Source organism: Strix uralensis, chromosome 3 (genome assembly GCF_047716275.1).
Source record: "Strix uralensis isolate ZFMK-TIS-50842 chromosome 3, bStrUra1, whole genome shotgun sequence".
In the NCBI taxonomy this organism is placed as follows: domain Eukaryota; kingdom Metazoa; phylum Chordata; class Aves; order Strigiformes; family Strigidae; genus Strix; species Strix uralensis.
In genome coordinates, this window is record NC_133974.1 from 16,557,015 (window position 1) to 16,701,193 (window position 144,179).

General features: G+C 40.9%; 3 protein-coding genes across 4 annotated transcripts; 2 read left to right on the forward strand and 1 right to left on the reverse strand.

Moving 5' to 3' along the window:
- Window positions 1-24,070: 24,070 nt before the first annotated feature.
- Window positions 24,071-39,007, forward strand: PDIA6 (protein disulfide isomerase family A member 6). The gene is made up of 13 exons (XM_074861562.1): window positions 24,071-24,143; window positions 26,950-27,091; window positions 28,256-28,313; window positions 29,030-29,156; window positions 29,853-29,959; window positions 31,239-31,372; window positions 31,784-31,898; window positions 32,848-32,988; window positions 34,150-34,234; window positions 34,327-34,399; window positions 35,475-35,633; window positions 37,735-37,831; window positions 38,533-39,007. Exons 1-13 carry the CDS (start codon window positions 24,110-24,112, stop codon window positions 38,599-38,601), a joined length of 1,341 nt encoding a protein of 446 aa, XP_074717663.1. The 5' UTR covers window positions 24,071-24,109; the 3' UTR covers window positions 38,602-39,007.
- A 1,006-nt stretch (window positions 39,008-40,013) lies between these two features.
- On the reverse strand, window positions 40,014-60,888 carry ATP6V1C2 (ATPase H+ transporting V1 subunit C2). Of its 2 annotated transcripts, none has more exons than XM_074861563.1 (13): window positions 60,788-60,888; window positions 59,724-59,882; window positions 58,091-58,158; window positions 52,840-52,925; window positions 47,984-48,078; window positions 47,200-47,291; window positions 44,868-44,966; window positions 43,714-43,782; window positions 42,683-42,775; window positions 42,163-42,256; window positions 41,756-41,853; window positions 41,229-41,358; window positions 40,014-40,406 (listed from the first exon to the last, which is right to left on the reverse strand). In XM_074861563.1, exons 2-13 carry the CDS (start codon window positions 59,850-59,852, stop codon window positions 40,311-40,313), a joined length of 1,149 nt encoding a protein of 382 aa, XP_074717664.1. In that variant the 5' UTR covers window positions 59,853-59,882; window positions 60,788-60,888; the 3' UTR covers window positions 40,014-40,310. The 2 variants fall into 2 exon arrangements, with proteins under 2 accessions (XP_074717664.1, XP_074717665.1); XM_074861564.1 differs by lacking the exon at window positions 60,788-60,888 and adding an exon at window positions 60,037-60,055.
- A 5,125-nt stretch (window positions 60,889-66,013) lies between these two features.
- On the forward strand, window positions 66,014-119,288 carry NOL10 (nucleolar protein 10). The gene is made up of 21 exons (XM_074861565.1): window positions 66,014-66,151; window positions 66,607-66,652; window positions 67,408-67,506; window positions 68,309-68,386; window positions 70,231-70,268; window positions 74,080-74,216; window positions 74,932-74,997; window positions 76,429-76,489; window positions 77,009-77,094; window positions 77,444-77,522; window positions 78,744-78,893; window positions 81,171-81,237; window positions 87,445-87,497; window positions 104,898-105,024; window positions 106,662-106,741; window positions 106,898-106,996; window positions 107,634-107,720; window positions 109,460-109,633; window positions 110,013-110,260; window positions 115,483-115,585; window positions 118,843-119,288. The coding sequence occupies exons 1-21, from the start codon at window positions 66,086-66,088 to the stop codon at window positions 118,960-118,962; spliced, it is 2,064 nt and encodes a 687-aa protein (XP_074717666.1). The 5' UTR covers window positions 66,014-66,085; the 3' UTR covers window positions 118,963-119,288.
- Window positions 119,289-144,179: the final 24,891 nt, after the last annotated feature.

Genomic DNA, 144,179 nt, shown 5'->3' on the forward strand with positions numbered 1-144,179 from the left:
CTCAAATCCATTCCCCTGTCTCCTACCATTAAGGAAATCAATTACAGAGGATCACAGTATGACAAACCATGCAAGAGTAAAAATGGTAGGATTTAACTGATGTAATTGTAGATGTTGGAAAATCAATTGCCTCTGTGTCAACTGCTCAGCCATGGTCACTTCACAGTCAAGAGGCAGTTGCAGAGGGCAATTCATATGACCCATGTATGCAGCTATCTTAGCCTGAGAGAAACTGCCTCCTGGAAAAGCCTGGTTGTGTCCATTAACTATAAAGAGTGTCTCAGTTAACTAGCTTTGATTTAGCCACCTTTTAGACAGATAGTTAAGCAGTGATGAATGCCACCTTACATCTATCATTCATGACATAAAGATACTATTACGTATTGACATAAATTGCAGTATGTAAGAAATCACAGGTTTGGGTTTCAAGTCTGCACAATTATTTTCCAGGCTCCCTCTTCAATCAGGAGCTCAGCACTTGACAGAAATGAACTTCATTCGATTCTCCTTTACTTTTCAGCACCACTGAAATGCACCAATATTTGTATCTGGCTTTCACAATATTTGGGGTTTATAGCAGACAGATTTAAAAAAACCCTGTCCTGCACCATTTTGTATTGCAGATCTGAGCACATCACAATTCAACACTTCTTGCAATTAATTAAGGGTTATCATTTTTCTTTGCTCCAGAGGTTCATTTTAGGACAGATCCAAAAATGGCTAAAACAGCACTTGAAGATGCTCTTTTCTGAAACAGATTGTTAATTAACCTTTCCCTTTCCTGTGCTTGTTAAAACCTGCATTGGTCTTTTTGCTAATTCATCTCTTAACCTGTCATTTAAGTCTGTGCCCTTGGCCTTCAGATCCAAACCTTCATTTTCTTTGGTGTGCAGATGGGTCAAAGAACTGGTCTTTTAGTCCTTTACATCCTCTCCCAGACTTGGCTACAAGGAAGATTTTGAAAGCTTCTGTGGACTGTCAACATTTTCCCTGGTTACTGCCCCTCTCCTTTATTATCAGTGAACTTCAAAGGTTTATTATTAGTGCAACACCTTAATTTATATTAGATTTTGTGACTGCCTAATTAGCATTAGCAATTTAGTACAAAGCTATCCAAAAGTTAACATTCATCTTGCCAGGACAGTTAAAGGACTAAAAATGAAATAATTTGTCTTCAATTACCTGTTACAGAAAGATTAGCTGTGGATGCTGCATTCACAAATTAAGATATTCCTACTGCTTTCTTCTAACGAGTTAGCAGTGCAAAAGGCTGTCCTAGTCTTCCCAGTCTGTTTTAATGTTTTCCTGGAACACACCGCAAACAACACAATGCGGCACCCACCAGAACCTTTCCTGCAGCTTTCATCCTCCATGTCCCTCTGCCAAGCACTCAGATTTACTCCCCTTCCTGCCTGCTGTCTTCATCTGGCATAGTTTAAGCCACAACCAGTCTCGTAACTGCTGATCTTGTCACAGCCCGATCCCATTAGCTTGTGATTGACTTTACCATGCTGCCCACAGCCTTGAGAAGCAGCTTATTGTCTCTGAAGTCCAATATATAACAGGATATTTGATTGTGTTTTCCACTCAGCCTGAGAAGGCTACCAAAATTTTTCAGCTCTAATAACTTTGGGATAACACCCTATTCGGTTCTAGTCTGACCTCATTTGCAAATAGCAGCATTCATATATTAGGTCTGGAAAAAACATTAATAAAAGATGTCAATGGTAAGAAGACTGGACAGCTGGGTTATAAAAACAAATCTAGGCATTAAAAAGTAGGACCTTTACCTTTTGACGTGAGCAGGAGTCTCTTCACGGCTGTCAGTGAGTCTCTCTGCAGTAGGGACAAGATTCCAGCTCCACTTATACTCACACAGGTGTGCTGTGTTTCACCTTGACCTCAGTGGCACTACTTACAGTTTAACACTATGGCCAGTGGGTCTCTGCTCATCAAGGGAGGAATTTCTCTGAACTAATGCAGGTAGTCTTCCATCTGAATCAGTCGCCTGTGCTGCCATCGTCAATGGAGAGGCATGTAGAAGTCTTAGGCTGTGATTCATCTGATTTATTTAGATGTCTACATTAAGATGCCATGAATCACATCTTAGAACTGCCTGTTTCTCACCACAGAGCTGAGAGTGACAGTGATTTAAATTTATATTGTAGGCATCTATACTCAATCAATCAAACCCCTGTAGAGGTAACATCTATACTAATGGTGTAAGCAGTATCCGGCCAGATAAATGCTCTCTCAGCCTCCAAGAAAGGGTGGCAATGTGTGACCTGCCCACTGGAAAAAGTCCCTAGTCTGGGATCATTCCTCAGTTCTTCTCACGAGCACTTTAGGGGAGTGCTAGTTGAGTAAGACCACAACCACATTAAGGACTTTTCTAGCAAGTTAACAGTGTGAACAATCAAGTTCCCAGCCCTTGGTCCACATCTTGACACTCTTTACTTAATGTATGTACCCAGAGTGCCATAGCTACTCTTTAACAGAATCCTGATATTGTGTTTCTCCCTCACCTTTAAGTGCTAAAACAGTTATAATCAGGAAATTTTGGTAAATGTATTATTTCTCTATTTTCTCAGGACATCTAGGAATTTCCAAAATCAACACCTTCTCACGGACTGTATTGTTTTGTTGAACTGCTCTACTGTTAGACAAATCACAGTTTACCATCACATACGATCACCTGGTAACTTAAAGGGCTGCACACACGTCTCCATCTGTCATTAAATGTTCATTTATGCCTGGAGGGAATGACGTGCCCACACACACACATAGGCAAAATGCATTATTCTGTAATGATATTTCCATACAAGACCAAATCATTTACAGATCTCCCATCCACAGCAGATACTACCTGTTCTCCAGGGCTGGAACCAGAGCTTCCTTGTCCACGCTAACTTGCTGCCTGGTTACCCTGCCCATTTACCAATGAATCCTTCCAGCCTTCCAGCCTTCCTACAAGGAAGTACAGCTTCAATAGAAGGGGTTCAGCACCCTCTCTTTCATCTAAAACCACATAGCTCAATGCTTAGTTTCCCTACATGAGATGTAGGTTTGAAGCTCCTCAGGCAAAGAAGATAACAGAATCTCCCCATATCCTATTTTATTGCTTTGGTTGGACTGAGCTCTGTGGGACATTTGTCAAATCTACAGAATTACTGGGTCTTGGCAGGCCAGGGGGATGAGATAAATAACTGCACAGCCCTGTACAAACCCAGGTTATTCTGGCACGCACAGAAGGAGAAGTCCCAGCACTTGGTGGGACTATCGTAGAGAACTGAGTTGCCTATGGAGCTCAAGCATCTCTGGTAGCAACCACATAGGAGTTTTGAAGATTTAGGTCTTTGGTTCCCAAGATATAGTTGAAGTTGTTTTCATGTTCAAGGGTCTAAGTCATTTTCCCAACACAGGAAGTGTCATTTCCTCATGGTGGTGTGCAAAGCCCACAGGGACACTCTGAACCTTAAAGGTATATTCATAACTGTGGGGTCTCCGCCTGCCAGCAAGTTACTTGGCTATGTCTTGAGAGTGGAGGTGATCTTGGGCCACTGCTTAGAAAGCCCCACGCTAGAATAATCTTTACAATGATTTTTCAATTTATATAGTTTGATGTTTGCAAGCAAGATAATTTGAACATACCAGATATCTTGGTGCAAATATTTAAGGTTGGAAAAAAAAAATCAGTGCTCTTAATTCAAAACCATTCAATTTTCAAACCTTCCTACCTACACTGACACCTCTGGTTCTTGGCTCAGTTGTGAAGTATCAGTCATCAGTATGTGTCCTGGTACCCTCAGAGCTCTGTACAGATAAAGTCATTGTGATGTTTTTTATTGGTGGGCTCTTCTTGTCTGAGGGTTTTTCTTCTCTTTTATGTATGCTTCATACTTTACTTGTTGGTTAGTGCAAGTAGCATGCTATATGCTACAAAGAAGCTTTCCTATTTTCCTTTAAACAAATTTCTACTTATGACATATATTTGCCATGTGCAGTGCAGACATACTTCCCCCTCAAACGATGCTAAATCCTGAGTTTAGAGACAGTCAGTAAAGTTAATTCACTGCTGTAAGTCCTAGGCTCCAGGGCCTCAAGAAAAAGTCACTGTTGCATACAAAAACATTCATTAAAACCAGTCATGTAACCATGCACCATAACCTGGGTTGCAGTTGAAAAAAGTAAGAGATATCTCCCATGCTTTCAAAAATATGTAGACTCTTTTGACAAGAGTCCAGATGCATTCTTATCCTAATGGAGATGCTCAGTCAGTGCAGTGAAATATGGGAATGGTGCCAGAGACATCAAAATTCACCATCACCTTTGCACATACTTTCTGCAGCTTCGCTGTGCATTTAAGAACAGAACCAGCTGACCTGAAAGACATATTCTCCAGATCACACTCAGGAGTGAAGCAGGGCTGGACAAACTGTACTTCTGTTTTGGTTTACTGCCTTGCTTTGTCTGGAAATGATGAACTTGTATTAAATATTTTAAAAGATGTTCCATTCTTACTCAGAGTAGGTGAATCCCACCCATGTTTCAATGGGCAGTTACTCAACTTTTACCCTGCTATGGTTGGGACTGTATTATAGTTATGCCACCTTTCCAGACAACACAGTAAATGTGTTATGAAGCAGCAGACAGCTGTCAAAGCCATCAGGTCTGGAACATGGAGATACCAGGATGCTCAATCCGTCTATCCAGGTCTTTTCTTGCTGTCCAAGGGAGTATCCCTGCTCTCTCCCATCTTGGTCCCCCTGATCACAGAGGCAGGACTGGCTGGTGTGATGTGGTTAGAGCAACACGCCTGGTTTATTGTTCTGCTCCAGCTGTGGTGATCAGGCGCAGGGCTGCCCACCAGGCACTCCCAGACAGCTCCACTCACAAGACTGGTGTCCCCTGTTATTCCTTTCCCCATTTCTTGACACTCTTTTTCACCACCTTTGCACCTCCCTTTCTTCACTCCAGTCTTTTCTCAAAACATCCCTAAATGCTTTCTTCTCATTGTCCCAGTTTTGCTGCATCTGCACCCAAATTTGGCATTTCGATACTATCACTTAGGTTGCCTTGGATGTACATAGCGTTGTTGACATGCTGTTTCAGGCACTGCTGGACTTGCAAGATTCTGCTCCCCAAGAATTTCCCAATACTCCCCAAAATGCCCCTCCATTTATCTGTGAAGCTTGGCCATTTCTCAAATAGCTCCCCCGTAACAACCTGTGAAATCCAGCCTTCCCTCACAGTGGAAGCTGTAACTTTTGGCATTCCCTCACATTGCCAACTGCCACATACAGCTATTTCTCATGTCACATCCTGTAGTTTTTCACATCCCACTCAGGCAGCCTCACTTCAGGACAGTGTCCAGTTGGTGACCTGCAGTCCTAACAAAGTGCAATACTCATAGAAAGGTAAGCTCATCTTGGGCCAGGAGCAGCTGATAATTATTCAGTGCATTATTTGGTGTTTATTGCTGTTACTATGAAAGCCCAAAGCTATCTGTTCTAGGAAATAGTAATATTCCTCTCCAAATTATGTGAAGTACTTTGTTAAATTAATAGATGTGCTTTGGCCCTGAAAGAATGAATGGTGTCATGGCTGAGGATAAAGGAGGTGGTAGCAATGTCACAGCAAATGTTTCACTGAAATTAGTAATTAAAGCAGAGCTAAAATCCCTTTAGTTCATATTTTTATGATTAAATTTTGTCTCCATAACTCCTGCAGTAACTCTTCAGGGGACTATTAAATTCTCTATATCATATTTTTAGAAAAATTTTCCCCAACTATTGCTAGGGAACAATTTAAATCTCTCCATAGTGGATTTTAGTGTCAGCTTTAAGGATTTCTTCTAATCTTCTGCAGCCCAGCCTACATGCATTTTTAGACCACTTCTTCAAATAGAGATCAACTTAAAACTCACCCACAAGAATGTGACCTCTGTATACTTACCTGACATGAATCCTAGACAAATTTTTCTCTGCAGGGAAAAGCTCAGACTGGGGAATCATTCCCTTTCTGACAGAACAGAGCAGCAAGCTCATAGCCTTTGTTATTCTGAGACCTCTCTATCCACAAGTTCTCCTGCTTGGCCTCAGGGGATTTTGGAGCAAAGAGTCAGGATTTATCCTCTGCCTCGGTAGAAACAACTTGTTCTTACGCTTCTGTGGCTTATTCCAGGTGCAGCCTCAGCCTGTACCAGCCTTCAAGACTGACCTGTCTTAGGAGGTATGAACAAGGAACAGAAAATAAGAGTAGGGTAGGAGGATGGAGGTGGTGGTTGCAGCCAAGCTGCCGCTGACTCCCATGCCCAGCTTCCTTCGCCCATCTGTCCCAGCTGGAGAGCTCTGTTCCCCAGCTCCTCACAGCATGAACAGGATGAAGTGGCTTTGAATGACAGCTCTTTATTTCCTTGTCTTTAGAGTTTGCATTAATGAGATATGCAGATTAGCAAACCAAAGTTAATTATTTTTTGACACAAACTAGAGGAGATGAATCACTGATGATTAAAGTGAATTTAAGGGCTCTCTTTGCACGGCTTATGTAAAACAAAGGGGAAAGTGACAGTCTCACACAGCTCTGGTGGTGCCTAAAACACCCCCGAGGAAGCAGAGGTAGATGTTTCCACAAGCATGTTTCACAGCCACAAAAATCATTTGAGTTTTCTGCAACAGAAGGTTTCCGAAACAACTGAGGAGTTTGTCATATGTGGGCAAAGTATCTGGAGGAACTAATACTAGCCATAATGGGCAGGAATCCACTTGCTCAGGTTTTATCTACCTGAAGGTTAGATATTGCATTCACCCAGGTTCTTAGTACAGTCCCTGGATAGAAATATGCAACTCACCTGACCTATCTAGATATCTGTTTTGGTATGAAATTAGTAGTTATCTCTCAAAGGCAGCCTAAGATTGCTTCATCATCTATGTAATGCTTTGACATGGAAGCCAAGCAGACGACTCCCGTGCTAGGTGCTTCTTTTTCTGCATTTGTCCCCTGGGCTTTTCTAATCAGAAAGAAACTCACTTTAACAAATATATCACTTCAAAAATATGGATTAAGTGTTTTTAGTAGAAAAGTTACTGAGTTTTGTGGAAGGAAAAGAATCACATGGAAATTTTGCTTTGCATCTCTTCTCCTGGCTCTAGAAGTCAGGTAGGAACTATGTCTACTGTGAAAAAACAAGCTATGCTGAAACCTATAAGGCTATGTTTGTACTAATCAACTAAGCTAGAGGTGTAGGCCTGGACATTTGATTTTCTAGAGTGGCTACATCATTAGACTAATCCATGGTACAATTTTGTCCCAGACCAACTGGCACTTTTGTACACAATCCTCGGGTACAGTTCTGGAGTTAATGCAAGCCAGGGATCAATCCAGATGCACACAACATTTTTCAGAAGCTAAAGAGCTCCACAGCGTGGTAATGGCCACACCAGGCCAATTGGACTCAAGGCCAAAAAAGGAATCCAGGTTTTGCTTAGTTTACCAGTAGCGGTACAACTGCCCAAAACAATGAAGCCAAGAGAGTCATATTCTCTCCTAACAGCTCTGCTGTAATTACATTGAAATTGATCAATTTGGTGGTAAAAAGAGGAAAATTTGCCTTATATGTTTAAGATTAAAAATATAACATAAAATTAACCATAAATTATTCCCCTTTGTGAAATCTAGACTCTGTATTTTGCGTTCACTGTTGGTGTTACTGTTTTCATGTGCAGCAGTGTAAGGAAAGCACCTGGCTTTTTTGAGGGGTTTACCAGAAATATTCTGGGCAGGTTACTGTGAGAGCAAAGAGCCAGCATGTAACATCAGACCTACACAGGCTCAGAGGTTCAAACACAGGTTCTAACAATAGTGATACTTGCCCAAATTACACCTTGCCTCCTAGTAATGCATACTTGCATATTGACCTTTCACTAATCACAGTGCCATGTGTGGCCAGCTGGTATGATCATACTGTTTATTTCTCAGGAGGCACCTCCAGAGGCTAAGGATGTACATTTGAAACTTAGATGATAAAAGGCAGACATTTAAATCCATCCAATCTGTCTACTGTATTGCTGGCCTGTCAGTGTGATTTCCGAAGTTTTAGCTATGCAAGAGCTGTGAAAAACAGGCCTTTCCTTGGCATCTGAGTCACCTCGACCCAAGCACAGTAGATCTGATGACACGTAAAAGCAGTCAGCTTTTTCTCTTCTGCCTTGTTGAAGGGCAGCATATTGGTGGCTGCTCACCTGAGAGCCCAATGTGGTAGCTGCAAAGCGCTGTGAAGCCCAAAGGTGAATACATGCCAATAAACACAAAATCAGCATTTTGTGAGCAACTGTGGCACTCAGGTCTCAAGTAGTGAAACATCCTGTAAGTTTCCTTCAAGACTGTGCTTCAATCACTATTGGAGAAAAATCAGCTAAGTACATAAATATTGTCTTTACATCTCACACAAGTAACTCTCATAAGCGATGAAGAATCCTGTGTTCCTAAAACTTCACATTTCACAATGGGAATACAGACCAATTTTGGTAATTACATGTACATGAACCTTCCTAAATGGGTACTATTCCCTTTGAATAAAGCAAAGATGTTCTGAAGCAGTCACTGACAAATATACTCCTCGGTTTCATGAGTCCTCCTTTTGAATGTCTTAGCATCCATACAGGATCCTACTCATTAAACAAATGTCCTTCAACATTCAAGAAACCACTTATTCCAACTTTTAGCAATGTTACAAGGACATGTTCTTGCATTCCCCTTCATTAACAGATTGTCAGTCTCCTAAATTAACATTCAAGATCTTATTTCCCTGTCTTAGACTGTGCTGACAGGAGAATTCGTGGTTTTTAATTTGAAACATTGCCCTGTTCTCTGCAATTAAGCTTATTTCTCTAAGTTGGGTGACAAGGAAAATGTCTTACTCTGCTACATCCATTTCCCTTATACCTTGTGATTCTACACTAACATTTGCCTGATTTAAAGTGAGTGTTTCTATATGACATTGATGATGTATAGATTTGTAACATAAACTTTAGGATGGGTCCCAGCAGAGAAAGAAGGGAAATGTCCAGATGTGGATGCACCAGAATGCATGGAAGAAGTGGAGGTGTAAGAATAACATGTGTTGATGGCACCTAGATTAGCATGTCATCAAGATCATAGCGTATCTGCCAACAGCTTCTGCATGCTTCACACTCAGGTTGGGGAAAAAAAGAAGAGCCTGAAAGGAAAGAACAGCCTACATCAAGACTAAAACAAAGACCCAAGACATTACAAGATGATGGTGAGAAGATGAGGAACAGGAAATTTTGTTCAAACCTAAGAAAGGAGTGGTTAAAAATAGTAGTCTCTGCTCTTGGAAATATTCAAAATCCAACTTGACAAGGTCTTAAACAACCTGCTTTGGTTAACCTGGCTTTGAGCAGGGGTATTGGACTAGACAATCTCCAGAGGTCCCTTCCAACTTCAACCATTCTGGGATTCCAACAAGGCTGGATCCTTAAAATATGCTCATAAGGAGACAAAGGACCATGCGTAAATTCTAATGAGTGAGATGCAGTGGGATGGTGAGACAAAAGATCAAAGTCACCATCAGCTTCTATGGGTTCAAAAAAGCTTATCCAAAACTATTAAATGGTCATCAACCTAAGGAGAACCCAGGAGACATGATGAGTACTCAGTAATCAGAGTTCTTTGTACATTTTTTCACCACAAGAAATATGGACCAGACCACCTTTCCACCTGATCCACCAGATCACCTTCTAGATGCCTGAATGCTGGGCAGGCTACTTGGACACATGTTCTTGGTGCTTGTAGGCATGAGGATGGGAGAAACTGGCTTTTTTGTAAATAAAATAACCTTTCTCTCCATATAACATCTGGTTTTGAGCTTTATAATATTATTTCTACAACAGTGAAGCATTATTTCCTACAAAGATGCAATGCAGTATGAGGCAATGTGATCTTTTTCTTCTACAAAAGCACTGTAAAATTCAGTACACAAAATGTAATGTATCATTTCCTCTGCTGGGATAAATTAATACTGATCTAATTCTTGACCTTTGTTCATTTTTAAACTGCAGTTGTCTGCTTGTCTAAAAGATATGGACTAGTTCAGACAGCAATTAATCTGGGTAAACCCAAGAACCTTTACTTTAACCCAGGTCAGCCTAGACTAGAAGAATGTACCCTTCTTGCCCTAAAGTTGATGGCTACATCAATTTATGAGTACTCAGTTAAAGATATGACACAATATGTCTGATTTTGCATGAGTTTCAATTTTAACGTTAGCAAACAATGCAACTGGTCATGTTAATGCAGTAGTTCCAACTAGCTTACTTATGTTATCTTCGATCAAAATCTTAAGGATTGTAAGACTCACTCCTGTTCACCCCTTTTTACTCTTCTCCTCCTCCCTTGATCTCCATTCTCCAGCATACAACACCTGTATGAACAAACTGTCTTGAAAGTACCAACAGTACAAAGATAAAATATGTTGTATATCAAAGGTAAGCAGCACCATCTGCCAGCTTTTTAAGAGCACTGCAAGGAGCAGCAGGCTCAGACTGAACTTGGGCAATCCTGTGGTAGCAGTGGGTGAGAAAAGGAAAGATCATATTTCCCACACACTCCCCAATTCCCTACAATGTCCTATAGTAAAGATATCTGTTCATGTGCCATCGATTCAGTTCATGATTCAAACTAATCAAGAATTTTTGAAATGCACAAAACTACAACATTTTCAGAACATTTTGATTCTCTGCAATAAAAAGTATTCAAAGTAATATGTTAGTTTAACTTAAAGACTTACAGGGGAAAGTTTTCTAAGGTCCAAGATGGATATCTGGTAAGAGACCCTGCCTCCACCTGACCACAGGCATTCAGAGAAAATCAATATTATCTTGTCCCAAATGATCCTCTAATTTCTCTCCCAGAGAATTTCTACAATAGAGCACGGGGGTCTCTAGTCCATCCATTTCTATTCCTTCACTCCCTCCATTTTCCCCAACACATCCCCTTCTAGATGTGTGAGTATCTGAATGAACATGCCTACCTGCACAGGCACAGATGGCAAGAGACTTTCCAAATATTCTTAAGCAAAGCATTTTCTGATAGTACACAAGCAGGTTAGTTAGGAAAACAGCCCCCAGGACTCCTCTGAGGACTTCATCCAAGTCATTCTCCCCAATTAAAAAAAAAAAAAAAAAGGTAAAAATGAGATAGTCCTCCAGACCTTTAGCTTCCAAAGAATAAACATGTGCCACAGCTCTGATCTCCTAGCAACACCCTTTCCTCAGCCTGCTTCTTAGTACAGTAGTGATAATTAGTCTTCTCATGGATGACATGTTTTAATTAGTGACAATAGCAGACTGAGTGAGAGGAAGATAAGTTAGTCTTGTAAGATAAGTTAGACTTGTAAATTCTGGCACAGAAAACCTGTGGTATTGCAAGAACTAGAATCCAGCAGGATCCAAACATTAACAGAAAACACATGCCTTTTCAGATGCTTAATACAGATTTCACATACTTCTAAATGACATCAGTTGAGTCCAGACAGAGTACCAGCTGGTGTCTGGAGATAAGGTGCTTTGATTTCTTGCTTGTCACTCATTTGTCACTCAAATGAAAAACTGCAGAACTCACAAGGCAACTGAACCAATGTTTGAAAAACAAAGGGCATCACTCCAGAGAGAGCCTGGATTCCACCTGTTAAACCAACAAGTGTAGGCAGCACTGAGTTAGGACTCCAGCTGGTTCTAGTCATATAGCTTTTGGCTCATCACACAACTGGCCTGGCTAGGCTGGCCAGCTGCAGGACAAAAGGGACCCCTGTAGCTTTCATGGTGGCTCTGTGTTCTGCTGCAGCATAGCTCATGCTCAGCCTCTCTTTCCATGGGTCTTCTGCAAATTGCAATGTTATTAACACCCGATTGACTATATTTAAATGTTTTTGTACTGGAAGGACTCAAGTGAAACTGGCTGCTGTTTCATTTTAGCATCCTTCCTGAAAAATTCTGTATCTGTCACATCTTGTCTTTGTCATGCCATCAAACATACACGGAGCTGCCATACAGACCTGTGCCTGCACTGTTGCTCTCGCTATCCATACACTCACAAAGATGTGCCTGTGGCAAACAAGGCTCAGAGCAAAATTGAGTGCATAGGAGAAAGTCACAAGATCCTTTACAAGATAAAAGCCTTTTTTTTTTTTTTTCTGTTTTCCAATGTAACACTTACATATTCTTATCTTCTTAGTATTACCCTGATAATGAGTAACCTGTACCGTTTGGTTTTGGGTGAGGGTTTTTTTTGCAAGTTTGCTAAGTTTTGCAGATTCTCCGGAACTCACCAAACATGCACACCCACAAAGTTTTCTTGTCAGAGATCCACCAGCTTAAGTGAATTAGAGGCACTGATTTCATCCCCATATCTAAGTGGTCTTTGGTCAACAGCTCAGCCTAGTGTTGGGTGCTGAGAGACAGAGACAGCCCAGGGCTGCAGCTGGGGTGGAGCTGGAAAAGGGCTGCCAAAGAAAGCTCAGGGCTGCAAGAAAGATCTCTCCCATGGGGACTGTTTAGCTGGACAAAAAGCTTGGGTACCTTGTCTAAGGTCCAGCCAAGGGTTACAGTTCAGTTCAGAGCCAAGAGATAAACTCAAAGCTACAGCTATTAAGGGCTGGAAAGTCTCTTTCCAAGTAAACTAACGATTAATGCCAGAAGTCACTTTGGAAGAGTGCCATCAGCCCTGCTTCTGCAGCTCTGGACTTTCTCTCAACCCAACACTGAAGTAAAGCATTGGCTTTACTAGAGCTCTTACCAGGAATAATTAGTCCCTGGATTCAGCAAGGTGTCTGGTCTACAGTTTAGGTTATTGCTAGGGTCAGCATTAGGTCTGAGAGCAAGAACAAGACCACAGTTGGAGCAGGGCTGGAAGAAGACAGAGAGAGCTGCAAAAAGTATCCTCACTTGGACATGGTGTAACTGGGAGAAGGTTTGGGGTGCCCAGTCCGAGGAACACTCTAGAATTAGGTTTAGGGTCAAGTTGAGAGAAAGTCAGCACAAAACTACAGCTGTAGGGGGACACAAAAGTATATTCCAAAGCAAACTAAGGGCTAATGCGCTAAATCTTCTCTAAGGAATATTTAGCTGTGTTGATTTGGGCTGGGGTAGAATTAATTTTCTTCAGAGTAGCTAGTATGGGGCTATGTTTTGGATTTGTGCTGGAAACAGTGTTGATAACTGCGAGATGCTTTAGTTACAGTGCTTACACAGAGTCAAGGCCTTTTCTGCCTCTCACATCACCCCACCAGCGAGTGGGCTGGGGGTGCACAAGAAGTTGGGAGGGGGCACAGCCAGGACAGCTGACCCCAACTGACCAAAGGGATATCCCAGACCATACAACATCATGCTCAGCATATATAAAGCTGGGAGAAGCAGAAGGAAGAGTGGGACATTCGGAGTTATGGTGTTTTGTCTTCCCAAGTCACTGTCACACATGATGGAGCCCTGCTTTCCTGGAGATGGCTGAATACCCGCCTGCCAATGGGAAGTGGTGAATGAATTTCTTGTTTTGCTTTGCTTGCGTGCACAGTTTTTGCTTTACCTACTAAACCATCTTTACCTCAACCCATGAGTTTTCTCACTTTTCTTATTCTCTCCCCCATCCTGCTGTGGGGGAGTGAGCAAACAGCTGTGTGGGGCTTAGCTGCCAGATGGGGTTAAGCCACAACATTAGCCCAGGGGAAGCTCTTAGCTTGGGGATAGTGTGGTTTATCCCTATCAGAACTTTCTAAACTTCACTAAAATCTTCTGATTCAATAGTGGTTAAAGAGGTAGCATACAACAGCACCAGTAAAATCACAAGGAGGTAACATGTCACAATGGAGGCAACATGAAGCGTGTTAAATAGGTGACAATTTGTTGCAACACAGAAGAAGGTGCCATCTATAGGATTTTTTTTAATAATGCTTAGGTGCTTTACAGAACTCTTGTGCGTTTGTGCCCCTACTCAGTAGCCCCGAGTGAGGATTTTACTGACTGTCTCCAAGCTCACAGACACGGACACATAGCAACTCAGGCTGAGCACAAAGAAGAGCTTGTAGGAAAATATTACAAACTTCTTACAAAGTAATGGCCACTGATGCTCTCTGTTGAATGGCAACTAGTCTTCTTAGCATTACCTCAGTAATTAATAACCTATCCTGTTGTTTTCTAGCATAGTGTTGCCATAAGTGTCTGTTGGGTTATATGCACACAAAATTACTGACACTCGTCTTCAGATGTTCTGCCAAGATTCCCATCAGCTAAAAGCATCAGAGGTGCCATTGAAATGAAGAGATTCTGCTCTGTTTTGTGAAGGGCACGTAAACAGACTGAGAAATGGCACAGTGACATCTAGTGGGTATTCATTGCATTAGCTGATACCTAGCAATAATTCTGGATTCATTACGGCGGTAACCTGCACCAGTGCTGAAACAGAGGAGTATAAAAACAGCTAAAGGGCAGGGGAAACTGGGCGGTCTACCCTTCTGCCTCCTTCTCCACTGCAGAGAAAACTCCTGGCATCAGGGGTCACCCCTGAGGCTTGGCCGTTCTCAGTAGCTCTTCCAACAAACACCTTTCATGAACTCGTCCTTACATTTCTTCCCACCTCTCCTTCTTCTTCCACACACTCTAGTAAAAAACTTCCTTGATCACCTGGATATTTGTACTATACAGATATTTGTCATCTATTTTCACCTACCTACTCAGCATGTACTCATTATTTAGGGACTGTTTAGTTTGAGGAGGAGAAGGCTGAGGGGAGACCTCATCACTCTCTACAGCTACCTGAAAGGACATTGTAGAGAGGTTGGTGCTGGTCTCTTCTCACAGGTAATTAGCGATAGAACAAGAATGAATGGCTTTAAACTGCAACAGGGGAGGTTTACACTGGACATTAGGAAAAAATTTTTCACAGAAAGAGTGGTCAGACAGTGGAATCGGCTGCCCAGGGAGGTGGTGGAGTCACCATCCCTGGATGTGTTTAAGGGTCGTTTGGATGAGATGCTGGGGGATATGGTGTAGGGGAGAACTTTGTAGAGTAGGGCTGATGGTTGGACTCGATGATCCCAAGGGTCTTTTCCAACCTGAATGATTCTGTGATTCTGTGTGATTCTGTGAAATAGGTCATTCCAGTTCATCTTTCTAAACCTCTGTCACCTTGATGCCCTTCTCTAAAACAATTTTAAGTTATTGGATTCTTTTTTTAGCAAAGCAGTTTCAATTTTTTTGTCATGGTGCAAATAGATGCAGGCTCATATATTATTTAACTAATGAGGAAATTTCTGTTGCCCATTAGCAACTCAGGTTAGAAATTACAGAAGAGCAAACAAGCTTGCTGGTAGCTGTCCTATATAAGCTTCATTCAACTCCATCCCCAAAATAATCAACTTCTTAATAAAAGATAAGCATTTGACAACATAAAATTGCAATATGAAAGCAGGCCAAAGAGTCATCCAGCACCGTACCTTGGAAGAAGCTAGTAACAGCAAAAAACAGTTACATTTTCCCAGCAGTCTCAGCCCTCATTATTTTGTGGTTCAGGGACTTTCCATGACAGGGTTCATGGCTAACCAGCCATGAGTGGCTTTTCTTTCCATGACTCTGTCCCGTCATTTTTTTAATCCATTAAAATTTCTAACATTCAAAAAATCCTGCAGCAAGGAGTTCAATAGTTTAACTACTCACAGGAAAAAGTATCTGCATTTCTGGTTTTGAACAAAATGCCTTTTGTTTTCATTTGTTGCTTCCTAACGACTAATTCTAGTTCACGTATTACACAATAAGCAGCTGTTCCCTATCCACTGTCTCCATGCCACTCACAAATCAACTCCTTCACTTTTACTGTAAGTTAAAATAAATCTCCACAAGGTTACAGAGAACAGATTCTTACCACCACATTAACCTGTAATGTATCAATGTGCTGCTAGTGAGGCAGTAAATTACAATTTTTAATAACTTCACCTAAGTCATGTCTCCTTCTCCTGGAGTCATGTGGAAGCAGAAACTAGCTCAGCTTTTCCAGTCCATACAGTGCCTTTACCTTTGCTTTATGTTTGCTGCTCACCAGAACTAACTGAACAAAAATCTACTGAAACCAGGCGAAACTTGCCATGGTTTGTAGGGGGGTCAGGATTACACCTCCAGGTATTTCTAGACTTCAGTGGCTCAGAGTGCCAGAGGTTCAAATCAGTCTCCCAGGCAGACTGGCCTGCAGTTCCCCAGACTCAATCTCACTGATCTCTCTCATTGTTCCCATAAATCTTTGATCTACCTCTTTATACTTAACAACTTCTTTCAGAATAATACTGTCTGTGGATCTCATTGATGCATTTTCTTCCTTGGGTTCCTGATCCTGGTTCTAACAGGATACGTTTCTATTTTATTGTGACCTTGCCTGTACTGTCTACAGCCTGACAGGCAATATTCAGGCTATGCTTTCAAAATGATGTCTCACATAGTTTAGTCCTGATACCATTTTTTTGAGCTTGAGTTTCCCTTCACTGTCTTTTATCATTTTTTATAGTGTCCTATATGCTTTCCTACCAGTGCAGTAGATGAGCCACATGGAAACATCTGTGCCTTTAGGACAAGGCAGAGCAGTCAATCACAGTAGACACGCAGTCTGATGGCCAGTCAAAAATACAGCCTGCCATCGCATGGAAATACTCTGGCGGAGTGCACTGCCATCCTGGACTGACCGAAGTGAAAGGAGAGCAGCAGGATGGGGCTGCAGCACCCTGCCCCATCAGCCAGCACCCCCAGGAACACAGGGACCACTGGAGCTGGCTGGTTGTGCAGGTTCCCCCTTCCAGCCAGACTGGGCTTCCATCCATTCAACACAAACAACCTAGCAGAGATTTGCATCTATAAAACCTCTGAAATACTCCACTGCCACATTTGGTATTTTCCCCTTCTTTTTACAGTTTCCCTGGATGTACATACACTGCTGTATTTTTCAACTCCCTCAATATCTACTTCTCTTAGTCTTGTTCCACATGATTCTTTAATCTTCTTGATTAACCTTTAAAATAAACACTTCTGAAAGCTCCACTATAACACAGGCAAAGTCAGGCCTTATGAGACATGTGTGCTGTGGTTTAAGGCAAACTCTCCTGTTCAGGGGTAGAAGAGAACCACTATAGCCCGGAAGAGCTAAAGCAACTGCATTTCTATATTCAATGACTTATTAAGCAAGACACCAAGAGGGGGAGCTGAGGCAGACTCATGAGATGCACAAGATGTCTGAGAACACAGATTTCTGCAGAGATACCTGTTTGTAACAAGATATATGTAGCTTCAGCCCTTCAGGGACAACTAGAAATCATCTGATTTTTTTTTAAACTTATTTACATTCCCTGTAATAGAATCTGACAGGAATTTTAATTCAGGTCTGTGGTGCTGGCCCTTAGATTTTCAATGGGCTGATGCTTTGATTTTATTGAGCGAAGATGTTAAATGGCCACAGAGATGCTGTGCATATACATGCAGTGCTTGTCTAGCAGAGTTACAGTGATTAGATGTGTAGAATTATGCACAGCTACTAAGCAAAACCCCTTGAGTGGTAAAAGCTTACCTCATCAGAAAGCCTTGCACAGAAATAGTTTGTCATGCAAAATAAAGCTTTAACTATACTAGTAATGCTGTGTCCACTGCATAAGGCAGATGGCAGGGATGGGTCTTCTGAGGGTTAATTAGGACCACTGGAGGTGATCTTCAGAGCCAAAGTTAAGTCTGGTTGCTCAGGGTCATATTTAGCTGAGTTTTAGCACCTCTGGGGATGAAGGTTCTAAATTCTCTGTGCTCCAATGTTCCAAGTCACTCTCAAAGTGAAAAATGTTTTCCCAACATCTAACCAGAATTTCCCTTGTTGAAATTTTCCTTGGTTGCAACAATTCCCCTGGTTCTTTCTCAGGATAGGCATAGTCAGAATTCAAGCTGCAGGACTGAGGTTCTCCTCACCAAGGAGAACAAGCTGTGCTCAGGGAAATTCACAATGAGCTCCAAGGCCCTTCTATATAACAGGTCAATCTATATGTGATACACTCAAATCAAACCTATTTTTCTTAAGAAATGATAGCTATGCTTACTTTATCACCACAAGTTTTTTTCTTGGCCATAATGGTCAAATAAATCAAGCCAGCCATTAAACTGAAAAATGACAAGAAGCTTACCTTCCATAATATTAGGTATCTATTATACTTGTCTTTTCTTGACAATCCCAAGGTGACTTGCAAAACAACAGTCAGTCTGGCCTTCTATACAACTATATACGACTTAGACAACCCTGAGATTCAAGAGGAGACTGAACTTGCATATTTAGCACAAAAGTGAGGCCCAACTGCAGTAATGTTAATCACCTGGATCCTAAAGGATCCTGTGGTCTGGGGTATGGTCTCCTCACCAGGCATCATGTTGCTTCCTGAAAAAGTTATTGGTTTAGTTGAAATGGTTTTGTGTAATTTTTTCTTTTAATCCAGAATGTTCCGGTGTATCTGTCAGGAAGAGGCTAAATATTTTATTTAGCTGCGGAAAATACTGTTTCTTTGCTGCCAAACCTTGTTAGATACTTCAAGCTAGAAGGTTTGAGATTAGCTGTGCTTGCAAGTAGCTTGGTCAAGCTCAAGAAAACAAGAGAAATGGACCCACGAGGACCTTCAATCTTTATCAGCAAAACAAGAATTAATTTTTCCATTCTGTTACTACTCCCTGTTTGGAACTTGGGCACAGGAGGTATTGTCATCATATACTCATCTGGACAAATTTTGGAAATACTCTCATGTATTAACTAAGTGATTTTGAAAAGCTTTTGTGCCTCTGATATTCCAAACTGGATGCTCATGTTCTATAATCCTCTTCCTCCCATAAGGAATTTGCAATACAGAATCACAGAATCATCAAGGTTGGAAAAGACCTTGAAGATCATCTAGTCCAACCATTAACCTAACAATGACAGTTCCCAACTACACCATATCCCTAAGTGCTATGTCGACCCTACTCTTAAACACCTCCAGGGATGGGGACTCCACCACCTCCCTGGGCAGCCCATTCCAACGCCTAACAACCCGTTCTGTAAAGAAATACTTCCTAATATCCAGTCTAAACCTTTCCTGGCGCAACTTGAGGCCATTACGTCTTGGCCTATTGCTTGTTACTTGGTTAAAGAGACTCGTCCCCAGTTCTCTGCAACCTCCTTTCAGGTAGTTGTAGAGGGCGATGAGCTCTCCCCTCAGCCTCCTCTTCTCCAGACTAAACAACACCAGTTCCCTCAGCCGCTCCTCGTACGACATGTGCTCCAGACCCTGCACCAGCTTCGTTGCCCTTCTCTGGACACGCTCGAGTAATTCAATGTCCTTTTTGTAGTGAGTGGCCCAAAACTGAACACAGTAATCAAGGTGCGGCCTCACCAGTGCCCAGTACAGGGGTAAGATCTCTTCCCTGTCCCTGCTGGCTGTACTATTTCTGATACAAGCCAGGATACCATTGGCCTTCTTGGTCACCTGGGCACACTGCTGGCTCCTGTTCAGCCGGCTGTCAATCAACACCCCCAGGTCCCTCTCTGACTGGCAGCTCTCCAGCCACTCCTCCCCAAGGCTGTAGCACTGCTGGGGGTTGTTGTGGCCAAAGCGCAGAACCTGGCATTTGGCCTTATTGAAACTCATGCAGCTGGCTTTAGCCCATCGCTCCAGCCTGTCCAGATCCCTCTGTAGAGCCTCACTATTCTCGAGCCGATCAACACTCCCACCCAACTTGGTGTTGTCTGCAAACTTACTGAGGGTGCACTTGATCCCCTCATCTAGATCATCAATAATGTTACCTGAGAAGGGTTGTGCCCTCTCTGATCTCCTGGTATCTGGTCTGAGAGATTCTCTCCTGCATCATCTGCTCTCTTGCTGCTCACAAGTTTCCAGTCAGCACAGAGGCAACCTCAACAAACTAGATCCTTATTACCCATTTTCCTTTTGATGATGAAATATGAGGCTTCAGTCTATGGTATCTTAAGCTCCTAAAAGTCAGGACTTTTGGGGTCCTGCCAGACTCCTGCCTCTGAACCTGCACCTGCCCTTGTGCAAATGGCTCAGGGAATTGAGATAGATGAAACTGAACACTGTTGAAAATAAAGCAATTAGCTTTCAGCTGGGTGTCCCCACATTCCTGCTGTCACTGCTTCCAGAGGCACCGGAATGAAATGGTGCCAGACTAGTAACTTTGTCTCCGTCAGCACTGGCCACTCCTCCCAAACTTCTACACTGGCAACGCTAACACTGGTCTGGCAGCTATTAAGGTTGTAAGCACTAAGAAAATAGACCCTTGCTGTTGTTTCAAAGGTGTGCCTGTGTTCTGGAACACCTGAGTAACAGAGGCTTCACAGCTCAAGGGAGGGACCTCTAAGGTATACTGCAGCCAACAAGTATTTATAAAAGGCCACTTCTGAAAATCCTTCTGAAGCATACTGCAATCATGCTGCCTCTTGTGTGGTCCAGCTGAATGGCAGGTGACTTTCTACAGCAGTGTATGTCATTTGCTACCCAGCTCATTTGTTACCAAGACATAACTTAAGAAATGAGACATCTGGCACTGGAAAACAGAATGCCTTCTGCTGTTATGCATAAAGAGTAAACTTCGTATTGGTGCACCACATGATGTGGCTACATGAGCAGGTCAGACTAGGTGCATCTAAAACTACTGTTTTTTCAATGACATTTTGAGAGTCCAGAAGTGATTATAAAATGACTGTGTAACAAGCTAATCCCAAATAATTTATGATACAGAAAAGGGGAATGTTGGGGACCTGAATGACCATGACAGTAAAGACTTGGGAGAGAAAGGCTCCCCTGAATAGGGGAATGCTCCATTTAAGTAATAGAAGAGGAAAGGTAGCTGATTACAGCTGTGGTGGGGATAAGGCTAAAACAATTATATCTAGTTTAGGATAACACTGAGTTCACTCCTTGTGACAGCCTCATCCTGATCAAGGTAAATGGGCTCTGAAGCTGACGATGTCTGTTGCATCTCTGAATAGCAGATGCTGGAGCCTGGAATATTTGTAGCGCTACACCTGCCAGTTAGTGAAGGCCCCTCAATTTCTGCTGCCTCCAAGTCTTCCCCTCCTTCTTCAAACATGGTCAGTTCTGGTCATGTGTATGAAATGAGCCCAGCAAAAGGCCTTTTTACAGCTTCCAAACCTTCACCTCAGTCTCATCCTAAACAGATAATAAGACTCATTAAGCAGAGAATAGCTTGTCTTAAACTCCATTCATTGTTCCTTCTGAGGCCGTGCAGCAGCTGGGTCCCCTCTGCTAGCAACAAAGCCAGTTGTTCCAGGCAGCAATCCTTATCCCCACCACTTTTTACTAGCTCTAAGGCTTCCCCTGTTTTTTCTGTCTCCAGAAAAAGCTTCTGTCCATTGCCTTCTGGTAATTACAAGCCACTAAGATTAAATGCATGTTAATAACACAAATGACAAATGCTCCTTCAGGTGAAGCTTGCTTTACTGTGAACTGCATTCCAGGAACACTCAACCATGTCTCAGTTTTGGTGTCAGAAAGTACCCAGAACTTGTAAAGCCAGAATCCCTGTCCGTCATACTCCTCCTACTCATCTGCCAGGGCAGGAACCAGGCACTATCCCTGCAATACAAGAATATTCCTCGCATTTATAACATTAATCCTCTTGCTGCCTGTTCTGTACAAGTGTTCTTCAAACACTGTATTTCCTTTCTCTGGTAACTGATTTCAGATTTTGTATCAGACGGCTCCCCTGCACACATCCATGAGGTCCCACAGACTCGTACATGGAACGATGTCTGCTGTATCAGTGTGCTGACTGTGGAAATCTGAAAAGTCCCTTCTAATCCTGTCCCTGCAATTACCTATGCATTTTTAAATACAGACTCAATAACCTGTCTCCTTGACCTCTACAGACAAAGTATCTTTCCATTATTTCCCGTTTTATGTAGCCATGAGTCACATGAGATTTTTTGCCAGTAAAATCACAGAAGTTCATGCCGCAATGGACAAACAGCATCTAAATCTCTTTCAGAGGCTCCATTCAAGTACTGTCTTCACTGAGGTAGTAAAGCCCCATGCGAACTCATTCAAACCCTGAATGCGTTTTGTCTGAAGGCAGCTCATTTATCAAATACCCTGTATCGTTGCCCTGTTTTCATCATTATTTATCACTCCACTAATATTTGTCTTGGTGTGGGTTTTATCAGCACTATCTTATGTGTATTTCCAGAACACACATAAAAATGTTGAATTGCTCCTGGTGTAGAATTGCTTCCTGTAGAAAGTCACTAGGAAGTCAGTAAACATCTGTGTTAAAAGCTTCTTATTGGGCAATAAGTACTTTAACACATGCTTCTTGGTGCTATAGAAACGTTAAACACTGCCATTCAACTTAGTGTTGCATGACACTGATGAAAAATAAAACACACTACCTCTATGCAGTTCCTTCTATTAGCCACTCCTCCCCTTTATCAATGTACATGCCATAAAACTATCCTTTAATTATTTCTGGTTTTGAGGATTTTACCTGGAGCTAATGTCATACTAACCACTCAGTAGTGCCCCAAGGTGTCATATTTACTGTATGCATCATACTGGTGGAACATAAAAGCAACTTAAGAGAAATACTCCTTCCCTTAGGAAGAATGGTCTGCAAAGCACCTCCTGTTTGCTTTAGGAGTCAGTAAAATAAGAGGTGAGGTATGTTTTATATTAAGATCTAGGAATTGCCACAAAACTTGAACCTGCCTGCTCAGCAGGCTGCATTTTAATGGATGGAAATGCCAAGGTGTCAGCATTTTGTAGCCATTCTGATCAAAACTTTTATTTCATGCATTCCTGGTCCTCCATTTCTGAAACAAATTGAGGGTGAAAATGGCTGCTTATTCTCACTACCATGTTAACCATTTCATACTCTTAAAAAGCAGGACAATTATACTGACAAGTGCTACTTGTGAGCAAGAAGCAAAGAGTGTGTGAATGGGGGTAAAATTTAGACCACTTCAAATCCAACTGCTGAAAAATTCTATTTCAATGGTACATTAAGTCCAGCTACTACTAAAAAATAGTAGTACACTATTAGTACTAATAGTACACTAAAAAATTCACAGCTCAATCATGGAATCTTATCTCTGCAAAAGCCTTTGCCTGGATATATGCCCACCAACAACACAGCCCCAAGCTCTTAGTACCCTCCTGCAATGTGTGACCATTACAAGAGGGGGACAAAACCACCAGCTTTTTGAGTCAGTTGCTCCCGGAGCTTTTGAACTGGGATGCCAATTTTTTCATACAAAATTGCCTATGTAATACATGTTGTGCTGCTGGACCCAAATTTTCCAAGTCTCTGTTGGATGCAAGCAGGTTATCCAGGTTTTAACAGCACTTGTATCAGCATGCACCAGTTCTCCCCTCCCCCTACTTTTATTTCCCCGGCCTACAGCAGATGCAGCCGGGCTAATTTCTACTTTTACATACAACCTTGTGATTTGCAAACAGGTTTTTTTTCAGATCTAGATGCCTGCGTCGCTTTTTCACAGTGACACCCTTTAGACCGTTAAGTCCTTGAGACTTCTGTTTCGCATTTCCAGGCCGTACAAAAGCAGCCCGGGCACCAATCCAACAAAACACTGGCCTCCCTCCTTCCCATTCAAGGCCTGGGTGGGTTTCAGCCCAGGCCCAGACACCCGTCCCCAGCACTGGGAGGCGGGGAGTGGCTGAGGGCATTCTGGCTGTGAGAAGCTGCTGGAGGCAAGCGGAGCGCCCTTTCCCCAGGGCAACCTGCTGAGGGCGCTCACCAGGCACCGCACCTCTGCCGCCCTCCTGCCCTGGGCAGCTCCCGGGCAGGCCCGGCCCGGCCCGGCCCCCCCCGCCACTCAGCGCCTCTTCCGCCCGCCCGCGCCCCGCCGCGGCCTGACGCGGCCGCCCTCCATTGGCTGCCCCAGTGCGCGAGCGCCGGCACGGCCAATGGGCGACGGCCACGACGGGGAACGCGCGGCGCGTGGGTGGGGGGCGGGGCGGACGGGCTCTAGTAGCGGCAAGCGGAGGGAGCGGGGGGCAGCCATGGGGGCGCGTGCCGTGGGCCGTCTCTGGTGGGGTAGGAGCCGCAGAGGGGCGCGGGGGCAGCCTGCGGGGGCGGCAGCGGCGGGCCGCGGCTTCCCTCCTCCTGGGCCCCGCCGGGGGTGTGGGCCGGTGGCGGCGGGTGGGAGCTGGGGACGGGCTCGGAGCCGCCGTGCGCCCGTCTGCCGCTCGGGGAGGGGCGAGGGCTGTCGGCCGTGCGGGCCGCGCTCCGGGGTGGCCGGCGGTGGGGCGGGTCACTCGTGGAGCGGGGGCAGCGCCCGCAGTCGCGGTCCGGCCGTTGCCGGTCCGAGCCGCTGTGCCGGCGAGGGGCCGCGGGGCGCACCGCCCACGGTGCTCGGTGAGGTACCGGAGCGCAGGTAGGCGGCCTAAAGATCCCGGCAACAACAGCAGGAAACAGTGCTTGTCTGTCGCCCTAATAAAAAAAACCCGCATTGATTTCCAGTAAGCGGTGATGTTTTACTTGCCTGGCGGCCCTGTCCTGGAATCTAGTGCTGTAAGGGCAGTAAGAAAGTAATGGCTGAAGACAAAAGGAGTAGTCCGTGGGGAACTGTACTTCCTCTTCCCCTCCCCCTGCTGCTGAGTCTTCTGTGCTGAATAAATCGGTAAACCTGTTAAGTAGTCCCGCTCGGACCTTTTTATAGAAATACTGAAGGTGCACTGACACTGCACGGGGCTGAAAGGGGAAGGCTCATGTGCAGGGGTGTGTGAACTTCAGCACACCGAGCTCTGCTGCAGGAGGGGTGGGTATTTCGAGGAGAACGTTCACAGAATCATCATCATCGTGTAGCAAAAGCTTTTTTTCGCAGATCCTGAGAGTTACAACTTAGCTTTTCGATGGGGACTAGTACTACCAGCATGGAGCTGCCTTAGTTGGTTTTACAATACTCCTGTCTATGTAATTTGGTTGCATTAGAAAACAACTTTTGAAATCAGATTATCTGAGATTTTTTTTTTTGCCTTAATATCAAGGACGGATTTGCATTTTCCTGGCTTAGATGTTTGTAGGAAAATGGCCTTTTTGTTTGCTGAAGATGAATTAAACCTTGAATATTTCACTATAGAAAGGAAAATTATGCCACCAGTCCATGAGTTTAAAAAAAAGGCAGTAATATGTGACTAGGTGAATTTCACCATGTGCTTTCTGTCATAAGTTCTCTTTAGCAGGTGATTTTGCATAAACTAGAACTTACTTATTTGAAGTGACAGAAAGGGCTGAGTGAACACTGTTCAGCTTGTGAATGTAATCTTCCAGAGATCTATTCAAGTGATGCCAAAATAGGCTGATTTCAATTTAATGGCCTCACTCCATCTAGAGGAGAATTTCTCTCTTGAGAGTGACTGTAGCACTCAAATAGCTTTTTCCATCCTTATTTTCTTGCTCTACCCCAGTAGCAGCTGCTACTGTAGGTCACCGTAACATGCTGTGACAGCCACAGATTGCCTTGGAAGTCAGTTATCCAGTGCTGATGAAGTGCTGCTTGTGTGTGGGCTTTCTGAAGGGAGAGAGCCAATCTAATGTGTAAATCTGTTGGTAGAAACCAACTAGGATCACCCCAAAAGAAAAGGGTTGGGTCCTAAGGCTAGAAGAAGCTGTTAAGTGGGGGAGTGGTGCAATGGATGGGGTGCTGGGTTGCAGTGTGGCAGTTCAGTCCTGATCTCTGGTTGAGTAACCTGGAAGATGTTATTTCTGTCAGATTTTCTCACCTGCAGAATAGGTGTAACGAAACTGGCTTTTCTTGAGCAGAACTGATAATGCGTAGGTGATGCTGTGCAGTGTGTACCATGTGCTGTAGAGTTTCTGCATCACTGAACTGTATCTTTCTCATGTTCAGCATTGAGAGAGAATATGTGGTTTCCTATGCAAGTTATTAACCACTTGCAGCAAAGGTAACTATTTTTTGCCCAGTTCTAACTTCAGTGTCTGAGCTCTTACTCCCTCCAGTCTTTGGTGGATTAAGAAAAGTCTTTCGCTGTGTGGGTTTTGCTACAGAGATGCTTGTCATCTTTCATCAAGTCATCTCTTAATCTCCCTGACTAGGTAGAAGGAAGGATTACGAGGTTTTATGTGCAGAGTCTCAAGCAATAAGATCCATAAGTAACCAGAAGTATGAAGTCTTTCTCAAGAGAAAGCAATTTCCTTATACCTTTTAATGATTTTTTTTTTTTAGCATTCTAAGGGTGCTTGAGTTGTTAACCAGAGAGATTTAGCTCTTGTTTTCCAGTCTGTTGCTAGAGAGATAAATCAATGGTAGTCTAAGATCCTCATGAGCAAAAATGAAGGAGCTTCTTACACTACCAGTCCATCAAGTGGTGGTCCTAAAATCAGTGTAACTGTACTAAGACTAGTTGGGACAGTCCTGCATTATGTGTGATCCTGTGAAAGATGTGTTTGAGTGCCTGCTGTGCAAGAGGTGTGGGCAGTTACCTTAGGAGTTTGTATGAGAAAGACCTGAAGAAAACCATAGCTGATCATGGAGATCCCTGTGGAAGTTCTGGTCTGGTACCAGTAATAGTTAGGGTAGTAGCTTTGACAGAATGCTCTCCGGATAGCCGCAGGAGGAGTAGCGTAGCTCCAGCTCGCTTTAGGCACAGAGAATATATTATATGATCTTGTGGAATCATGATTTAAGTGAGGAGGGAAAGCATATATCTCACCTTAACTTCCTTTTTTTTCCTGGTCAAACTGGAATCCCTTCCCTCCCCCCCCCCCCTTCTTTTTTCCCCCTGCTAATTTGCAGGGAACGGAGAGATGATTTAGCCATGGCAACAAGAGAATCATAAACGTTCTGCAGGAATGCTGATTGCTTTGCTTTTTTTTGTAGGCACAGTGAGCTGCACGTTATTCCTGGCAGTTAACGGTTTATATTCGGCCAGTGATGACGTGATAGAGCTAACACCAACTAACTTCAACAAGGAAGTCATTCAGAGTGAGAGCCTGTGGCTCGTGGAGTTCTACGCCCCATGGTAAGAATTACAGCTGTGTACTTGCTTGCTCTTATCATGGAGGAGCAGCCTAGGAATCTGCTGCTGATCAGTCCAGGGTTTCATTTGGTTGTTGGCAGTACAGTTATCAGCTCGACGGCCTCCTGACTAGCAAAATTGCTGTAGTTGGGATTCCTATTTTAAATATCCTCACAAGGGGAAAAGGCAGGATTTGGTTTCAAATTGGCAATTAGGGTTTAATAGCAGAACCTTATATGCCACTTTACTATTCAATTTTTTTCTGCAAAAATTAGTATTAGAAGTGGCTGATCAAAGTGCAGTAGGTGAGTCCCCTCACTTCTGTCTTTCTGAAACTGAATCTGATGTGAAAACACATATTGGAGTTTGCACTTAGAATTTCCAGTTTCCATTGAAAAATACTGCCTTTATGTGTCTTAATTTAGCACCTCTATCTCCCATCCTGCTCATGTCCAGAGCATGGAGTCTCTTCCATGTAAATTCTGGTGATGTATATTCCATCTTTGCACAAGTCCTCTGTGCTACTGCTATCCCAAGCTCTATATTCTGGAGAAAGGGGCCTTTCATTGCAATGGCCTGACTGTTTGGACAGAGGTTTAGGGGAAGCTTGCTGTGTCTCTTCTAGTGTTGCTGCAGCTTTACAGGCAACAGGAAGCTTTACTGAACAATGACAATAAAGTGTAGAACAGGTAGACTGGCAGCTCCTCTTTCCCCACAGACTTGTGATGTTGTGATTATACACTAGTTGCAGGTCAGCTGTTGATCTTCTCCCTCAAGCACCTACAGGAAATTTGCCACAAATTCTTGCTCCTTAAGAAGTTACCTCTAGAATAATTTTTCAGGCCTCATTACAGGTCCATTTTGGCTTGCAACAAGCAGACTAGTGTGCGAATCTTTGCATCTGTGTTAGGAAAGCCAGGTAGCTTTTGAGATGTGTGTGTGTGTATGCACTTACATAATACATGTGGAGGTTTTTCTTCAGAAGTCTGAGTGATGATGTGATGTGGCATAGCCTCTTCCCCTCTTTAGGAGTAGATCTTAAGTCCCCTACAGTTTGCTGTGAGTTACTGTTCTGTAATTGCAAACCCAGCAAGACCACTCTGTACTTTATGAAATAGTTGTCAGTTCTGAATGACAATTACTGGTGGGATTTTTTTTTTCTAAAAGGTGTGGTCATTGTCAAAGACTAACGCCTGAGTGGAAGAAAGCAGCAACAGCATTAAAAGTAAGTAACCTTTCCAATGTGCTTGTGGCAGTGGATTGAGGAGAGTTTGGCTGTTTGTCATATATCTTGGAAACATGGAGGTGGGGTTTGGTCCCCAAAACCATATCACTTTTTAATCATACTTGTCAGAGGCACTTCAGTCAGGATTTTTGTGGGTTTTTTCTTTTTTTAAAAGAAGTCATTGTATTATAGAGGAAGCAAGTCAATTCTGTCCCTCTGAATTCCCATTACTGTTTTCCAGGGCTGCTTTCAACAGCACCAGAAGACATTAGAATCCAGCAATCCCCCAAAATAGCATGTTTCTCTTTTATTCCTCACTGTCCTGTCACCTGCCTCTGAAGTACAGGAACAGCATGAACTGAATATTTGAAAACAGTTTTGTAAGCTGTTGGTGATGAGTATTTCTTCAATTACAGAAAATTTGGTCATGATTTGCTGAACTCTTGCCTATGTAAAATATATTCCCCTTCTTTTTAAAACAAATAAAAACAACAACAAAAAAAACCTCCAAACAATTTTAAATCTAGTGTGTGAGGATGAAGAAAGAAACGAGCATGTATGATGTTCTGTAGTTTAGTGCTTTTAGGGGCATAACACCTCTCTTCTGGTGACTGTTTTCTTGCTCTCCTAATAACTCTCTCCAGCATACACAGTATATAAAAATGTGTTAAATCCCTGTAGAAGGCTTGTCTTAATTTTTGTTTTTATTTCCACAGGGTGTAGTGAAAGTAGGTGCAGTAGATGCAGACAAACATCAGTCCTTGGGTGGACAGTATGGAGTCAGAGGGTTTCCAACTATCAAGATATTTGGGGCCAATAAAAACAAAGCAGAAGATTACCAGGGTAAATGTGGTGCTCTTTCGCGTGTTGCATGTTTAAAAACTTCCCTGAATACAGTAATTATGGTAGCTGTTAATGCTGTCTTGTGTAGTATTTCCTTCCTGTCTAGTGCTTGTAGTAACTCAGAGACAGATGGGTGGGACTTGTTTGACCAAACTGTGCATGTCTTAGCATGGGCTAACAGTCCCACCTGCAGTTTGTAGCTGATGGGGGTTGATAGGCAGATCCAAAGAATTATTTGTAGAATCATACAATGGTTTGAGTTGGAAAGGATCTTAATGATCATCCAGTCCAACCCCCCTGCCGTGGCCAGGGACACCTTCCACTAGACCAGGTTGCTCAAAGCTCCATCCAGCCTGGCCTTGAACTTTTCCAGCGATGGGGCATCCACAACTTCTCTGGGCAACCTGTTCCAGTGCCTCACCACCCTCACGTTATTCCTTTCTTCCTGTTTACTGGGAGCTTGCCACAGTCAGCCCCCATCAGATAAGGTGGGTAGTTGAAAAGGGGAGTGAAGTCAATCCTGCTGTTTGTGTTTAAGTCAGTGATGTCCCACCACTAGGACCATATCAATCATAGCCCAGTCTTGCTTTTCCTGAAAAATCCTAAGGGTAAGAGAATATTAAGTTTGTAATTAAGTCAGGGCCTACCTTAAACTGGATTTTTAATGCTTTAATCACTCATTTTCCTGCATTACAGGTGGCAGGACAAGCGATGCTATTGTTGATGCTGCTCTAAGTGCTCTTCGGTCCCTGGTGAAAGAGCGTCTTAGTGGCAGAAGTGGAGGATATAGCTCTGGGAAACAGGTATTTGAGGGAATATATGTTTGTTTTCAACTGGAGACTATCCTGTACAGGAGATCAGAGCTTGTGGTCCTGACTCAGTTCACAGAATAGTTGAAGTTGGAAGGGACCTCTGGAGGTTGTCTAGTCCAGTTCAGCTGCCCAGTGCAGGGTCAGCTAGAGCAGATTGCTCAGAGCTTTGTCCCATCAATCTGTGAGTATCCTCAAGGCCTGAGGCTCCCCACAGACTGCACTCGTTGGGTAACCTGTCCCAGTGTTTAATCACCATCACAGTAGAAGAGTTTTTCTCTCATGTTGAAATTAAATTCTTGTGTTTCAACTTATACCCTTTTTGTTCTTTCACTGGGCACTGCAGAGAAAGAAGTCTGCCTTTGTTTTCTTTATTCCCCTCCACTCAGATATTTATATACATTCACAGGATTCATGGTGAGCCTTCTCTTTTTCCAGCTGAACGATCCCAGCTTTCTCAACCTCTCATCATGTGTCAGATGCTCAAAGCCCTTAACTAGCTTTGACCTTTGGCTGGACTTGCTCCAGTGGGTGCACAGCTCTTATACTGGGGAGCCCAGTACTAGACCCAGCACTCTGGGTGTCTCACACAGTGCTGAGCAGAGGGAAGGATCACCTCCCCAAGTCCTGCTGGCAACTCTGCCTAGTGCAGTTCAGGAGGCTGCTGGCCACCTTTGCCACAGGGGTGCAGTGCTGGCTCATGTTCCTCTTGTCTACCAGGACCCCCAGTTCCCTGAGTTTTTTTTAATTTGGTAGTGTTCTGAAGTTGGCTTGCTGGATTTCTCCCTGAAGGTAAATTGAAAAGTTTGTCTCCTACTACTGTTTCTAAATTATGGATCAAGTACACTCCAACATCCTCGAGTTGGCTGGATAGAAGACCTGGATGGACTGTACTCCATAGTGTGTATTGCACTCACACATTTGTTTTGCCTGGAAACCAGGGCACAGTGGGGTGAGGGGGCTGGAGAGCACTGTGTTCTTGGACAGATCAGAGCATGAAGTGTGGAAGCGTTCCCACATATTCTTGTTTGACCTGATTTTTCTCTTTTTTTTTTTTTGAAGAGAAGGTTCGCTTGCTGGTTTTTTTGAAAGTGCTGTGGGAGTAGGCTGTGTGTATTATCAGCTCTAAAATGGGAGAGTTGTATGACCTAACACTGCCTGGTTTATATCTCATTCAAATAAAGACCGTTTGGTACGACATGACACACAGGAGAAGGCTTGTGTGGGAAACCAATTTTGGTTACTTATGTGAGGGTCTGTTTGTTTCTTACAGAGCCGGGAGAGTGGAGGTGGAGATAAGAAGGATGTGATTGAGCTGACTGATGACAGCTTTGATAAGAACGTCATAAATAGTGACAATGTGTGGATGGTGGAGTTTTATGCCCCGTGGTGTGGGCACTGCAAAAAGTAAATGAGGTTTTTCTTTGGCAATTCGCTTCCCATTAGTGCTCGTTTTTGTGTGATACCCTTAATCCCCTAAAAGAGACCTTGCATCTCTGGCATATCAGAAGTGGGGTTTTCTGTAAGGTGCTTTAACAAAAGTGTGTGGGCTTCTCCTGCTCAGGACACCTTGGTGCTGTCCTGGCTGTGCTCCTCGGCAGTAAAATTCCCAGTTATTGGGGAAGTAAGATCCAGAAGTTACATTAACCTTCTCATTCCTTCAGATGCAGGACTTCAGTCTCACTTGGAACAACCCTCCTAGCTGTCATTTTCTGCAGAGACTTTTATTTTTTCCCCCGAGTACGTTACATAATGTTGGAATGTGGTAACCTTTGCTAGCTCTGAGAGCTTAAAGCACTTGTACTCATTGTTTTTCAGCCTGGAGCCAGAATGGGCAGCTGCTGCCACCGAGGTGAAGGAGCAAACAAAGGGAAAAGTAAAGCTGGCTGCAGTAGATGCAACAGTCAATCAGATGCTGGCAGGCCGATATGGGGTGAGTGTGCTCTGCAGTGGTTACAACTTCCTTTCCATATCTAGTAAGTCAGATTTCCCCTTAATGCTTACTGAATTGTTCCTTGGTCTGGTACCACTCAAATGTTTTGTGCTGAAAATAACGTTAAGTGACACATACCATTTTTTGACAAATAATTAATTCCTGAATGTCAGTAACAATATAAATAAATGGGGTGAGAGAAAAGGAATAAATCTGGATGTTGGTGACGATAAAGGCTGTTTATTTCCATAAGATCTTGTATAGCATTGTCATCTGAAGTGAGAGGTCTCTCCTGTCAGACTGGTTGTATGCTGGCTGGGCATCTTCAGAACCCACCCTTGTATCTGTACAGCCTGAAGCCAGTTATCAGGAATCACTCCCACAATATTAGTTGCCCAGATCAGCTATGCTGTGCCCCCAAAGTAAACTGATATTATTTAATTTTTAATACGGTACAGGGAGCTTACAGTGTGCTGCTTGTTTTCCCTGTAAGTGCACATGGCTGACAGTCAGCAGGAACACTGAACAAGTTTTACTGGAAGTGTAGCAGAGGGAGCTTAAGGTCCACTTGTTGCCCTGTAGGCACAGTGTTATCCCCCCACAGACAAATCAGGAAACTAATGTCTAATAAATATGAAGAGTTCAGATAGTCATCATGGTACTGAAACCTGCAGTGCTTGGTGCAGCTGAACTGAGATGAAGCCATTGCTGATTCATCAGGCCTAAACTTGAAACAGTGTTTTGGTGTATGTTAACTTTTTGAATTATGGCACACTAGAAAGCTACAAAATTGTTCAAGTTCAGTCACAGAATCACATCATAACATGCTGTGGGATTTGATTCACGTAGATGTTAAATCTCTTCCTTTAACCTAGAACACATCAGAGTAGCACATAACTTCCACCATAAATACTCAGATTTGAGCTGATGGCTTAAATTTGTCTTGCAGATTCGTGGATTTCCTACCATTAAAATCTTCCAGAAAGGAGAAGATCCTGTTGATTATGATGGTGGGAGAACTAGATCTGATATCATTGCTCGTGCTCTGGATCTGTTTTCTGATAATGCACCACCACCTGAGCTCCTGGAGGTACTTCTACATTGCTCAAATTGCTTTTCCATTATATTCTTTGCAGCAGTTTTTACAGGACTGTATTAAGGTAAATAAAATAGCTTAAGTGTGCTGCTTGGGCACTGTTTTGCAGCAGAAAGTCAAGGAAGATAAGTCTAATTGTTCAGCTTTCTGTTATTTAATTTTTACTATGACATTGTTGTTGACTGAAAGATTATCAGAATTGATACAGTGACAGGATGATACCAGGGTGTCTGAATCCTCTCTTGAGGAACAAGTGAAAAGTTTGGGTTATGTGCCCCATCTTTTCTCTTACAACAAGAGGACAGGGTTTTGTCACTTGTCATTTTGTCGGTTGAGATGCATGATGACTAATCTTGCTTTTCCAGAAAAACTCTACCCTCTGTATGGTGACTTCCAGTTTCAGCTGATGTTGGTAGATTTGAAACTGGGGTGAATGCAAGACAATCCATGGGGGTGCAGGAGGGAAAAAACATTTCTACCATTAATACATTTTTTTGAAAAGATACTTCTAAACTGTGTTAATTTCATCTTTGTCATCCTTTTAAAATTTCTATTTTTGTGTATGCTTTACAATGTACATAATGTTAGTACAGTAGTACATGTATATAACTGGGGCTGTATGATTAGACATTTTTTACTGGTAGGGGTGCATAGTCAAAATTTGGAGACCACTGATGTAGATAAGTTGGCTGATTCCTTTTTAAGGTAGATGGCACAAAACTGGTATTGCTTTTGTTAATGTCGATTAAATGTCCTCATCTTCAAGTGCTGCAGCCTGCTGGCTCTCCTTATGCTAGCAGTACCATGAATGAAACCTACAGGCATATGCATAGGTCTGGGTGTGCTGTTCCCAGCCTTGGTCGAAGGACAGTGATTTTTGAGCAAGAAATGACATCTTGCTGTGCTTTCTGCAAGCCTTATTTGGTACTGCTTACTTTCCTGTTGCTGCAAGTCTCAGTAAGACTTCCTGAACTCTTTGTAATTAGTCTTGTGCTGGGGGACCAGTGAAGTAGGAGAGGCTTGTAAGCTTTTGTGTCAGGTTGTTTCAGTGCTTATTACCTTGTGAGGTGGAGCTAATATGCTGTTGGAGGGAAGTGCAGTCACAGCTGGGTAACCAACTCTTACACTCATCGACTTTCTGCCACTTTCTTCTAGATAATTAGTGAAGATGTTCTGAAGAGTACCTGTGATGCTCATCAGCTCTGCATAATTTCTGTCCTGCCTCATATTCTTGACACAGGTAGACATGCAAGCAAGCAGATTTCTGTATGAATTTGTCACTCAAACATGCAGTTGTGTTTTTTAACTTGTCCAATTCTGTCTAACAAACAGGAGCTTCAGGGAGGAATTCTTACCTGGATGTCATGTTAAAAATGGCTGAAAAATACAAAAAGAAAATGTGGGGGTAAGTGTCATTGTAGACTGGTTGTCTAGGAAAAGATGTGAGTATTTTTAGAGGTAACAGGATAGAATTTGTATGATAGCAATTTATCTGCAGATAAGAGTTGCTCCTTGTTCAGGATTGCATATCTTGGTATTTCACTAATGTGGGAGGGGATGCTGTGGCTTTATTCTAAAACTGCTGATTTTTTTTTTCTTTTTGTCCACCTCTCAAATCCTGCATTTACAAGTGATATCTAAGCATTGATAAGATCAGGTTAAGCATCTCTTGTCCTGAATCTAAAATATTTTAGGGCAGTATTTACCTAGTTTCTTTTAGAGTCTTTTGCTAGTCAGTGAGTCTGCCACTACGACTGTTGAAGTCTCAAAAAAAAGTGCAGTTTTATTAACAAGTTTGATGCTTTCAAAGAAGCAGGCTGGCAGGCTTTGCCTTTTCTCCTCCTCCTCTCAAGTGGAGGTTAGGGTCTCTGGGGCTTCTCTGGGAAGTGAGCATTGTTCTGGCACACTGACTGCTGTGAAGAGAGCTGAATGGCATGAAAGCCTGGGGCAAAATGCTGAGATTGGCTGATTCCAGAGGTTCCTCAGGGGACTTGCTAAGCATTAGAGGAACAGAGACCTCACCAGTGAGGAACTAATACTGAGTGAAATACTGGGCTTGCAGTCTTTGGTCAGAAATCCTCTACAGCCGGATTTGGACAGTACTTTGCCATGTTTAAATCTGTGACTTGAGCCATCTTAAGCCTTCCTTAATATAAGCTCAAGTATAGCAATTTATTTGTTCAGATTGGTAACATAGTTCTTTCCCTGGACTTCCTTTTGTGACTGTTCTGATCTGGCTTTCAGTGTCTGTGAGCATGGGGCTGGCTGGCATAGAGGTGCTGTTGAGGAGGGGCTTTCTTCAGTTACATGGTTCAAGATTGGGACCCTGCTATTCCCTGCTGACTTCAGTAACAGTTGACACTGTCAAGGGCAGTTCAGAGCCTGGCTTGAACTCTGCAGGGTTGCAGGATATGTGTGACTTCAAAATGATTGTAGTGCCTATCCTAACTATTAATTTTCTATTTTATCTTTTTCTCAAGGTGGCTGTGGACAGAAGCAGGTTCCCAGTCAGATCTTGAGAGCTCTTTAGGGATTGGAGGCTTTGGGTACCCAGCAATGGCAGCTGTTAATGCTCGGAAGATGAAATTTGCCCTTCTGAAAGGATCATTCAGTGAGCAAGGGATTAATGAGTTTCTCAGGTATGAAATCCTTAAGTGACTTAAATCTTTCTGTAACTGGGGCTGTGACTCTTTAGATGAAAATCAGGCTCTCCTGGATCAGATGAGACTTGCACAGTTAAGACAAAGAGCATTCCCTGGAGTAAGGGAATGATTTGAGTGGGGATTGACACTAATAAAGCACTCACTACCTTTTTGTGGTGGACAGAATTAAGAAGTTGGCTGTTTAGACTTAAATGGTAGTTTTAACACAGCTCTTGAATTTTTCAAGATCAAAGCTCACTTCTAGTTCTCTGGTAACCCAAGGAATTAATGGGACTTGGTAATCAATACTATTTAATTCACATGGTGCATTCTGATTGGGAAGTTCCCAGTTTGGGAATCTAAATGGGTGTTATTGAGGTTCTTGAGGTTCTGTGTGTTGATCTTTCTGGTTTGGTCTAGTCCTGTCTTCCCATTCTCCTGGCATGTGATAAACTAATTGGGGGAGCTGAAGCAATCCATCCAAAAAGTCAGTAGCTCTCTGCTCAGCTCAAGTTCCCTGAAACTGCCTTTTGTGCAGTTTGGCAAGAGTCAGTGCTGTGAAAAATTGAATGGGGAAAGGAAATGGAGAGGAGGACAGAAGGCAGCAGCAGCACTGAAATGGAGCAGCTAAACTTAAGCTTTTATTTAAGCATGGTCAAAGTGAAGTTGCAACTCTGTTTCTGGGTAGAACACCAACTGGTATAAGGTATGTAAGAGCCTTTGAGAGCTTATGCTAGCAGTGTTATTTCCATGTCCTTGCTTGGAGGATGGCAGAGGCATGGGCTGCCTGGGGCAGTGGTGGAGTCCCCGTCCCTGGAGGTGTTTAAGAGTTGGGTTGATGTAGTGCTTAGGAATATGGTGTAGTTGGGAACTGTCAGGTTAATGGTTTGACTAGATGATCTTCAAGGTCTTTTCCAACCTTGATGATTCTGTGAGGACAGTCAGAATTGCAAAAGCAAACACAACAGTCTCTCCTCACCTTGCTGTAAGAAGCACGTTAATTGAACTCTGTTTCTGCTGGATTAATGGAAACAGTGCTATATTCTCTTAACTGTGCAAGTGATGAGAATTTCTTCTTAATGCCAGAAAGGGAACATTTTCAGAGCATCAGATAAAATTTAGGATTCAGATAAGAGTAATACCAGACAGTCTATAGTAATTCATGTGAGAGAAATGCCTGCCTTTCTCTGACATGGCAAACTCTCTTAGTCTATAAAATTCATCTTGGTGAAGTCTCTCCTGGTGAGGGTGGATGGTGCTTCCAGGACACAACAGCTAATTTAACAGCTTATACTGCATTAGATAATTGGTTTGGTATTGCCTAACTACAGAGCAGTTACTTGCTAGAATAATCTCTTACTTGAGACTTCAGCTCAGCTATGCCTAGAGAAAGCAGTACAATCACATTTGGTGTAGCTGGCTGTTAAAAAAAGCTGCATACAGCAAGCTGAGTTAATCTAATAGGCAGTCTCAGCCATGTTGACAGAAGTAAGGAAATCAACACGGAGAAGACCATAAAAATTGTAGACTCCACCTAGGGAGGAATACAGTCTTACTTGCCTCTGAAAGAATGCAAAGCAATTAGCTCTTCAGGATTTTAATGTTAGGCTTTTTGAGCAAGCCTAACTAGCAAGTACAAAATGGAGAGTCAAAGCAGAAGCTGGTTACCTCTGACCCATTGTAACCTGTGGAGGCTTAGTCTCCACTAAAAAAAGATCACTAGCAATTTCAAGTAACAGTTGCAGGTGACTTCCAAAACTAGAATTATAGACTCCTCTTGGAGATGCCTTAAGTGATAAACAACATTACTGTTAAAGGGGCTGTATTTGTCCGTGACTGTTACACTGCTGAAATACAAAATAGTGTAGCTCACGTAGTTGGTCTCTTTGGATCCAATTGTAAATTTGCAATGCTGCTTTAAGGGCTCTTATCACTTTCTCCTTCTCAATTTGAAAAGCTTTTGCTTCCAGACAGTTTAGATTTGCTTCAAGAGAGGAGATCTCAAAGTTGACTTCCTTTTATCTGAAGCAGGCATTGTTCCAGGTGGATGGAGACTAGAGAAATTTCTTAAAATTAACTTCTACTTTTTTTTCCTCAGGGAACTATCTGTTGGTCGTGGCTCTACAGCACCAGTGGGTGGTGGAGCTTTCCCTAAAATTCATTCAGTTGAACCTTGGGATGGCAAAGATGGTGAGGTAAGAGGTGCTCCATCTCTAAGTGCTGATGATTTGCTAGCTTCAGAAGTGACTGGGTAGAGTAACTAAGAACTGGCAATGTGGAACTTCTTGTTCTTCAAAGATTGTGGCAAGCTGTGTTGATGATTTCCCGCTATCTAAATCCTGCCACCAGACCAAACACCGTGTTCATTGTCTGACATTGGGGACAGATACTCCTGCCTAGCTGTTCAGGGATTCAATTTTCAGATTATATCCTGAGGCTGAAATGTGTTATTACCCAAGGGAGGTGGTAGTGTATGCATTCAGGACCCAAATGTGGAGACTTCGGTTGTGTGATACCCTGACCTTACCATCAAAGTCTTAATGTCAGAAAGTTTTGTAAGGGAGAGCCTGTGTCATAAATAACATGGTGATTAAGCATGTTCTTAAGGTTCAACATTGCTGTAAAAAACAAAAGTCGCTACAATCCTTTGATCTACTTCAGATGGAATTAAAATACAGAATATGATAGTAGTTTTGTTACAGAGTTTATCTGTATTTGCCTTTATCTGGAGTATTTTTATTAGTAGAAAACAACCTTCTAGTCTAAACTCTGACCACTTGTCTTGTTTATATACTTTATATAATACTTTGAGTTTTTGTGAATAAAAGAGATGACAGGAGGGAGCTTTACCATAAGGGTGAAGTAACACCTGCTCAAAACTTTCCCTTTTTCACAGCTTCCAGTTGAAGATGATATTGATCTCAGCGATGTGGATCTGGATGACTGGGATAAAGATGAGCTGTGAGATCTTCAGGAAACTTCTTTTCTTGAGAGAGTTTGCACAGCAGTTTAACCTGGTTCACAGTCAGATGGATATTCCAGTGGCCTTTTTATGGAGAAATAGCACGTGCCACACTGTGCTATTTGATGCACTGCAGCAGTGAACTGTACACATCTCAAGAAAACATTGCAGAAATTCTATGAATTGTCATAACCAGTAAACTTGATTGTATTCTGTGTAACAAATATTTTGAGGACAACATGGGTATTTCTTTAGAACATCTTGGGTTTTGTTTTGTTGATAGTGTGCTGTTTTGAATGTTACTGGAGGCTATTAGTGTAACCAATTTTAAATGTGATATTTTTTTCATGGAGGTGAAACCTGGTCAGCTTCTGTTTCAATTAAAGAATAAACCAAAATATTTTTGACACACAGTGTTAGTCTTGTATAGAGTAACAAAGGTGCACATGATAAGCTATCCCATTTTGGATGACTTGAAAAATAGATAGAGAGGCTGGTGCAGAGGGGAGTTCCTAAATGACCTGCTTGCTGTGAATGATCTTGACAGTTTAGCCTAAAGCCTGATTAGACTGACAATCTTAGTTTAAATGCTCTTTAGTCTTCCTTTTCCTATTCCTTCTCAGGGGCTTTCTCTTTCTTTGTGCCAGACTTCCTTAAGATCACTCATACAGTGGAAGATGGTGGCTGCTGCCATGGGAGACACCAGCAGCTGTTAGTCTTTTCCCCAGGATTAGTGCTGAAGCTAATCTCTGTTTTAAGGCATGAGGATTTCCAGGTGCTAACAGAAAAATACCATGGTGCTGTCTCCAGCAAATTGGGTAATATTTCTTCACTTCCCATCTGGCATTGCTTTGATTTGAAATTGCTATTTCCTTGGAAGGGGAATCGACTGGGGATGGTTAGTGCTGCTTTTTTAATAAAAATACTATTTTGTTGCTCTCCATGTTGTGTATTGCTGTCTAGTGAAGTGACCCTTATGTTATCGGCTTGCTTATAAGTAAGGAATGCAAGAACTGAAAGATTCCCTTCCCTTCAAGGAAATAATATGGGTATTTGTCAGATAGTGTCTGTAACAGATCACCCATAGCTCATCCCTGTGAAAGGCAGCATAAAAACCACTGGTTGGCCAACAGTAACTTGACTGCTGATTTGGTACAGGAAGTGTGTTCCAACTCCTAAGTCATCCCAGCAGATCAGATCTAATGGAACTGTTCTAACTGAAATATCTTGGCATAAACTAAACTAATGAGTACTGGGGACTGTAAGTTGTACTACAGTACACAGCAATTTTGAGGATTTTTCTTTTTTTAAATTAAACTTTGAGTTTTGCTCTGCTTTCTACTTTTTCTGCATTTTTTAAGTATTTTTGTTAGAAAAACAGGACTGTATACACCTAGTAGATCCATTAGCCACCACACCTTTAAAGTTGCTTTATTTCAAGTCCAATAGGTATTCCATCTTTGTAACTTAACAAAAAAAAAAATAAATACTACTATAGTACCTCCTGCCTCTGAAATATGTTTTTGTAAAACTATGAACAAGGAATACTTATATTGAAATCACTGTAAAAATTACTGGAAGTGGTAGGAAGTTCTTTAGCAATTATCCTGCTACAGCATCTGTGTTTTAATTTGACTTTCAGCAGCTAAAGATTGTCTTACTGTAACATTAGGGTCTTGAAAGTTAATAGATGAAGCTTGAGCAATTTTTCTTTAACTGCAGTCAAGAAGACTGAGATCAATCTTGAAATAGACATAAGGATAGTATTCTTGATTACTCAGTTGTAAACCAGGGATGTCCATGCCAGGCTGCAAAAGGAAACAATATGACTTTAGTACCAGTAAAGAAAGTGTTGCACAGTTCCAAGCTACAGTGGATTGTTTTTGCACTCCTCTTCCACAGGTGGAATGAAGTTTTGTATGTGCTGTGTGTAAGATGGGGAATTCACCACTGAGAATCTGGTGTTTGCTTGGTGTTTTCAGGCTGCCTAAGGCAGTTACCAGTGAGAATTCATGCTTGGTTGCAACTTTATGAACACCTAATATTTTTGCATGCTTTAGCTCTAGAGCAAATCCTTTCCTTCTCCTGCCTTCATGCACTGGGAATCATTCTTGTTCGTTTTAAGGCTGTTTTAACGCCTACTGGTTTATCCTAAATTGTTTGTGCACTCAAGATACAGGAGGGAGAAAGCAAGTCCTGCTGCTTGCTGAAGGCCTAGGTTTGAGGTATTTAGTCAATGACAGCCTTTTACAGGGGACAGAGGTGTCAGTCCTAGCATTTAGTTCTGAGTTCATTTTTCCTGCTTGTGTTGATCTGAATGCTTAGATAAAACTTGAAGCTTTTTACCTAGAGGAAGTTCCGTAATTGAGCAGACCTGTTTCAGTCTAGTAGCTGTAAACATCTGGTGCTTCAACAGAAAATTTAAGCAATCTCTATGCATCTGCACCATAATCTGAGCCTATCTGTCACCTTAATCCCATCTGTAGCCTCCAGGGATTACAGCTGCACCCAGGGCTCATAGCACTGCAAGGTGGGAGGTGACGGGTGCTCTAGCCCCTGGATGGTGACAGTGTTCATTTAGCTAAACTGAGAACAGCTACAGCATGTGCACTTGCACTCCAAACACATACATCCATTATACTTGCTGCTGCAACTTCATCCAGGTGTTTGAAGACCACGTTTAGGACATCCCTGAGGCGTTTCACAGACTTCCTATTTGGCTGCAGCAGCATTGCTTGGAAATTCACTGGGAGGCCGTACCTGGAAACACATCAACACACAGGATCATCTGACGGGAAGGGGCACACCTTTTCACTCCTGCCCTTCTCCCTCCTCAGTGTCCTGGCACGCTAGATGGTGGTGCACTGCAAAAACAATCTCAGTGGTGGTGTGCTGCCCCCTTTTCTGAAAGCATTTTCTTTTCGAAGCCAAAAGTCAACTAAACAGTGTCTTTCTGTTTTCCACTTCCCTGTAACAGCCCCCAAAGAACTGTTTTTCACCAACTTGGCCACAAAAAATGTGGCAATCTGTATTGTCTCCTGGGAGCTCCTGGAACCAGGTATGTAAGGGATGTTCCATCCCACAAAGGAGCTGCCCCAGGAAGAGACCTTTGACTTCTACAGGAATCATTGCCAGCACTGCATGTTTACCCACTTACCTCAGGACAGATTCAACAAAAACTCTCAAGGCTTTCACGTGAATCCAAGCCACAAATGCTTCACTGAAATTCACTTTCAGCCAGCGCAATAACGGGCCCTATGAAAACAGATACAACAGCATTGTGATCCCCTTGCTGTGTGAAGCAGCTCCATAGCTAACACCATTGAAGCCATTGGGGGCTGCTGAGATAATTCTCAGGCAGCCTGCTAGTGGCTCCCTGTTTATCAGAAACTCAAGTGACCCTGAGCAAATTATGTTATCTATCCCATGCCTCAGTTTTTTGGGCTAAATGGAGCTCACAGGAGTCTGTTGGAACCATAAAGACACTTCTGAGTGAGAAGTATTTAGGCACACCGGTAGCAAAGACTGTCATTATGTGGGCCATCGACTTGATGTGCTACTTACGTATTGTTGTTTCTTATCAGAAGCTAATTTCATCAACTCTTCCTTCTCACATTTCAGTTCCTTCTCATCAAAATAAAATTCTCGAACCATGAACCTACAATTGAATGACATTTGCTCTCACAAGCCATAGTCCAAGCAACATGCACGCTCATTTCTTTTGCCTCTGGTGAAGCAGGTATGGGATGTTTCAAAGTTGCTAGCCATTTAACCAGTTAAAGTATGTGGAGGGTGAGAGTTGAAGTCACCCTCAGAAAGCAAGCTTCCTGCTGTCAGTACCATGAGAGCAGGAAGGGCAATTCCAGGATCTATAGTTTGGTGCTTGAAGTGCAGCATCACTGTATCTGATGCCACAGCTCCTTCCCACCTTGCCTTCCCAGTGGCTTTAGGGCCAGCAGCAGCCCAGACAGTGAAGTCCTAAAAACCAGTGATGGATTCAGCTGTACTGCACATGAAACAAGCCTCACCTTATCCTCATTACCTGCTTGCTAGCCTGCCCTGCCTAGCAATCAGTGCCTCTTACCTGTTTTCCCTGGCTTTAGCCTTGAAGTCATCCATCACTTTTCTAAATAGGGTCACAGTGAAGAGTCCTCCCTCTGCATCCTCAGCAATCATTCTGTGGGAGGGAAATCCACTGCTGTGATTCGACGTGGCAAATCCCTCATGCCTTCTTTACCCTCCTCTTTTACAGTTCTTTCTTCATTTGTGATACTGAACAACACCCTGCTTTTCAAGAACTGCTGTGATTGAAATATGGAACAAAGACTTTTCTAGCACTGGCCATGCTATCTCCAATGTAAAACTCCCATGAGTTAAGTTCCTGAACCCATCGTAGTACACACATTCTGCCTGCCTGATTTTTCTGTCTCCTGGTGATGTTCCCCCACTTTCCATGCACTTGTGTTTTTGAGACAGGCAGTAGCAAACAGCTTTCTCCTTTCTCTGTGCTTCTCCTTGCATTTCAGATAGTAGCACTGACACCTCTTGCGCCCTGGGTGGGATCTCATGGTCTGTGTGAGCTGAGCGGTGGAGTATTTAATTCCTAGAAAGGATTTTTTACTCCAAGTGAAAGGGTAAGTTACTATGGCATTTGCTAATGCAAATGACAATACACTGAATTATCCTATTGTACAGCAGGAATCAATTAAAGATGCAAAGATAGTGTTTGATCTTTGTAAAAAGTAGTTTCCATAAAGTTGTATGTGATTTCATGTGTCTGAATTATGTCTGCATTACTGTAACAAATTGTTTGTCTGTTTTATACAAAAAGCAAAGGCCCTGAATGAAAGTAGAAAGAGCTACATTACTAGAAAGAGGAACAACAAGCTAATTGTAAAGAAAAAAAGTGATGATTTTTTTTTTCTTTCATCTACGCTTTCTTTCAACAGAGTAATTTCTGATTTCAATTGAGAATGAGATTGGGCAAATCTATATGTTAACACAGAGCCCATGCATTAGACAAGCGATTCCTTTCAGGATCCAGCAGCTTAAGGGGCTGAAATATGTCAGGGATCTCTGAAACAAACAGGGACCTTAATTTGGAATTTCACTTACTTGGTGGAACGAGGCACTACCATATCGGAGAGGGATTCATAGGTCTTCTGCCACTGCACATAGCTTGACCTTTGAGCAACACAAAACAAAGGGCAGTAAATAAATACTATATACTAGACAGCAAATGTGTTGATAAATATAGTTAATTAAACTAATGGCTTAGGGTAGAAGGATTGGAGATTGTTGTGCTGGGTTGTGTGATTAAGATACCTTAAGCCTCTCCTATCCTTTCCTCTCCTAGTCACCAGCTAGGGAGATGTTTCCCTCAATGCTGCACCCTCAATCCTCACTTTGGGTCTTGGCACGAGGAAGGGCCCAGAACAGGAAGCTGATGGTGGGAAGAACGTGGCTTTTGGCACGTACTCCCAGACTGCCACACAGCGTCCCATGCTCCAGGACCCCTGCACAAGCTGCCCCTGATCCATGGGTAGGTGTGGTACATCTGCTGTGTGTGATCCCAGAGCTGATCTGGTGCTATGCTGCAAATGTGGCAAGCGCCAGCACTGGGAGAAGGGTGTCAAGGGGATGGTAAGAGTTTGGAAAGCGAGAAGTCTGTTTATGGGGGGAATCTGAAAGAATATGCAGATAATAAACTCAACAAACTTAGATAGCTTTTTGTAACATGGTTTTCACAGACAGAAGAGTGATGGTACTGTGTGTGTGTTGGAACAGGGTTATACAGAGAAGAAAAGTTTTGTGTAGGCTTCTGAGAAGGACATCATGTAACTTCACAACTGATGGTGATGGCACTCATCCTGTGTGCAGGCACTTATGAATACACAGCCAGCAGAGTCCTTGTGAGTTTGACAGGTCTAATTCCTTTATAAACTCGCTAAGCTCTAGTAAGAATCTGGTTTTCTTTTTTTCACCTGTACTGTTCCTACCAGAAGGCTGTTTGAGAACCCACTCTGTAACCATTAAAAACCTACATCCCAATCCTGTCCTGCTCCAAGTTTGAAGCAGCCTTTGTCTCTTTGTTTTGTGACGGCACCACCCTTGGCAGAAACTGTTCTTTCCTCTTTGCTAACAGCTCCACTCGTGCCCCAGCCACAGCGCTGATGAGCTGCCCCAACCTGACCCAGTATGGCCTGGATCCGGTACTTAGGCCTGAAACTCAATGCCACATTGAGCGTGTGCACGCACTATTGCCTTACTTTGGCACCACGACGAGCAGCGTGATAAGATACTCGGAATTCAGAACAAAGTCTTCTTTATGCACAATGTCTGCTAGGGTCCGAGTCAGCAGATTTCCCCTAGGGTGAAGAAGACAAAGAATGAAAAAATAACACTAGCAGGAACCCAGCAGCAGCACACTGGAGGTATTGTGCTGTGGGTATAGTTGCTAACAGTGTATGCTAGGGTAGAAGGCAGCCAGGAAGGAGGTGGTTGAAGGACACATCTACACTTCTAAAATGGACATTTAGTTATTTTTACTGCAACTAAAAAGAATACAAAAGCATCAGATACTAATGGCAGAATATTGGTGACTAGCACTAGGCTAGTTTATGCCCTTTATGTTAAAGTACACCATTCTGCTGCTATTGTTTCTACAGTAAGGGTGTAGATGCTGGGGAAGTGCACATCTGAAGTTACCACCCCGTTCCCGTTATTGCTACATCTTGCGGGAGGCACCTGCTTTCTCAGGCTGCCCGTTGAACTGCCTGCCTGACCATGCTTCAGACAGAGTAAGCAATGTTAGTATGGACCTAAGCCATCAAAGCAACCCTGGCATACTGGACTGCCGTGGACAAGCACACAGCGATACCTCCAGCTGAAGGACAGTGGGAGCAGCAGTCTCGTGCGCAGGTGGGACCTGCAGGAGGGGGTCTCTTCACAGTCTAAGCCCACTTGATCACATTAAGTCCCACTAGTGCTGCACACCTAGGAAGTGTGGATGGCTGGGGCTGGACAGGCATGGCTGGTAGGCACTAGGTGTGTATGGGAAAAGAGCAGCTGCCCTCCCTGTCACTGGCCAGGACTAAAGAAGGACCTAATCCAGCAGTTTTTGGTTTGAGGTTTGCTGTGCCAGTCTAAACTTTAATTAACTGCCCAGTAATGTCTTATTAGATGTTTGTTCAACTCAATCTAGCCAGAGATGCCAGCATTTAAAGGTGGATGGGATGCTGAGAGGAAGATAGGCCTGGACCACGAGGTCTCTGTTCTTCTCCCTCATCACCTTGCTAGAGGCCTGGCACTGATCATGTTCCCTAGAAAGAGCTTCTGCCTCTCTCTACATGCTTAAAGCTGATGTGGAACCGGAGAGATGCTGCAGGAGTGGGCTGGGAATACAAACAGTGCCAAGAAAAGGGAAATGGGAGCTAATGTCCCTTTGTCCCTCCCGCCCATGATTATCCACGTGCACGAAGCCTGAGACAAATGTGTCTACCAAGCTGGAAGCACAGGCCAGTGGTGCAGGCTGGCAGTAGTGAGGCATGGACACAGGAACACAGGAGAGAGAGAGGGAGATGTAACTGTAATATGGCTCTGCTGACTCTCATGCACCCTGCAATTCTCATGTTGAGCAGGTGTCTGTAGCGGATAGCAGTTTTTTTGACAAACTCATTCTGAACCACCACCTAGAAGTATTTTTTTCTCTGGTTTCTGGTTGCATTCAGTAGAGTTGGTGCCAGGCATACTCATTTTAGCTCCACATTCAGAACAAAATTCCAGTTTGGTTTGAGCCTCTGTGAGTATCTTCCTTGAGTAAAGGCTGGTTTCTAGGCAGGCTGCCAGCCTGGCTGGTTGTAGCACCAGGAAAGCAAGGACCTGTGTGCTGCACCCAGAGCAAGGGGTATGAATCGTAAAGAGTGGCACGTGCTGGGCAAGGGCTTGCACAGCATCATCTAAGTTGCTTTACATATACTACTTACTGGAATTTACTATTCTCCCCAGTGATACCCTGGAAAAAAATTCAGGTAACAGCACTGACATAGGTAAAGACCATAAGCAGCTGAAGACAGGAGAGAGAACATTTGGGAAGCCATGACAGGGCATTACCTGGACCAACAGAATGAAACAAAGAAAAGAAAAATGTAAGTGGGATGCTGGTGAGGTGTGGGAACAAGCAAGACAGAGCTGTTTCCTATGGGAGCTCTGTGAATGCTGTTCAGAACACAGAAAACAGCTCTGTCTAGCAAAGGAATCCACCAGTTGATCCAGCTCATCTAATTTCTGACTCCCTGAAATCTCATCAGAACAATACAGTGCCTTTGGTTTTGACTCTTTCCAAGACTGACTGCTCACACTGCCAATAAAATTCTGTTAGGAACTGCAGTCTCCCCAAGCTGATTTTGAGACATGCTGATCACACCAGCTCCCTCCCCAGCTTTCACTGGGTCTGCGGATGCTCATCATGCCCCAAAGCCAGAAAAATTTGTTCCCACCAGAACACACATGGTCCACTGCACCGCAATGGGTGTGAGAGTGCACTGCCCTCAGTTCAGCCATGCAGCGTTCCAGATGCGAACAGGCACATCCTATACTTACACAGTTTTTTTCTCCAGGCTTTGCAAATTTCCTTTAATGTTGTTGTATGCAGCTGATCGGGTCTTTAGGTCTGTTTCTATTTGAGTCACTTGCTAAAACAAAGTAAAAAAAGTGAGTCAATTCAGTGCTTGAGGCATTGTCCTCCCCCCTCCCACTACCTCTGCACCTTAACGCAAGGACACAGCTGTCAGCCCCTCATAAAACCACTTGATTGTGGCCAAGAGGGAGTCGGAATCAGAGCTCCCCTGTGGCAAAGGCTGCTGCAGAAAGTATGATTCAGTTAGCTGTTGCTCTGTGTGTTACAGCTGTACCTAAGGAGCGAGTTCATGGTTTCATTTGTTATCTGTATTGAACAATGTATCACGCCTTTCTGAATGGACTGACAGTGTAAATAATTCATCCAGCCTGCAATGTCTTTGATTTAATGTCAGGCCAACAATTTCACAAAAGGACTCCAAAATGGAGAATAATACGGCAGTATATAAAAACAATAACAAATTACAGTTAGGGGGGATTAAAGTGCAGAAAGCATGACAATGTACTCTAGTAAATTAGATAAAGTGCCATATACTTACAGACTTGCTAAGTTTAAATATACATACCATTATTATTACAATAGAAATTAAAATAATATCAATGCTTCAGTACAAAGTGTGGGCTTCTGAGCCTGTTCCTGCCCAAAGGAAAGGCAAAGCTCTCACTGATGAGATGAGAGGAGGGACCAAAAACTACCAAAAGACATGATTCCCCATGCTGACATCTTAAAATTTGGAGTACAATTTACCTTTGTTAAGGCTTCTGATATATTCTTCAGCGGCTGCTTTATGGGATATTTGGCCATGTCCCACTCAAACCGTGTCAGGTAGCTAATTAGGTCAACTGAAAATGCAAAGAGGTGCATGAAAGCAGATAGCTTACCAGATGGCAGGTCAAAGTTTGGGTAGTAGTCCCCAGCTACAGCCTAGGCATAACTTTGATTAACATTAATGTTGATGGGAGTAAACCAGAAACCCACCTCTGAATCCTCACAGAAATTTGATCTAGATCAAATCCACACAGATCATATGCCCAATCTAATCATCTTTCTAAACATCCCCAGAGTTAGAAGTTGAACCAGTAATATTTTCTGCATTACAGTTAACAGTACAGAACAAGCATTACTGTAAAATTAGCTGTGTCAGCAGGACACAGCAACGTGCAGCCACTCTTCTTCACAGTAGAAACAACTTCATGTAAACTCAATCTTGACTGTTGAAATATGCCTGAATTTAATCCCAGCAAGAGCTATCAGAAAAATACTTGGTGCCCAGCACCAGCAGTAATATTCAGGGTTGTTGAGAGTTTGATCAAAGGTATTAAAAGAATAGCTGATGTTACTTCTCTGTGATTCAGTCAAGCACTCACTAGAGAACAAATTCAGGTGCAACGAGGAAATCCTCGTTGACTTTGCACACAGAGCTCCCCATCTCGCACAAAGCTATATTGTATTTCTCTAAATGGATAAAACCAGCCACAGCATTCAACAACAGAAATTCACAGCAAGGCCCGGTGCATGCAGCCCCTCAAAACCAGGCACCCTCAGACCACAGGGAGCCGTGGTTTCTTCCCATAATCGAGGGAAGAAGACGCATATGACACCCAGCTCCTAGAACAGGATCATGCTGTTCCACTCTGAAGAGTAAAGCTCCTTAACATTAGAAAACTTTAAAGCTTGGTACATAATGGTACAAAATAAGGAATTCTCTAGGGGCTCATGAAATCAGACAGCTCTTTGCCTGAGTCCTGAGAGGCCTTAGGATACCAAAGACACCTCTACATAGTGTTCTTGGGCAACTTTATGGGATGGGATAAAGTCACAAATCCTGCCACAACAGAGGGGCTGCGACTGTCCCCTGCAGTTAGGGAGGCTAGAAGAAGGCAGCAAGAGGCACTGTCACCTGCAGGGCAGACTTTCTTCCAGACCAGGAGGATAAACATGGAGAATATCTGGGAAGATGCTCTGGGGAGATGGGGAGCAAAACGAGCTCAAGGTGCCAAGTAAAAGGAGGGGCACGCTGGGTGCTCTTTGCTGCCTTGTCCAGAGTTAATTCAGTCCCATAGTGAGGTTTGAGCACAAGTTCTTGTGGGCTGGACTTCCAGGGTGTGGGGAAAAATTTATGAACCGAGATGCATAAGAAGGAATGTGAAAAGTTGTGTAATTGCCATACTACCAGGCTGAGGGTACTACCCTGTCTTGTGTGATACCGAATACCCTTGGCAGGAGAGCACTATCCTTTCCGTGGGCTTCTCTCACCCCACAACAGCGTCAGTTTACCCTATTAGATTTCCAAAGCATGGAAAGTCCTATGTTAGGAGGAAACAGACTTCTTATCAAGGGATAAACTGCCTGGGAGGCAGAGAGCACTGGCATAATGGTGTTCTCCCCCACCTTCTAAAACCACAGCTATGTAAACCTCTCCCACATCCAACGGACAGGAGTCATGAGGGAAAGATCCAACCTTTCCTACTAAGGTCTGATCGGGAATCAGCAAATTCTCCTGCGCAGGGAGGGTGTGGAAAGGAGGCAAAACTGCAGAAGGCAGGGAGAGCTATCACGCAGCTCTTGCATGCGCAGTTCTCCAGCAGTGCTTGCTCATGGTCTCTGGGGGGACAGCAGGGAGGTCAAAACTACTTGAGCAACAAAGTTCATGGAGAATTTTCAGCACGGGGTATGCAACACAAGGATTTCATCCTGCTGCCTCTCTTGCAAGCTTTCTTGCTCAGGCCTTGCTAAATTCAGTGCGAATGAAACCTGAAAAGAGCATGATATTACTGGGCTGTGCAGAGGAACAGTGTATTCACAGGCTCTTTAAAGACAGACACCGACCTATTTGTAGCTGAGGAGATATGAAAGTTCCCTGAAGACCTACACGTGCCCTTTCTATCCTCATATGCATTGAATCACAGCAGAATTCAAATGTTAGAGTTAAGTACAGCACGAGTTCTCTGCCAATTTTACAAGTTCCCTCCTGAGCAGTGCTCTGGCACTGGTGCAGTTTAGTTAAGCAGCCTGATCTTGGGGATGGCACAAACTACTGTGAACACACTAGCAGAACTGAGCTTAAAATGCCAAGCAGTCCAAGCACCCTGATGCTCCTAGAATGACACCCCTCATTTATGCAACTGTCAGGTCACTTCTAAAAGACTTCACATAGCTGCCCACCCAGGAAAGATGCTTCCTACCTACCCCAATGTGCTCACAGCTGCCCAGGAACCCCACAGACTGAATCTCTCATAACTCTAATTTACTCACCCAGTTCTAAGAGGCAATGTTAAATACTCTCCCTTCAAAACACTTAATTTTCAAAATTGTTATGCTTCCCATTTTGCTTTGTTTTGAGATCATGGAGTTATTCCACCACTTAACAAATTTTAAAATTCACTTGGGTTTAACATTACTATAAATGGAAGAGAATTTGGTCCGAATCTTTGAAGTAAAACTTTACTTAAATTTCACATTTTTTATTCTGTCATAAGCAAGAAACCATTTCCTGCTGTTGTGATATACTAAACTTCCCTTTATTACACAAGCACACGTTTCCCTCTATAAAAGAGACATCTCCATGTGGCTGCTTCCAACTGTTGCCCATGGGAAAGTAGTGTGTGTGTTCACTTAACTAAAAGTGCTGTATTTTCTAGTACTTTGTGTTTTTCTTCACTCAAATCTAACCAAACAATTGTTAAACACAGCCACCACCTTCATCAGTTTGTGGACCAAACTGTTGTCAGGATTATATGCAACTGAGCTAAAATCAGAAATCTTGGTATAGTGTAACGTAAAAAAAAAAATTGAGTTGGGATGATCTAATAGTCTGAAATGGGACCAAGAAGTAATGTCTTATAATTTTGTTTCTGATTTCACGACCTCGAGGAATTCTTCAACTTTAGGGTCCTTTTGCTAACAAGAAAGGGGAGGAGGAAGAATTCGTACAGCAAAGCTGCTGTTGCTTATGAAGAATGGCACTGGAATATATTAGGGGAATCCTCATATACTAAAGCTGACTCAATTTTTTAAGATGCAGTCAATAATCTTGGAAAGGTTAATGTCTTAGTTCAATATGATTTGTTTGGATGACTAAATCCAGACAGAGGTCAGAAAGTAGTAACACATACAAGTAATTTCCACATCCTTCTATTCCAACACAGACAGAGCTGATAGGAAAGGAAAATGGTGTAAAAAGAGGAAACGAAGGAAATAAGTGAAACCTGTTGTTTCTCAAGTCATAGGGATATCGTGATCAAGCTACGAGGTTGTTACTTGAGAAATCCATCGTAACCTGATCACTGTATCTCTACAACCAGAACAAGACTTGTCTCTAGCACTAATACACACAAATGCATGCTTGTAACAACACTGCAATCATCAATCCTCAACATACTTTTGAGACATTTCATTTTATCCTTTAGCCCTGAAACACAATAAGTGGGATTATTGTACTTGTCAAACAGTTGCACTTATCAAATGTCAGTCCTATGACATGCAAGGAGGACATTTCTATCCCCATCCTTTACTCATACAGATCTGAAGTACAACATTGCAGACAGTCAAAGGGTGATGGAGTGTGCGCTCTCAGTCTATTTAAAAGCATCATTCTACAAGCCTGTAATTAGCATGTGTAACACATCTATTTTTTTGTACTTTTCCAGGACAGCTGGGGAGGAATTTGCTATGAAACACACTCAGAGTCTAATGAAACATGTGGAGATCTAGGAGTCATCAGTTTCTAAATGTTTTGTCCTTCGACGTAGCGCTGAGGGATATAGTGTAGTTGGGAACTGTTAATGTTGGGTTGATGGTTGGACCGGATGGTCTTCAAGGTCTTTTCCAACCTAGACAATTCTGTGATTCTGTGATTCCCTCTAGGGCCCTGAGTAACATACTAGGTAATAAAGGGGGAAAAATAGTTCATGGAGGTTACAAAAACACTAGAGATGATGTGGGGGAGCATACAGTAAGGTAGTGGGCTCCCACAGCCCTTTGGCATGTCAGAAGTGTCCCTGCTGTCACTGCCCGCTCTTCTTCTCTGCCACACAACCGCTGCCAGCCAGGGCAGGACCCCACTGGAGGGAATTTTCTCCCAACAGGATTAGCATGTGCATGTCCTGCTGGCACCCGGCACGACCTTGTGAGTGCAGCCCCGGCTCCATGTTTTGGAGCTGCTGCCTCACACATTCACCTGTGATGTCAGAAACCCACAGTTAACAACATGATCTACCCCAGCACCATAGGAGGGAAGGCAAATCTCTGACAGATCACATGCAGCCATACAGAATGAGATTTAGCTGCCCCTAAGAGGGCACAGAAAGGTGCTAGGTCATGTTAGGAGGGAAGAAGGATGTCTCCTGCTTTCCTCTTCACTCCTCAGATCTGGTGTTAGAAACTGGTTCAGTACTAGATGCTGAATACTGTCCTGGAAGCAAAGTTGGCACTGGATAAAGCTTCTGTTAACTCTGAGAAAAATGGAAGCAGGCTAGATGTGCTCTTAAAAAATGTTGCTGATGGTTGTCCTTTCTGATGTGTGAGTGTTTCAACTCCACATGTTCATATTCTGAAGCAAAGGCGGCATCAATGCATAAAAAAAAAACATTCACAGTACCTACCTCCATTGGCCAGAAGATTTTCCTGGACTTTATCTTTTGAGTCCTCCATAACTTCTCCTATGTACTGGGCTATTTTCTTTATTACGCTTAGGTGTAACAAGAGAAGCTTTGTTAGTGAAGAAACAAAATTAATATAAAACAGTTGCCACAACGATCTGATAAACATGGAGATGCCCAAACAAAACACTTCTGAAACAAGGCAGGTTAATTCGCAATTCAAATAATGATAAACAATCATCTCCATGATAATGCCTTATTTCTAAATACACTGATCTCCGCAAACACATAGGTAGTACCATCTCCCTAGTGCTCTAGACTTCCAGAAAATCAAGATTCAGTCTTCTGTACACTCATGATACTCATAGCAGAAACCAGAAGGCAAAAAACTCATGTCTAAATCTCCAAAGGTGATGGAGGAACAAGGAGGCTACATACAGACAACACTGCCTGAAAATCTCTTCCATGGGATGCTAAATAAACCCTTAGGGCTTGCTGAGATAAGGTTCTTACAAAGTACTTAGGGGAAAAATGTCAGTGTTCTCTTGTTTGACAGGGAAAATTTCCTTATTTTCTTCTTATTCCTCTTCTTTAGGGGACTCTTCTCTTTAGCGTGGTGGACAAGACACTGCTTTCAGGTGTGGGAGAACTAGATTCAAATCTTCCTTCTGCCTAATTCAGGGCAGTGGTTTGAACAGAGCCCCTCCTGGACAACATTGTCTCTTCACAGTTACTTATTCTTTGCTTATTTTAAAAAATGGATTCATCAGGTCCCTCCAGCAGTAGATCCCCCTGGCTGTACTCAAAGTACCTATCTCATACAGGCCAAGAGCCTTAAGAGCCTTTCTGGTTGTTCTAGTATACTTCTGTACTCAGAAATATTCACAGAATTTGACCTTCAGTTCCCTAACCATTCCAGACTGACTACACCTTGCAAAAAAAAAGCAACAGCTAAAAAGTAACTGCCTGATAGTGAAATTGGCAGAGACATGAACTGGACCTAATCCTTGGCATGGTGACAGGGAGTAGAGCATAATGGTAGGCTGCTTCTCCCTTTCTTTCCTTACAGAGAGGAGACTACTACAGGTGCAGATGAGCTGGAGACTGAAAGGGCACCTACAGTGTTTGGACAATGAGTCTTCCGACATCCTGTGGCTTTCAAGAGTTTAGGAAAGGGACTTCAGGTCAGGTACAGATACCATAAAAGCATCAAAGAAAAGGATTTTCTTTGATGTGCTGCAAAGCAGTTATATGGGCCATTTAAAAGCAGTAATTCATAGAGGTAAAGATTCCCTCTATCTCCATCCCTGTGAAGAAACAGTCTTAGGAAAGGTTTTCCAGTCTTGTGATAGGGAGGAAGAAATCTGAGATTGCTGATGCTACCAAGAATGCAGGAGTCAGAATTTCTGCTGGCTGGGGTCATTCAGCCTGGACAAGATAAGACCTTATTGCAGCCTTTCAGTATAAAAAGGGGGCTTATAAGAAAGATGGAGAGAGACTTTTTACCAGGGCCCATAGTGACAGGACAAGAGGCAACAGTTTTAAACTGAAAGAGGGTAGATTTAGATTGGACATAAGGAAGAAATTCTTTATTGTGAGGGTGGTGAGGCATTGGAACAGGTTACCCAGAGAAGCTGTGGATGTCCCCTCCCTGGAAGTGTTCAAGGCCAGGTTGGACGGGGCTTTGAGCAACCTGGGCTAGTGGAAGGTGTCCCTGCCCATGGCAGGGGGTTGGAACTAGATGATCTTTAAAGGTATCTTTCCAACCCAAACCATTCTTCTCATGACCCTGGACAGGTGCAGTTCAGAGTGCCTGTAGGAGGAATGTACACCATTTTGCCCTAGTTCACATCCCTCTCTCAGGGCTGCCGCAGATTTTCACCATCTGGCTGCAGCCGCTTAGGGACCCGGTGACAGCCGAGCATTGCTGGAGGACGGTGCGTGTTGCCGACACTCGTGCTGTGCGGAGGGTGCAGGGGTCCACACAGTGGTTCCCTGTCAGCTGTGACCTTGTCAAGCAGTTCTGCAATTTTCAGCTTCACAATGCTTAGGGAGCCCAAAGGAACAAGACAGGACTCCAGCACAGTTGATAAGAACAGTATAGCAGGATGCTAAAGACATTACAAAGAAAGCAGACAACATGTATAAAACAGTAGCTTTTCCAAGAAGCCTGAGCTGCTTTCATTACTGTTGAGTGCAACTGGCAGCTAACCTGATAGCTGGGAGACAGTTAACTCCACGGGTATAGACGGTGGGACAGGTATGTGCTCTTATGCACCCAACAGTCCTAGCTGCCCAGGCAAGGCTTGGCTCCCTTCCAGCCCACACACCCCACGGTCCCTGTGGCAGGATACAGCCAGAATGTATGTATACACACTGGGCCAAAGAAATGTTTTCCAGTCCTGGCTTAGTCTCTGTGCCTTCCATCCTGTGAAATGCAAGTGGGATTCACTCATCCAATACCTTCCCCATGCAAAGACAGAACACGTATCCTGCGCACCACTGATGTCCGAGGCAGGTAAGAGGAATCAGAGCCCCAGGGGAGCCCTATCAACTATAGTAACATCCAACAGTGAGCAGCTTTCACATCTAACCCTTATAACTCTGCCTTTAGATGAGATGAATCCCACCTTGAGCAAGTACCATGCTCAAATGATGCATTATAAAAGGAGAGAAGTAGTAATAAAAGCCTGTAAAGAGAATAACTCCATTTAGCCTATTATTATGGCTTGAAAGACTCTCACATTTTGCTTCTGAAATTGCTGCAATATCATTACTTTCAAAAAAACCCAAAAAAGAGTCTAACACTCTCTAAATGATACTGTGTACTAAAGGGTGCTACCAGCTAGGTCTCCAAAATACCGTGGGGAGCAGAAGCCCTGCCATCTGAGGCCACTGCAGAATGCTCCACCGACCGAGGACCCAGGAGAACCCCTGGATAAGAGTGACCGAGGGGACTGTCAGCTTGAGGGAGCTCCACGCTACCACACGGTGACACAGAAAAACACTCCACCTCCCTGTGTAAATAAATAATAAAAGTATGTGGAAACAATAGATCCTGCAAACTCTTGCCCCTTCTCTGCTGTCCTGGCAGGAGGCAGCGCTGACAGGTTTGCACTGCCTGGCTTCACTGGCAGTTGTGTTTATCTAGCAACAGTTCAGCAGGTAGCTGTTTCAGAGGAGCAGGAACTAAATGCTCTGGTCACTTGAACAGGCTTGTAACCCTCTGGCTGGCATTTACTTCAACGAAGTGCAAGTGCTTGGCATTTTAACCCTTGAATCACAATTTAGACTCAAAACCCATTTATTTAACACAAAATGCTGTTGTATGTCCTTGTGGGACTTGATCTAATGCATTTGTGTTGATTATATCTGTTATTACTCTACTCCGATGCATTTTTCTTATTTTTCAACACATTTTTCTTATTTTTAAATCTTGTTGATCCTTCTTGATTACCTAGCTTGATAGACAAATGAGACAAATAGGAAGAGTCCTTACCCTAGCAGGTTACAGTGGAAGGGCCTCACTGACCCCTTTGCTCGGTGCCTATAGCTTGTCATACAGTAAGAGTCATTACTGGCATTAAAGGGACAATTAGTGGAGTAAAGTGGCCTTCAGCCTGAACAAGGAGCTGTACCATGTTGCTGAGTTAAGACAAAGGTAACAGGAGGAGCCAGTGAGCCTAGGGAGCTCATACTGACATTTCACTTAAAACTATCCTCTGTGATCTTACATGAATCCTACACTCAGCTTTTCAGAAGTCCTAATTCTTCACAAAGCTAGGAATTAGTTAAGCCCTTCTGAAAATCAGTTCTGCATGATTTTTGGCAGCCCTCAAACCCAGATGACACAGTTGCTTGCCTATCTATCTGCTGCCCTGACTAGAGATACCTTCCAGTACAACAGACAGCAGGTATTGGCACTGTCTCTCCCCAAATTTGCCCCATTCTCACTTCATGAAGAATCTCTGCAGTATGAACCAGAGGCCTGAACATGTTTACAAAGAATTTGGGCAGTTTTTTTGGCAGGGTCACAATGGAGAAGGTTTTCTTGATGAAATAAATTGCTCTGTCCTGCTAAAAATCCTGACAAGTGTTATATGGTTTAGTTTTAGGTAGTCCTGTGAGGAGCAGGGAGTTGGCCTCAATGATCCTTATGGGTCCCTTCCAACTTGAGGTATTCTATGATTCTAAAAACACCAATGTTGTGTGCAACTCAGAGTGATCAATGTAATCATCCTAACACAGCCCTGATGTAGGACAAGTAAAAAAAAAAAAAAAATCCTACTGAGAAATGTATTCTAGCAGTTTTAGTTTTACCTCAACTGCCTAGCATAGATGTAAACAGTTTATATCAGTGTTCTTGTATGGGTTTGCAACTGCCAGCCAAATCTGTGAAAGTATCAAGCATATTTAGACAAGGAAATCCTTATCAGTCCTGGCTGGGGGAAAATAAGGCAAAAAGCCCCCAGAGCTAACACATGCCTCTGTGACCAAGGCCACAACTCTAAGTGAGGTATGCTTCCAAAGCAAAGCAGCAGCCCCCAAAAAACCCCAGCAGCTTATACTTTCATTGCCTCTACAACAAAGTCTACTTTGTGCCATGAAGTATCTTACAAGCTGTCGTTTTCTCACCTTGCTGTACCGTATTATTCTTTGCACACCCACGTCAGTTTGGCCCAAAAGGCAAACTGGGCAATGATCAGCAAGGAGATCATGTGAGTAGGTTTGATACAATCTGAGTCAATATTCTGGTTTTCAGGGAGTTTAAAACCCTGAGAGGGAGAGCTCCAGATTTCAATCAGGAGAACTTATTCCTCAGAACTGCTATATCTGGTTGAAAAGGGGCAGCGTGTCAACAGAAATATTGTGGGAAAACAAGATCAGGGAGGGCTTCATATTCTCTAAATGCTTTTTTATTAATTTAAGTTTCTGGATGGGGTGGCAGGATGTTCTTTAAAAAAAAAAAAAAGCAGTTTCCTTTCAAGAAACACCTTCCCTAGCACTGCCACTCAGAGGGATTGCTGTGCAGACCAAACTATCATGGACTTAATTCAGCTGAATTTTAAGGAATGATTCTTTCTTCATGAAGACTCCATGACAATCAACACAAGGGCTAAACAAAGCCTATCCACTTTAGTCCAGTTGTAGCCCAGGCTGAACCGAGTCAGACCGAGGTGAACACAAGGGCATACCGTCCCATAAAAACAATGTCTGCTTCTCATTTGTAGGTAGTAAATAAGATCTATTTTACCTTTCAGCAAAGCTATCAAGTTTTCCCAAGTCATCTGACAGACCAACAAGAGCATCCAGTGTCCCCACCTGTGCAAAAGATGAGAAGTAGGTGAAAGATGTACAATTCTGTCTAAGGCTTCTGTTGGCAGAGTCTTAGGGACATTGACTTGTGTTTAGCACTTGTGTATTCAACAGTTTGGCAGAACTTTATTTACTTGGTGGAAAATAGTAGCAGTTCCTTTACCAAAGACCTTGGGCATAAAAAGTCTTTTCCAATAAAGGAAAAAAGTATGTGTAGTCTCAAGATTACATGTCAGTGTCTTCCTTCCTGTTTTTATTCTTGTATCATCAAATTTCATAGACTAGTCTTTAACCTGATAAACTAGTGACTAGACATGCACACAATATACATATAAACAAATCGGATGTACTGAGAGAACCAAGGGAAGTAGCACTTATTCAAAAGGGGGTCTCTGCATTCTTTGCCATTACCAAAGACTAAGCCTCTCACAAAGCCATTTCCTCCAAAACCAACATCTGCTTTTTGTATGACTGTCACAGTCATAATCCCATGTTTATGGTATTGCAATATATTGCCTAACCTTTTCTTGTAAGGTTGTCAGCTCAGCTTTATGAAGGGTCAAGCTGAAGGAGAAGAAACAAATTTTACATAGAACAATTAGCAGAATATTAATGGACTGGTTGCATCTTCAGATACTGCAAATGGTTTATTTCCTTTAACTTAGCAGACTCACACCAACACCGGCTGGGTAAGGCCCATAGATGGTAAAAATCATACCAATCTCAGGTTCACATGCAAAAAGCAACATTCCCAGTCTGAAACATTCATGCAATGATTCAGTAGGTTATTACTCCAGAACAGGCCACACTCCCCTTTTACTTGCATCCTTATGTAACTGGAATAGCTCAAGTTGTAACTGTTAACAATCTTTTTGGATTAAAGTCAGATCCTGGATGCACTAAGTGTAACTTCCTTAAGTGATGGGTGATGGCAACTCCCCAAGGAACCCAGTTCTACATCTGTGGTAGCTCCATTGACTTTAATGCAGTCTATTTGGATTTTTCATAGCCACAAGTGAAATAAAAATAAGGTGCAGATCTTATAAAATAAGGATTAAATAATGCAAAGATATTTAAAAAATCATGGATTAATACTCTTCCCATTTACATGATGATATGAAGCTGGATAATATAGCTGAATATACACACACATCCATATCCCAAGGAGTAATGTACATTAGAGCACTGTTTTCTCTCTCAGCAGTCTTACTGGCATGGTTCTAGATACTTAGCTACTGCCTTTGCATCAGCAATCCAAGATGTACAGTGTTGTATGACTTCCATGAGTGGGAGCAAATAGTACATTGAATGCAACAGATTATTTAACTTATCTCACTCATCTTCGCTCCTTATACATATATCCTTCCAATGTGAAGGTCAGCTTCAAGCACAATGCCTTCTTTTCTCTTTGATCAATTTTCAGTTGGCTGAACACAACTCATCCCCCAGCTGCAACCTTCTGCTACTTTCTGCATATAATCCCAAAAGATAAATCCCACATTTATCCCAAAAGTCTTTAGCACTAGTTAATGCTGCTGTATCACCCATACACAAACCCCTTCTTCATTTACCTTTAAGTCTGGAATATGGAATTTGCTGTTGCTGGACAGGTTGGATTTGCACGTCACCGTGTTCATTCTCTCCCATGCCTGCAGATTTGTTTTATCTCCCGGAGCAGAAATTAGCCAGAACTCCGACATGATCTAATATTTTCCCTTCGCTCCTGGTCACTGTAAAAACACAAAGCAGGTAAGTGGCTCAATGAGCGCAGCACAAAATGTGCTCTTCCCTAAGAACACCGAGTTAGAACCGATCACCAGGTTTTTTTCAGAAACACCAGGAGAGTGAGTCAGTCCTGTGTCTCAGACTGAAGTGGAACATGACCTTCTCCCGAATGACACAGAAAGAGTGCGGCCGTTCCTCCTCTCTCAGGGTCGTTCCATCCAGTTTCTGAATGAAAAAACGAAGCTTCCTCCTCCCCTTCTCCCTCCCAGCCTGTTCCGTTCGCCTTGCACTGTACATCCAGTCCCCGTTGGGGAGTATGGGGACTTCACCAAACCAGCCAAACGTAATTAAGGATTTCTGTTTAATAAATACCATCTCTCAAATTTTGGGACACTTGCAGGCAAAAGGGAAAGCAAGATGTAAAAAGACCTCTGCGGAACGCATAGGCTGCAAAAGATGCCACTGGCAAGATGGAATATTGCTTTCCCCTGTGGTTTTCTTCCCGGGCTGGATTGGCAGGAGCTGGAGGAGGGCGAGGCGCGGTGCACGGAGACGGTACCAGAACAACAGCGATACAACCGCCGCGAGGATCCACGCGGGACAACCGCGCTGGCGCCGGCCGAGCCGGGCAGGGCAGGGGGCGGCAGTAGCAGCCACCCAGAACTCCCCCATTCCTCTCCGCAGCCCCCCCGGAGCCCCTCCGCCTTTGCCCCCAGGCACGTGCGACGGGGAAGATTTGACCCTCGCCCCTCCCGCACCCCGCGGCGCCCGGCGCTGCCCGCCCCGGCCCCTCCTCCGCCCCTAGCGGCGCCGAGCGGGGCGCGGGTCGGCCGCTGCCCCCTACTCGCTACGCGCCGGGATGCTGCCAGCGCGGCGGCCCTGCCCGCTCCCTGCCCGCTGCCTCCCTCACCTGCGCGAGCTGCCTGTCGCTGCCCGCCCGGCGGCGGCGGCTCCCAGCGGGGCGGCGCGGACATGCTCGGTGAGGCGGCCGGGGCGGGCCGGGGCGGGGCGGCCGCTGCAGCCCCGGCGAAGAGGCGCGGGGGGAGCGGGGCCGCGGGTCCCTCCCGGCGTAGGGGGGGGGGCGGGGGGGCTGTGCCGCCTGGTGGCATCGCCCCGTCCCTAACGCCGGAGCAGCTCTGACTTGCGGCTTTTCATCCTGTTGCCGTCTTGTAAACTAGCAAAAGTAACGCAGAGGACATTTGTTTTTATTAAACAGCCACTGCCTCTAGCAAGTGTGGAAGTTTTGGGCTCTTTAAAGAAACTTTTAGGAAACTCTTGTTTCTGGGACTTCCCTGGGTGCTGGATTTAACAAATACGGTGCGGTGCAGGAGTCTGCAAGGGAGCGATGCCTCCTCCCCTGGCCATGCGGCTTCCTTGGTAGAATATAGCTGGGGCTTTTAGTCCTTACTAAGTCTTGAGTTGGATCAGGCTGCCTTAAGCCTGGCTATAAGATATCGGCAGTGGGGAGTAATGTTCCCCAGAGGCTTCTGAACCAGACAAGCTCTGAAGGAAACAGGGGTCTAAGCACATGTCTTTGAGTGGCATCTCTGCACGCAGGAATTTAACCCCCCCCAGAGTACATGGTGCATCCAGTTCTGCTTTTCCAATTGAGTGGTCTAATCACTGTGCTGTCATACAGCACTTGGGCAATCTCTCCAATTACTGGTGTTTTATTTTCTTCAAAAGGCAGTGCATTTTTGCTCATGTTTCTATGTATCAAATGTAAATGAAGCCCAGCATGAAATTAAACAGAAGGATGCTCTTGGTTTTCCACATGATCTGTCCTAAATTGAGAGGGTTTGAGATGCTGGGGCCAGGCAGGGCTGGTCATGCACAGAAGCAGAGCAGAGCTCTTGACACTTCCAAGAACCTTAAACGAAGACCCCTAATGGGTTTAAATATTTCCAGCACTAGGTAGAAGCAGCTGATGGAAGACGCCCTGAATCATAGTCTTGGACTTGGACTGTTCCATCTAAATCATGCTTTAGGTAGGGAATGTGCAGGTCAAGGTCTTAGACTCTAATATAGACTCTTTAGATCAGCCAAGGTTTCATCTTCCTTTGCTTCTCTTTAACATTTTTAGTGATATATAAAAAAGCAATACATGTGTGGAGGAGGAGAGTCTCTTCTGAAAGCTATCCAGAAAAAGACAGAGAAGATTTGTAGCTGAAATAACCACTCTACGAGGCTTTTTTGCTTGCCCTTTTTTTTTTTTTTTTGTCTATTCTTTTTCCTTTCTGGGCTAATTAAACATTCAGTGCTCATAACTCTGAGTATTCTAGCTCTTTTCAATCATTGTGTCCCCTAGGGCACAACAAAGGACTTTCCAGAAGTTATGCCAAAAACCTAACATTGATGTGTGTGATGACATTCATAGAAATAATGGTTATTTTCTAATCTTGCAATTTTTGTTTCTTTAGATTATATGTTTTAATAATGAAAACAGGATTGGCTGATGCTCAAGTATGTACATCATATATTTCTACCCACAGACTAAAAGGTATAGTAACCCTCATCACCTAGATAAAGCAGTTCTTTCCCATCTCAAACCAAGTACAGTTTTCACTGGATCCTTGCTGCAGTCTCAAGCCATGGAAATGCTTACTATGATTAATTTTAGAAATGTTACATTCTCATAAGCTTCATGAATTTAGAATTCTGTCAGTTGATGAGAAATGTTAGTTGCTGCAGTGGCGCTAGCTGTTGGGGATGCTTCTGTATGCATGGATATTATAGTGAATAAGGTAAAATTCAAGCTGGAGGGTTGTCGGACTTCTAGATTCTACAATATATGCTGTTTCTTTCCTAAATGTTTTTACTGCAGCAATGTCACTTTTCTTATTTTTTCATATGGAACCATTTGCTTTGGTTGCTATTATTAAAGTGGAAAATATTATGCTACTTAATGTATTGTTTTACTAGAAAATTATCAAGGAAACATGATGTTAATGCCTAAGCAATGTCCTACTGAATGTTTTCTATTATCACATTTTCTGGTTTTACTCTGACTTTTTAATCTTTTTTCCCCAGTTATACTTTTTTTTTTTAGGCTGGATGAAGCAGCAGTGAAGGTGGTGGAGGGAAGGAGCATGCAGCACCACATGCCATGGGATATGGAGAGTGGGCTGCACACTCTGGTGGTAACGCAGCTATGACAGCTCATGTCTCCCCTGTCATTTCCCTGGCTGGTGCTGCGTGTGGTGCCATCTGATCTCAAAGCTAATTCCCTCATGATCATCACGTGTCTTTCTGTTCCCTTTGATCCATCAAGGCAATGAACCTTTCCGTGACTTTGTCTCTCTCTCTGTTTATGAGCACTTCTTCAGATGTCCCACTAAGGAGCAAAACTCTGTCTCCAAACAGTCATTAAAAGTACTGAAATATCCTACTTGAAGTATCTCCCAAGGCAAATTTGTCTAGCAGATAACCAAAATTAATTACCTAGACAATTGACATTGATATTAGTGGGAAAGCTTATGTTTTAAGCTTGCAAAATAGCAGCCATAGAGCTGTAGTTCTCTATAAAACAGTTTATAAATCTATTACGCACATTATCTGTTTAGTCTTCTAGTAATGTGGGGGGGGGGGGGGGGGTTTCCCTCTGCTTAGAAAGAGTCTTTTAAATCCTATCCCCTAGTCCTGTGTGATTTATTATTATGGTAGCATTTTATTTAAAATTATAGTCTAAAATATTTCAGTGAAAGAACTCCTAAATAACTTGATAATGGATAATAAAATATTTAAATAAAAATATTTTTCTGTGTACTTTTAAGATTAGTGCACAAACTACATCTTGATCATAATTCCTTAGCTGTTTATCTATTTCTTAATTATCTTAAAGAATACTGGAATATTGGTTATTCACTCTCTCTGTACTGTGAAGTGCAGCAGAACCTTTCTGATGAATTGCTTTTATACACTGAATGTGAAATGCTGTTTCAGTGTGAATGTACCTGACAGCTCGTACTTAACACAATTATATGTATGTACGTACTGAAGGGGCACTGTCTAATTGTCCTTAAAATCAGTAAAGGTAACATATTTTTTCAGAACACTGCACCACCGTGTCTGTCACCAGGTAATGCACACAGCAAATTCTGACACTAGAAAAAGAAAGAAAAAGCAAGCAAAATGATTTGCTCTTGGTTGAAAGCATCCTATATCACACCTATTTGCAGTGAGTACACCTACCTGCTCATCTAGATTTGTTTGAATGGAAAATCTAAAATATATCATTACTACATGCAACAAAGATTCGTTATATGCAGGAAGCAAGATGCTTTGTCAAAGCTTCTCCTGCATCATTCAGATCGTGACTTTTTTTAACTCTATAGTAAGTGTAACAGGCAGATTTGTCTGCTCTTAAATTATCTGGATTTAAATTTTAATAGTCCACATTCTAGTTGATCTTTCCGCTTTTGATTTTCTAAGAAGTCTTAAAAGTATCACTGACCAGGCTTGGATTTATCAACTTTGCCTGAAAACTAAACGTGACTGAAAAGAACAAAAAATTGATCTCAAGCAGTTTGAAATACAACACTGTTTCCTGCTGTGCAGCTAGAACCTCTGAGTTCTACCCCTCTTCGTTTGCACTGTAGCCAGTTAAACGCTTCTAGAGAATGGATGAGAGGGTCAGGAATCCTTGGGCAGTCTCACCTAAAGTAAGTCACATAATTCTCCAGTCTGTAAGACTCTCCAGTGTTTCACACCTCTAGGAATTCTCTGTAGGTTCCCTGCCTAATGCCTTTTGAGGTGCATTCTGGAGCATCCTGTTGGGCCTTCAGCTACTGTTCCATGATGACACTGGTCTTCTGCATATCTTACATCACACCAACCAACCCCATGCAGACGTCTGGGATTCCTCAGGGCATCCCGAATAGCACAAGACCTCTATGTGTGGACAAGTGAACTCAACTTTAAATGTCTATTAATAGCTAGTGGTTGTCTAAGTAATTAAACAGTGGAACCTAGAAATGATTGCTCTCTCTCCGAAGGCGGCACCTAGTGGCTACTGCGCTACATTGCTCCTCAGGCTTCGTGAACTGCATTTCCTAGGGATGAGATTCAGCTGCCCGAGTTTCTAGTGCCACTTGAGATGTCTTTGCACATCCTGCCTGGCCTCCAGCTCACGCTGCAGGTCTTGTGTCAGCCCCATCTAGGTGTCCTGGATTCTGTTTGGCATCTCAAATGCCACTAGACAACCTACATTTAAGCAAGTGAAGCCTTAGCTCTCTGAAATGAGAGCTTTGACATCCAGTACCTGCACAGGCACCTATATTTAGGTGTGTTGATCTCCTGTGAATCTCAGCTATAATACCCACTAATACAAACTAGAATACAGTCCTTTCTAGTCACGGTATTGGTATCATCACCGTCGAGATACATCATCCAGGGAATACTATACGTAAGACTTAATCTGCAACAGCTTCCGTTAGCATCTTTACCAGAGGTATGCATTGTTGTGGTAAGAATTTAATCGTGATTTTCATTGTTTCTTGAAGATGTATCTAGATTGGATATACATTATTTCAGTCCTTGTTGCTACTCTTGTAAGATAGAATAGGAATGGTCAGAATTTTGCATGTCTGTTGTTTCTTAAAGAGTGATGCTACAAAGCAATAAAAATGGGTCTTTTCACATTTGCTGGCAAGGTTCTGATCAACCAAATCCTGGACTCGTTGTTTTCCATAAATAACGGACATGGTTTGCTGGAGCGCGAGAAGATTAACCTCCTCCACCAAGCCTGCAAAGGCAAGTGCTGCCTTCGTGCTGTAACCTTAACGCCGCCCGGAGCAGCACCGCAGCCTGCCCCGGGCCAGGCCCCGGCCCCCCGCGGGGTGCTGGGCCGGGGGTCCCGCCGGCCGAGCGGGGGCCCGCGGGCAGTGCGCGCACACGGCCGCCCCTCGCTGCCGGCCCGGGATGTCGACGCCCGGCAGCGTCCCGCGCAGACACGAACGCCTGGGGACACCGGTGGCAGCTGAGGCGTGTCGCTATGAGCGGCGCGCTGCCACAGCTCGCTCTCCCATGGATTTGCCATGAGCGGAGGCCGCCAGAGCCGCCACCCCCCACGCTGCCCCCGCGTTGAGCGCGGCCTGGCGGGCCAGGCCCGGCCCGGCCCGGCCCCGCCGCCGGGTGCAGGGCAGCGGCCCGGAAGCGGGCCGCCTTCCGCTTCCCCTCTGCCCGGGAAGAGGCGGGCAGGGCCGCGGCCATGCAGGTTTCCAGCCTCAACGAGGTGAAGATCTACAGCCTGAGCGCCGGCAGGAGCCTCCCGGAGGTGAGGGGGCGGCGCGGGGAGGGCCGCCGCGACGGGACGAGGGGACGCGCCGCCGCCGGGCCCCGGCTCCTGCCGCAGGAGGAGCCAGACGCGTGTTGTGCGCCTCGGCCTGAGCCCCGGCCCGGGGCGGGGCGGCACCGGCGCTGCCCCTTCCCCGTGTGCGCGTGTGTGGAGCGTGGGGATCCTTAAGCACAACCAGCCCTGGGTCTTTGTTAAACTAAAACTGCAGTTTGAATGCGGGCGTCTCTGTAGCTGTGTTATTCTACAGGCCTTTAAAAACCACCGCTCTGTAAGTTTTCTTGGTGTGGAATGGTTTAGCTTACCGGTGGAAATCCTAAAATAGGAAAAAATTAACGGCCTGAATGTTTTACACTTCCAGTTGGATAAACTTCAAGCGATTCTCTGGTTCCTTTATGAATAGTGAGCTCAAGACTGATTTATATATTTTCTTACAGTGGCTCTCAGACAGAAAGAAGAGAGCTTTACAGAAGAAAGATGTGGGTGAGTTTTCCCATTACAGGGTCCTCAGTAATACTCAGCTCCACATCTACAACATGCAAGTCCGGCGGGAGACACTTTACTGACTCATACAAGGAAGCTATGCGTAGCTCATATTTTAAAAACTACTAAATTAAAGCTATAAATAGTTTTTTCAACTTCCTGTGTAGCTTTATGTGAACAGAATATTACCAATATTGGTTTAAATTTAAGGCATTTAACATAGGAGTTGTAGATTGTACAGAAACATGATGGATGAATTCCATGTATAGCTTATGATTGATAAAGTCCAACTATAAACTCCTCGGTGGTATTATGCTAATCTTAGAGTTCAGGAACATCATCATTTTAGGCCAGACTTGTTACACAAAATAAAAATGGCTATTTGCATACCATAGGAAGTGTTGTATAAGAAACTCAACCAACAAGAAAATACATAGAGTTGACAGGGGAATGGAATACATTATACAACATCTTAGTTGTGTAAAATGTATGATCACTATTTGCTGCTACATTATATAATTGTTACATAATTACCTCTGAAAAGACATTTATTTTGCATGGCAGTAGCTTGCTTCTCAAGAGTTAACAGACTGTGATAATCTGCATATAACATGTTAATTATACTTAAAAGATCTTTATATTTAAAAGATATTCCCTATATTCAATTAACTCAACATGCTTCCATAAGAAACCATTAGTTTTTTGGACTGATACAATTGTGCTACCTGTATAACTTTTTTTTTTTTTCTTCATAGATATCCGTAGAAGAATTGAACTTATTCAGGACTTTGAAATGCCCACAGTTTGCACAAAGATTAAGGTATCAAGAGATGGACAGTATATTATGGCAGTTGGTGAGTTAACAAAGTGTCTCTCTGTTGCAGAGGCCAAAAGTGCTAGAAAATCTTGATTGCAGAATGGTTTAGTAATTCAGGTAGAGCTGGGAAGAGTTCATTTTTAAATGTAGCTTTGAACAGAGGTTTGGAAGCTTACTCTTAAGATGTGATAGAGTGGCGGTTGTGGTAGTGATATTGTGAAACACCTCTTTTTAGAATACAGATCTTCTTAGAATCACAGAATCATAGAATGATTTGGGTAGGAAAGGGCCTTTGAAGATCATCTAGTCCAACCCCCCTGCCACTAGGGGTTTATAATACAATTAAAAACTAAACTGTTTATAATACAGTTAAAAATTAAGTTCTTAATTATTTTTATCATATGTATGTAAATTTGCTTTAAATTACTTCCGAACATCATTATTTGAGTATTGGTTTTAAAAGATGGAGGACAATGCTACATTTTGTAACTGTCAAAGCAGGATCCAAACATGAGTACTTTAGTAGGCATTAATGGTATAAGGAGACTTGGTCTTTGAGACTTACTGGAAGGTATTGTTAAGTTCTGTATGATGTATCTGGTAATCAGAAGAACCTACACAGAAGGAGGGTGCTTTCAGTCACCAAAGGCAAAAAGCAGGCCATAAGGTTATGTTACTAAGAGACATGTTTTTCCAGTCACAGAGACTTTGGTAAGATCAGAATATTTATAGTTGAAATGCAGTAAAGCCGGTATATGTAAGACATTATATTTTTTAAAAAATGCTTTAATATTATCTTTTTGTTTAATTTTTTATTAAAGATCAAATTTTTCTTTCAGGAACTTACAAGCCAAGGATCCGATGTTTTGATACTTATCAGTTATCCCAGAAATTTGAAAGATGCTTAGATTCTGAAGGTTAGTATAAGGTATGGCTGTTAGTACAAGACATTTTTCATACATAATTCAAGTTGGACTTGAGTAGAAATTTCCCTTCCTGTGCTGGAGGGACAGAATGTACTTTGAAGGAACAGAAGAATCTAGAGTAAAATATCACCTAGTCTTTATCCCTGTATTTTTCACTTTTCCCTCTCCTTCAAAATTTTTTACTCTCTTGGAGTGGTGTGATGAGTGTAGTATTTACCTTGAGCCAGTAAGTGATGGGCTCAGAGAATGAATATGGCTGAAGTCCATGCTCTGTCTGGGGAATGCGACGTGGGTGCAATGGCTGGGTAGTGGCCAGATTTCCCTTCTTTACCTTTCTGTGAAGCAGTAAGGCAGGAGAGTGCACTGTGGTTGCACTACTGTTACTGAAATGAGTTCTTACTGTTTTCTCACTGAAGCCCGAGCTCAGCAGGTGAGTTACAGGGTAAAGTGAATTCCCTGAGAGTGGTTTGTTTGGTTTGATTTTTTGTTTGTTTTCTTGGAAACAAGGTGCTTAGGGATAGATGGTAGCACGGCCAAGACCCTAAGCACACCTTGTTTTCTACTAATTTGGAGGGAGAACAACTATGGTGAGGAAAGCAAGGAGCCATCTAGACAGTGGGAAAGGGAGAATCTGCTGACAGTTAGGCTAGGGGAGGAGATCAGAGCTGCTATGGCAGAGTTTTAGGGCGCACAGATTTGGGCAATGGTGTTTGGATTTTTTGTTTGGTTTGGTTTGTTTTTTGTTAGAAGACTAGGGTGTCAGAAGACTGACTAGGGTACAGGGTTGATGAAAGCCATGAGGGAATGAGCATAGAGTGGTGGAAGCCCTAAATCATTATGGAAGAATGAAACTGGTCTAACTGTGATGTGTGTGAAAGTGATGTGAAAAATTAAAATTTGAGAACTACTGATTTAGGTGAGGAAAAGGAGAGTAGAGCATGGTGGTATTTCTTTACACTGTGCCTCAGGACTACAAGGAGCCACGCAGGGTTAAGAAACAGTGCTACAACATAGTAAGAGGGGAGGTGGTATGGGCAGGGGTTCGGAAGCTATGGCAAGAGTGAGACCCGCTTTAAAAGAGCAGGAGTCATAATAGTAAATGCTTGCTGGTAATTAAGAGCTTAAAGTAACTTTTTTTGAACTGGCATCTTACTAGACTGCAAAAGTAGGTTTAATTTGAAATGTAACAGAGTCACTTCAGGTAACTTTAAATGAGCTACCTCATTTAAATGGAACCAATTTAGCTGAAGCAGCTACTCCCTAATGTTCCCAACCCAGCTCATTTAAAACTAGGCAAAGTTCAATACGTTGCAGTGTTCAGCATGGATAGTAGCTTTCAAATTTGTGATTTTTTTTTTTTTTTTTTTGAGCCTTAAAACTTTTTCTGTGGAAGTGCTGACCCTTTAGAAGGATTGCATGTGCAGATTTGTGCACAGTATGTGTGAACTCATGTAATTTTTTATCATCTTTGACGGATTACCAAAGGTCCATGGACCACACACTCACTGAAAACCATTTGATTAGACCTTCCCCGAGCCAATAAATACATGGTTGAGCATCGTGTTGAGGAACGTGTCAAGTATACAAGAACGATAAAAAGATTACAAGATGCTTCATATGTTTCTAAAGTTTTAGAAAACTACTTACTATTTTGCAAATAAAGTTATATAATTAAAGATTTTATCACAATGCCTGCATTATGCATTGACACCTGTGGGGAATACTTATATGACTAAAGGTTAGCATGAGTGTAAATGTTTTCAGGATTTATGCCAATGCTTGCAAATAAGTTTGCTTTCTTAGTTGACTTAAAATTCTCTTGCTCTCTCCTCTAGTGGTTACGTTTGAGATTTTATCAGATGATTACTCAAAGGTATGTTTAATGTTTTCAATATATAAATGAAAAAATTGTTTAATATGTATATTAAAATGCATTTTCATATATAGTAAAGGCAATCAATCAACACAACTTTCGGAACAGAAAAGTTTTTTTAAAAAAGCAAACAGGATGAACATTTTTGTACCTTCAAAATGTTGTTTTCTTTGTCTCTTTGTATTATAATTTGCCTTACTGTTTTTGAAGTCTTTTGTCTGTAATAGAGGAAAACTTCAAATAACGATTTATCCTACAAACAAAATAATGTAGAAAATTGAATTGGTTATTCTTTCTAGGATAACATTTAGTCACGATCCCTTGTGACAAGGGATACACAGATGCACCATTTTTGAGAGGTGGGATAGATATAGGTAAGTTAATAGCCTGAATTGTCAGCGTGGTTGTAGCCATAATGATTATAAGCATATAAATAAGGCAAAGATTGTGGAGAGAAGTAATGTCTTTTTTTTTTTTTTTTGATGAAGCTGTACCTGGAGGAAATAATTGAGTTCTTAGGACCATCAGCCCTTTTTTCAGGCCCAATACAGTTACTGCTTCTAATTCTGTTTAACACCTGGCTGTTTTCTTCAGCTGCAGCAGTTGGTGTAATAAAAGATGTTACCTCTTCCTGCAAACTTTGCTTTGCTGAATCATTAAGGTGTTACATTCCAAATTAAATATGAAATTTAAGCATAAAATTTTGCTGATTTCAGTAGGACAATCCCCTTTTTTTAAGTGAAGTGTTTATTTTAATACTTTTTTTCTGAGAAGAGACCTTAGCATTTTCAGTACAGATTTGTTTTAATAAATATTTCTGTTTGATCAGGGACATTATTATCTAGCCTTCTAGCTTTAGTCTTTTCAAAATTTTTCCCCTGTGAGATTTCCAAGAATGTGCATGAATTCGAGTAGCAGAAGAAGGCGACTGATACAGTACAGTAACCTCCCACTTGTCTGTCTGTGGGAGAATGTTTCTAGTTGTACAAATCAGTTATTTGGGAGACTAAGGAACACGTTGTGTTTGCAAGTGTGTTTCTGACTGGTTATGAACAGTAAGGCTTCTGTGTGTTTTCAGCTGAAGCTGGTACTATATTTCAGACTGAAGCCCTACTTTCACAACTTAATACAACATTATTTTGGATTTTATTTTCCTAAAACTTACCAAATCATTAGAAAGAAAACTAATTTCAGGAAGCTGTCGTGTTTTGAACATGTTAGAAAGAGGGAACAATATTTGAGAAATTACACTTGAAAAGCTTAGAATCATAAAAATGTTGATTGGAAGGGGACCATCAGATATCATTTAATGCTCGAACAGGACTGTCAAAAACTGCAAGCATGGCAGTTCCACAAATTCACTGAAGAAATCGTTGCAAGGCTGCACTACCTCATCGTAAAGAATTTTTCCTTCCTGTCCAACCTGCCCAGGAAAATCTCAAATTTTCACTGTTGCTACTGCAGAGAGTTTGACTCTTGTCACTTTGGTAACTGCACTTCAGTTGCAAGCTGCTGTCAGGTTGTCCAGTGGGGTGCTCTTTGCCTGGCTAAACAAGATTCTTCCAACCTTTCTTTGTGCATTTTGTGTTCTGCCCCTTGTCTGTCTTGGTAGCCCTCTTGATGCTCTCAACATCCCTCTTGAACTGGGGGGCCCAACACTAGACACACTGCCTCATACTTAAGTAGCGCAGGGAAAATAGCTTCTCACCAGTCTGCTTCTGCTGTCCTCCTAAGGTCGCCTTTTGAGGCTTATTTGCATTTTCACAGTGAGAGCACACTGTTGGCTTTCACTCATATTGGTATCCATAAAACCAGTTACACTTCTTTGCTCTCCTAAGTTTTAGACTTAAAAGTTCTAGACTTGGACTAAGTATCAGATTTAAGAGTGAGTGATACCTTTTTTTTTTCTACAGCCTTTTACAAAAAGACGTGTATTTCTGCTTAGTAGTTTTGCCACACACCGGTGGCTATGCTTTTGCTACCCTGAGGTTGTAGTTTTCTGATAGTGACCAAAATTAATTTTGTATGAGGGAAAGACAAACATGATTTACACCGAGTTGTATCCACTGCTAATAAAAGAGGACACAAATACCTTCAAGTTCAATACTGTAGAAATTTATCCTAATATAGCAAACTTTTTGGCAATCATTAGCAGAATATTGGCTGCTTTTGGCATCTATAAAACTTTCTTAAATCTTTTTGGAAGTAGAGTGGGTGAGAAGAAAATTCACTTTTCTCATAGAAAGCAAACTTCATCATCTCTCTTCCTGGTAAAAGGTTTTTGATGGCTAACTGGTAGTGAACTAAGAGAGTGTGATATTGATATTTTAAAATTAAATACAGTTTAATTTTCTGTTCTTCTCATAGTTTATTTAGCTTCTGTACTGCATGAAGATGCAGACATTTCTTCTTTTGCAATGATGATAGAGAAAAGACTTGATCTGGGCATTGTTTCAAACAGATAAGTAAAGAGCTTTGCTTGTTGTAAACCTCCAGTTAAAAGCATGAAGGCATTAGGCACACAAAGGATTGATTGGGATGTATATGAAAAACATCATTGTATAACATCAACTGTGCAGCTGCATCTGTAATCTTGTATGAAATTGTAGTTACGCTTCTGAAAGATGATACTCTGCTTGGTCTTGGACCAGGACAAGCGAATCCATGAATAAAACCTGAAATGTTAGGGTTTCTGATATCAGAAAAAGTGTAAGTAAGGGGGGGACTTAATGGTAAATAGGCAGGAAGTACTAGCCCAAGTCAGTACTTTCTCCGTCTCATAAGGAAGAATGTACAGACACATAAATACAGACGACAGATTCAAAATAATTTGTACCTCGTCATTCCTAAGCCTCTCATCCTTATTTGCAATGCTAACAATGTAGTCCAGCAGTAGGAAATTTAAAATCTTCATTATCACTACTTTTAGAAGATCATGGACTATACGTATTCTAAACTAAACTACCACTTTTCTAATCTAAGCTAAATAGGGATGAGGCTCAGAGTCGAGAGTTAGCCTGTGATTATCCATACAATATAATTGTTTGCATGCATTGTTGCATGAGTTTGGGCCAGGCCAACTCTTCCTCCATCACACAGTGCCTGGGCATGTTTTGAGGTACAGCATGAGTGTAACGAATGGTGTGGATGATACTGTCTCTGTTTGGAGTGGGAAGAATTCCTTCATATGGTTATGAGCTGTGCCATGTTAACTTGCCATCAGGACTAGAGGGGCAGGTTCTGGCCTATATTATTTACTAGTATAGATTTAGCCTTCTAGTAATGCCTCCCTGTGGGCTCTTCCAGGTCTGAGATGTTTGTCTAAGTTTCATAAAAAAAGCAATATGCTTATTAAATTGGCAAACAATAAAAAAATGCACAAAGGTCGTTGGTGTCATTTATTGGAATGCTGCCATGCATCAGGATGTACAGCTCATGTGCTTGGTACCTATGAGCGTACTGGTGTTTGCGTGGCATTGTACCTGGAAGAAATTATTAACTCTGGCGTCTGAAAGAAGTACAGATGTTAATTTTGGTGCAGCACAACGATGATTATACTGCTTCTGGTTGCAGAGTCACTTTCAGGATGTCACGCATACTCTTGTGAATATTTAATGTTTATTAATAAAGCTCTTTGGCTAGTGAGAGTGATGAAGCACTAGTTGATTCTATAATTTTCATAGAAATGGTTTAAATGAGTTGTGATAAACCTGTGAGCTTGAAAAAAGTCACTGAAGTTTGTGCTGTAAGACAAGTTGAGGACACTGTAGTCTGCTTCTGTATATTTCAGTGCTTTCTATTTTATTTTCAGATTGTCTTCTTGCAGTGTGGCAGGTTTGTGGAGTTTCATTCACAACACGGCCATTACTACAGGACAAGAATCCCAAAATTTGGTAGAGATTTCTCTTATCACTATCCATCGTGTGACCTGTATTTTGTAGGAGCAAGGTATTAATTAAGCAGATTATTTTGTTTCACTTTTGTTAGCAATGTTTTCCAAGAATAAAATGAACTTTAAAATACCAGAAAAGTTAAAAATTGGAAGAAGTGGCAATTCCTTCCAAATTAATAATGTTTGTGAAGAATGGAAAATGTGGGAAGACTGATACTAATTCAGTTTCCTGTACTGTACCAGGTACATCATGTATTTGCAAATTTGTTATAAAAATTGTAATTCAGTGTCCTGTTTTAAAAAGTGATTAGCATCTAAGTAAGGAAAATTAAGTAACTTTCTATCCTGGGTGCTGTTTTGTTCCTGTTAAAGTGTGAGTGAAATCATAAAATAATTAATTGAGTTTGTGAGAAGACATAGTAAAAATAAAATCTTTAGGGTTTCAAACAAAATAAGTAGCAATTCAAGATGTAACATAAATCATAGGAAATTAAAACAACTTAAGGAATTAATACATCTTTTCCCTGTAAAAAAGAATAATTGGTAGGATATTGCAGTGTAATAAATATCTTTGGTGAACATGCACGTTTTTCTCTGTATTTTTAACACCAAGGAATAGATTTGTCTTATGTTTTAGCTTGTGAAGTCTGAAAATTGTGTATTTGGTAAAATTTGGCTGTCAGCAAAAATTTCTATGACTCCTCCTAACTTACAACAGTATTTTTCTGTATTCATAAGAAAAAGAAGTAATTTTGGATTTTTCCTTTGTAGTTCTGAAGTGTACAGGCTAAATCTGGAACAAGGAAGGTTTCTGAACTCCCTGCAAACTGATGCTTCGTAAGTAATCTGTAATGCGTGATGTCTGTCTGTCTGTCTTCCAGCAGGTGGAAGCAAACTACTAGCATGCTCACCATAAGTACTGTATCTGAATACAGCCCAAACGCACTGTAGAATTCAAAAGGAACATATGCCGAGCCTGGGCCTCATTTTATTTTATGTTCTGTAATTCTTTGTTCTAGTTTTTATGTTTTAATTGAGTTTTCTTTTGTGGATGTTTTAAAATTGCTTAATATAGACTTGTAATAAGTATTATATAACTTGATCTTAAGAGCGTTTCATTAAAACTTTGCCATTATTGCTCAATTTAGCCATCATATAGAGATCTACCCACAGGGTATGTACTTTCCCAGACATGTCTTTGTCCTTCTGCTCTTGGAGTAGCCCAAAGAGAATTTTTATATCTCCAGCATGTGTCTGATTCTTTTGAAAACCCTACCAGAGCAGGAGCTGGGCTTCTTTCATGCGGGGAGAGGCAGATGAGAAGAACAGACTTGACTAGATAAAGTGGCCACTTGGTGGGCGACAGCTGGTGCTCAGTGGGTAGTATAGCTTAATGGACGAAGCAGTATTTGGGAAAGCACAATACAGAAACTGAGCAGCAGGAAAAAAAAAAAAAACGGGAATCCTGGAGCGGGAGAGCTAAGGGTGCAGTATAAAATCTGAATTAGAGAGATGAGAGTTGAAATTGTGAGGAGGTTGTGAGGTGGGGGAGTTGGATGAGTTATAGAATTAGAGATGGAGGGCTTTGAATGGAAGAAGTTGGAAAGTGTCAGGATGAGTGGTGTAAAGAGGAGTATTTGTACTTTGGAAGAACTGTTGTAGAAATACAAGGCTCTTGGGTGCTCTGTTGAGAAATAGGGCACTTGGGTGAGGGAAAGAAAGACAGGCCATTCATCATAATATGTTGGACGTGATCAGGAAGACCTTTTGACATAATTGAGTTGTTTAAGAATATAGTGGAGCAGAGCGATACAGCAAGGCTTGGTGGTAGGTTGTGGTATGGGCAGAGAAACACAATCATTCAGGTTGGATTGAACCTCAGAGCTCAGCCTCCTGCTGAAGGCATGGTCACACTGAATTCAGATAAATTTTCCCAGGGGGTCTTGAAGACTCCAGGGATGGAAATTCCACAGCCTCTGTGGGCAAACCTGTTCCAGTGCTTAATTATCTGCATAGTGTAAAAATATTATCCTTGCACCCAGTTGGAACCTTACCTGTTTCAAGTGATCAGCACTGTCTTTGATGGCTCCAAACTCTTGGTAAGCTCCTCTTAAGTACAGGAAGCTGCTATTAAGTGGTCATCTGTCCCTCTCTCCAGCTTTTGCTTTTCCAGGCTGAGCAATAGTGTACATGATTACAGAAATTTTTTAGTTGTTCATGTGTTAAATTATTCTGAGGTCATTAAACTTGCTCCTTTTTCTGTTTTAGAGAGAGTAATGTCTGTGACATAAATCCTGTACACTTCCTGTTTGCTATGGGGACGGCTGAGGTAAATGTTTGCATTCCTTTTATAAAAAGGGCAGTAGCGTTTGTTTCTTTTTTATATTAGTTTGCATGAGGATAAGAAGAAGTCCTGACAGGAAGCTAGTTAATTAATTTGATCTCATTTGCTGTGTTAAGTACAGATCTGTTAAACAAGATGACTTTTTAGAGCATAGTGCAGATACAATTTCTGAGCTACCTTGGTTGTTGAGATCCTCGAGATTTGCAGATGGGAGAGAAAATAATGTTATCTTGTTTTACATTATAGCCATCTGCAGAAATTCGCTAGCATGTGTGCCCTATTAATCTTCAGAATTTAGAGTTAATGATTTTGATTCAGATCACATTTTTAAAAAACATAAATGAAATGTGTGCAGCTTGTGTGCCGTTATTAGAACAACTCATGTCAACCTAGAAAATTTGATTAATTATTCATAGATTAAATAGTTCATAATTTTATCTAAACATTTTCAGAATACCATACATCTGTTGCATAATCTTGAAACACATTTTCTAAACTGTTTAGGGTAAAGTGGAATGCTGGGATCCTAGAACTAGAAATCGAGTTGGGCTGTTGGACTGTGCTTTAAGCAGTGTGACAGCAGACACGGAGTGAGTAAAGGCTACCTTTTCAAAGTTTGTTTTTTCAGAAGTTTTGCTTTTAGAAATAAATCCCACTTTGCATTAAAATGACCTGCCCATGGTCTTCTCATTGCTGGTGTGAATAAAGGGTTTTCTGTAGTTATAAAGGAGTCTCTTAGTTATTGATCTGAGTAGTAGTGGCCAATTTTCTATACAACCACAAGTTGTGAATGTAAACAATGCAGCTTTTTGAAATAGTATTTCTGAGTGATATCTGTAAATTAATTTACATTCATTATCTTAGCTATTTTTAACATTTTAAAAATTATTGGTGGCCTTTATTGAAAGAATGTCTAACTGTAAGCATTGTGCTTTGCAGGATAGATGGTTTACCATCCATTTCAGCACTGAAATTTGATGGAGCTTTGAATATGGCTGTTGGAACATCTACTGGGCAGGTAAACTTAACTTCATCTACAACAGTTCTTAGGAGAGCCTGTTCTTGCAGTTGCCAGTCCAAGTCTATCATACATTGAGTGCACTTACTGTAATGTAAATATATATTAATACAGGTATTTATAAGAGCATAAATTGCATGTATAGCGTAGTAATTGTCATTCTTAAACTGCAAATTAATTTTGTCATATCGTCTTGCTCTTTGAAATACTGTAGGGACCACTTAAAATCATCACAAACTACATGCTATATAACTTCAAATCTGCAGTTTTCTTATGATGTAAGAGTCAAGTATGTGGGGAAGTTGCTGCTTTTTGAGACTGTCAGTGCTATCTCAGTGCAACATATATGCTCTTCCTTATCTTGGTGGTGGCTAAAGAAGCAGAAGTGATTGTCTTTCAACTACTGTTTTTACTATCTTGTCTTTCTATAAGGGATCATTTCAATTCATTTAGTCATCATTGCTATCGTATTTGTAAAGTGGAGCATGGGAATTTTTTGCCATCTTCATCAGTTTTTTCATGTGTTTAGAAAACTAGCTTGTTCAAGAGCAGATACGTATGTAAGAGCTGTGTTTGTGATAGTATACATGTCAGGCAAGTTTTATTGGAGATTGTATTTTTTTATTAAACAAACTGATAATATTTTGTCCCCCAAATTATTAGTATTCACGCTTTGGGTGTGAAAGATTTAAGGCCTTTCTGCAGTTCCATAGGAAACTTTGGAGATAAAAATGCAGGATTTTGGAAGACAAGGCCTGTACTCTCTACTTTCCTTAATACAGAAAATTACATTCCATGGTGTTTCACTGAGTGAAAGGGATACTCAATGAATGTGGAAGGATCTGAAATTTTAAATATTTTAAGAACAGCCCAAGAATTTGAACATGAAATAATAGTAATTAAGAAATACTAAGAGCCTTGAAAATGGTTTATTTTTTCAGTAGAAATTAAAAAGACTTCAGAAAGATGGTGAGCTCTTAAATTTGTTCTTAATTTTTCTAGACCGAAGCATTCTGAGGTTAAAATATATTGCCAGAATAAACTGGGCTCACTTAATAAGCTGTTTTCAGAATTTAAAATGATTTCTTTTACATAAATCCTGTCTGTGTATTTAAGTAAAAAAATCTCAAGTTTAGTTAAATCTTTAGTGAAGATCTGGTGTGTGTGACTTTCTCTTGATCTTACAATATTGTAAGTTTAATCTGTCTCTTATTCTTCAAGGTTTTATTATATGATCTCCGGTCTAGTAATCCATTAATAGTCAAAGATCACCACTATGGCCTGCCTATTAAGTCAATTCAGTTTCAGCGTCAGTTGGATTTAATTATCTCTGCAGATTCTCGAATCATAAAAATGTGGAACAAAGATACAGTAAGTGTTTTTATGTTGCTGCATTCAGATTTTTTAATTTTTACTTTCTTTTTGTTTTTTTTCATGCAGCTTGAATAAAGCAGCTGACATTCAGTGTAGTAAATTGGGTTTTTAATGTGTCCTAATTTACATAGCGTTTTGTCCCATCTGACTAAAACCAACATCTGGGAAGTTGCTCAACAGCCTGTCAGGTACAAAGATAAAGTCTTTGGTATTTTTTTTAGCTGTTTGTACATGTCTGCCTAAGATGCTTCTTTCAGTAGAAGGATTTACACCTAAAAAGTAGTATCTTAGCCATTGCCCTGGTTTTTGTATTTTTCACAGTGTGCTTGAACACATCCAGTTATGATTTTTTCATCAGAGAAAACATGGTTATTCCAATTCCCTGCCTAAAGAAGGGCTAACTTCAAAGGTACATCAGTTAGTTTATGACCTATTGAAATCAGGTGCTGCTTATTTTCACCAAAATTATTTGGCCATTGAAGCAGATACTATGCAAGATCCAAATAACAATTGTGTATTATGCTGTATTAATGGATTATGTTGCAGCAGGCAACGCCTTTATCCCTGCCTTTTGCACATTTAAGTGAAATTGCAATCTCTAATTTTCATAACACTTTCATTATATTATGTTGTTCTTTTTCTTATCTTCTTGTCAGTGAAGCTTGCACAAAATGTTACCCCATAGATTCATAGTAATACTACTGTAACTTGGTTTGGTTTGAGAGGCTTCTTTAGTCATCATATTCCTTCTAAAAGACATGCTCCATCTATGCTTTTCTGGCTTTATAGTGAAACATATCAAGAGCAGTTGTAGTTTAGAGGCACTTTTTTCTGACTATTTCAGGCAGTCATTTCTCTATTGTTGTGCTTCTTCATGAACTTTCAACAGCCTCTCTTATTTTTTCTGTGATCGCAAGCAGTTTTTTGTAAGCTGCTCTGCAGTTATTTTTTATTGTTTAAAAGAGAAAATAGATTATTGGATATTATTTAAAACATCTGCAGTGGCCTCTCTCCATTTTTCCTAGGTATATATATTTCCATCATTGAGAATGAAACACTAAGGTTTGTCAGGTGGCCTCTGCAGTGGGAAAAGGGAGGGTTTCTTACTGCTGGAAGGCAAAGATAGCTTTGGACTCTTTCCTAGAGTATGTTCCAGCTGGCTCCACCTCTCCCAGATGTTGGTTCCTGACTATCTCTGGCAGGGAACCAACTGCAGAGGCAGACTGCGGGGTGGAGAGCATATGGCTTTGATACCAGAATAGCCCCATGCTGAGACGTGCCTTGGGGTGGGGAGCATGAGGCTTTTGTCTGCTAAGACCAGGGTGGGGGAGGACTCTTATTAATCATCGGGGAGAGACCAGAGGTGGGTGGGGTAACAGCATGTAACTGGGAGGGAAAGGAAGGGCCCAGAAAGGTAGGTGGGATTGCTGCAGGGAAAGAAGAAAGAGGAATAGGATCAAAATTTGCTCTGTTCCTGTCCCTCATTTAGAACCGTGTAGGCATGTACTCTCATGCTTCAGATTCTGTGGCCCAGTTCTTAGAGACTCTTCCTTTACTGGCTGTCTTGCGTGTTGGCTTATAAGAGCACCTGTATTTTGTCTGGGTTTTTCAGACTCTGTTCCAATTCTTACTTTTTTGAGAATGTTGTTTCCTGCTTTTACCTCTTTCTTAAATAACATTTATAACTTCAATTCGGATCTAAGCTAGATACCGCTGGATGCTTTTACTACTTTTATATTTAGACCTCTTCAATTTTATAAGTTTATAAATTATAAATAAAGTGCTGAGCTACTTTTCCTTTCATGTAGACATGAGCAGAGTGGAAGAACCAAGCTCCAGAATCAAATTCCACTCCCAATCCATCATTTCAGCTAATGATACTTAACAAAATAAAATTATTTAAAACTACCACATTCAGAGTTGAACAAAATGAGGGTTACACTGACAATGTGCCAGGAATTTATGGACCTCACCCTGCCTTTTGTATAAAATAAAGTAAATCTGACACATATATTTTCAACACAGAAGTGTGAGCTGAGAAATTAGAGGTGCTACTGTACATTGCTGTGTCTTCAGTAACCAGTAGAGTTCACTTCCTTGAAGGAGATCAGTTCAGATATTTTAATAACATTTTATTGTTTTACAATATCTGTTCCATCTTTATTCCATCATATTTCTTAGCTTCTATAATGGCTATTCTTAATGTTTAAATTTACTAAATTTAATTATATTGTTTGGAGTTCTTTATAATATATTTTGTTCCTACAATTTCAGGGGAAGATATTTACTTCAATGGAGCCAGAATATGATATCAATGATGTCTGCCTGTATCCAGATTCAGGTACATTAGATATATTAATGTCTTACTAAGTTCAAGAGGGAAACCTTGTGTTAACCCAAGCTGTGATCTTTTTTTCTGTTTAGGTGATAGGAATTAGGTCTACTTTCCTCCTCATGACAGAGCTAGGAAAAAATGATTACTTCTCAGTGTCATTTCTTCCTCTGCATCTGTATTAAATTGGAGCCTCTTTGTAGTTAGAAGCTGCTGTGCTGTCAATTGAGTGATTGACCTCTTTTGCTCTTTCAAGTATCTGTTTAATTTCATAAGAATAGGAATTTTGGCCTTTTGTCTCAAGCTAAGATGAGTTAGAGCTTGCTTTCTAGAGCTAGGAAAAAATCTCTTTACAGCAAACTTACAAATTTTTACAAGTGTTTACAGCTATTTGATTTTTCCTTGTTTTGGATATAGCACTTACTGTGCCCTCCCCTTAGATTGAATACTTTGGTTTTAAGTGTAGATTCCTAAATGCACAGATTTGCATGCCTTTTGTGACTGTTTTCAAATTTGTGGCATCTCATAACATATTTAGAAGTCAAAACTGAGGGTCACTTTTAACCAAAGTTTCCGGATCCTACCTTATGAGTAAAGATACTTGACAAAATGGTGATTTTGTGTGCACATGTGCTTTGGTTGTACCTCAGATTGCAACTGGCCTTAATTTTCCCTGCTTGATCTGGGTTGCTTAGTTCTTTACTACTATGTGACACCTACTTCCTTTTTAGAAAGCAGTATTGAAAAGATGAGATAAAAATTAGAGCCACTAGGATGGCACAGGACAAAATTCTTGATCCAGAGAATGCCTGTGTTGCAAACTCTGCTATTATCTTAATTTTAGAGAGAGGTAGCAGCAAAGACAGAGCAACTTAACTTTGATTCATACTAGCAGCTCAAATTCAAGATTGTAGATAAGTGAGTTTGAGATTTCTAACGAGTTAAAACTTATCTTGTCTTTTCTGCCAACTTCAGTTAAGAATGTGTCCTTTTTTTTTTTTTTTAAGATGAGCACTTAAATACTGATTGCTGCTGAGATGGTGGGCATTTTTTACCTTATGCAGCAGCAAAACTGTAATGGTCTGCAGGACCTTGCTGATGAAAATACTCACTTCCATGCTGCTCAAGTTTAGCCCCCTCTGAAACAGTGTTTCACTACTTAGGAATTGCGCTAGATTTTTCTGAGGCCTCAAAAAGACATTGATGCCATTTTGTGTTCCATATATATATAAATATATTTGTCTTTCCCAGATCCTAAAATGCCAGAAATAATGTAAGCAAAGAATTGAAGCCTGCCAAAACCAGAACTTTATGGCACAGGGCTGAGGGCACATCTCGTGTGCCCTGGTTGTATGTATGAGTTCACTTGGGTGTATTTGAGAGTAACTGTGTGGTAACAGTGTAGACTGTGCAACATGGATGTAGACAAACCTGATTTTCTCTCATCCGTAGTGGCTACAGAGATCGATCATTGGAGTGAATTTTATCTTTAGCATTTCATCCAGGTTTCACCTTTGATGAGCTTATTAATTTGATCCAAAAGAGAACCCAGGAGTGAATGAACATCCATGCAGCATTGGTAGTGAAGGGCTCATGACAGGGAGTGAAACAGAAGTCAGTTATTTGACAATGTAGGATCTTAGCGTAATTTAGGTTGGAAGGGACCTCTGGGGGTCATATATTTCATGATCAAAGCAGGGCCAAACTTGAAGTTAGATCCAACAGCAAAGTCTGATGAGGTTGCTCAGGTGATAACCAGTCAAGTTTGAATATCTACAAGGATGGATGTTACTCAGCTATGGATGCTCTGTAGCCTCTGTGGTATGTAGACAGGCCTCAGGTGCTTTTGCAGAAATTATTTCCATGAGACTCTGCAGGAGGAATCTTGTGCACAAAGAACTGAATCCACGTATCTCCCTGATGTTGCTTATTGGATGTTACTTCTTCATGTGTCTGTGTTCTAGATCTAGATTAGTGATCTAGATTGTGCATTCCAGTCCTGTGTCCCATGTCTCCTCCTTGAGTCAGTTCTGCTTTTCTTATTGTTCTTTCTTCAACTGTGTCTGTAGCGGACAGGTGGAAGTCTTTTGGTAAGAACTGTTGTGGGATGAAAATTAGGTTGTATTTTATAATTATATGGAGACAGAGGGGAAAAACCAGAACATGTTGCAGTGGAAATTAAGAGATTTAAGGTAAGAGGTGGTGCACTGCATGTTTGTCATAAATACTGTTGCTCTAGAATTTAAGATGCCTAGCCACCACCTCATGCTCATTCAGAATTCAAAGAATAATAATGGTTGAACATCTGAAAATAAGGAAATATTTTCAGTAATACAAGCTTGCAATTGTGGAAAGCTGGAAATATAATATTACCTAAGTACCAGTATGGCTAGGGCACAGTGCTCTCATTGGTGCCCCCAGCATTCTCAGAGCACTGCTGGATATTCCTGAAGCCAGCATGGCACAGGAAACCCAAGAGATTGTTGCCTAGCTTGTGTTTTAACACTTCATGTGAAACTGCTGCTCAGAAAGCCCGTACCCTAACCTCAGCCTTATGAAATAGTTTTAACACTGCATTGTCATAACTATAAACAAAATTTTAAAAAGATTTGGAAAAGTGAAACTATATTGTAACATAAAACATCTGCTGACTATTTCAGAAATATTTCAGGATAAGAGAAGACCTAAGGATGTCATCTGTCTGGACTTTGACACAGTCCCTCACAACATCCTCCTCTCTAAATTGGAGAGATATGGATTTGATGGGTGGACTGTTCAGTGGATGAGAAATTGGTTGGATGGTCGCATCCAGTGGGTAGTGGTCAATGGCTCAATGTCCAGATGGAGATCGGTGACAAGTGGTGGTCCTCAAGGGTCCGTATTGGTTCCAGTACTGTTTAATATCTTCATCAGTGACATAGACAGTGGGATTGAGTGCACCCTTAGCAAGTTTGCAGATGACGCCAAGCTGAGTGGTGCAGTTGACGCACCTGAGGGATGGGATGCCATCCAGAGGGACCTGGACAAGTTGAAGAAGAGGGCCCATGTGAACCTCATGAGGTTCAACAAGGTGAAGTACAAGGTCCTGCACCTGGGTGGGGGCAACCCCTGGTGTCAACACAGGCTGAGGGATGAAGGGATTGAGAGCAGCCTTGCTGAGAAGGACTTGGGGGTACTGGTGGATGAAAAGCTGGACATAACCCAGCAATGTGCATTTGCAACCCAGAAAGCCAACCACATCCTGGGCTGCATCAAAAGAAGCGTAGCCAGTAGGTCAAGGGAGGAGATTCTACCCCTCTACTCCACTCTCATGAGACCCCGCCTGCAGTACTGCATCGAGCTCTGGAGTCCTCAGCACAGGACAGAGATGGACCTGTTGGAGTGGATCCAGAGGAGGCCACAAAAATGGTCAGGGGGATCGAACACCTCTTGTGAGGAAAGGCTGAGAGCTGGGGTTATTCAGTCTGGAGAAGAGAAGGCTCTGGGGAGACCTTATTGCAGCCTTTCTTAAAGGGGACTTACAGAAAGATGGAGACAAACTTGTTAGTAGGGCCTGTTGCAACAGGATGAGGTGTAATGGTTTTAAACTGAAAAAGAGTAGATTTAGACTAGATATGAGGAAGGAATTTTTTACAATGAGGGTGATGAAACACTGGAACAGGCTGCCCAGAGAGGTGGTAGATGCCCCCTCCCTGGAAGTGTTCAAGGCCAGGTTGGACGGGGCTTTGAGCAACCTGGTCTAGTGGAAGGTGCCCCTGCCCATGGCAGGGGGGTTGGACTAGATGGTCTTTTAAGGTCCCTTCCAACCTGAACTATTCTATGATATATGGTAAAGTGTGAATCAATATAATGTGAATTATTCGTTTTTGATAGTTTTGTGGGAGTTTTGTTGTAGTTTGAGGTTTTTTAATTAAATGATTTTACCAGCCAGCTTCAGTATTGCTACCTTTCATGGGAAGCAAACCCTTGCATATCTTTGACCAAACTACATGATGACAAGCTTTAGTGGATCTCTTAAACTAGTTACGAATCTTTTTTCTCTGATCACACGTGCACAGAATGGGGTTAGGGGAAAAAATGTTTACCACTTACTGGAATAGCCTTGACTCAGCTTCAGTTAAGTTACAGAATATAAATGAAACTTAACAGCATCTTCAGTGTGTAGAAATCTGTGCCTCATTTGTTTCAATTATTGTAAAAAATTTTAAGTTAAAAATGTGCATTTTCTAAAGCTGCTTCTCCCATTTACTACCGCTTCATACTCCTGTTTTCATTCCTTTAAATTGATGATATTGTATTGCAGACCACTTTCCAAAGATGGTCTTATTAAAACCTCTTATCTGAAAAAGTATTCTCATTTATTTCCCTTTTAGAGTGATCAAACTAGGCTGCTGTGTAGTTTGTTAGGGTGTGGTCTCTCTTCCCATAAAAATTGGTTAAAACTGACAAGCTGAAACAATGAAAATGCATGGAGTAGACTTCTCCTCTCACAGAGTTGTTCAATTTTTTTTATTCTTTTTTTTCCCTTGTAGTTTATGCCTGCCCATGTACTGTTCTGAAGTCTGTTCTTCCCTCTTTTAATTATTGGTGGAGGACTCTTAATGAGGAGGTTTTGCCTTTGCTGTCATCTTTGAAGCACCTGCAGAATTTATTTCTGCCCTTTTATCTGTAGTGATTCATATTCAGTCAGTGGAGAAGTACTTTGTCTCCTGTAATAGTAGTGAGCGTGCTGATACATTAAGGGAGTGTGTAATCTATATACTATGACTATAGTACATTTTGTGTGTGTGTATATATATATCTTTATACTACAAATTTTTGCTTTTTCCTTAAATTGCATGCAAACCTTTCCAAGTATGGTTTTTAGCCTCAGTTTGCTGACTAAGCTTTCACAAATTTCTTGCTTTGCCAGGAAAGTAAGCCCACTTTTTTCTGATATTGTAAGTCCAGCTGCATTGTATTTTTTTAATAAAAGGATTAGGTAGGAAGGATTACTCCACCCATGTTAATTGCGTTCCTCTAGTTGGGTGTAAATTATATTTCTACCCTCTGGGTGTGTAGTAATTGACCCAATTATTCATAGTCTCAGTGGCATATGTTACAGTACTTTTAGATCAGAATGTTATCTAACTTGATTGCTCTTTTCTTCTTCATATTCCTTCTCTTGTATTACCTGGTGATCAGCTACGTTGGAGAGAAAAAATTGAGATAAACTTTAAAAAGTATATGCCAAATGTTCTTGTTACTCTTTTTTGTAGAAGGAAGCTGAGAGTATTTCTCATTTTGAATTTACATGAAGGGCAGTTGGAGATTTTCTATGGATTTTAACATTTCTACAGTAGTTTTTTATATTCAGAATATTTACAAGCCTTATTCATGGTGTTTCTTAGGTATATTCATAGATATTTCAAATTTTACATTTGCCCCAGTTCACTAATATCACTAATATTACTTGATTTGAAGCCACCACATCCCGTCTCTCATTCTGTGTTGAGAAGCCACTGTTGTGTTGATTTCCCAAGGTGAAATATGAATAAAGGTATAAACCATGTTACAATTATGACTGTTTAAACTATAAGGGTGTGTTTAAAAACAAAACAAAAAACCAAAATCCCCCTTGTATTAATAATACAGTTTTATGCCCAAGGTAGTTTTTAAGTGCAATACTAATTGGATTTGTTCTGAACAGTATTACAGGATGAACTATTTAAATTGGTTATGAAAATCGGCAGTCCACAGTTGTGAGGACTTAGTGTTGCTTGAAGTGGTGCTGAACAGTTAAGACAGAGGTCAAAAGGGGACAAATATGTAGGAAACGAAGTTTTGTTAATTGTGCTGCTATCAGACCTTGCTTTCCTTAGCATTTGATGCAACAATTTATTATGGGTCCCAATTATCTGTTTGATTGCAGGCTACAAATATGTACCGTAATGTGATTGCACCCCTCCTCCCCTAACCCACGAAGGTTTCTTTCCCTACAAATACTCAGGTTGTCATTCTAATGTTATTTTATTTTTGGTGCCAGCGAATTTTCCATTTTTTTCCGTTTCATTTCCTGGAAAGATATTTTAAGTCCTATGTACATACAAATCTACTTCATGTGAATTAAATGCCTCAAGTGTGTGTATATATATATATATATATATATATATATATTTTAAAAGTAGTGTTATCCTCTTGTGACCAATATATTTAAATGTGGAAATCTCTTTTTAGGAATGCTAATGACTGCCAATGAAGCCCCTAAAATGAATATCTATTATATACCAGTAAGTAATACATATTGTTGCTGATAACTGCTCTTTTAAAACTCAGTTGTTTGGTGCCATTCAGGTATTCATGTTGGAAAATGACTTCTGCAAATTCACGTCTACTTTCTCTGACTTTTCATGATAAAGTAAATTTAAGTTAACCATAATTTATTAGTGTAACATATTGAATTGCTAGAAGAACAGCCTGTGATTTGCCATTTGCTACCAGTTCTAAAACTGGCTAATAGCAGTAGGAAATTCAAATGGAACTTTGCCAGAAAAAGTAGTTTTTTGATAGCTGATCAGAAGAGAATTCCTAAATAGGGGCTACATACCTTACTTTCAAGATAATAATTTTGCTTGGTTGTGAAATATTTCATTACTCTCTTTAATATGTGTTATATAGTGACATAGTCATGGCAGTAAATATACTCTGTTCTGACAAAGAGGTGTTATTGTGTGACTTCAAGTATGGCTCTTGGCTGTAGCTTCTGCTCAATGCCTTACTTGAATTGTAGCTTTTCACTTGAGAAGCTCTTCACTTGAAAGGCTTAACTGTAGGTTAACTGTATGTTATATCTCTACAGGTTGGTTTTAGGGAGACTTAACAGCAAGCCTTCTTATGTTAGGGGATGGTACAGAAAACTATACCTGGGTTTCACTCTTGTTTTGGTTTTGATTCTGCAGTGCATTCCGTAGGGGTTTTTCTTGCCTGGTAGGAGATAAATAGTAGGATATATATGCAAATGTTACATGCAGAATAGCTGACCACGTTCTAAAAATACGTACACTTCTTCTTAAGTAATTTTATTCACATTCTGGACAAACTATAAAATTTGTTAATTTTGAAATATATTTTTAACTGTTGTTTTGTTTTGTTTTGTTTTTTAATCAGCCAAGAAGTCTTCATTCAAATAATTTTAAATTAATTTAAATTTAATTTTCTTTAGTTTATTTCTGGGTCATCCTCCCACCCCGTATGATCTTGATTGTACATTTAAGATGGAGATTCATCAGTTTACATTTTTCTTTGTGGAATAGGCACTATATACTTATTGTATGTACATGTCTAAACACAACAGTATACCCCTCTAAACAATTCTATAGTCTGGTTATATTTACTTGTATTATTAGATTTTTGCATTTAAAGAAAGGCGAAATTCTGTACATGAGTTCTTTGTGTCATTTATGTCATGTTGTTCTTTGGATGTAAATTATCTATTTCTCTAATTCAGCTGTGACCAACTTACATTTTGCTAACTGGAGTTGTTCCATGCTTTGGATAACAAAGAGGACAACAAATATTTTTGTATTTAAGAAAAAATATTAGGTGTAGTTAGAAGCTGAACACTTTGTTTCTATTTACCTTGTCCTTTGTAAGGTTTAGAGAGTAGCTCTCCAAGCATTTTTTCATCTGTCATCTTTTTTAATTAATGGGTTGGGGAAGACAAGCTCCTGTATTTTCAAAGTCTGATGAGTTTTTAAAACTTGAATGAACTAGTTACTCGATTTAAGTAATTCAGATGGAAAAAGCATTCCTTCTGTCACTGAGGGTAAGGTTCAGCTTCTCTCTGAAAATTGTGCACTGAGATTTTTTTAAGCAGGTGTGCATGATATATGAACTTTACAGCTATAGTACATTAGAGATGCATATTCAACATTGCCACTTAGCCAAAAAATTAATTCCTTGTCTTGATTGTCACCAGCAATTAATGTTTGTTAGAACTTGTTCTAGCCAGTATTATTTTGAGTATTCTTGCACATATTGTAAATCAAAATGAAAAATACTTTTTTTTTTACTCGCTCAAAAATCTCACTCTCGTAGAATCCTCTGTGAATACTGAATTCATGTTTATGAAGTCAGATAGTAATTTATAGGTAAGAAATATAAGTATGTCTAGATTAGATCTCAGATCATATTTAATAGACCTTATCGCTAACCTAAATACTGACTAATACTATCTAGTATTTTTGCAGCATGCAGGCTATTCCAATGAAAATTAACACAAATCTTTCCTTAAACCATGTTCCTTTTGTCACTGTTCTCTGATTACTGCTACCTGAGTCTGCCTGAACTTGTTTGGATCATACCTTTTCATGGGTTTTGCATTCACAGTGACACATGAGTATACAAATGATGAGTTATGAGTTATGTTAAAGCATAAATCCAAATATGAGTTCTACTTTTGAAATACTGCTGTGTATAAGAAAATTATTAAATTTGCTTTTTGAATAAGGTAAATTTCTTCAGTTCACATCAGTGGCTTTGAGTTTGGAGGCTGCTAAAAATATCTTAAATACTGGCATGACTTTTTTTAGTCAACAATCTGTAGTTCATTTCAAAACATGGAATGCATATTTTAGACAACAGAAAAGTTAAAGGTAGTGAGAAGTTACTCTGAAATAGAGACAGAAGTCTCACACTCTAGTAACTGGCTTTTTTACCCTGTCTGCCTTTTCATGGGCAAGACTGAAGGGGCTGGCACAGATAGTGTTGTATAATTGAAGGGTTTCTTACTGCATTTCCTAAAAATCAAGTATATAGCTCACTAAATCTGTTTTGGTGGGCTGTTTTGAGTTTTTTTTAATCTCCTTTTTAAATCAAGAAAATACAAAATGGAGAAGTCATGTCAGCCTTAAACTGCTCCAGGGCATTTGTTATTAAGGAAAACTCAATATTATTAACGTGTTCATGTTACAGTTTTATTCCTTGATCTTTTGGGCTAGTTATTTGAGCTCAGAGATGCACACCTGTCCTTTGGTTTTTGTGTCAGTAAATTGTTAAGACACGGGTTTTTTCCACCCTTGGAACACTGAGTAATTTCCTTGCACTGGCAAAGATGAGTTTAGTTGCATGTGTCTTTGGAGCAAAACTTTAAAGAACTAGTGATTTGCTGTATTACCTGATCTCTTTTCACAGTCTCGTTTTCTGGCTTTTTCTAAGATCTCAGATTCATTGTTTTTCCAATTAATAGCTTAATCTTCTATTTGTTTGTTTACTTCGAGGTAGATGTGAATACTACTTAAAATGTGTCCTCTGTTTTTAAGATGTTGACAAGAACTGAGTTATAATTTTTGAATTCCACAACAGAATAAATGCCTGGGGGAAATTCTTCTACTATAAAGGACAGTTGTGTTTCAGAGCTCTTGGAAGTACTTTTGTGTAAATAGAATCCATTCGATTACCCTAGCCCCTCATTGCCCTGTAGTGCCAGTAGTTACTCTCAGCTACAAGGAATTACCATGGCTATGGTCAAGGAGGATACTTAAAATCTCATCTGTATGGTGCTATGCTCTAGCCCTCTAGTTTACAACATTAGAAAAAAATTATCTTGAGAAGAGATGCACAGAAGAAGTCAGAGTCTTGCAGAGCCAGGAGTGCATATATACGTGGATGGGTGCAGACAGACCCAGCATCCTCTGTCCTTGATTGAAGTTGGCCAGACAGTGTAGGACTCTGCCCAGCCCAATATACCCTGCCTCTCAGCAGGTTTTATTAGTGTGGGCACAGTGCTGTGCTAACACAGCTACATGACTTGTGAACTAGAGCTGGCTCGTGTCCGGCCAGCTTGGAGTACGGTCTGACTGAGCTCATGTCTGACTGAATTATCTGTGTACATGTGCCCATTCTCTCCATTGTTAATGCCAAAGCTAAATTTCCATTGCAAAACCAAAAAATGACTGTCTCTTGAATTTCAGGATTATAAAAGAGTTGACAACAGGTATCATAATATTGTCTGTAAATGAAATGGCATGCATCAGCTTTTCCTGCAGAATTTTCAACAAGATAGGTATGACATTTGAGACTAGGAATGTCTGAGAGAGCTATGTGTTTCTTAAAAAAAAATAAAATAAATCACTGCAGCTGTTTCTTTTGTGTGCAAAGCTGTTAGTAGAGGGAAAAGAAGGTGATTTCTGGTTTACTAGAAAGGACAGGCAGGTTTGCTTTTAAATGGCAAGAAGATTCCTTATGCAGGTACACAGTGCAGAGAGTGAGTAAAAGCCAAATTGAATCTGACCGTTAAAATGAAATGTTTGTTTTACATAGGTAACATCTTGAGTGGCTTAGCTTAGAGACTTTGTTTTTGTTTTATTTTGTTGGGCTTTAATGAGGGTAAGTGTCTCTGACTGGAATTGGGCTGTTTGCCAATAGTTTAATAGTTAACTTGCAGTTTATGCAAACATTTGGAACCTACTTCTTGCCAGCTGGCTTCCTGGTATATTACTTTGATGTGTGCCTCGGGAAGGTTGAAATGAAAGTTGTGTGTGCCTTGGGATACTTTTCAGACTATTGACTCAGAAATGTAAGTTGAGTCAATAGTGCAACCAGGTCCTGGCCAAAGAAGTGAAGAGAGGAAGAAGCTTCACTGACACATGGTGGTCCACTGGCCTGGGATCTAAGATGAGCTGGATTCTCTTAAGTTTAATTGAGGCTGTCAGCTTCCATGACATACAATGCTTTCTTTCCAGGTTGTACAGAAAACCCCCTATTAGCTCCTGAATGCTCTGGGTGGAAAGCAAGGGGCATAGGTGTTATTTATTCTGAGTGTTTACTACTGGTTTTATGAACATGTCTGATCCTAGCACAGACATTTCAAATCAGTCCTGTCTCCTTTATTGGACTTGAAACTTTGGGCTACATATACATACTGAAACTGAAACTTGCTCTATTCATTAGGCTGTTAAAAGAAGAGAGCAATTAAGCGTGTAATTAATTGAGTGTAATATTCTGTGTTCTTGAATTTTTTTTTTTTTTTTTTACTTTCCTGCAGTCTTGGCAGAAATCTCCCTGTTGAGGCTAGAAGCAATGTACTTTTGGTGTAGAGAAGATATTAAGCTCTTTTAGAAAAAATAAATCCTGGAGCGTCTCTGGCTTCTTTTCAGGTGGTTTTGGAAAATCATTTGATATCCTAGCACTCTCCTAGTTTAGGGTTGTTGAAGTTAAAAACTGGAGATATTTCAAGGGCAAGTATTTCTTGCCTACTCAATGATTCAGTTTCTCCAAGAATATCTTTGTAATGGGTCTAGTTTCTAATACAATACCCACTTTGGATATGTGGAACTCTTTATTGCCAGAAATATTTATGAATTTTGTCCTCTTCAAATTGGGTGGCTTTTCAACTAAACCAGCCATTGCTGGTACTTCATTCCTTCTATACATGCTATTTTTAATTATTTCTTCTTTTTTTAGGTTCTCTACTTGCCTGGTTTAATTACTCTTTATCACCATCTTTTTGTTTTGAATATGCCTCAAAAATGCTCATTCTTAAAAAAAAAAAAAAATTCCTTAGATTTAGAAAAAGTTTTAGAAAAACTGTAGAAAAAGCTAGTTTTTCCTTAGTAGTTAACCCTGAAATAACATAATCACAGATTAAGGCACCAAATTCTACTAGCTTGTATGTTTTCATTTAATATACTGGATATTTGATGAAACAAATCTGTAGAGGGAATTTATACTGAAGGAAATACAAGTGAAGGCAGGTTTTTTTAATACCTTGGTTCACCCTCTTTATTTCTTTCTTGATACTAGTTTGGAACAGTTCTGGATTGTAAATTAAAGATGAGCATGCTTTGGTTTGATTGTAGGCTTCCAGGTTAGCTTCTTCTAAACCTAGTTCTGACTGAATTGACCGAAGAGTTGTGTTCAGTTCACTCACAGACTCACTAGTTCTGTACAAGGGGTTATGATCATCAGATATCTATACTTATAGTCTGTAATTTTTCACTTTCAAAGATGTGGGAGGTTTCTCATGAGTGGCACTCTCCACACCTCTACAGGCGTAGCCTTTCAGAACAGTTTTATCACTCTAAGACTTACTTTCTCATCCTTTCATTATTTTGGGATCTACTAATTGTCTTTTTTTTTTTTTTTCTCTTGGGTCTTTATACGGTGGGGATACAATTGGAGAAAAACACCTACGCATACCTTGCACTTCGTGTCCTTAAGACCAATGTTCTGTATAGTCAGCTGTTGTTCAAATGGTTTATGGGTGCTGTTAAGAGTTACAGCAAGATCTTCTGAACTGATTTTGGCTTCTGCATGGGAAGAGCTATGAAACAAATAATGCAATTCTTTTTATATTTGTGGCTGGCATTTTGACATTAATAGAACAGGACTAGAGTGTGAGATTTTGATTTCTTTTAGGATGTTTTCATGTCTTCTGATTGGCAGTATTAGGTCATTCTGGATTAATGCTGCCTCAGCTGTCATCTTAAAGATTGTACGATGACACTATTTTTTAGAAGATGGTTGTTCATCTTCAATACAGCCCTTACCTAAGAAGTTTTAGGTAAAGTGGAAAGCAACTGAAGCATGAAACTGAATTGTGCTAAGAGATTTTTTTTTTTTCTGTCCTGAAACAATATATAGTGTAGAAAAATGTTTCATTTACTGGGAAAAAAATGTTGTAAAATAAAAATACAGTACTTATGATGTAGAATGGGACATGTTGGTCTTAACCTTAGTTTGCTCATTTTGAGAACTGTGAAATGACTGGAAAGCAGTGTTGTTACAAAGTAGCATATTACAGTTGTACTTTGGGGCAAAATAAAAGACTTTCCATTAATAAAAAGCCACTTGGATGCATCTTTGGCCTTTGAGCTAATTCTGAGTTTTGGCATATCAGTCTTTTAGAACTGTGTTTTTCATCCAGAACAGTCTAATCCTTTACACAGAAAACTGTGCAAACAATACAAAAAGAATGTCTGGTGAATGATACATTACCTATCTCACAGTATTTACAAGCATAGGAAAAAAGTTGTTTATCTTCACAAACAGAAATGTGAGCTTCCTACTTTTAACCTAAACACTTTCAAACTGAAAAATAACACGCTGAGCTTATTCCCAACAAAGGATATCCTCCATTTCCCATGCACTGGCTGAGAGACACTGTACCACTTATCACACATACATAGAAAGAAAACACCAACATGTGATAATCGGGAAACAATTTCTGATCTTCCTTTAAAACTTGTTTTAGATGTTTTTCAGTGCTGCTGATGTAGTAGTTCAACATGTATAGATTATGAAGGTGTATGAACCCTGTTTATGCTGTTGTGGATGATAGTATGATAGGCAGCACTTCATTATTTTTTTAATAGATAGCAGCATGGTGTCTTAAGACCATATTTCTTTACAGTTTACATCATACCCTTCATAAAGCAGAGGAGAAAACTCTTAAAAGCAGAAGTTTTACTGAATTCCAGGTGATTGCTCTGACAGTTGAGAGACTCACATGGTTCTTAGTGTTATGACTGTTTCTTAAGCAATTGGTAGTATGGGACCCTCTGTTCTTGAGTTCCTATTTTAAGAAAACAGGTTTTGAGTGAGGAGTGTGCTACCCTTTTTAAGTGGTAGAAAATTTAAGCCTTGAGTATCTGAAAGATAATTTTTTTTATTTCTCAAGTTGCACTTGTTCCTTTCTTCGGGCCATGTATTCTTCACCTAGTTTCTGAAAATTTAGAGATTCAGTTGCTCAGCTTCAGTCAGGGAAGAGAGAAGCAGTCAGATAATGAAAAGATGTAATTGCTGAAAGGAAGTTTTGTACAATACTGTGGTCTATCAGCATGTAATAAGAATTAGTTTCTTTTTCAGCTTTTGGATCTGAAAAGACAAAGCATGTGAGAATTTTCTCTATGTGATAATTTCAGCTAAGTATTCCATTATGTTTGAAAGCAGAGCAAGTGACTTTTGTGGCTTATCTGTATTGTCATCTTCTGTTCCACACTCAGTAATGAACCAAGTATGTCGTGAGTTATGACTATTTTATACAAAAACAGTAACAAAGTTGTGAGGATTTAAGATTTCTGTCATACAAACCTGTAAGAGAAATAAAACCATCAAATATGTAAAAGCTTTCAAATATATATTTGAAAGATGTTCCCTACTCAAAGAAAATTTTTTATAAGTTATATAAAATTTCTTCTCTCTAGCTTTATGCCCTGTAAAGAGTAGGTTGGTTTATGCTGAGGTTATCTTCATTATCTGTCTGGAGGAGTTGCACGTTCCCAAGAGGTAGTTGCCTTTCCTTCCCTTTGTGTTGTCTGGCAGTAGTTGTATAAACTCACAGAGCAGTCTTCCTCCCAGGTTTGCAAAGAGCAATTAAGCTGCCATGGTAGGGAGTTATTAGAAGCTCACACGTTCCTAGATTTCCAGTAGTATGTCAGTTATGTAAGGTAGATGTACAGCTGGATTTGCCATTACCTTTATATCTGTAGCATCCCTCAAATCTCCCTAAAATGCAGCTCATGCTCTGAACTCCAATACAGTAAGTAAGGTTTTTTTTTCATGACTGTAAAGATATTTACACTGTAACATTCCTTGGACCTGGCTTGTACTGTGAGAGCCCTGTTGTTCCCGGCCACTTAAAAACACAAGAGGCAAGTCCCCACAGAGTGTGACAGTTGGGAATTTTCCTGTCCTGTTGGACAAAGAGAGAAGGGAACTTGCCAGGATTTTGCATTTCTGGCTTATGCCAGTTCTTCTGACTTGTTAATTTAGACTGCAATCAGAGGCTATTATGTACATACTAAAATCAATCATGTGTTACTCTCACCTCTATTAGTAGTGGAAGTTTTGTCCATTGATGCCCTTAGTATTACAAGAAATGCTATTGTATTTTGAGAAACAGATTTCTGACCGCGTTGGAACAGGTAGAAGCTGTGTAGAAGTTCTCTCCTTGTGTAAGAAAAAAGCCAAGGCAGTTATGAAGTCTCCCACTTGCCATTCATTGCCTTGACTGTCTCCCCTGCAGTCACGATTGTAAATGCAGGGGGAGAGCTTTGCTAGTGATTTATTCTTTGAAGATTATAGTATTAGGGTGGGGGGTTTTTTGTTAGATCTCATGTAAAATGTAGAGGTGTTGTGTTTGTGAGGGGGGTTGTGCTGGTTTGGTGGCACTGAGTCACTGAACAGTAAATTGGCTTTGTGAAGGGTCTGATGAATACCAGAACCTATGTAAAGGAATTAAGAGCATGTGGTCAGATGTGGTAGGGAATGGGAGGTGTGCATAGCCAAAGTAAAATGTGGTTGCTGCCCTTTATTGTCAGCAAGGCATTAGATCAGCTGACCATACCTGATCTGCACCTTTTTTTCCATGGCTAAAAAAACAGATGTTCACAGGTAAATAAATCCTGTGAAGTGAGTCTCAGATCTCAGTGTTCTTTGCTTAAGTGCATCTGTTGTTAGAGCAGATATGCTATAGAAGCTGCTAGATTAGAATAAGAACAGACTTTTTGGAACTTTTTAATTCATTTCAAGGTGATATGGGAAAGTGCTTGAAGCAGGTCATGCTTGTAACACATACTTTGAGAAGCCACTCTTTTCTTACCTCTTGAGCTTCATTTGATTAGTTGACTTACTGTGAAGGTAGTGGGTTCTTGTACTTCAATTTTCTATCTATTTTTCTGACCTCAAATTGTCTCAGCTCAATTTGTCTAAAGACCTGAAACATGCAGGGAGTCTCATAAGTAAAAAGATTCATAGCAAGAGTGACAAGTATTTATCGTTTATGTATGCTGGCATGTTAGAACATGTTGATGAAAGCATCAGACTCCTCAGACTCCTTACTCTTAGTGCCACAGCTGGTAAGTTACATATGACATGAGAACTGTCCCTTTTTCTTCCTGTCTTGTGAAGAAGAGAACGATTTTGCTAATCTTATTTGCAATTTTAAGGAGTAACTTTCTTTGCTGAAAAATTATTTTCTGTTTATGTCTCGGAGGGCTATCTTTTCTTCCCAACATTTTATAATGATTATTTCCCTCCTATCTTTTTTTTTCCCAATGTTATGAGCAGCAGGACCATTGCCTCATTCGAAAGATGGTGGCTTCGCCAAGAAGACAGTCACAGTGAGAACAGACCTGTGACTGATTAACTGATTGTAATACCTGTCAGATCAGAGAATATGAGAATTTAAAAAAAAAAACCCACCACTGTAAAGCCAAACTGCTTAGGATTAGAAAAGTACTTACTATCTGATAACTACCACAGCAGAAAGATTTAGTATCTCATTCCTAGATGTATGCAAGTTCCTGCAGCAGTTTTTGTTTAACACTGGGAAGATCTTAAAAGCAATGTTTCCTTTAACATGCTCTCTAAGGAGTAAAACCTTCAAATTGTTGATTTGGCAGCTTCTGTAGCATAGTGAAAGGTAGGAAAACCAGCCTCTCTGATTAATGAATCTGCCAAAAATGTCTGGATGTGGTGGAGTTAGGATGAGAGAAAGAGCCAATTAGTTGTATAGTTCAGTGAAATTTATGAGTGTGTGGGCTTAAAACCAAACGCAATGCTGTTGTCAGTAGTGTGCTGAAAAGGAAAAATGTGCTTTTCAGCCTCTCTTGGTCAAGCTACTTGATGGCTGTAAAAGCGTCAAATCTACACCATATAATGTAGGGTGAATGAAAGCATGAAATTATGAAAAATGAAAATACATGGGAGATTTGTTTGGAGTTTATTCCCAAAACCCATTTAATTTAGAGACTTGAAGAATTTTACTCAGTACATTAAATGGAATTACTCATAAGATTAACAGGGCACAATTGGAGTCGATTGTAGAGCGTTCATAGGGAGAAGGTAGATTAGAAAGGAATGACAGAATGAGATTCAAAATCTCAAATTGTTTGGAGCATGTTGGTTGCTAAGGGAAATACTGTATATGGAAACATAGTAGATAGAAACATAACAAGGTAACATGGTCCCAGAGCTCCTTTCCAACACGAGCTAATCTCCTGGGCTCTCTGAAGCTCTTGGGCATGGCTATGACCGAAGCCCAAAAGCATAGAAACAAAAATGGAGAGCTGCAGTTTTTCATGTCTATAAGCTAGAAATAATCCATCTGATTTTTGAGAGTTACCAATTGCAATTGATGTAACCTTGACTGTTAACGAGGTACAACAAGGTGTTCTTTCTTTTGCCTTTTCAATGCATATAGATGGAAACTTTTCAAAGTTATTACATATTGAGATCTCTGTAATTCTTAAAATTAGAGAACAAAACATTGAAAACAGTACTTTTAAAATGAATAGTAATTAATTACTCATGTAATTGCATTAATTAAACTTGGCTATGCAATTAGGGAGCTAATTATGTTTAAAATGCAATTGCACATTTCAATCACTGCCCACACCCTGGGGATCACCCATTTTTTTCTTCTCCCTCATTAGGCCTTCTGTAATCTCCTTCTCCTGTTAGATGGCATGATTGAAGCTGAGAATATGCATGCATAGAGGTGCGTTTGCTTTCTCCAGCAAATATGTCCTGTCAAAAGTTTAAGTGCAAAACACCAAAATTAAGACTTTATTATAGAAAAGAATCTCTCTTTATTAAAGTGCTTTAAGTTTGGGTTGTTTTATTTTTTAAATGAGAACAGAGGAATGAAGGAACTTCCTTGGATCAAGGAGTCCAGTCCCATGTTATCACAGGCAATCAGATATCTTTTCCATAAATGTGTCAGATTTAATCTGAAAATGAGTTGCTTCTTCATTGTTATCTCCATTAAAAGGCTGTTCAAGAGTCACATTCCTTTGATGCTTAGCTAACGTTTCCCATTTATAGTGTCATTGTGACAACTTTGCATGTTATTCTTATGCAGGCATTACTGTTTCAGAAATTATTTTAGCAGCCTTTCACCATACTTGCTACAGTTTGCATTCATGTATCCTGAACATTATTGCCTGGAGCTATACAAGATGTCTCCACTGAGTCATTATTCCTATCCTATACTAATACAATGGCCTTATATGAGTATTTTATTGTCTTGTGATCAGTTGGTATAATTTTTTCCTATTCTGTTCTTTACAGCTGATAGTGATTGGCTATACATCTCATGCAATTTCCAGCATCTTCGTTTCCAGGGTAGATTTTTTTACCTGAGAGATTTTGACCCTTCTTGTGTGACAGTTTGTCATCAGCAGATTTTATTGGCATGTTCCTACAATGAGGCAGTCATTACTGAAAATATTTGATAGTCCTTGGAGCTTCCCTTGTAACCTACTTTCAGTGCAGTAACACCTCTTTCAGCATAAACTGTTTCTCGTTAGCCAGTTCCTATCTTGGCTTACAGTTACTAAAATTATTATCTTAGTAATATACACAATACACTGTATCCAGAGCTCTGTTGAAGGCCTTAAAAATACGCTAATTTTGTTGTAATTGACATTATTCAAATAGTATGGCAGTGAATGATTTAACTAGTACATTTTTGCTACCTGGTAAAGGTCTTACAGTCTAACTTAAAATCCATCGAAGGTACCACAGCAAACAGTTTGAAGGTTTTTGAAAAAAGGTTTTACTTCCAAAATACATTATGAAAGAACAGTGATATGATGTATTTTCATACTTATTTGTCATTAACTGTATTACTATGATATGGCATGATATGGCATTACAGTGTTAATTGTTGTGAAGCTATGAAGTTTCTGTGAAACTGCATGCTGTTTTTGTACAGCCACGGCATCTAATATTTCTGCTTTCCAAAGCCTCTGGAAGTGTTTTATTGAATGATGTCCACATACGTTAAGTTAGTCTTCTGGAGGGAATTCAGTCAGTGTAAACTTTGGAAACTCTTGTCAATTATTTTCAAATCTGATCTATGTTGGCTGTGAACATTCTGCATATTTTTGATTGCTAAAATGCATCAATGAATGTTGGGAGGAGTTTCTGCTGATTGAGTCTTAATATGTTTTGACATCTTATTTACAGCTGAAGAGTTTATCACTGCCCTGTATCAAATCTTCCAGGGACTTACTATTTAACATCCTGAAAAATAGATTTTGGAACCCAATTTGAATCCCTGAGAAGAAAAGAGCAACTGTTCAGTCATGTAGAATTGGTCCCTGAAACCTTCAAACAGATACTTGACAATACTTGTTTGTATGTGCATTCAAAGTAATTTAATTTAAATCTCATGACATTTGACTCTGGAAACTTCTACACATTCTGGGCTTCTTTTAAATTGTTAAACATGTTTAATACTAGTTAGGATTAGACCCAGTTTTTCTGTGGCTCTAAGGGTTCTGTGAAGATGTCTGTCAAATTGTTGAGTGGCATTTAAAAGTCTAAAAGTGCTGTCTGGTGTTCTAGGTTGAAGATAAGGAACATCTGTTGTGGATTGGGAATAACACCTACTCTCTCTTAGGGTTCTTTAATTTCAGAGGAATTACAGACTGATGACAGGATGATATTTTCTACAGAAGTGTCCAGGAATTAGGCACGGCTATAAGCACAAGGCATTTTAGAGCTGTACCACGTAAGATTTGTGGTGGTACAAGACTATTAAGTTAAATATTTTGTAAAATAGAATACAAAGAACTGTGTTTTTTTGGAATTATTCTACAATATTTAAAAAGTATTTTTCTGTCAACATTTATCTCTTCTTGAACAGTTTAATACTGCCCAGGGCAGTGGTGGAGTCCCCATCCCTAGAGGTGTTTAAGAGTTGGGTTGACATAGTGCTTAGGGGTATGGTGTAGTTGAGAACAGTCAGTGTTAGGTTAATGGTTGGACTAGATGATCTTCAAGGTCTTTTCCAGCCTAGATGATTCTGTGATTCTGTTTGGCCTTGCACTTTTTATCTCTGCTCACTTGCATGCTAGATTACTCATCATATTTTGTGTTTTCTGTGTCTAAAGTTAAAAAAAAGAGACATTCTAAAGTGTACTAACAAAAATTTGGTATTAGATGACACAATATTAATAATTATAAAGTCCACATCTTCACTTCTTGTGGCTTGGTGTATAAGACATGAAAGGCAGTGGTGTGATGTCTGTATTACCTGTGTATCACAGGGGAAGACCCCCAATGGTAAGCCCAGCCGCATGGATCACCCGTGGGGAGGAGAGGGCCACGCTGCTCCTTGGCTCCTGCCTGGCATGACCCAGCTGCCACTCTGTCTTGCAGCGTGGTGGCGGGACATGATGTGGGATAACTGCGTTCTGGTCTCCTCAGGGGTGCTACTTCCAGTCGGTTAAGGAGAAGAGCACGGGGAGGGCAGGAGAGCAGGGAACTGCCCACCCAGCTTGCTGCCAGCGGGGCCCAGTCTGCAGGTGAGGCTCCTCTGCTGATAGGCAAAAATGTTTGCAAAGACAGTCTTCTTGACTTTCACCAACAATTGGTGGAAATTGTCTCAAGAAGCAGTTATCCTACGGAAAACAGAATAATAATTAAAATAGCAAAAATATTGGTTCAGTCATTGTTGGTGATGATGTCTGGTTTTCCTGTCTGAAGAAATATTTGAGTAAAAGTCGATTTTAGATGTGCACTCATTTAATAATGATTTTCCCATTAGCTGTGTGCAGCTTTTCTAAAACTTGTGGAGAGACCTATTTGGTATATCATAAATATTGTAAAAACGAGACCTGTCAGGTTAGTTGCATGAGATTACCTACCTCAATAATATTTGCTTATTCTTGCTGTGAATTCCAGTGCATTTTTCTGCCTTAGATGTGGTAGAATTGAACGTTCCCAATCTAAATTGACAAGTACATTAATTAGCCTACCCAAACTCCACAGCTTCATGGCTGTTTTGCTGGTTTTGGCAGGGACTGCACACCAGGCTGAGGTGGTGCCAGTGCTGGGTGGCAGGAGCTCTGAGGGGTCCCGCCTGTGCTGCTGGGCGCCTGCTGTATGGAAACCTGTGAACTGGGGGGGACAGACAGGTTTCATTTATCTACCTCATCCTTGGTGGCCCAGTGCAGACCAGCCCTCTGTTGCATTTTTACCTGGGCACAGGAGTGGTGGAGCCTGATATTTCAGAGTGCACTCAGCACCGTCCTGGGATGTCTGTTGGTTGACAGTGGATGACAGAGGAACATTAAACTCTGCTGTTAAAATGCAGTGGCAATTAAATTCTGTGAAGAATTGCTATTCCAAGAGAAGGACATTCCTTGTTTAGGTGTTTGTCATTGTGGCTGGTATTGTTTGTCTTTTCTATTTTTAGATTTCTTCTTAAGCTTTAAAAAATGTTGCATTATAGAATACAAAGTAAAGCTCCTAAGGTATCCTAGAATAGGTGGGCAAGTGGTTTCAGTAGGGTGGAAGAGAGGGAAGTAAGGCAATAAAACATACACAGACATCTCTGTAGGGTTTTCCTTTTTGTCAGTTTACATGTGAAATTTAAATAATGGTTGGACTTTCTATTTTTTCCTGGTATTCTGCCACTGCTTTTTTCCGTTAATTATCTCATTTCCCCGCCTTGTTTTCTATGATCTGATAGTCCTACTCCCTCCACAGATTATAATGAATAATCAGGTCTTTTGGCTTTCTGTGTTTCATGGCACAGATTACGTGCCATGAAAGGTTTTACTCTCAATGTCAGGTTTTGAGTACAGGGATACTTGGAACAGTGAGTGGAGCTACAGCTGAAGAGTAGATAAACTGTTTCCACTTATTTGTGAGATTTCTGCGTTAGTTATTTGTTCAAAGATTTACACCAGTCAGAATCCCATCAGGGGATTACCATAACTGGTTGGAGTGGCCTGAGTTCTCATGAGTAACATGTGCTTTGTAGGGCTTGAGCAGATACTGTCATAGACATGGAAGTGATGAAAAAGTTTTATTGAAGTGATAGAGATCTTTACATGATGTGTCAGCAAGATGAAATGAAGGGGAACTTTCTGTTTAATGGGAATGGATGTGAGTCAAGGATTCCCTATTCTCGTTTCTAATAATCTTCAGCAGAGGAACTTGTACTTAAATTTTATTACAAGAGAAGTTTTGTTTAGTTAGTAAGCAACTTATTTTTTATAAGAAGGACAAACAGTTTCATCCGAAAGAAAACTATAGGTAAACTTTAGAGAAGACTCCTTCACCCCAGTCATGCTTTGATGGTCTGGTAATGAAGCATAGATAACTGATTTCTTGCATGGCATGAAAGCTGGTGGTACATTTAATGTATCTAGACTACTTTCTTATTAATATAAAAATTTGGGGGTCAGATTTGAAGAAGTGGGCTTGGGGGAAATAACTGAAAAAATTGAAATCTGGATGGAGACAAGATGGAGACAAAAGCTTCTGCAATGTTGGCAAGAAATCAATCTGAATGTTATGTAGTGTTTAAGCTGAGTATTACTGGAATAGACATGGGTATTTGGTTAATTCATTAAGTAGGTAAAGTCTTTCCTGTTAGTGACATCTTAGGTCTTTCCTCGGAAGCTCTTACTAATTGGAATCAAATATGCAGCACTGTTTAAAAAAAAAAAAAAAAAGTGGAATTTTTCATTTGGCATGTTATGGTTCTCACCTAGGGCTGAAATCTTATGAAGATAAATCATACTTGATACAGAGACAGTAGTGGTCTAGAATAGAATATTATTGTATAGAATATTAGTAGAATATTATAGTCTAGAATACAATTTTACAAGTTTTTGTGTATAGTTGTCTTCAAAAGAAGACTTGAATGAGTAGTCACACACTTTTTAAATGAACAGCATTATCTTATACTGTTACCACACTCCTGTTAAAACAAACTATATGTATTTTATGTATATAAAATCACTTCTACTTGTTTTCTTAAAATATTTTTTTGAATCACAACCATTCTTGTGGTCATGTTGACTGGAGTTTTTAATGTGAATTTTTAGGAAACAAATCAGAGCATCGTTAAAAATCCCACTCTAGGAGTTAACTGGCCACTTCACGTTCTAAAGTGTCAACTGATTTGCTCTAGAGAGAAAAATGTAGTGTTGGGTTTTTCCATTCAGCTAACTCACCTACTAAATAGTACTGGAACAGTTGAGTATGGCTGCATGCATCAGGATAGAGAAGAATTTCGATCAGAACAGCAGGAGGGAAAAGTGAAGGGAGATAACTGTTTACTTGGGAAATTGGAGGAAGCTTATATTGAAAAGTACATTGGTAGTGCAACATAATATTGTTCAAATAAATCCTTTGCCTCATGGTGGAAATATGCAAGTTTTTTAGTATTTCCCATTATCTGTTCATACAGTCTGTGTTTATCCTTGAATAAAAATACATTAAATATGCCTGTGGTGTTTTAATTAAAATATATATGGCAGAATAGGATTTAACATGATTGTGTAGTGAACCTAATGAGTTCAAGATCCAGTCATGCTTAGTTGCTATCTAGTCCCACTAGTTCATAATTTTATCTATAATGTTTGGCTCTGAGCTTTTAATAAATTAATCAGACTAGGACCACTTGAAACAGATAAACTTGACACCTCTAGATTGATGGGTTCAAATAAATCACCTAAATTAAAATAATGCTTACATAATCTATAGTACTCATTGGTAATGCAAGCAATAGATTTAATTGTGTTCTCTAACTGCTGTTGCTCTTAAGGTCTGTTTGATGTCAGAGGAATTCATTTGTTACTCCATTACAGCACAGTAGCCAAGAGCCTAACTGTAGGATTTTTCTGTAAGAATATACAGTTTTTAACTTTTTATAATATCCACAGGTTTTAGGACCTGCCCCAAAATGGTGTTCCTTCTTAGACAACTTGACTGAAGAACTGGAAGAGAATCCAGAGAGCACAGTTTATGATGATTACAAATTCGTAACCAGAAAAGACCTTGAAAATTTAGGTAAAACAGTTGAATATCCTTTTTAGCTGACTTCTTTGTTCAGTTTTTGATCATTTACACATGTAAGTTTTGTAATTCCAATGTGACATATGGGGACTGTTAGAAATTCACTGGCAATAGTTTCTTCCAGTCTTCTTGGTTATTAATGTACCAGACTGATGGCTTTATGTTCTTTGGTTCCCAACCAGTGCAACACTAGATATTTGTGTTTCTGAGATATTTATCCTAAGAAGATTGATATTTGCTGATTAATATGTCTAGGAATCTGTTGTGTGTGCTTTCAGACACTAAACGGGAAGATATAGGAAGAGAGTTTGGTTTAGTTTTCAAAATATTTTTGAGGTGCTCAAACAGTATGTTGGAACTCACAGCAAAGTCTGCCAAAGGCTACCCTATTTGAATGTAGTAATTTCCAGAAAATACAAATCATTCTAGGGCTAATAGAAACACAGTTTCAGGGAATTGGAATGCTGAAAATTATATAGCAGAGAAGGTAAAAATGCTTCTCCCAAGGTAGTTAGTCCTTTTTCTGTCTGTTACATGTTTTGATTGCAATGTTTTGCTCCAGTTTATTTTACCTCTCAGTATGGGAGTTGGGTTTGGCCTGGCAGGAGGCCGTACAAGGAGGAGGTCATCCAAAGCACCTGCATCTTCAGTGTTAAGAGTTCTAGAGTAGATGGTCTGAATGTAACCTGCCAATGCCTATCCCAGTTGTAAGGGAAGAAGGCAATGTAGTATTATCTACACAGAGACTTGACTGAGAATACTTATTCTGCTTTAAATTCACTATACTTAGTCAAATTCTTTTCCCCATAAATGCAAGCTTTCAAATGAAGAAACTGCTTAAGGGGTATTTTGTATTATTCATATGTCAGGGTTTCTTTGTATTACTAGCCATTAGCTGGAGTACTCTTATTTTGGAATATGCAGGAAGATCGTTTGCTGGAAACAGTTAAAAATTTTTTTTGCTTTCTGAGATGCGCAGTAGTTTTTTACTTTTTTTTGCCATTTAGTTCTAGAAGTAGTTTGTGAATTCTTAATTTTTAAAGATTTGGGGTCTGTAGAGGATATTTTACCATAAAAAGCTTTTTATTTTATCAGTCTTGGAATTTTGTGAAGGAAAATCAGAGAACTCTTAAGTATTTTTATTCTTACTTAGGTTAGGGCCTAGGGTGACAGTTTTATGACCTGATGTGGTACTGTATTTTTTTTCATCGTATTGATTCTTCAAAGATAGTGACCCAAGGCAAAACTCTTTAATTAAAAACATCTCTATACCACACTAAAAAAGTGATTGTCAAACATCTGTGGACTTTCAAAAAAATCCTCTCAAATTTTTCTTTGTAAACTTTTATGGAGCATAGTGCACGTGGGCATTTTTTAAAAATGCACAGTAACATGTATTATGACAAGAAAAATGGATTTTGTTGCTCTGAAGAAGCTCAAATTCCTTGCTGGACAAACTGATTTTTTTCGCGGTTTTACTTAGTCTTGATGTAATGGATGTGACTCTTAGATTCATGTGTTGCATTGGCAGTGCTTGTTTGTCTTGAATCGGTTAAGTGAAGGGTCTGGCTTGGAATAGGAGTTCTTTATATATGAAAGCTCTTTGAAATCCTCTGTAACTTTTTTCCCAGGCCTTGCTCATCTCATTGGATCATCATTGCTCAGAGCATATATGCATGGCTTTTTTATGGACATAAGGCTTTATCATAAGGTAAATAAGGCTGATCCTTGTCAATTTTTACTCTTAACAATAAAATGTGTGTGTTGGGCTTTTGTTGTTTTTTTGATTTGGTTAGTTTTTTCCAAATAACTGACCGTGTCCCGTATTAATGGTATTTTCTTTTTACTTCCTCTTGCTTGTTCAAAGGCAAAAATGATGGCCAACCCCTTTGCCTATGAAGAATACAGAAGAGAGAAAATAAGGCAAAAGATAGAAGAAACACGTGCACAGAGAGTTCAACTAAAGGTAAATCCTGTCAACAATGAGTATACTTCTGGGAAAACTATTTATAAAGAGTAATATATTCTTAAGTGTATCTCAGAGATGTAATGAGTTAGTCTTTAATTCTGTTTATCATCAGAGAACCAAAGTGATTTATAGAACTTTTTGAATGGAACCATAAAATTCCCATGCATGATTCCCACAGCTGAGAAAAACTCATACCAAACTGTAAAAGAGCAGCTCTCATCACATTTGCCACTTGAGCAGATAACTCACTGGTAAAACTTGCAGTTTCTACTTCTCTCATTAAACTAAATTACTTAAGCCATTAAAGCATAATATTATGGAAAGAGATATTATTGTTATAACTAGTAGCTTTCTAGATTGAATTTGCTCAACATACAAGGAGAAATAATTGCTTTTAAAGTACTAAAGCTGGTGCATTACAAGGAAAAAATAATACAGAAGTTCTGCTCAAATTTTCTTCAAGCTCTATTGCTTTAGCAGTACCTAGAAATATTTGGAACCAGTCAAGGAGCTTTTCAGCAAGAGTTATAAGAATGAATAAGAATTCTGTCTTCACCACACTTAGAAATGTAAAGCATGCAGGTTTTTGCATGATTAAGAGTAATTTACTGATAAATTGCTTTCCTCTCTTTAGAAACTTCCAAAAGTCAATAAAGAGCTTGCACTCAAACTGATTGAAGAAGAAGAGGAGCAACAGGTTACCAGAAAAAGAAAACAGAAGGTGAGCTTTTGTTTTGGAGGCTTCTCTGACTGGGAGCACAGAAATAGTAATGCTTACAGTATTGATTTTTTTGTTCTTGGGAGTTGGGAGGGTGGGTGTTATCTGGCTGAACAGAATCAAAATTCCATTGTTTCTGTTTCTCATAAATAACTTATTCTAGTAAGTGGCTTTAAGGTGGACTTCACTGTAGCTACAGCACCAAAAAGGCCATGTAGTAACTTAAAGCTTAAAATTATGAAATCCTCATTTTGAAGGTGATAGGGGCTTCATAGGACTCTGGAAGCTAGCTAAATGCAGAATCAGTATCAAAGTTGTTCGAAAAGGACCTGTTGTTTGCATTTGTTGATATTTTGGTGGTGACCATGACAAGATAGATGTTATCTGTAAAATTGAAAATGCAGTTCTCTATCTTTGTGTACACAGTTAACTACATTTTATAAAACAGCCAAAATGGTTTGCTCTTATGCAACAGGAATTCTTCCTGATGTTGACAATAATCCCATTTTTATCCTAAGTGAAGTCCAAAGGAAAAAATGAGTTCATGTTTAATATCCAGTGGGAGGGGGATGCTTTCTATAGGCAGCACTTCATAGGTGCTCATTCTCACAGGAATATAATGTTCATGAAAGGCAGGCAAGTAGTTTCATGTGACATCTAATGAAATCCTGTGTGTTACAGTTAGTAGGAAACATGAACTACTGAAAGAGTAGGTGGTGGTAAAATTTTAATACAGACTAAGTGTTATGATGCAAGTATGAGTTAAATAAATGGGGACTGATTTGTCTAGGAGTACATATAGATTGTGCTGTTAAGTGAACTAAAAAGAGTATACATAAACATGCGTGTTCTGGTTAATTTCCTGAAATGGCATGACAGTCTTATGAAGAGCAATTTTCTTTAGGTTTTGGGATTTAATTTTTGGCAACAGTTTCTGTGTGTAAAATTTACGCTTGGTTGTTTTCTGTATCTTTTTTTTTTTTCCCCCACTTCTTAGGTAACAATGAAAATTTAATGCTGGGGTGGGATGAATGTGCTGGTATGAGTTTGGCAATGTTGAAACATCAGCTTTTTATAATAAAAGCTATGTATTCAATGATTTTAAAATGATGACAAGAGGTATTCACATAAGCTGAAATTGTAGCTTGAACTGTTCCTAATTCAATAGTAGCATAACTTACACTGAGGTCGTTTTACTTCGATGTGAATGAAACTGCTTTTTCCATTCTGTATGCTAGGGCAGTGAAGAAAAAGTGTTATAAGATGTATAGAAAGACTTACTCTTATGTATTTACAGTAAAACAGTAGTAACATTACATAAAGACATGTTTACCCTGATAATTTGTTGTACATGTTGTAGAATCATCCCCTCAGGCAGGGTATTTGCCTTGGAGGTACTGCTGATTAGTCAATAGATACCAACACATCTCCAGACTAGCTGGCTGAATTTATGAGAAACGCTATTATTAATATTTTTGAATTAATGTCTTCAAGGTGTCTATAGTGTGCATAAAAAAAACCTGTCTTGCTTATAGGTAGCTTAGAATGATACTTATTTGATTCTTGTGGAAGTAATAACATATAATAGGCATGAATCTTGATTTTTGTATGACCTGGAAGGATAAAGCAACTGGCATTTCACACACTGGTTTTGAGTTTTGTTTAATTAAAAAGGTAGTACTTAGTTTACCAATGTCTGTTTCAGAATTTTATAACTCACTCATGTTTTGCTTCTTTTCCAGAATCTGCCTAGCCTTCTCAAAGATGATCGTTTTAAGGTCATGTTTGAGAATCCAGACTTCCAGGTGGATGAGCAGAGTGAAGAATTTAGGCTACTTAACCCACTTGTTTCTAAAATAAGTGAGAAAAGAAAGAGGAAACTAAAGATCTTAGAGGAACTGGAAGCACAGGAACAGGTAAAATATTTTCCATTTGGATTAGGAAAAATCCTTTTTTTTTCCTTTGTTTCAAGCATTCAGATTTTTCATGCTAGAAAGAAGGAAAGATGGAAACAATGCAAGAATGTCTTATCAGCTACAGTAATTAAGTGTGATTTATAATGTTACCCTAGTTTTTAGATGCAAACAATATTGTGTCAACGTGAATATAGGTTTGAAAAGATAAAATATGTAGGTGGAAACAATTTTATAATACATTTGCTGTTACGGCTTTTGTTCAAATTTTAGTTGTCTTCAAATATATCTATGTAAAAGCTGTCACGTACTCTAATTGCAGAAATGGTTTGAAAAGAAAATTAGTTGATGATTTCTTATTTTATACTATTTTTGTCTGCAGGAAGAGGAGGAAGAACCAGAAGGAAAAGCAAGTGATGCAGAAAGTTCTGAGAGTTCAGATGATGAAAAAGGCTGGGTCGAAGAGGTCAGGAAACAGCGCAAGCTTCTACGCCAAGAGGAAAAAGTAAAACGGCAGGAAAGGTTCAAGGAAGATCAGCAAACATTACTGAAACCTCAGTTTTTTGAGATTAAAGAAGGAGAGGAATTCAGAAGCTTCAAAGACTCTGCCAAAAAACAAAAATTAATGAAGTAAGACTCATGTTCCTATTTTAATAGCTGGGGGTAGACGATTCTCAAGGACTACAATGCAGGCCAGTGGCATTTTGGAAGCACTTACTAGTAAAGCCACATCTGGCAATTCAGGGATATAACTTAAAGCGACATAGTTGTTGAAAGCTTTGTTTTGTAGTTAAACAAATACAATGTTTAAAGTATGGCAGAGAGACAACACAAATGAGATGAGTAAGAGATTAATATTCTGAGCCGGATTTGGGGATGCATTACCCAGTGTTGGTGAACTGCTCTCACAAATAACAACACTGATGTCTGTGAGACTGGTTATATTTCTCCAGCAGTGTCAGTATGAGGTTGACAGGCTGGATGTTTTTCATCTGACCCTCAAAAAAAGGATGTAGAATACTGCATGACTAGTCACTATTTTGGGGGTAGGATCAAGGTGGTAAAACAAAAGTGTTTTGTCTTGGTATTTTTATGGCATCCAGAACCTTTCAAAAAAACTATGCTGTCCCTATATTGTCAGGTCTTACTATTTCTGTTTTTGCAATACAAAAAATAAGACTTTTTTTAAAAACTTGATTTCCTTAAATCAGTGATCAACTGAAGTAATTGGGTACTGTATAAAGAGCATGTCAGACTAAAGGATTTGGCTTTGAGGGGGTTAATGCCTGCATATCTTGTTGATTTTTTTTTTTTTTTCAGAGGTGAGCCCTTCAGAAAATGAGATTTAATAGCCTTTTATTATTTGGAGCGCAGACATTGGTATTAAAACCTTGAAAGACAGTAGCACACTGCAGTGCAGAATTTTGACTAATGTTGAGTTTGTTCAGCCTTGAGGAAAGAAGGCTTAGGGGAGACCTTATCACCATGTTCCAGTATTTAAAGGGTGGCTACAAAGAAGATGGAGACTCCCTTTTTACAAGGAGTCACATGGAAAAGATGAGGGGCAATGGGTGTAAGTTACTCCTGGGGAGATTCCAATTGAATGCAAAAAGAAATTTTTTCACAATGAGGACAATCAACCATTGGAATAATCTCCCCAGGGAAGTGGTGGATTCCTCAATATTGGACACTTTTAAGATTCAGCCAGACAGGGTGCTGGGCCATCTTGTCTAGACCATGCTTTTTGCCCAGAAAGGTTGCAGCAGATGATCCTTGAGGTCTCTTCCAACCTGGTATTCTATGATTCTGTGATTGATATTGAATATACCCATTTATACCAGACTCTAACTTTCTTTGATTTCTCCATCAACTTTCTTCTGATTTTCTTTCTTTCTTTCTGTCTTTCTCTGTTTCTCTCTTTCTCTCTCTCTCTGTCTTGTCTTTCTGTCTGTCTTCCAGAAGATGAATCAACTTTTTACTTTTGTCCATTTTTCTTCTTTGTCAGGAGAAAATTCCCCTCTGGAGACACTGACCGAGTATTGTAGGTTAAGGATATTTTTTACATTGTACTTGGACTTATAGTCATGTTAGCAAGTGACTTGAAAGGAGCCTGAGACAGTGGTCAAATGCCACTGTATTCTCATTGCCACTGAAATACTTCCCTAAAAGGCAGTGTTGCTGCAGCCTACTTCTTTTTACACAAATTCAGCTGCTGACCTCTAAAGGAAATTCTCAAGGACACTCAATTTGAAGTATTAAGGTTTCATTTTGTTCAAAATATGGAAGGCTTAAATGTGAACAAGGATACTGAAAGTTAAGTAAATAAGCCAAGACAGGTGTAAGGAAGAGAAACATTTAGAATAAATTAGTACAGTGTGACACAGGACAAAATAAATTCTTTTATCTGCTGTATAGAAGGAGAAAAATCATTGCTTCAGCTCAGGAAAAACGAAAGCTAGTACCACAGATCTGTCTAGTGGATCGAAGAATATCAGTGATGACATAAACCATGAAAAGACTTTCAAAGACTGCTTTTAGGGAAGAGAGAATCTGTTCTAAAATTTTTGCTAATTCTCTGCAGAGAATATTTTGCAAGGTGTGGTGCATAATGAGGGTGGCTTGGGTTAGATACCCTCTGTGGTAAATGCACAGATGGGATGTAATGTAAAATGTTAAAAAAAAAAAAAAAAAAGAGAAAGTTGAGGATAGACTAGGATGACAAAAAAAATGAATGACAGCATTACATCCTTCATGTTTTTCTGAGTTGCTGTCCTTGAATTGTCTGATTTTTATTTTATTTTTTTTTATTTTTGTCTAAGCAATTAACTCTATACTCACTGACTATTTGTGCTTATCCAAGCATTGTTCTGTGTATGGAGTTTGATATTCCTCAAATTCTTAGAGGAAATTTAAAAATTAACAGCTAGTATCAGTTTCTTATATAGCTGATACAATTCTGTAATCATAATGACTTAGTCCATGTTATGAGTTCTTGTTTGGTTAATAAGCATTTTTACATATTAGAGTTTTATGAAGAAAATACCTAAATATGTTTTCTGCTGGCCTTATTCAGTGATAAGTAGTCAGCATAAAAATAATTAATTCAAGTAATGTACTGAAAATTGGAAAGACTGTAGTGGCATGTACAATCTGGTGAGGCTGGCATGTTTGTCTTTGAGATTTATCCAAGTAATGGAATGATGGTCTGTGACCAATATAATTAAGTACCTTAATACCTTCACTATGCATTTAATGGTTAGATGTTCTTTTTTTCTCTAATCGTATAATGTTCTACCTGAGGAAACAGTTTATGACTTATATAAAACTGGGTGTTTCTTTTGACATGTTCCTGACTCAGCACGGCTCCAAGCCCAACTTCTAAAGCAGTGGTGTGTACTATAAATTTCTTCATAGACCAACAGTCTACACGTTTCCTTGCGCAGGAAAGCTGCAAAATTTACTCATGGTTGTAAAAAACACCTTGTCTCAAATCAGTCTACATTTCATTTTCCCCTTCTGGACTCTTTTGCTTACACATGAAGACCTGCTGAACATACCAGCAAAGATGCAAAACTTTGCTTTATTTACTTACTGCATAAGTTCCTCACATAGTAACTTTAAAGGAATCCATAAAACGGAAGGGGTTTTATGAGTGTGCTAAGATCTCTTTTGATTTTCTTGATGTCCCTTTAAAAAGTTTCTTATTAATTTAGAGCGTGTCAAAAGCTACAGTAGCTGTACTTTATAAAGTATGACAGTAAATGTGTGTATCTTCAGAGGTGGCCAAGAAAGTCAACAAAAGCGTAGCTGACATTCCTAGGTATTGCTAAACTAAAGCAGGAAAAGTCCTGAAAACTGTTCTCTTTATAATAAGGAAACAATAAGTGCCTGGGCAATGTGTTTTGTATGTTGGTTTGGTTTTTCTACTATAGGGCAGGGGAAGTTGCTTCTAATAACACTGTTAGTGTATACCTTGAATCAATTTGTTGAGGATGATTTTAAAAACAACCCAGCTGTTGAAACTGTTTGTTTATCAGTGTGTGCAATTCACTATCATTTGAGGTCTGTACATTTTTGGATAAATATAGCCCTACCTGCAATTATTCAGTAAAATTGCAACCCCACAGCGTTTTGCTAATATCTCCTCATTTTCATTTTTCTCCTGACTGAAGCAGTATCTAGGCAGTCATGCTAAATAATTGCTGGGTAGTAGCCATATTTCTCCAGTTCACTTTCAAAGGGGAGAAAAATGGGACTTCACTTGAATGTAGAAATCCCACCACAATGTCAGTGACTGATCTTCTGCCATAGTTAGCTCTAAGGCTTAGCTTGTCTTCCCGATTCGCACAGATGGAACAAGTTTTTACATGTACTCAATGAAAAATATACTACAGAAAAAAATACAATCAAAGTACCTAGTCATGAGAAATAAAGTAATTCTTGACAGTAATTTTTCATTGTTAATCTGAAGTCTTTGTTACATAAAATGGCTCATTAACCAAAATTCAGCGGACTTCAGAGACTTCATGCATAGGCCACAATCCATGAGCCCCATAGAAATGCCATTGACTTTGGTGGCTGCTAATCGTCTGTATTTTTATGATGACTTGTTTTCCAATTTAAAACTTGTACAAAAAAATGTCTCTTAGCCCTCTTCAGAGAGCTCTAATACGGCACTCATTATTAGCAGCATCTCAAATTGCAGAAACTAATTTAGTTTCCAGTTAGGTGAATGTTTTCTAAGCTCATTGCAGAGTGAGATTGATCATACAAGCCATGCCATAGTCTCAGGTGGCACTGCTTCCGTGTAGGGCCCACATCACAGAAGAAGGACTAGCTGTGTTAGGACTCACAGGTGCCTTCAGGGAGGCTGCTTGAAGCTAGCACCATCCCTGCCTGCCCACCTCACCCCTGTGCTGGAGGCTATGGGGGGACAAGGTGCATTTCCACTCCTCAGCTGTTCCAATTTACAGTCAAGCTTACTGAGGTCAGCAAGGGTGATATTAAATGTCAGCTCACAACCTGGAGCAACTGGGGCATGTCCCTGTGTCTTGATTTTTGTAGGGGCATTAACTTCCCAGTGAGGGAGAGCTAAAAGCAGTATCAGTTTTGACTACAACAGCTACCTCTTCCATAGAAATGCTAGAGTTCAGTGCCCAAGGGAGAGGCTCTATACCAGCTTGCTTACAGAAACTAACTGATGAACACCATGCGATTGAAGGCATATGCTCATGTGGAGCTCACGGTCAGGGTCTATCTTACTTATCACATTCGCTTGTTTAGAAAACTGTTTGCATTAAACTGTTACAGGCGCAGTGTCTGAACAGTCATTTGTATTTGGACTAAGTAGCTTGTCTCTATCAGCGAAGTGATTCATTCGGTGATGAATTCATTCTGATGTATAGCCAAGATTATTTCCTTCTTTCAAAAGTGTTTCCAATTCAGAAATGATAAGATTTCAAGAAAACTGTATATATCTAGCCTTACTGTTTTTTTTCATTTGTGTATGTATCTATTACTGCAGCTGAATATTCCTGGCTTTTTCAGACATTTCATAGAAAAATATAGCAATAGAAGGGTGTGGTTTCTTTCTCAACTAGAGTCCTGTTGCTTTTTTAGCAGAGAAAACAATGAACTTTACATAAATTTTAGAAGTGTTTCTACTGAGAGCAATATCTGGAGGGAATGATTTGAACTTGTCTGTCTTTTCTGTTTACTGAATGGTTTTTTTTTTTACAGTTATGGCATTTCAGGGTTTCAGAGAAATGGAGATTAGTTTTGACTGCATTATCAGCCTTTATTATAGTAAAAAGATGGCAAGAATGGGGACTAATGTTAATTATTCTCTGCAGGAAAACTCTTGGAGATCGTTTAAAGCTTGAAGAAAAACTTGGCACACTCAATGTGTCTGATACCACAGTAGGCAGCAAACAGGCAACATTCAAATTAAAGAAGGTGAGCTATATATATAATTTTTTAAGATAATACACAAGTAACTTTAGTTTTTGCATGAAAGAACAGGAACTTTAAAACCGTCAAACAAATGTCCCTCTTCATTTCTTTATAAGCTGCCAACTCTTCTGCTTCTTGCCAAAAGAATGAAAGCCTCCGGTAGTACACTGTGTGTTTATACCCTTATAACTCAGGCAGCACTCATAAAATCTTATGTTCCGGTGGAAAATACTGGCTTCCATCTTTTAATAGTTTATTTGCAGACATACCATCAGAAGCTTGTGACCTTACCTGACTTCTGTGCCAGGACTGATCAGATCTCAGTATGCAGGTCCGAATGCAATCAGGATGCTGTAGGTGACAGGCTTTCTCTTGGTTGATAATGTTGCTGGGTCTCAGCATGACAGAAGCAGAGCTCATAACCACCTTTGTGATTGGACTTGTGTAACACAGATCACAAGAATGAGCTCTGGTCCTGTTCATCTTGCCAAATTCCATTTGAAGTGTGTAGTTGACTGCTGCCTATCTACCTTTCTCAAAGGGTTTTGATTTCCCATCCTAAGGAATTTTGTAGATCGCAGACAGGTGATTACTTTATAGTGTGGGCAGAGTTAAATGCATGTGTGCATCTGCTACTGCTGTAGAACACTTAGGGATTTTTTGCTAGAAAATTGCTTTACAACTGAGAAAAGGACACATTATAAAAGCTGAAGACCCGTATTAATTGATACTTGAGCTGGCAAAATGTATTTCTGGTAAAACTGGTTTTCCTCGGGTAAGCCTCTTTGCTATCATACATTTCTCCTTACCTGTGGTCAAATAACATTCTCACCAGTAAAGCTGCTGTCACAAGAATGACTAAGTAGTTATTTGATTGTCACATTGGGTATGCCTGAACAAGATTTTTAAATAACCAGATTTATTGGACTATTTCTACCTTTCTTGGTTTTACCTGATTATTGTCTGTTTGCAGATGTAATTTTTCATCTGTTTTTGATTCCTGTATTGCTGTAATTTAAAATGTGTTGACTGTGGAATAAGTCACAGATTCCTCTGCAGTGCTGTGTAGGATAACCATTCTGGGGATTTTACCAACTGCCGTAACTGATACGTTAGTGTCTTGCAGCTAATTAAATGGGATTTGCAGGGCTTCAGAAGCAGAGTCTTTTTTATAGTAGCTTTAAATTAGAAAGTGCAGAGCCACAAGGTTTCTTGCAGTTGGTAGTGAACAGTGAACTGTCACCTTTTGCTAACAGTTTTCTGAAGATAGTTATGTTGCTGCTAACATATATGGATTTTTATCTGACTTAAACTGATGTTGCTTTATTGAAATATGTATGTTATGCTCATTTGCATTAGAAAGATTTTTTTAAAGTCTAATTAAAAGAAAAATCATGCATCTAGAGTGGAGATCTTTTCTCCTATCAACGGAATAGCAAAATAAGACAAGTCTTCTCTCAAATAAACAGACCCTGTGTATATATTCTGAAGTCCCAGGAAATGTAGCAGGGAGAGCTAGGAAGAAGTCAAGCTGTGCAGTATGCTGTGTCTTGACACTCCTTTTCAGAGGATGCAGAGATGAAGTTGGCAAGCCTAAAGGGAATTTAGTGGTTTTAGTGTTAACACTTATTGTCAGCTTCTGCTTTGTAATGCCCTTTCTTTAATGTGCAGGTATATTTAGGAGTAGGTAGAAAGATTTAGTGAGGGAGAGAATTGTGCTCCCATAGGATTGGTATCACTCGATCTCGTAAGTCAGTGAAATTGAGACTGAACTTGGCTGCTGCAGTTGTGGAATGTTAGCAGCCTCCCAAATGGCCAGCAACCACTGACAGATCCAGCAATGAAATTGTTTGTCATTGATATTTCAAAGTTTAGTTTTCAGGGGATTTTAGTATGGTTCCTACAGTGTGGCATTCTGTTTTTCAATTTCAGCATGCTTTATGATAGCAAATAGATAAAACAAAACAGCAGGGTTTCTAAAATACCTAAGTATTTACACTGCTAGGGAGGTATAGAGGACTTTTTTTTTTTAAAAAAAAAAACCACAAAGCTTCAAATGTAAATCAAGATCATTCAATTTCAGTACACTAGTAGTAAACAGTCAATATTATATTAAGATTTCTCAAGACTGTTTCAGATGAAGTCTGAAGACAGAGTGGGACTACTGTTTTCACATAGTGGGTTTCTTGTTTCCCTACTTGCAGTGGAAACAGAAGTCAATAAACTTCAACATCTAAAGACCAATAGCTTTTATTACCATGATACTGGTATGGACTTATTGCTACATTTGGTAAATTGGTTCATGTCTCACCTTGGCCAAAATGTTGTCTATGCATGCAAGTCTCTAGCTCAAGTTTAAGTGATACTTTAATGGGAGATGCAGGAAGAGATGAGCTGATGTCTGAATGCTGCTGATTACAGAATTAGATGCAGTGGGGTTACAGCTGTGTATCCAGTAATTCTGTCACACTGTTAATACACTTACCCTGTGCTGCCATTGAAAGTGCTCTAATTGCTGTAGTATTTTATAGCATGGACAGTTGCCTGAGCTTGGCTAGTTCAAGTCTGCTGGTTCCAGTTTATGCTTAGTTTGAAGACAAGCCTTAGTCTTCCAAAGAAAATAGTAATTTATGGCTGTAAGGGCCATTTCATCTATGTGGTATGTAAATGAAACCCTTTCAGCGTGTTTTTGATGAAGAGAAAAAACATTAATAGAGCATGTACCACAGGAGCAGAGATTTTAAATTAATTTCATGTTGAAAGTTTTTCTAGAATTGCATGCAACATACCAAACACTTTCAAGAACTTCTAAGAACACTTTTTTAGAAAACCTGTATGTTTCAGCAAATTTAGCTAATTGTTCTGTCCTGTTAAAATCCATTTATGCAAATTTTAAATGCGGTAATACTAGTTAACCAAAGTAGATACAAAATAGCCTCAAATTGCTCTACCTTCTTAAGGGCATTAAAACAAATTCTGGATTGTAATTTTACAGTCTGTTGTTAGACATTGGTTTTCATCTGAAATACATTGTTTTATTCACTGTTTTTTGATATCTTTGTCTTAAATGTTTGCTCTGAGTTACTTGGAATGATAATGCCTAGGGAAACCCAGAATCAGCAGGTACAGTATAAGATAGCATGACACCATTTACAGTAACATTTCCAGATTTCCCTAATGGAATTCTGACTCGATATGTAGATATATGGTGATATGTAAGTTTACAACAACCTGAATCTATTTTTGTTTTAATATTGCAGTCAGAGCAGCAAAAGAAACAGCAAGAAGCTGAGAAACAACATCGTCAAGAGAGGAAAACCCTTAGGCGTTCTGCTAGTCATCTCAAGAGCAAACGTGGAAGAGGACGACTGTTTCATTGATGTATTTTACGTTATTTTTTTAAGAGACTTTTATCTGATTTTTCATTTGAAAAAGGGACTTTTTCGAATCAGGACACAGTACCAATGTATTTGTCTCTTGATTCATTGATGAACCCAAAAAGCAGAACTTGCTAGACTCTGTGTTAATTATTCATAAGTTTATGAAAGTAAAAGTATTGACCAAAGGACACTGAGTATGGTGTGTTATAAATTCCAGTGTGAACTGTATTTGTGCAGAAATCACTAGCAACTGGTTATTGTGTAACCCTGCATGTTTTCTATGTAAGAACTTATATATACAAGGCTGTCTGTCTTATTTAACTTGAGATGTGGGTTTTTGCTTTCTGAAGTCTTTATTTGTGACTGCATATAAGATCATGGGTAAGTTATTTTTGTCTAAAAACTATTCTTTACAAGGTGTCATGGTTTGAACTCAGCCGGTAGCCAATCACCATGCAGCCTGTTGCTTACTTTTTCCCCCACCCTCCCTGGTGAAAGAGGGGAGGGACAAAAAAGGGAGAATTTGTAGGTTGAATTAAAAAAAAACAAAACCAGTTTAGTGATAGTAACAAAACAAGAGTAACAATACTAAGTCCAAACGGGTAATAGACGATGCAGTTGCTCACCACCTGGTGACCAGTACACAGCCCGCCCCCAGCGGCGATCCCGACCGCACCAGAGATCCCGCTGCACTGACCAGAAAACGGAACTGAGAGAGCACATGCCTCCTTTATATACTGAGCATAACATCACATGATATGGAATACTCCAGTGACCAATCCGGGCCGGCCCTCCAGCTGTGCTGCCTCTCAGCCCAAGGAAAGTGAACTCTATCCTGGCCAAAACCAGGACACGAGGGTACAACAGATCTCTCTTTTATGCTTCTTGAAGGATGACACACAATTATGTTTATCAAAAACTGACTTTGGCTTTATATTCTTGGGTTGCCTTAGTAGCCAGGAGGAGGTACAAATGGTCATCATGAGGGCAATTGAGAATGACTGATTTAGGTTCCTCTAAGTCACTCTGTAACAAAACATCTCTTGCCACACCGATGTACAAAGGGGAATCTTGGAACGATCGTCTAAACTTAAATTTTGTGAATATTGCCTTTACTCAGAATTCTTAGCACCATATTTAATATGTTTTGGTAAGCCAGCCATGGTTCAACATAGATCAAGTGGTATATGTTCACATATAATGCACAGTGAGGCCATGCCAGTAGCCTCCTATTCTTAAAAAAGTTAGTTGAGTTAAATAACTTTAGAAACTAGAACTGATGTTACGGAAATGATTGATTCTTTTCTATGTCTTCTTTTTGATTCCCAGAAGAATGCTTGTTGCTAACCAGGATACAGCATCTCTTCTTGATTTTTATCTTACAAACCTATCATTTACATAAGTAGTTCACTACTTAAGCAAAGAGATTAATTTTTACCTTTGATCCTAAAGGAGCTTTGTTTATTGCTTTTTAAAAGGCTTTATAAATTGTCTTTTTGCTAAATCCAAGAAACTGAACTTTGGATCCAACAACAATCAGTGAATCTCCCCATCACTGTTTTAAGAGACTTGGAGGTTCTTAAGTGTTTTGCTTTATAAACCAGAGAGGTTATTAATCTGGTCAGGTCTCCTGGACAGTTTTTTCTATAGAATTTTTGCAGTTATTTCAGTAAAAACCTTGGCTTCTCACAGCCTGATGCTTTTTTCTTTGGGTTTTTTTTTTAGACGGTAGAATAATCAGTCGCATGGTTAAGTTTATTTTCTTGTCCCTGATTTAATTTTACCTGCTTTAATTCCTTGCTTCTGTTTTTAATTATATTGTTTCCTTTAATTTAAAAATGCCTTTTGCACCTGGTATTTTCATCTTGAAAATATACGTTGTAGTCATCACTGTTGTCCTTGAATTCAGCTGAAGGATGAGTCTCTCAATACCTAATTTTTACCTCTAGCTGTCAAATTTCTGCATTGTCCATAAGCTGCTCATACCTTCTATTTAATACAGAACTATCCAGTATTCAAATGTCAGTCTCACCCATGCTGTTTATCAAGGAGTATCATTATTACTTCTTTTTAGCCACTGAGAGACTGTTACGCAGTTGTGGTTGCTCCAGGGTATGTCCCTCTTTTTGGAGTCTTGTCTTTTGATAACATTCAAGCCTTTGAAATCCAAGTGCAATGACAAGTTAAAGTTTGTACTAGTGCAACATCTTTCCCCTGGAGCATTGTGTTATCTCTTAGAAATTATCTCCATGTGCTTCAGGTGTGTTCGCTTCATATATATAGCTATACTGAATGTGGAAAGATTAATGGTGGAAACTTGCCACCATTCTGATTGATACAGGGAGAATTGGAGATTACGTGGACAGAACTGGCACTGTAAGAGCAGGAATTCAGAGGAGTTTGCTCCTTCCCATGGTAGGCCTAAATCCCATTATGCCTGATCAAGAACTAGAGGTGCATTTATGGTTTAAGGCATCCTTATTTCAGCAGTGATTTTGTTGGCTGTCAAGAACGGTAAAAAAGAATAATCTGATTCATCTGTGGGATAGTAACTGAACTGAGTTTGAAATGGTTAACTTTCAGCTTAAAAAGTGTATTTCTTCTGTTTTGAGATTCTCATGACTCGCAGTGGTTTAGGTCAGTGTATGCTTTGTTTTTCATGTACTTAGAGTGTACCTCATTGTGATAATACTGATCATGTATTTGGGTTGGAGACTGTATGATTAGAAGAATATACTTCATACTGCTAGAGAGAAGGCACATGCAAATTGTACTTAGTGCACCATTTATTTCACATAAAGGATATTTGGGATATACTTTAAACAGTGCTTAAATAGACTAAGCATAACCAGTGAGATGCCTGGAAAGATAGGACTGTGACTGTGATTAGGGCTAATTGGAGGTAAAAATGTAAGCAACATATATCACCCATTCTGGAGAATAATCCTAGAAAATTTGGAGGTTGCAGATAATATTTGTGAATGAGAACATTAGAGTTGGCTCAAGATTCTGAATATTCGTGAACAGCACGTGTAACAACCGATTGTAATGTGCCCCTCCAAGGAGGGAGACTGTACTGTGTTGTAAATCTGTCTGCTTGCTGTGCCCAGGAACACCTGCCTTGTGGACAGTTCTTCATTCAACGGTTTCATCACTTGTGGACTGGGTTGCTCAGGGCTTGCATAAGATCGTGGTGGAATAGGGCATTTGTATAAGGTGAAGAAGAGGCAAAGCTCTGTGCATCTCCATCTTGGCTATGAATGAATTCATGCTCTACTAGATAACCAGCAGCTGATGTAGATTTTGAAAGACCAGAGCAAATTAACCAAAACCAGATCTGTAGTGCCAAAGGTGTTTTCCTGATGCAACCATATTCCTGAAGGAAGGACACATCATTCTGATACAGCCAGAGGAATACCCAGCATGTCTCTAAAGCAGGAAGATACTATATACTTTAAAAATCCATAAATTAATTCAACTAGTATTTAGTCTCAGGCTACTTTTTTCCATGAGCTAGCAGCAGTTACAATCAGTGATACCCAGAAAAGTGTATTTTGGTGTATTTTGTCATAGAAGGAGATCTGGTTTGTCAGGCAGGACCTGCCTTTCATAAACCCATGCTGACTAGGCCTGATCTCCTGGTTGTCCATTATATGACTTCTAATGGCACTCGAGATGACCTGCTCCATGACCTTCCCTGGCACTGAGGTCAGACTGACAGGTCTGTAGTTTCCTGGATCCTCCTTTCTGCCTCTCTTGTAGATGGGTGTTACATTTGCCACCCTCCAGTCCAGTGGGACCTCCCCAGTTAGCCATGACTTCAGGTAAATCATAGAAAGCGGCTTGGCGAGCACATCTGCCAACTCTTTCAGCACCCTTGGGTGTAACCCAGCCGGTCCCACAGACTTGTGTGCATCCAAGTGGTGTAGCAGGTCTCTGACCACCTTCTCTTCAACGGTGCTGACCTCAATCTGCTTCCCCTCCCCATCTCCCAGCTCATGAGGCTGGGTGTGCAGGGAACAGCCAGTTCCACTGCTAAAGACTGAGGCAAAGTAGGTGTTGAGCACCTCAGCCTTTTCCTCATCCTTAGTTACCATGTTTCCCTCTGCATCCAGTAAAGGAGGGAGATTTTCCCTAATTCTCCTTTTGCTGTTTACGAATTTATAGAAACATTTTTTTATTATCTTTATCAGCTGTAGCCAAGTTGAGCTCTGGCTGTGCTTTGGCTCTCCTAATGTTCTCCCTGCATAACTTCACTACATCTTTATAGTCTTCCTGCGAGACCTGCCCCCTCTTCCAGAGGTCATAGATTCTCCTTTTGTTCTTGAGATCCAGCCAAAGGTCCCTGTTTAGCCAGGCTGGTCTCCTTCCCCGCCTGTTTGTTTTTCAGCACACGGGAACAGCCTCCTCCTGTGCCTTTAAGACTTCTCTCCTGAAGTATGTCCAGCCTTCCTGGACTCCCATATCCTTCAGGGCAGCCTCCCAAGGGGTTTTGTTAATCAGTCTTTTGAACAGGTCAGAGTTTGCCCTGCGGAAGTCTAAGGTGGCAGTTTTACTAACCCCTCTCTTTGTTTCTCCAAGGATCAAAAACTCAATCATCTCATGATCACTGCACCCTAGACGGCCTCCAACCTTTACTTCCCCCACAAGCTCTTCCCTGTTCACAGAAGTAGGTCCAGGAGGGCACCTTCCCTGGTCGGCTCACTCACCAGCTGTGTGAGGAAGTTATCCTCCACACATTCCAGGAACCTCCTGGATTGTTCCCTCTCTGCTGTGCTGTGATCCCAGCAGATACCCGGGAGGTTAAAGTCCCCCACAAGAACAACGGCAAGTGACCGCGAGATTTCTCCCAACTGTTTATAGAAAGCTTCATCCACCTCACTGCTTTGGTTGGGAGGTCTATAGCAGACTCCCACAGCAAGATCTGCTTTATTGGCCCTTAACCTAATCCAAACACTCTCAACCCCGTTATCACTATACTTGATTTCTGAGCTGTCATAGCATTCTCTTACATACAGGGGCACTCCACCACCTCTCCTTCCCTGTCTATCCCTCCTGAAGAGCTTGTAGCCATGGATTGCAGCACTCCAGTCATGTGAGGCATCCCACCACGTTTCTATTATAGCTACTATGTCATAGTTCTGCTGCATCATGGCGTCAAGCTCCCCCTGTTTGTTGCTCATACTGCGAGCATTGGTGTAGATGCACTTGAGATGAGCTAATGAATCCAACACCTTTTTGTGAGTGTGGGCCCCATTCCCTACCAGACCCTTCTCAGGTGCTTCCACGGTTCCTAAACATCTTTCCCATCTCTCAAATGAAGTGGCAGAGGGAGACCCTTCACCAGTCCACCATACTTCAAGCTTTGGCATGCTTCCCTTGAGCTTATTCCTAGCAGGCCCAGTTATCACCCCCTCCCCCCTCATATCTAGTTTAAAGCCCTGTCAATAAGCCCTGTTAACTCCTGCCCCAGAATCCTTTTCCCCCTCTGGGACTGTTTCAAAGTTCCTCTGGGAATGTTTCAAAGAAGGCAATGTTCTTTCTGTGTTGCTCACTTTGGTCAGGAGAGGTGTTTGATGTTTGCATTTTGTGAACAGTAAGTCATGGCTCTTCAGGGTGTCCAGCGCTGGGACTCTGGAACACAGGTGAGCTATAGTTGGGCTGTGCCAAGCTGCCTGGCACATATTTGAGACCAAGAGGTTTTTGGTGAGATAGGGATGAAGATTCCTTTCAAGCCTTGCTTTTTGAGGTATCAGAGTAGCAAGAGTGGGCAGCTCTATGAGGGAAGGCAGGCTCGGAGCTCAGGGTGACAAGGCAGGCAGGGACAGTGACCTCCCTGACAGGAGGTGCAGTCCCACAGTTACCAAACAAAAAGAGCAGGAGGGTGACAGCAGTGAGGTTCAACCAATAGACCAGACAGACAAGTCCATAATGACAGGTCCAAGGTCAAATGAGCAGGTCAGGATCAGTGAGGTACTTGGGCAGGCATGGGCACACCTGCAATATAGCTTAGGTGAGGACTAAGGGTGATGCGGCTCCCAATCTAAGCAGGGGCAGGCCTTTGGCAAGGCTGCTCAGAGCTTTTTCTCACACATGTCTTCTCACAGCAGTCTGGTCCCCACTTGTTCAGCCTTACTGTTACCAGAGCTGGCTTTCAGCACAGCCAGCCAAATCCTTGACAAGGTGGCAGAGAGGTAGCAGACCCCTAAGGTCCCATGTAGGGACCTGGGATGAAGCATGTTTAGACTGATAAAGCAGGTTAATGTCCTTGAACAGCTGTTTGGGGAAAGATTTGATTGTTTCAATAGTAGCTGACATATTAATGCAACATAATTGCAACCAATTAACTTCATAATGCAACCAAAGCAGGCATTTCTTGGGTATCAGCCTGATTACATCAACATTTCTTCAGTCAACAGTACTTCATTTTCCATACTGCAGGAATCTGTATTGATCCAGTATTGCCATTCCTAGAATCTGGGCAGCTTCTGCCATCCTTTTTGACATCTAAGGTTCATGCGCACAACATCCTTGTCTCTAACTTGGAGAGACATGGATTTGACGGGTGGACCACTTGGTGGATAAGGAATTGGCTGGATGGTCGCACTCCAGAGTTACAGTCCAAGTGGAGAGCAGAGATGAGTGCTGTTCCTCGGGGGTCAGTATTGGGACTGGCGCTGTTTAACATCTTTATTGGCAACATGGACAGTGGGATTGAGTGCACCCTCAGCAAGTTTGCCGACAACGCCAAGCTGTGTGATGCAGTCGACACGTTGGAGGGAAGGGATGTGCCATCCAGAGGGACCTGGACAGGCTGGAGAGGTGGGCCCATGCAAACTCCATGAAGCTTAAGGCCATGTGCAAGGTCCTGCACATGGGTCGAGGCAATCTCAAACACAAATACAGGCTGGGTGATGAGTAAGTTGAGAGCAGCCCTGAGGAGAAGGACTTGGTGGTGTTGGTGGATGAAAAACTGATTATGAGCCAGTAATGTGCACTCGCAGCGCAGAAAGCCAACTGTACCCTGGACTGCATCAAGAGAAGTGTGGCCAACAGGTCAGGGGAGGTGATTTTCTCACTTTACTCAGCTCTCGTGAAACCCCACCTGCAGTACTGCATCCCGCTCTGGGGGCCCAACATAAGAAGGACATGGACCTGCTCGAGTGGGTCCAGAGGAGGCCACGAAGATGATCAGGGGGCTGGAGCACCTCCCTTATGAGGACAGGCTGAGAGAGTTAGGGGTGTTCAGCCTAGAGAAGAGAAGGCTCCAGGGAGACCTTATAGCGGCCTTCCAGTACTTAAAGGGGGCTCCAGGAAAGATGGGGAGGGACTTTTTACAAGGGAGTATAGTGGAAGGATAAGGAGTAACAGTTTTAAACTGAAGGAGGGTAGATTTAGATTAGATGTGAGGAAGAAATTCTTTACTGGGAGGGTGGTGAGGCACTGGAACAGGTTGCCCAGAGAAGCTGTGGCTGACCCCTCCCTGGAAGTGTTCAAGGCCAGGTTGGACGGGGCTTTGAGCAACCTGGTCTAGCGGAAGGTGTCCCTGCCCATGGCAGGGGGGTTGGAATTAGATGATCTTTAAGGTCCCTTTCAATCCAAACTGTTCTGTGATTCTATAAGGTAAGAGTTATCAGATGCTGTAGCCTCATGGAAACCTTGATTGTTTCATATGTATGAGAATTTGGTGGTGAGAATCAGTTTAAAAACTCCCTATAAATAAATTTACAGAGAGCAGTTAAATGTGAGTGAAATACTAGCAAGGTAAAGAAAAGACCTGGATCTGATGCATTAGCTATGCTTCTGTAATTTCTTACTCCACCAGTAATATAGTTTACTTCAGTTAGGCTATTAGTCATTGAACAAACATTGAACCAAAACTATTTGTATAATGTTCTTTCCAAAATGCTGTTACCAAGCCAAGAAGCATGCTGTGTTCCTGTGGCTGGTATAATTGTCTGAAATGGAGAGCATCCATCAGTTTATACAAAACAATGAAAGAGTTTACTGTACCACACTGCTGGTTTTTAATGTCTGAACAAAATAGTGAAATATGATTTAAAATATTCCCCTGCACAAATAACAAGTGTGTGTAAAATGTATATACACATTTTTATACTCATGGGGTTTGTTTATGTATGGAGCTTAAAGTAGGTGTGATTTGAGATTACCAGGTTCAGGAAGAGTTGTGAGGGAGGGTGTAACAGTTTTCAAATTACTCCCTCTTGTTTTGCATCAGGCTTTTATATTTGTGTTCTCCATGTTTCAAGATGAGAAAACGAGTAATAGACTTGAATTCCAGGAAGAAATGACCAACTTTCAGATGCAGAAGGACAGTGAAGTGGTATGACAGCTTACCTGGGGAGGTTCTGTAGCGTTCACCAAAAGACTTACGATGTCAGATTCAACATCTGCAGGAACGCCACAGGTATAGTGGAGCCTGCCTTGAGGAGGAGGAATGGATTAATGAACTTTAGAGGACCTCTCCAGCCTGATGGCTCTATGATTGGTTGTAGGGCATAAGGAAGAGGCATGCAGCATTAATTGACTGGAGTCGTTTTCCCCCTTTGCCCCCTCCTTCAACTGAATCACTCACCAGTTTTATCTTTTTATCTCTTTCATAAAGATTAAATACTTTTTTTGGCTTGTTTCCATAGCTAATATATTTTGTCTGATCTTGGGAATTATGGGGTTTTTAAGCTGAATGAAAGCACATGAATCTATTCATAAACTTTAGCTCTTGATCATTATCCTTGTGTTTCAAAACCCATTTTACTCAACAGCTGACTCGGTGATGAACATGAAGTAGTCATATTCAGTCAACGAAATGAACAATTTATAGTACAACCTGCAGAAAATAATCAGATTTAGCAGAGCTTGTAGTTTACACAACCGGAGGAAAAAAGAATTCCCACATTTTAAAGACTGTGTAGATGGATAACTGTAAACCTTGTGACATGGTTTGTAAGTCATTCTGTCTATAAAACTGAGTATTGCTAATTTCCACACTCATTCATCCACCTATAATTTAGGCATTCTCTCTCTGCCCCATTCCTCTGTCTGATGACTCTGCTTGTGTTAACTGCATTTTAGTATCGCTTCCTTCCTGCTTTGTTTTGTAATTTGGCCCAGATCCTTGATCCACATAGGGCCTAGTGGCAAATTTCTATGGATTATATGTCACATGTTACCCTGTGTTTGTATTTTAAGTGGCATTTCCGTACAAAATACTTGTGAGCATCCTGTGGTACAGGCTAGTTTGCATACTTGCACATCAGCAGAGGTAAAGTAAGCTGATTTCTGTACAAGTGAATTAAAACTGCAATGACTGTAGATCATTCATACTAGTATAAGTTCTGAAATGTATCTGTCTGTTGCTAACCATGTTTTTCAGGATCTCATCTTCTGTTCTTTGCTTAATGTTTTAGACTGTGGTGCATGTGGATGGAGTAAAGATCGACCCTGAGCATGTTCAGAAAGGAGTAATTTTTCTCTTACTGTTTGAAAGAAATAATTGCAGAGATAAGTGCTGCATTTCCTTTGATAGTTACATTCAATTAGAGTTTAAGTACAATAATTTTACAGCAAGATTATGTACGAGTTTAAAGCACTATCGTTCCCAGTGTGGTTGTGCTTTACAAGTGACATTTGGGTCAGCTTACCTATGAAGGCGAGTCCTTGTTTCCAATGAATTCTTCATTGAGTGGGGAAAAAGTGAAAATCCCATTTCCTCATTAAAGAGAAAACTAGGCAGTTGAAGTGGGAAATACCAGCCCAGCCCTAATGAAAATTTATACTCCCAATTCCTGGAACCACCCTTCCCTTCCCTACAGCAGTTTCTGCCAAAGCTGCTCTGTCTCTCCTACTTATTATCTCTTGTTTTAACATCTAGCTATTTCTTGTGGGATACCTATCTCTACACTCCAGTTTTTATATTAATATCAGGATCTATAGTACAGATTTGTACAGATAGAGCACAGATTTGAGAATGAGCACTAAAATGGTAATAGCAAACAGGTTGTGTAGAGACACATCTTCAGCAGAATGGATTTCTATGAACTTGGAGATGCGGAGAGCTGTGACATCAAAGTGCACGGTAGGGGTTCAGAGAGCTGGCACACACTCCTGTGCACATCGTTGGCGATAGGCAGTGGGGAATGTTGCTTTAACCCCCAAAAATTCCACTCTTACTGCTCTGTATGCATCTGTGCTGCCATGCTAGTTCTACTTCAGTTAGGGTCTGAGTGTTTGGGGTGGGGTTGTTTTGTCTTATTTTTTTCAAGACTTTTACTGCTGCATTAGTACAATTGCAATGTACAATTACATACATGCACAATTACATTACATTATGTACAATTACACAAAAGGTTCAACATTCAAAAGCATTCAAATTATATATCATCTGACTTCAGTAATGAATATTATGTCCATTCCATTTACTGACATTTCTTCTTTAAATGTATTTTCTTATGTACTTTAACCTTTGTAATATTGCAACTTTATATCACAAGTGAAGTGCATACAGTAGGGTCATAAAAGACCACATACCTGTAACGATTTAATCATCTTATGCAAATGAGAATGTTGTGAAAAGTAATTATCTTGTCTATTAGGATTTTGCTGATATTCTTGTAAACTGAATCAAAAGGGAAGTTTGCAACACTCCCATCATAGCTACTGTGTTTTTTTCCTTTCCCAGATATAAACAGGAAATTGCCCAACGGGACTATGACACTGTTGCACTTAAAATATGAGGCAATATTTTAAACAGATCTCCACAGCAAATAAATATCCTCTATCTGAGATATTTTAGACAGGTTGCAACAGATCACTTTTGCACAATACCATGGTAACTACATTGCTGCAATTTAAATATTACTAGAAGCAGAGCATAGATGATTATGCTCCAGTGCTTGGGACAGGGCCTGACGCTGTTCAGTTTACGAGTATAGACATGGGCAAGAACATCATGTGTAATATCACACATGTGCATGTAGCTGGGGACTAGTATCACTAAATTAACTGTAGTTTAGCCAGTTAAGGGAAGACATTAGAAGTACTGATAAGTTTAGAGAAAGTTATTTTAGGAGAATTTGAAGGAGACAATCCTTTATTTCTGTGGTCAGTCTCTCAAACCATGAGAGGTTCCTGTCAAAACTGGAAGATGATGGAAACTTCTCCAGAACAGAGATGAGGCACAAGGCCATTTCAGGTATTCAAGAAATGCTTGACCTCCCTGGAGTGGTGAGAATGAAAGCTGACTTCAGTGGTGACATTTTGGATAGATGTGAGGGCAGGGCTGCTAGTATATGGTGGATATTTAATGTGACCAAAACAAGGGAGATCTTACACCCAAGTGGAGGGAACACAGTGCCTCAATGTACTGGAGGATGCAATAACCAAACAGTCAAGGCATGAAGATCCTTCTCTCCACCATTTTTCCAGAGGATCTCTCTTAGCTTCCCTTGTTATATGATGTCTATTGAAGTAATTTCTAGAGAGTAATGCCCAATGGCGGATGTCCTTCTTGGTCTCTAGTGATGCTTACATGCTTGCTCTTAATCACAGAAAATTGACCTTTCATGTCAGTTAAGACATATTATTTCTCCTTGCCTCTGAAGATCTGGGGAAGCAGAGATCCTTCCTTCAAAGAGGCCACCACTCCCCATGAAATTAGATTAATTTCTCATAGAAAGAGATAATCTGGAAAAAGCAACTGTCTAGTAAAGCAGTCAGTAAAGCAGCTAGGAAGGAAGGGAGAGAGGAGAAGCGGAAAATCATTTGAGATCTGGCCAAATGTGCTCTTAAAAGACTTTCCAACAGAGAAAAGAGCTCATCAATGTAAATGTCAAATTTTCAAGAGCAGAAAATAATCTGTTCTGGTTTGGGGTTTTCAGTGAAGACTTTCTAGCTCTTAATTTTACCAACATTTTCTCCTAGAGGGTACAGTCCTGTCCTGACCTGCTCTGGTTTCTTGCACTTCATTGTCTTTTAAAAACTGGATTCCCCAGCCAGCATGACAAGGTTACTAGAGCTAGTTGGGTAGAAATAGTAATGCAAACTCTTTCAAACTTTTTTTCTGGTTCCCCACCCCCCCCAACCTCTGGACTTATTGGAGGGGATAACTGGGCACTATCTAATCACAAGGCCTGAGTCAGTAAGTGTACATGTCGAGCAACAGTCTGAAGTGCCTGCAGCTTGTGATTGCTGAAGTGCTGATCTATCTGAACCCTTTCTATCTTCCCTTCCTTCTGGGTAAGCATGTTTTGACACTGACCACATCAAGAAATTGACCCACAGCAGCTGTCAGCAACAGGTTTACCAGCCTCCTTTCAGCTGATGGAAAATATTTTTAATAAATACTATTCAGAAGACAAAAAATGGTTATAGGAAGTTTGATAGACAACCTCTTCATTTCTTCAAGCTGTCTTTAGCTGTTAAGTCCTAGCAGCAAACCGATTTCTGCACTAGGTAATAATAGTGGGAATGAAAATTATTATCTGTGCTGATGTTTTCTTTCCTAGTGTAGTTGGGATTTGGTGACAACTAACTGATAGGAGCTAAGTGGAAATAATTTCTTAACCACAGGAATCTTTGGAGCGTCTGACTTTGAGACAATCCTACTTCTGGTTTACTTCATGCATCACTTCATCTATCTCACCACAGAGTAGCGCATTTTAGGGCATTTAAAATAATACATCAAGATATAAACCAGGCTGAAGAACCAGATGGGTTTAAGAATCTGTCATTGTGTAAGGTACTTGTACGGCCAGTGAACTTCTACTGTGTTAGATTGTGTAATGCCCATAGGTCAAAATTTCTGCCTCTTGACTACGGCAAGAATTTGACTGGCCTCCAGGATTGCTCAAAGGTGCTTGAATCTAAGAACATAGGCCTATCCCTGCATTGACCACAACTCCAATCTTCAGTGCAAGGCTGTCCTAAGAGCTTGGCAACAGCCATGCTTCTAGTCTTCCCTCTACCATGCATTCTCTGAGCAATCTTCCTGCTCTTTCTTGAAAGCCTTCAGTGTGTCAATGCATTTTGAGGCCAATGTATCTAGAAATATCTTTGGGGTTTCAGAAAGGACCACAAGCTCCCTGTGGGACCTAAGCAATATTCCTCACCACCAAACTGAAAAGCAGTAGAACCAACATTGTCCACAGTAGATTTTATTTTCTTCCATAAATATTAAGGGTCTCTGAAAGTAAAGAAAAGATGGCCACGGGGTTCTGAGAAAGGAGGACTAAGCCCTAGGGCAGAAGGACATAAATAAACAAGGGACAATAAAGGTTCTGAGGCATTTCAGTGTCAGTCTCTCAAAGCACCTGATGCAAATACCTCAAAATAAAGCTACTTTCACTTGAAAGCTACTCAGACAGTTTTGCCTGAACACCCTTTTGCATGTGGATTTCAAGCACTGAAAGAGGGAAATTCTGTTATATCAATGGGGTTTTACCCAGATCTGGTGTTTTTAACAGAGAAGCAATGATACCATGAGAGCTAGCTATGGTGGCCATGCTCCAAATCCCTCAACAGCAGATCTGTAGCTTGGTTTGACTAGCATGTGATTGTTGAGAAAGACTTACTTTTCTCTCAATTAGAAGTTCTTACTTTGGTACATAAGTAAAGCAGCCCAAAGGCATAGAGTTAATTTGAACGACCAGTACTTAATTTGTATTGGCTCTCATAGATGCTGCTTACATTAATTACAGGGAACCCATTGCACAGGATGAACTATTGCTGAATAATTTCTTAGATTTATTAAGCATAAGCCGGCTTTCATCCCACATGCAGGGCTTTGAACTGTTACTGAATAATTTCTCAATTCATTTTCTTCGGGCTTTTATTCCATCTGCAGGTCTTGTCTTCTCCACCTACACAGCCACCAAAACAACAGGGTCGATCCTGCTGCTTTGACACAAGCGATGCTCCCACTGACTTCAAAGGAGTTTTGCCTGTGTTGAGATGGTGTTGGCCACGTGTTTACTGTGACAATTGCAAGGTACTGTCTGGCTTACTGTTTGCTTGTTGGTTTGGGTTGTTCTTGTGGGTGGAGTTGAGGGGAAGGAGTATATCGTACTGGGGTAAGGGGAAACGGCTGTTTAGGTGTGGTGAGTTCACTAGCTTTAATGGCTGCTGCCCTGACCCCTAATGATGGCCGTGCAGAGTAGCCCATGATTCCTGCTCTGCAGCAGAAGCCAAAGTTGAGTCGTGCACAAATCTAGCAGGATGCCCTCCTCAGGGAGTCCGATCTGCCGTATGCTTTGCATAGACCCAATTCCTGGTCGCCAAATAATTTCCCAAAGTGGAAGGAGGATGCAGGAAAACACTGGCAGCTCTGTAGGATTTCTGCTGCTCCCTCGCTTCACACTCATTCCCAACGTATGTGCTATGGTGGGTCCCAAAATAGGAAGGGATGAGACAAGAACCATGTCTCAGAAGAGCAAGGCGGAAGTTTCTGAATCCACTGAGTGTTTCTGTCAGAGCACTGTCTTAACTGGCATGGGAAGGAGCTGAAGTTTTGATCTGCTCTGATGGACAAGGCCTTTTACATCTTTGCTTTGAAGTCCTGACAGTATGGCACAACTTACACTAGGAAGGTGGTTAAATGCAAATGGATTCTGTCTTACACGGAAGGCAGGGAAAAAAAGGTGCACTCCCTGCTCTGAAATTGTTGATTTAATTAGGTACAGTATTTGTCAAAACATCTCTGTGCCCCAGTTGTTGCTAAGGACTTAAACCAAAGACACCCTTTTCTCTGAGAAGATACAATTTGAGAAGGAAAAAAAATTAAAATTAAAAAATATTTATAAATAAGCAAAACAATTCACTGATTCTTTTTCTTCTGTTTTACTTCTGATGAGCTGAGGGAGACCAGCAGAGTCTACTCTTGTGTGGTTTGTGCCCTTGAAACTGTATGGATCTTGGTCACAAAGATGTCTGCAGTCACAATCAGGAACAGTTCAGGTCTTAAATGCCATTGTTGGTTGGGTTTTATATGTAGAAGACTTTGAGGTTTCCCCTACAGAATGGATTCAGTATCTGTAGGTGACTGCACAGGTTTCTTATGTGGTTATAGGATTAGACAAGGACAATGGGATTGCAAACTCTCAGCGCCTGGGGCGATACAAAAACCCTATGAACATTTGCAGTTTCAGATGAGTTGATACTTTTCTTGCAAAACTTTTCTTTGAGCAGTGCATAGTTATGGTGTAGCCCATGTCTACTTGGAGATGTGATGGAGATGTGATGGTTACTTCTACAGCAACAGCTTCTGCCTAATAGTCACCCAGCTATCACCTCTGTTTAGCTTGGGGACAGCCTTAGCTGGACATGGTTTATGTGTCCTCGGTACCTCAGCTTCTCTGTACTCCTCCAGCTTCCCCTTGAAGCCTGCAGATTTTAGCATCCACAACATCTACTGCCACTGCATGGTGAGACACTTCCTATTGTTTGTGCTGTGCCTGGGTCCATGGCTTCACTTGAGCTTCATTCCAGTTCTTGGCTTTGAGGAAACAGTAAGACAGGTGTTCCCTTTTTTTCCTCTTTGTGACAACACTCTTGTTGTTGTAGGCTTCTTTCATGAGCCTTTTAAGACATCTATTTTCCAGGCTAAAGCCCTGAACTATTCAGTCACTCCTTGTGCAGAAGCTGCCCCATGTTTGGGATATCCCTAAACATGCAAACAATTCAGAGCACTTGGCTTTCTGAAATGCTATTAATAATATATTTTGCCTTTTGCTTAGAAACTAGTCTTGGTTTCTGTCATTCATCACGGAGTAAAAGGAGATGTCCTCCTCTGGGTTAATAAGTTGTTATAGATAGGAAAGAAAGAGTGACAGTAAATAGGCAGTTTCCCTGACACACGAGGATAGCGGTGGGGTTTCCCAGGTACCTGTGTGGAGCCCTGTGCTCTTTCATGTATTTATAAGTGATTTGGAAAGATAAATCATCACTTAGGAAATTAAAAAATAAAGAAGGCTGCAAAGAGCTGTAGGAGGATTCAGTAAGTCTGTGTAGAAAACAAAGCGACAGCTGTTACTGTGGCATGCTGACATGGCAGTGGCACGTCAGCTGTGCAAAGTAATAGAGACGGGCAAGAAAATCCAGTCAGCTGCAGGGACACAACAGTTTGCTCGCAGCTCATTATTGGTATTCAGGAAAGATCTTGTCACTAGAGAAAGTTCTGTGAAAACATTGATTCAGTGTTCAACAATAGTCAAATGTTATTGGAAATGAGAGGATAGGAAGAGGAAAAAAAATTAATAAAGATCTGTGCTATACATAGCCCCCCAGAGCTCCTGTACTTTGGGTGTTATATTTAGTTCTGATCACCTCACTTTAAGAAAGGGTGTGGTATAACTATGCACTGAAGAGAAACAGAATTTTTTATAAGAGACATGAAGAGCTTCCTTGCAAATAAAGATTAAATAGTGTGGGACTTTTTGGCTTGGAAACAAAGACAGCGGAGCAGCCATATGATATAAGCCTATAAAATAGTTGGAATGGCGTGTAGAGGAAGGTTACAAAACTACTATTAAATATTCTTCATAATGTAAGATCACGGTGCCATCAAAAGAAATTATCAGGTAGCAGGTTTAAGACAAATGTATGGAGTATTTACATATATGATGTATAGGTACATTGTGAAGCTAGTTATCTTAGGCTATTATGGGGGCCAAATGTAGGTACTAGTCCTAGAAGGGGTGAGATATGCTCACAAGTGATGTCTACTGAGATTTACTGTACCTGAGAACCTGGATGCCTCTCCAGCTCAAGAAATCCTTAAATCAGTGATTGCCTAAAGTTGGAAACACATACTGAAAAAATAAGATCACTCTGTACTTGTGTTATTCCTTATGCCCTTCCTTATGTATCTGCAATGGAGCAGGTAACTTTGGTCTGCCTATATTTGCATGTTGCTATGAGCGTGCCGAAGGCTGTGAGATTTCCATCACAGGAACTTAAGAGCAGACTAACAAAACGTCTCTCTGATGTGGGGTAGGTAAAGCTTATCCTGCTTCAGAAGGGAAGCTAGATTCAGGGGCCTCCGAACATCATTTAGATCCTGTTTCCTGCAATTCTGTGAAAATGGTGAGTGAAAGTGCCTACTTCTCCACTTCCCACCTCTGAGCTGTCATCAGGACGTGACAGAAAGGAGTCCTGGGTGCTAAAGGGAAAGAAAGGCTGGAACAGGGGCAGAGCCTGCAGCCAGCATGTAATCTTCCCACCACTGCAATCACTGTGGAGGCTGAGGGTGAGTTACAGCTCTGAAGTGCACTAGAGCAGACACGCCAGGATGTGACTCAAAGGCCAGGCTAAGCCATAAGCTGGGTCTGTAGGCACTGGAGCCAACATCATGTCAGCCTGCTGTGTTACTGACAGCCTGCCTATGGAGGAGTGCAAGTGGCAGAACAAGGTTGCTTCAAGCCCTGGGAGAAAGGAACTGCAACCCCTGAGTATAAGCTGTTGTTATAACATCAGAGCAGAAGTGGTGAAGATCCAGATGAAGCATCTAAGGAGCAGTTTCACAACACATCTGGCCCATGCGCTTTCCATGGGAAAAAGGACAGAACAAGTATGGGTTTACAAGACAGATACATACTGCTCTTAGTTTCTCCTTTTGGTATAATTGTGGTTTTGGACTGTAAGTTAACCTGCAGGACCCTGTTGCCAGATGCAAGGTGATGTTGATGGTCAGGAGGGCAGCTACAACAGATGCCAATGCTTGCGCATTTCAGAGCGCACCTTCTTCAAGGCAATGCCATGGGGAAGTTACCACTGACTGAGTATCCCTCTTGCTCCCTCTTCCCCAGTAAAATCAATCCCAAAACCAACCCCTGTAGATAGCATTGAAAATGGACAGCAATAGACTTGAGCTAACAGACTATGCTGGGAGAAAAACACTTAAAAAAATCAAAGAGTTATGTACTTGCAGTTACAGAGATGAATTGAGCTCCCAAGGAACGTAAAGAATATAGCAAGAACTAGCATTTGAAAATCACAGCATGCAAGAAAAGGTATAAGCAAACAGCGAATTTGTGCATATTTCCTTATGTCCTCTTTAAAAATGTCTGAAGATTTATGTGAGCTACAGCCTTTTTTTTCCAGGGACTTACTTTGAGGTCCTCTGTTATTAACAGACAAGTAGTATTGCCAAGAAGATATCTGAACCTCTAACTTTCAGTCCAGCTCATCGGTCCTTAGTGAAGGAGACTGGAGCTGTGTCTAACCACAAATACCTAAGCCTGGAAATCCCTCCTCAGAGGCAAAACAGCTTCCAGGCTCTGACTAGCTATTGTGTAGAAACCTGAAGATGCCTTCCATGGCCATATCATGCATGTTATGAGGCTGAGCCTTCAGAAGTGTTTGATGGCTCCTGCCCAAGTCAACCTCATAGTGTCTACCACATACAAAGTATGAGTAACACCCAGCCTTTGAACCACAAGTAAACCACTTCAGTGTGGTTCCATTAAGGTATGTTCTACAAGTAATAATTGCAAACAGCTCCCTGCAGTCCATAAATGTGTTCCACCTCCACAAGCCCTCTGCTTTTCCTATGGGGCAAGATCTTTCCCTAATGCTTTTGAAACCAGAGCAACAAATGAAAATATTTCCAGCTTGTTTTTAACTGTTGCTGACAACCTCTGAAGTGATTAGGGTCTGTGTTTCTTCCATTTGTTTATTTTTTGTTATGTTATTTACATTCATTAAATGCAGGCATAGCACAAAAAATTAGAGCATAAAGGATATGTCTGTGGAATAAAACCTGGTTGGAAGAATGCCGGTCTGACTGCTAGTGATCTTGAAGGTAGCATTTCTGTAATCCTGCTGGAAAATAGAGCCTGACAGGACATAACTTCTGCTGTTCCAAAAGTACTTCTGTAGTTAACATAGATACACCAAAGGAATCACATCTGTTTTAGCTAGGCACGTTCTGGAGCTGTTGCATGATAGTCGCAGGAGGGAGGTGATGTGGTATCAGCCCATTATTGTTTGTGTGACCTTATTAGCTGCCAGCATTAGGGATATTAAAGATTATATTGCAACATCCTAACCAGGATCCTAATGAGTGTTAATAGGGAGCATTTTTTTTTTTGTTAAGAATTGCAGTTTTGGCCTGTTTAAACTCTGACCTGAATCCCACAGATTTTTTTTGGGCAGGACTCTTGGACGATTTGGGCACCACTCACAACAGGGGCAAGAAGACTGGAGTCCCTTACACAAGCTGACTAGAGAAGTCTTCATCTCTTCACCTCTGAGGAACAAGGCATTTTGGGGGTAGGGCTCCCCTTGCTCAGCAAGCAAGACAGGTGTACTTTACACAAAATTTTAGCTTGGACTGCAGAAGGAAACAAGTAATCCATAGTTTATGGTTAAAACATTCCTCTATGAAGTGTTACTCATTTGTGCCCAAATTAATATTCAAATATTTTGCAGATTCCAGGACAGTTTCATCAGGGGAGGTTGGGATAACTCCACTCAGAATGGTGTATGGAAGTGATTAACAGACACTGCTCAGAGGGAGGTCTCCGTCCACACGCCCACTCTCACATAGCAGAAGAGACCTCCAAAACCAATTCTCTGTCATGTCTCTTCTCCCTCTTGGTACTAGCTCTGACAAATCTTTTCAATAAGTTTGTCACCTGCAGCTGTGAACTCAGCCATTGTCTTTCACTGCAGATAGAGAAGGCCAAAACTGAGTTTTCCATTTTCTTGAAATTAATTAAAATCAAGCATTTTCAGTTTCTGGCCCACCTAAAATAATTTTTATATGTTTTTCTGTTCAACACTGCAAGCCCCTCCTCTGTTCCTTTCCCCAGTAAAATTTGCATGTCCCTAATCCTAGGATTTACTTAAGCAACTACAGAGGATCCTGAAATGGCTTCTCCTCCAACTGCTTTGTCTCCAGCTGGAGACAATTACCGATTTGTCCAATTCTCACCACATATATTATTAAGATCAAAGGCAGACCTCAAAACATTAGCAACTAATTTCAGTGTTATAGTTCTAATAAAATAAAAGCGGGCCACTATTAGGCAACATCTCTTTTGTATGTGGTAAATTCTTCATTGAATTCTGAGGTTTTTTCCTTCCCAGATAGAATTAATCATAGTTGTAAGGATCTATGGATTACTGTTGCTTTTAAATTTGCAGCAGGGTGGCAGATGGGAGTAATTTGGATATGTCCCTGGCAGGAGCATGGAGAGAATAGTGTTAATAATTTGTTTTTATTACTCTAATAAAATTCTGCATTCAGTGTTAGAGACTCTTTCGCAAGGGTCTTCTTTTATCACAAGGCTTGATAGCAGATGTTGATTTGTTCCGTATCGGTGCAAGCAAGAGGAAAAGAAAGTGCCACAGTTCAGTCTTCTGGACAGCAGATTTCGATGAGCCCAGGGGAGAGTTGCCAGGTTTCAGAACTGAGTGCTGAACATGGAAGGTGGGAAGGATTAAGGAGATAGGGAATAACATGTCTCATTAATACAGGAGACAAAGGCAACTGTAAATAATTTGGCCTCACTGAACTAGAAGATAAGAATAACTTCTTTCTTTTAAAGTATTTCTATGTTTAGGCCTGCTTCCCAGAGAAAACATCTACCCTTGCTCAGTCAAAGAAACTCAATCTTTGAATCTGGACTGAGCAGCTGTCTATAAGGCACAATGATCAGCCCTGGGGGCTTCTACCCTGACCCTCTTCTAGCTTGGAGGCTCTAATGAAGATGAAAGTCTGAAGCAGAGCCTGCCAGTCTGGCCCTACCTCAGCCCACCCTGGGAGCTCAGCCAAGGCAGGGCCACAGGGAGCTGCCAGCACATGGCTGATGGATCCCTGGTCCTACCAGACTGTCTTGGGAGACTCCACCTCCTGCTCATACCCCTTGTAGCTGGAAACAAGAGTGAAAGGAGGCAGAAGCTGGATTTACTGTGGGGCTCTGCTGCAGTGACCCCAAAGTCCAAAACAGAGGCTGTAGAAAGGGTCTAAAGAGGGAAACATGAACATTAATTCCCTCTATGGTGCAGATCACCTAAACTTGAGATTTGCAACCAGTTAGAACAAGCAGACAGTTTCATCATCAACGATGGTGAGACGACTATGTCTGAAACCACCTCATCTGACTCGTATCCCAGTGATCAGGTCAAGGCTGGAGTTAGGACTGCTCTCGCCAGCAAGATTCATAGCCTAAGGGAACCTCTCCCTGTGGCTACTGGACAGGGCTACCCAGGAGTGAGAGGTGTTAAAAATAAAAAACACAAGCATGGGAGCAAAACCTAGAAGCTGGGAGAGCCCAGGATCCATCTTTCCATCTCCTCTAAGGTGTGAACTAGCCTCTGTCTGCTACACAGAATATGCTCACTGGCATTTCCTCTGGATGCTTCTCTTTTGTAATGAACCTGACTGCTGCTTTTCGGGCTGACCTCCATTGCAGGTAACCCCTCCTGAGTGGGACTTTCCAGGAGCCATAGGCACTAACAACACCGTGTTAGCAAACCTCAGACAGTAAGAGGTGTATGCTGTAGCTCTTAGCTTGGCTGGGGTGATTTTGTCACTGAATCACTTTGCAGCACTACCCTCCCCATCATCGCCCCCCCAAACTGTCATGCTGGCCCAGGTGATGGATGAGGTTGATGTGGTGGCAGAGTGGTGCGGGTGCCTTCGTCTGGCCTTGGTGCCTGTGAGGTGGACAGGCTAACCCTGTGCCATGAGTTGGGTAGCCAGGGTGCAGTTGTGAGCCCCATCTGTCTGAATGCACTGCAAGATAAATGTCCTAAACCACTGTGACAAAATTTGTTAGAGCAGCTCTGCCAGAGCCTGGAGTTAAAAGGGGCCTTTTCCCATGTAGTCATGCCAGAAGAGATGATCACAAACAACTGGCTGTCACTGATCTGCTCTGAAGTCCCAGTTTTTGCAACACCCCAATTTAAACAGTTCCATCCCCCAGCAACTCCAAGAGTACCAATCAACTGGACAAAGCGTCATGTTTACAGGGAAAGCTTTGCAGGAGGGACTTGGGTCTCAGAGTGGTAACTGCTCCATCAAGGCAGCACAGAACAATGCAGCCACTGCCGAAGTCCCTGCTCTGGCTCCCTGCGCCCACATTGCTTGGGGTGGCCTTTCCAACACTTTGTGGTTGGCAATGGTGCAAATTGATCTCTTGTGATTTTTATTTGGAGGTGAGCTTGACATCACCTTCATTTTACCTTTAATATTGAAACAACTTTTTTTTTAAAGCTGAAATAGTATATGGACTAATAATGTTGTAAAAAAGTATGGGTCTGGATTTTCCCCCTGCTTCACATCTGCAACATTATAGATTTGATATGACCTACTGCAACCAGGTTGTGCACACTGCATAATACATCATTACAACTCCAGAGGGTCTCTCAAAGGCTAATCTGAAAGCTGATTTGTGGCAGCCCATCTCAACCCATAACAGCCGTTAGCTCACTTCTGACACTTTGCTAGGTTTCCTGACTTTCTGGCTAGTTTATTTTGGAAGCAGAAAGGAAAGATGGGATTTCTGTTGGATATAGGCCAGCTCTTCAGCTGGTCACTGGAGCTTTGAGAGTTCTTGCCAGATGGGGATTGGGCACTGGCTTTGTCAGATGAAATATTACCTACCCGAGATTTAGTGGCATCTGGCTAGACATTCTTCGCTTTCTAAGAGATTTTCTCTTACTCATCACAAATACTTTGGTCTTGGATCTGGTATTATCTGACTATAACTTTTCCTCCAGCTACTTGCAGTGAGGTATTTATGCACACACAATTGCAGCAGATAAATCTCTTATAGAGAGATAATCGTAATCTCTTTAATCAGCACACTATAGTAATCCCCGGTAAACAGGCTCCAGCAAACCTTTTACTACCTCAGTGTCACCACTGATATTTTCTCTCTTCTCTTTTGCCCTGTGTCAGCTTGTAGCAGGAGGTGTTTCAGAGACACTGGGAAATTAAATGATCATGTGTACATACAGGAGCTGATAATATGTAACTTGCATGCATATGCTATTTGGGGATAACAAATCTGAGAATAGCATGTAAAGATGAGTAGGAAAAATGCAAATGTGTCTTCACTGTGATTTAGCACATGGCAAATTCCAGTGACTCCTGTCTTGAGGCATTCCCTACTAAACCAGTATTTACAATGTGTTTTTATTTGCTCTTCGTTCCCGGAAGCTAATGATGCTGCTGACAGTGGAGAAGTTACAGTTATGTTTCTTGTCACATGTGTGCACATACAAATGTGTTTGTATGAGTGAGTTACTGAAATAGCCGAGAAAAATTGCACACCTGCCTCCAGAAAACTCTCCTTGTCTGGGTTTATTGAGTTGCTGTAGTATCAGGAAAAACATTTCTAAAGGAAAAATGAACATCTAAGGAGTTCTAGCAAGAGGTCAGCTCTGTTCAGACCCACTCCTGAAAAGGGAGGGGAATGTCTGACCAGAGGAAAGCCAGTGGTGTTCCCTGCCCACAGCCCCTGCTCTGACCCTTCTCAGCATGCAGGCGTTAACACTTTTGCATGCATTTTTTTAAAGAAGATTGTTTCTAAGTACATGCTAGGGGGTTTAGCATGTTGACTGCTGCACTGGAGGGCCTCCAGGTAAAGCAAGGACAGCAAATGAGGTTTTGGGAAATTGGTGGGGCTTGTCTAAATTGTCAGACAACGTTCTCATTTCGGGCAAAGGTGCTGTAACTCCAAGTTTGGGGCTGTCTGGAGAGACCAAGGAAGTACAATAGGAAAGAGAAGTGCCTCAGTCATCCTGGGGTTTGCTTTAGAAGAGAGGACAGTGTAACCTTTAATGCTTTTTTTCTTTCTTTCACGATTTGCAGGTCAGCTTTAGCAGGCCTGCACGCACTTGAAAAAAAAATGACAAGCTGCGTCCAGTCCCATGGGACTTACTCATGGGACTAGTCCTTACTCATCAGATCGGCCCCCGCAAGGTTGATGAGGCTGCTTGTATGATTGAGCCTTTTGGCAGAAAGGCCTGTTCATTCAGATGGGGATCTGTTTGTTTTGCACACTGTAAAAATGCAACCGTCGCTGGAAGGTAACAGGAATTTTACCCATGCAAGATCAAATGCACAAAGGGCCACAAGCCCACCCAGGACAGTCCTGGAGTCTGGGACAGTCCTGGCACCCCAGAGACAGTCTTCAAGCAGCCACCATGAATATGCATCCAGGCACAGGATTTTTTTTCTGTTTTCACATCTCATCCTGGAGTCCCTAGAGCTTTCCTGTTCCCAGGTCTGTGGCAGCAGATAGGGCCTTTTTGTCTTTTTAGTTGCTATAGGATTTATGTCATTTAAGTCAATTGAGGAAGGTGGGAATGGAGGCAGAGTGTTCCCATTCATGTGAAGTTTTGCAAAGGACATTCCTCTGTGTCCCTGTTTATCTCCACACAAGCAAAAATCTTGTCACCCTCAACTACAGAGCTGGGATCCAGGAAAGGGGGCAAACTCTGATCTGGGCAGGTGAAGACTGTAAAACTCTGCATTATAATTGGTCCAGGTGCAGAGAGCCCCCCAACCCTGATGATCAGAAACATCCTGGACATCCGTTTCAATGTGGCATCTTCATTAGCAGTGTCCTTGGCTGTGGCTGCTGATGCTGGCTGTATTTTCACTGCAGAGATGGATGTGTGGGGATTGCCCAGCTTGGAATAACAATGGTGCTTCCTGCCCTGAAAAGCAGGCAGTGGTGGGGCACATCAGCGCTGGAAACCTGTTTTATCTTGGCTTCCTGTTAAAGCTCAGCATCTGGAAGGAAGGATGATCTTAGGACACTCGACTAGTAGGACTGAACTGCAGTTGTAGTTTCTACTTGTACTTTCCCATGTGATTTTGAAAGTCACTTAAACTGCTTCATTGTGTTGCATTTTAGGAACAGGAGCAATTCACTATTTCATAGGAGAAAAAGTCATGAAAGTTTGTGGCTTAACTGGAGAAGGTGGTCATGAGAGCCTAATAAGTAACAAGTGTGAGAGGAGGAAAAGCTGGTAGGCTGTGGCACTCAGGGATCCTGTTTGATGGTGGTAAAGGTGTCACAGTGCCAGGAGTCCTCTGTTTGATGGGGTTTCTTGTTTTTCCTGAGGTGTGTCCTACAGACACCTGAAGTTCAGCTTTTTGTAGTTAGGGAGATCTTTGGAGTGTGCAGCCTAACAAGAAGGGGAGACTTTACCCTGTTGTGTATAACTTTCAATGATCTGTGTGC

Coding starts and splice junctions, on each gene's coding strand:
- ATP6V1C2 (XM_074861563.1), bottom strand. CDS start 59,852: ATGTCGGAGTTCTGGCTAATTTCTGCTCCGGGAGATAAAACAAATCTG. Junction 43,783..44,867: donor CTGCTCGTCGTGGTGCCAAA/GTAAGGCAATAG, acceptor TGTTGCTCAAAG/GTCAAGCTATGTGCAGTGGC. Junction 42,257..42,682: donor GCTAAAGCCAGGGAAAACAG/GTAAGAGGCACT, acceptor ATTCAATTGTAG/GTTCATGGTTCGAGAATTTT.
- NOL10 (XM_074861565.1), top strand. CDS start 66,086: ATGCAGGTTTCCAGCCTCAACGAGGTGAAGATCTACAGCCTGAGCGCC. Junction 81,238..87,444: donor CTGCCTGTATCCAGATTCAG/GTACATTAGATA, acceptor ATCTCTTTTTAG/GAATGCTAATGACTGCCAAT. Junction 115,586..118,842: donor CAACATTCAAATTAAAGAAG/GTGAGCTATATA, acceptor TTAATATTGCAG/TCAGAGCAGCAAAAGAAACA.
- PDIA6 (XM_074861562.1), top strand. CDS start 24,110: ATGGGGGCGCGTGCCGTGGGCCGTCTCTGGTGGG. Junction 27,092..28,255: donor GTGGAGTTCTACGCCCCATG/GTAAGAATTACA, acceptor TTTTTCTAAAAG/GTGTGGTCATTGTCAAAGAC. Junction 37,832..38,532: donor GGGATGGCAAAGATGGTGAG/GTAAGAGGTGCT, acceptor CCTTTTTCACAG/CTTCCAGTTGAAGATGATAT.